Source organism: Homo sapiens, chromosome 7 (assembly GCF_000001405.40).
Source record: "Homo sapiens chromosome 7, GRCh38.p14 Primary Assembly".
Taxonomy (NCBI): Eukaryota; Metazoa; Chordata; class Mammalia; order Primates; family Hominidae; genus Homo; species Homo sapiens.
The window spans coordinates 61593758-61737936 of NC_000007.14; the positions used below are offsets into that span (position 1 = coordinate 61593758).

At 36.5% G+C, this 144179-nt stretch overlaps 2 annotated features.

Moving 5' to 3' along the window:
- Nucleotides 24336-24860: an enhancer, noted in NCBI's record as "OCT4-NANOG hESC enhancer chr7:61639146-61639670 (GRCh37/hg19 assembly coordinates)". NCBI's record gives its function as "activates a minimal SCP1, AML or CMV promoter by ChIP-STARR-seq in naive H9 embryonic stem cells {active_cell/tissue: H9 hESC(naive)}" and the evidence as "EXISTENCE:reporter gene assay evidence [ECO:0000049][PMID:30033119]".
- Nucleotides 131517-131724: a silencer, noted in NCBI's record as "fragment chr7:61532282-61532489 (GRCh37/hg19 assembly coordinates)". NCBI's record gives its function as "represses an EF-1alpha promoter that drives an FKBP-Casp9 reporter gene in an ReSE screen in K562 erythroleukemia cells {active_cell/tissue: K562}" and the evidence as "EXISTENCE:reporter gene assay evidence [ECO:0000049][PMID:32094911]".

Consider the following 144179-nt stretch of genomic DNA (forward strand, 5'->3'; position numbering starts at 1 on the left):
TCTACTTATTTTTACTTTTATTTGTAACTTAATTCCATCAAGGAGGGAGAGTGCATTTTCTGTTATGCTAAATTTTTGAAGAACGTATTGATTTTTTGTGACCTGATATATAGATGATATGTAGATATTACATGTTTGTATTATCAAATTTCAGGGCGATAATAAAATAAATACTTATAATATTTATATTTTCACTGTATATTAGTTATTTCCTTTCTTCATTACAGGAGTTTTTCAACCTATAGGCTATTTTTCAATTCTTGGTTATCCAGTAGATTTTGAAATGTTATGATTAAATGTCTACTTCTCAAGCATTCATCTTTGGAAATGAAACAATCCCAAGCTCTTATAATGCACATCATATAAAGGGCAGAATAGTCAATATATGGTTCAGAAATAATTATGTAATATTTATAAGAAAATTATAAATTTAGATCCTTATCTCAGATAACAATAGTCCAAATTAAAATTTGATTTTGTTACATAATTTAAAATGTCACCAGAATACTAGTAAAATGTAGATAAGTTTATATAATCTTTTTAGCTGAAGGACTTTATTAGCATAAATTCAAATACAGGAACCAAAGTAAGATTGAGACCTATAGTCAAAGCTTAAAATGTACACATTATAGGGACACGATTAAACTAATTTAAAGCATGATAACATGGAGAAATATTGCAAAACATACATTTTTCTGAATTAATTGTTAATATCTAATCATTATGTGAGAACAAAATGAAAGAGTAGCTACACACGCACACACTCACACACAAGTGCAATATTGTCAAATAAACGATGTTCAGCTACACTAGAAATCACACCTGTGTTTTCTCGACAGAAAAGATTAAAAATCACAATAATATTTACTGTACATAGGGAGGTAAAGATACTCAAAATATTACCCTAAAATACATTTTTTTTTGAGATGGAGTTTTGCTCTTATTGCCCAGGCTAGAGTGCAATGGCACAATCTTGGCTCACTGCAACCTCAGCCTCCCAGGGTCAAGTAATTCTCCTAGCTCAGCCTCCCAAGTAGCTGAGATTACAGGCATGCACCACCACACTTGGCTAATTTTTTGTATTTGGTAGAGACAGGGTTTCACCATGTTGGTCAGGCTGGTCTCCAACTCCTGACTTCAGGTGATCTACCCACTTCAGCCTCCCAAAGTGTTGGGATTACAGGTGTGCGCCTGGCCAGCTTTTTGACATATTTCAAGATGGTTACTCGGAAGAGTGGAGATAGCTTTTTCTACAAGAATAGCTGAAAAGCTGTGTTTGTTGGGGAGATTTGCATTTGTAGAGAAAATCTGCATTCACATAGACAGGCTTTCCCTGAGATACTCCCTTGTTTGGGTTTAGGAAAGATTAACTGAGCCTGGCACATTTACATTTCTAAACACCATTTCCTATCTATACTTCCCAAGAGGAGGGCTGCTCCCTGTGAGGTTTCATCCATGTAACAAGACCACCTCTGCTACCAGGCTCCTCTTTCTTCCTTGTCATCACCTGTCTTCTGCAAAGCCTGATTTACCAACCTACAGCTCTGTGTTTTCTGTAACCTCAAGACAGCATAGGCGTGCTGACTACCTTGCCTTTCCTGGAGTTTTTATATATATAGTATATATTTGTATATCTATTTATAATATAGAAATATTTGTATAGATATATTTATATACATTATGTAAACTCCAAGTGCATACTTGTGCACATATCTGTAAACCTTTTTTTCCTGTTAATTTGTACATTATCAGTTTGTTTTATAGAGTCAAGTAATTAAAGCTTCAAGGGAAAAATTTAAACTTTCCTATAAAGAAAAGACAAATATATAGGTGACATATAATATTTAGAGTGTAAGACGCTTTTTAAAGGTATATTTGCAATTTGTGTCAAAACATTTAAATATGCATTTGTTATTTTAACTACATAATTTCAAATAATTTAAGCCAAATACATAGTATATGCAGAAAATTTTGCAATATATCTATGTAGCACCTTACTGTGCATTACTGTGACCAGCCGTCTAATATAAAGAATTAATTAAGGTAGCAGCTACTTTTCATATAGCTCATTTTTTTCACAAACCTTTTAAATAAGACAAATAACATTCAAACTTTGTTTTTAAATTTGCAGAATAGTAGTTTTCAGCAGGTGGTTTATTTTAGCAAATTCCATCTTCACATTGTGCTATGCTTTTATGAGTTCCAGCTGTTAACGGATAATATTTTACTGCTGAAACTATCATGTGTGATATAATTGCTCATTATGTGCCTTAAAACACAAGCAATATAGTTATTTTCAACTTGGAGCAAATTAAAATCTTATCAGCAATTTAAAAACGCTAGAGTCGTCTTCTTCTTGTTAATTATTTTAAACTTGTATTTTTCTCTTTAAGTTTTTAGTGAGTTGTCTTATCAAGGAGAAGAACTCAAGCTGATTATTCTTTTTTTTCTCTTCCATCCACCTCGCAGGTGTGTTAGTAATTTCATTTCTCAGAGAAAGTTCTGTCATATCCATCTTACAAGATGAGAGACCTTTTAACATCTTCCATTCAGATGTGATACCAGTAATGGAAAATATTCCAGCTTCATGAATATGCTGATACAAATAGTTATCTGTCTAACCTCTTTCAGTGCCAAATGTTTACTTTACTCAGTGAATTACTCAGTTGACTGGTAATTTCTCCTGAAATCACTAATGAGAGGATCAGAGGTCTAGCTGTTGTCTGTACCTCATATGACTCCCAGTGCAGACAATTGTTTCTATGGAGCACAGACAGTTGAAAGGATTGACTTCCTGCCTAGAATAGTTTCCGCTGTGCTTCTTATCCTTCCTGTGGAGATTTCAGAATATCTGAATTGCTTTTCTCTCTTGAGAAATAACGCAACAATTCTCCCACCTGAGAGGAATGTAAACTGTAGTAAGTTAGCGGAACCAATCCGTAAAGTTTTTACATTGTTTGTTGCAAAATGCAGCGCTGGTGTCTCCATCACTAACCTTTTCTATCCCTCATTGCCCTTTCTTTGACTGCAATAGGATACCTCTAGGCAAATCTGTATTCCCGAGACAGAGTGCCCTTTTGGTGAACTATAAGCACACTCAATGGTAGGCTGAAATACTAGCTTTTATCTATGGCGAAATGGAATCATATCAGTGATTTTTTTTAAAAAGGAAATTTAACTCTTGCTACGGTTTGAATGCTTGCCCCTTCCAATCTCATGTTAAAATTTGATCCCCAATGTTGCAGGTGGGGCTTACTTGGTGGTGTTTGTACATGGGGTTGGAACTTCATGAATGGATAATACCCTCCCTAAGAAATCTAAAGCTATCCTCCCTCCTCGGTGCCCTCAGGAATGAGTGTACCATACTTTATTCAACTATAATTCCACCACCCATCCTTTTTGAGATATTGATTACATGTATGTTACACTGCTGCATATTGTCTGATGTATCAGTGAGTTTCTGGCCTTCTTATTTTAGTTTACCCTTTGTCCTTTAGTTTGTAAAGCTTCAATTTTTTTCTATAAATTTTCTGATGTTAGGATAAAACCCATTACTTGTTCTATCTCATGGAATTTTTATTTCAAATATTTATTTTTCATCTATACATGTCACATTTTTCATTTTATAACTTCTCTTTTTCTCCTATGTTCAATTTTCATTTAAGTACCTTGACATATATATGTATTTATCTATATGTATTTATAAAATATATTTAATTTAAGGACCTTGAAATTTTCCTCTTTTCTGTCATTTATAAATGACTTATTTTTATCCTGTTAATATATATCTTAATTATATATATCTTACGGCTTCTTTGCATGTCAGAGGTTTTTTTGGGTATGTTGATGTTACGCTATTGAATATCTACATTTTATTGGCTACCTTTGAACAATGTTTTGGCAGGGAATTCAGTAACTTCAGGATGAGTATTTGTCTGTTGTTGTTTTAAATCTTCTCTTTAAACTTTGTTGAGTTAGTCTAGAGCCATCTGTAATTTGGAGCTAAATGAGCACTGTCACTAGGGCATGAACCTCCAGTGGTCTTTACTGAATATCCTGGAGGTACAGAGGGGATTCCCTTCTCTGATTAGAATTTGGAATATAAAGAGAAAAGAGAAAAATAGAAAGCTATGCATAAACAGGTGCATTAAAATGAATTTTATGTGGGCTTTTTCATGAAAATATTCCTAAGGTATTTTATTTTTTTATTGTGGTAAAATACACATAACATAAAATGTACTCTGTTAACCATTTTAAGTGTACAGTTCAGTGGTACTAAATATAGTCATAACATTGTGCAGCCGTCCCTACCATCCATCTCTACAATTCGTTTCATCTTGTAAAACTGAAACTCTATACCCATTAAACAATACTTCCCCATTTCTTCCTCCCCCCAGCTTCTGACACCCATCATTGTACCATCTCTATAATGCTAATCAAGCATAGTGGCTGTGTTTCTTGCTTCCTCTAGTCCGCAGGTAGCATACAAATGTAATAAACTACTTATTCATGTCACATCTATTTATTTTCTGCCGTATACCAAGCTTGTGGGATTCTCTTAAATACAACATTTTTCTACTTACACCTATGCAATACCCATTAGCATCGCCTTCCTAGATAGAGCAGTTTTGAAACACTCTTTTTGAAGAATCTGCAAATGGATATTTTGTTCACTTTGAGGCCTATGTTGGAAAACGAAATATATTCACATAGAAACAAGATCGAAGTATTCTCAGAAACTTCTTTGTGATGTGTGCATTCAACTCTCAGAGTTGAACTTTTCTTTTGATAGAGCAGTTTTGAAACACTCTTTTTGTAGAATCTGCAAGTTGATATTTGGAAGGTTTGAAGCCTATGCTGGAAAAGGCAATATCTTCGCATAAAAACTAGACAGAAACATACTCAGAAACTTCTTTGTGATGTCTGCTTTCAACTCACAGTGTTTAACCTTTCTTTTGATAGAGCAGTTTTGAAACACTCTTTTTGTAAAATCTGCAAGTGGATATGTGTAGCGCTTTGAGGCCTATGGTGGAAACGGATATATCTACACATAAAAGATAGACAGAAACATTCTCCAAAACTTCTTTGTGATTTTTGCATTCAACTGACAGAGTTGAACATTTCTTTTGATAGAGCAGTTTCTCTTTTCTTTTTTTCCTTTTTAATTAGTATTAAACTTTAAGTTTTAGGGTGCATGTGCACAACGTGCAGGTTAGTTACATATGTATACAAGTGCCATGCTGGTGCTCTGCACCCACTTACTCGTCATCTATCATTAGGTATATCCCCCAATGCTATCCCTCCCCCCTTCCTCCACCCCACAACTGTCCCCAGAGTGTGATGTTCCCCTTCCTGTGTCCATGTGTTCTCATTGTTCAATTCCCACCTATGAGTGAGAATATGCTGTGTTTGGTTTTTTGTTCTTGTGATAGTTTACTGAGAATGATGATTCCCAATTTCATCCATGTCCCTACAAAGGACGTGAACTCGTCATTTTTTATGGCTGCATAGTATTCCATGGTGTATATGTGCCACATTTTCTATATCCAGTCTATCATTGTCGGATATTTGGGTTGGTTCCAAGTCTTTGCTGTTGTGAATAATGCCACAGAAAACATACGTGTGCATGTGTCTTTATAGCAGCATGATTTATAGTCCTTTGGGTATATACCCAGTAATGGGATGGCTGGGTCAAATGGTATTTCTAGTTCTAGATCCCTGAGGAATCGCCACACTGACTTCCACAATGGTTGAACTAGTTTACAGTCCCACCAACAGTGTAAAAGTGTTCCTATTTCTTCACATCCTCTCCAGCACCTGTTTTTTCCTGATTTTTAATGATTGCCATTCTAACTGGTGTGAGATGGTATCTGATTGTGGTTTTGATTTGCATTTCTCTGATGGCCAGTGATGATGAGCATTTTTTCATGTGTGTTTTGGCTGCATATATGTCTTCTTTTGAGAAGTGTCTGTTCATGTCCTTCACCCACGTTTTGATGGGGTTGTTTGTTTTTTTCTTGTAAATTTGTTTGAGTTCATTGTAGATTCTGGATATTAGTCCTTTGTCAGATGAATAGGTTGCGAAAATTTTCTCCCATGTTGTAGGTTGCCTGTTCACTCTGATGGTAGTTTCTTTTACTCTGCAGAAGTTCTTTAGTTTAATTAGATCCCATTTGTCAATTTTGGCTTTGGTTGTCATTGCTTTTGGAGTTTTAGACATGAAGTCCTTGGCCATCCCTATGTCCTGAATGGTAATGACTATGTTTTCTTCTAGGGTTTTTATGGTTTTAAGTCTAATGTTTAAGTCTTTAATCCATCTTGAATTGATTTTTGTATAAGGTGTAAGGAAGGGATCCACTTTCAGCTTTCTACATATGGCTAGCCAGTTTTTCCAGCACCATTTATTAAATAGGGAATCCTTTCCCATTGCTTCTTTTTCTCATGTTTGTCAAAGATCAGATAGTTGTAGACATGTGGCATTATTTCTGAGGGCTCTGTTCTGTTCCATTGATCTCTATCTCTGTTTTGGTACCAGTACCATGCTGTTTTGGTTACTGTAGCCTTGTAGTATAGTTTGAAGTCAGGTAGTGTGATGCCTCCAGCTTTGTTCTTTTGGCTTAGGATTGACTTGGTGATGTGGGCTCTTTTTTGGTTCTATATGAACTTTAAAGTAGTTTTTTTCAATTCTGTGAAGAAAGTCTTTGGTAGCTTGATGGGGATGGCATTGAATCTGTAAATTACCCTGGGCCTTATGGCCATTTTCACGATATTGATTCTTTCTACCCACTCCCATTCAACACAGTGTTGAAAGTTCTGGCCAGGGCAATTAGGCAGGAGAAGGAAATAAAGGGTATCCAATTAGGAAAAGAGGACGTCAAATTGTCCCTGTTTGCAGACGACATGATTGTATATCTAGAAAACCCCATTGTCTCAGCCCAAAATCTCCTTAAGCTGAAAAGCAACTTCAGCAAAGTCACAGGACACAAAATCAATGTAAAAAAAATCACAAGCATTCTTACACACCAAAAACAGACAAACAGAGAGCCAAATCATGAGTGAACTCCCATTCATAGTTGCTTCAAAGAGAATAAAATACAAGGGAGGTGAAGGACCTCTTCAAGGAGAACTACAAACCACTGCTCAAGGAAATAAAAGAGGATACAAACAAATTGAAGAACATTCCATGCACATGGGTAGGATAGAGGAGTTGTCAAACACTCGTTTTGTAGAATCTGCAAGTGGATATTTGGTTCCCTTTGAGGCCTATGTTGGAAAAGAAAATATCTTCACATCAAAAATAGACAGAAGCATTCTCAGAAACTTCTTTGTGATGTGTGCATTCATCTCAAGGAGTTGAAACTTTCTCTTGATAGAGCAGTTTTGAAACACTCATTTTGTAGAACATGGAAGTGGATATTTGGAGCACTTTGAGTCCTATAGGAAATAACTTCATATAAAAACAAGACAGAAACATTCTCAGAAACTTCCTTGTAATTGGTACATTCAACTCACAGATTTGAACATTTCTTTTGACACAGCAGTTGTGAAACACCATTTTGGTAGAATCTGCAAGGGGATAGTTTGTTCCCTTTGAGGTCTATGTTGGAAAAAGAAATATCTTCACATAAAAAAAGACACAAGCATTCTCAGAAACTTTTTTGTGATGTGTGCATTCAACTCACAGAGTTGAACCTTTCTTTTGATAGAGCAGTTTTGAAACACTCTCTTTGTCCAATCTGCAAGTTGATATTTGGAGCGCTTTGAGGCCTATGGTGGAAAAGGAAATATCTTCACATAAAAACTAGAGAGAAGCATTCTCAGAAACTCTTTTGTGATGTGCACATTCAACTCACAAAAATGGATCTTTCCTTTGATGCAGCTGTTTTGAAACACTCTTTTTGTATAATCTGCAAATGGGCATTTTGAGCCCTTTGAGGCCTATGATGGAAAAGGAATTATCTTCACATAATAACTAGACAGAAGCATTCTCAGAAACTTGATTGTAATGTGTGCATTCAACTCACAGAGTTGAACCTTTCTTTTGATAGAGCAGTTTGAAACACTCTTTTTGGAGAATCTGCAGGTGGATATTTTGTTCCCTGTGAGGTCTATGTTGGAAAACGAAATATCTTCACATAAAGACTAGACAGAAGCATTCTCAGAAACTTCTTTGTGATGTGTGCATTCAACTCAGAGAGTTGAACATTTCTTTTGATACAGCTCTTTTCAAACACTCCTTTGTAGAATCTGCAAGTGGATATTTTGTTCCCTTTGAAACCTATGTTGGAAAAGGAAATACGTTCACATAAAAACTACACAGAAGGTTTCTCAGAAACTTCTTTTTGTTGTGTGCATTCAGCTCACAGAGTTGAACATTTCTTTTGATACAGCAGTTTTGAAACATTCTTTTTTTAGAATCTGCAGGTGGATATATGGAGCACTTTGAGGCCTATGGTAGACAAGGAAATACCTTCATACAAAAAATAGACAGAAGCATTCTCAGGAACTACTTAGTGATGTGTGCATTCAACTCACAGAGTTGAACCTTTCTTTGATAGAGCAGTTCTGAAACACTCTTTTTATAGAATCTGCAAGTGGATATATGGAGCGCTTTGAGGCCTTCAGTGGAAACGGGAATATCTTCACATAAATACTAGACAGAAAACATTCTTAGCAATTTCTTTTTGATGTGCACACTCAACAAACAGAGTTGAACCTTTCTTTTGATAGAGCAGTTTTGAAACACTCTTTTTGTAGAATATGCAAGAGGATATTTGGAGGGTTTTGAGGCCTCCTGTGGAAACGGGAATATCTTCACCTAAAAACTACACAGAAGCATTCTCAAAAACTTCTTTGTGTTGTGTGCATTCAACACACAGAGTTGAACCTTCTATTCGATAGAGCAGTTTTGAAAAGCTCTTTTTGTAGAATCTGCAAGTGGCCATTTGGAGAGCTTTGAGGCCTATGGTGGAAAAGGAAATATCTTCACATAAAAACCAGACAGAAACATTCTCAGAAACTTCTTTGTGATGTGTGCATTCAACTCACACATTTGAACACGCCTTTTCATAGAGCTGTTTTGAAACACTCTTTTTGTAATATCTGCAACTGGATATTTGGGCCGGTTTGAGGCTTTCATTGGAAATGGCAATATCTTCACATAAAATTAGACAGAACCAGTCTCAGAAACTTCTTTGTGATGGGAACATTAAACACTCAGTGTTGAACATTTCGTTTCATAGAGTATCTTTGAAACACCCTTTTAATAGCATCTTCAAGTTGATATTTGGACCGCTTTTAGGCCTTCTTTGGAAATGGGAATATCACCACCTGAAAACTAGAGAGAAGCATTCGCAGTAACTTCTTTGTGATTTTTTCATTGAACACACAGAGTTGAAGCTTCCTTTTGATAGAACAGTTTGGAAACGGTCTTTTTGTAAAATCTTCAAGTGGATATATTGAGTGCTTTGAAGACTTCGGCGGAAAGGGGAATATCTTCACATAAAAACTAGACAAAACCATTCTCAGAAACTTCTTTGAGATGTGTGCATTCAGCTCACAGAGTTGAAACTTCCTTTTGATAGAGCAGTTATGAAACAATCTTTTTTTAGAATCTGCAAGTGGATATATGGATCGCTTTGAGGCTTATGGAAGAAAAGGAAATATCTTCATATAAAAACTAGACAGAAGCATTCTTAGAAACTACTTACTGATGTGGGCATTCAACTCTCAGAGCTGAACCTTTCTTTTGATAGAGCAGTTTTTAAACACTAGTTTTGTAGAATCTGCAAGTGGATACATGGAGCACTTTGAGGCCTATGGAAGAAAAGGAAATATCTTCATATAATAAGTAGACAGAAGCATTCTAAGAAACTATTTGTGATGTGTGCTTTCAACTCACAGAGTTGAACCTTTCTTTTGATAGAGCAGTTTTGAAACACTCTTTTTGTATAATCTGCAAGTGGACATTTGGAGCACTTTGAGGCCTGTGGTGGAAAAGAAATATCTTCATATAAAAACTAGACAGAATCATTCTCAGAAACTACTTTTTGATGTGTGCATTCAACTCACAGAGTTCAACCTTTCTTTTGATAGAGCAGTTTGCAAACATTCTTTTTGAAGGATCTGCAAGTGGATATATGGAGCCCTTTGAGGCCTTCAGTGGAAACAGGATTATCTTCACATAAAAACTAGACAGAAGCATTCTCAGAAACTTCTTTGTGATGTGTGCACTTAACTCACAGAGTTGAACCGTTCTTTTGATAGAGCAGATCTGAAACACTCTTTTTGTAGAATCTGCTAGTGGATGTTTGGAGGGTATTGAGGCCTACGATGGCAAGGGGAATATCTTCACTTAAAAACTAGACAGAAGCATTCTCAGAAACTTCTTTGTGATGTGTGCCTTCAGCTCACAGAGTTGAACTTTTGTTTTGATAGAGCAGTTTTGAAACACTATTTTTGTAGAATCTGCAAGTGAATATTTGGAGGGCTTTGAGGCCTATGGTTGAAACAGGAATATCTTCACCTAAAAACTAGACAGAAGCATTCTCAGAAACTTCTTTGTGATGTGTGCATTCAGCTCACAGAGTTGAACCTTCCTTTAGATAGAACCGTTTTGAAACACTCTTTTTGTAGATTCTGCAAGTGGATATTGGAGGGCTTTGAGGCTTACTTTTGAAACGGGAATATCTTCACCTAAAAACTAGACAGAAGCATTCTCAGAAACTTCTTTGTGATGTGTCCATTCAACTCACATAGTTGAACCTTCCTTTTGATAGAGCAGTTGTGGAACACTCTTTTTTAGAACCTGCAAGTGGATATATGGAGCGATTTGAGGCCTATGGTAGAAAATGAAATATCTTCATATAAAAACTAGACAGAAGCATTCTCAGAAACTACTATGTGATGTCTTCATTCAACTCACAGATTTGAACCTTCCTTTGATAGAGCAGTGTTGAAACACTCTTTTTGTAGAATCTGCATGTGGATATATGAAGCACTATGTGGTCTATGGAAGAAAAGGAAATATCTTCATATAAAAACTAGACAGAAGCACTATCAGACACTAATTAACGATGTGTACATTCAACTCACAACGTTGAAACTTTCTTTTGATAGAGCAGTTTTGAAACATTCTTTTCGTAGAATCTGCAAGTGGATATACGGAGCACTTTGAGGCATTCGGTGGCAATGGGAATATCTTAACATAAAAAGTTGACAGAAACATTTCAGAAACTTCTTTGTGATGCACGCACTCAACTCAAAGAGTTAAACCTTTCTTTTGATAGAGAAGTTTTGAAACACTCTTTTTGTACAATCTGCAAGTGGGTATGTAGAGTGCTTTGAGGCCTTAGGTAGAAAAGGAAATATCTTCGTATCAAAACTAGACAGAAGCATTTGGTGATGTGTGCATTCAACTCAAGAGCTGAACCTTTCTTTTGATAGAGCAGTTTTGAAACACTCGTTTTGTATAATCTGCAAGCTGATATTTGGATAGCTTTGAGGCTTTTGTTGGAAATGGGAATATCTTCACAAAAAAACTAGACAGAAGCATTCTCAGAAACCACTTTGTGATGTGTGCATTCAACTCACAGTATTGAACCTTTCTTTTGATAGAGCAGCTTGGAAACACTCTTTTTGTAGAATCTGCAAGTGGCCATTTGGAGGACTTTGAGGCCTATGGTGGAAAGGGAAATATATTCACATGAAAACTAGACAGAAGCATTCTCAGAAACTTCTTTGTGATGTGTGCATTCAACTCACACATTTGAACTCACCTTTTCATAGAGCGGTTTTGAAACACTCTTTTTGTAGTATCTGCAAGTGGATATATAGAGAGCTTTGAGGCCTTTGGTAGAAAAGGAAATATCTTCATATAAAAACTAGACAGAAGCAGTTGGCCATGTGTGCATTCAACTCACAGAGTTGAACCTTTCTTTTGATAGAGCAGTTTTGAAACACTCGTTTTGTATAATCTGCAAGTTGATATTTGGGACATTTTGTGGCCTTCGTTGGAAACGGGAATATCTTGACATAAAAACTAGACAGAAGCCTTCTCAGGAACTTCTTTGTGATGTATGCATTCAACTCACAGAGTTGAACATACCTTTTAATAGAACAGTTTTGAAGCACTCTTTTTCTAGGATCTGCAAGTGGACATTTGGAACATTTTGAGGCCTGTGGTGGAAAAGTAAATATCGTCATATAAAATCGAGACAGAAGCATTCTCAGAAACTACTTTGTGATGTGTTCATTCAACTCACAGAGTTGAAGCTTTATTTTGATAGAACAGCTTTGTAACACTCTGTTTGTGGAATCTGCAAGTGGACATTTGGAGAGCTTTGAGGCCTATGGTGGACAAGGAAATATCTTCACATAAAAGCTAAACAGAAACATTCTTAGAAACTTCTTTGTGATGTGTGCATTCAACTCACACATTTGAACACACCTTCTCATAGAGCAGTTCTGAAACACTCTTTTTGTAATATCTGCAAGTGGATATTTGGGCAGGTTTGAGGCTTTCATTGGAAAGGGCAATATCTTTCCATAAAATTAGACACAACCATTCTCAGAAAGTTCTTTGTGATGTGAGCATTCAACTCACAGTGTCCAACCTTTCTTTTAATAGAGTAGTATTAAAACACTCTTTTTGTAGCATCTGCAAGTTGATATTTGGACCACTTTGAGTCCTTCGTTGGAAACGGGAATATCATCACCTGAAAACTAGAGAGAAGAATGCTCAGTAACTTCGTCGTTATTTGTGCATTCAACACACAGAGTTGAAGCTTCCTTTTGTTAGAGCAGTTTTGAAACACTCTTTTTGTAGAATCTGCAAGTGGATATATTGAGTGCTTTGCGGCCTTTGGTGGAAACGGGAATATCGTCACATAAAAACTAGACAGAAGCATTCTCAGAAACTTCTTTGTGATGTGTGCATTCAACTCACATAGTTGAACCTTCCTTTTGATAAAGCAGATTTGAAACACTATTTTTGTAGAAACTGCAAGTGGACATTTGGAGGGCTTTGAGGCTTATGGTTGAAACGGGAATAACTTCACCTAAAAATTAGACAGAAGCATTCTCAGAAACTTTTTTGTGATGTGTGCACTCAACTCACAGAGTTGAAACTTTCGTTTGATAGAGCAGTGTTGAAACACTCTTTTTGTGGAATCTGCAAGTTGATATATGGTGTGCTTTGAGGTCTATGGAAGAAAAGAAAATATCTTCATATAAAAACTAGACAGAAGCATTCTTCGAAAGTACTTAATGATGTGCACATTCAACCAACAGAGTTGAAACTTTCTTTTGATAGATCAGTTTTGAAACACTCTTTTCGTAGAATCTACAATTGGATATACAGAGCAATTTGAGGACTTTGAGGCCTTCGTTGGAAACGGGAATATCTTCACATAAAAACTAGACAGAAGCATTCTCAGAAACTTCTTTGTGTTGTGTGCATTCAACTCACAGAGTTGAACATACCTTTTGATAGAACAGTTTTGAAGCACTCTTTTTGTACAATCTGCTAGTGGACATTTGGAGCACTTTGAGGCCTGTGGTGGAAAAGTAAATATCTTCATATAAAATCGTGACAGAAGCATTCTCAGAAACTACTTTGTGATGTGTTCATTCAACTCACAGAGTTGAAGCTTTCTTTTGATAGAACAGCTTTGTAACACTCTTTTTGTGGAATCTGCAAGTGGACATTTGGAGAGCTTTGAGGCCTGTGGTGGAAAAGGAAATATCTTCACATAAAAACTAGACAGAAGCATTATCAGAAATTACTTTGCGATGTGTGCATTCAACTGACACATTTGTACACACATTTTCATAGAGCTGTATTGAAACACTCTTTGTAGCATCTGTAAGTGGATATTTGGGCCGCTTTGAGACTTTCATTGGAAACGGCAATATCTTCACATAAAATTAGACAGAACCATTCTCAGAAACTTCATTGTGATGTGAGCATTCAACTCACGGTGCTGAACCTTTTCTTTAATAGAGTAGTTTTGAACCATTCTTTTTGTAGCATCTGCAAGTTGATATTTGGACCGCTTTGAGGCCGTCGTTGGAAACGGGAATAACATCACCTGAAAACTAGAGAGAAGAATTCACAGTAACTTCTTTGTGATTTATGCATTCAACACACAGAGTTGAAGCTTCCTTTTGATGGAGCAGTTTTGAAAAACTCTTCTTGTAAAATCTTCAAGTCGATATATTGAGCGCTTTGAGGCCTTTGGTGGAAACGGGAATATCTTCACATAAAAACTAGACAGAAGCATTCTCAGAAACTTCTTTGTGATGTGTACATTCAGCTCACACAGTTGAATCTTCCTTTTGATAGAGCAGTTTTGAAACAGTCTTTTTGTAGAACCTGCAAGTGGACATTTGGAGGGCTTTGAGGCCTATGGTTGAAACGGGAATATCTTCACATAAAAATTAGCAGAAGCATTCTCAGAAACTTCTTTGTGATGTGTACGTTCAACTCAGAGAGTTGAACCCTTCTTTTGATAGAGCAGTGTTGAAACACTCTTTTTGTAGAATCTGTAAGTGGATATATAGTGTGCTTTGAGGCCTATGGAGGAAAAGGAAATATCTTCACATAAAAGCTAGAAGGAAACATTCTCAGAAACTTCGTTGTGCTGTGTGCTTTCTACTCACATAGTTGAAATTTTCTTCTGATACTGCAGTTTTGAAACAGTCTTTTTGAGGAATCTTCAAGTGGGCATTTTGAGGACTTTGGGGACTATTGTGGATAAGGAAATATCTTCACATAAAAACTAGACAGAAGTGCTCTCAGAAACTTCATTTTGATGTGTGCATTCAACCCCCAAAGTAGAACCTTCCTTTTATAGAGAAGTTTTGAAACAGTCTTTTTGTAGAGTCTGCAAGTGGACATTTGGAGCGCTTTGAAGCTTTCATTAGAAACAGGAATATCTTCACATAAAAACTAGACAGAAACATTCTCAGAAACTTCTTTTTGATGCGAGCATTGAACTTACAGAGCTGAAACTTCCTTTTGATTGAGCAGTTTTGAAAAACTTTTTTTGTATTATCTGCAGGTGGATATTTGGGGCTCTTTGAATCCTTCATTGGAAACGGGAATATCTTCACATAAAAACTAGAAAGAAGCATTCTCAGAAACCAGTTTGTGATGTGTGCTTTCAACTTCGTTGAACCTTCGTTTTGATAGAGCAGTTTTGAAATACTTATTTTGTAGAATCTGCAAGTGGATATTTGGAGCGAATTGAAGCCTTCATTGAAAATGGGAATATCTTCACATAAAAACTAGAGAGAAGCATTCTGAGAACCTACTTTGTGATGTGTGCATTCAACTCACAATGTTTAACGTTCCTTTTGATAGAGCAGTTTTGAAACACTCTTTTGTAGAATGTGCATATGGATATTTGGAGCGAATTGAAGCCTTCGTTGGAAATGGGCATATCTTCATATAAAAACTAGACAGAAACATTCTCAGAAACTTCTTTGTGATGTGTGCATTCAACTCACAGAGCTGAACCTTCCCTTAGATGGAGGAGTTTTGAAACACTCTTTTTGTAGAATCTGCAAGTGGAAATTTGGACTGCTTTGAGACCTACGGTAGAACAAGAAAAATCTTCATATAAAATCTACACTGAAGCATTCTCAGAAACCACTTTGTGATGACTGTATTCTACTCCCAGAGTTGAACCTTTCTTTTAATAGAGCAGTTTAGAAACACTCTTTTTGTAGAATCTGCATGTGGACATTTGGAGCACTTTGAAGCCTCCGTTGGAAACATGAATATCTTCACATAAAAACTAGACAGAAACATTCTCAGAAACTTCTTTGTGATGTGTGCATTCAACTCACAGATTTCAACCTTCTTTTTGATAGAGCAGTTTTGAAACACTCTTTTTGTAGAATCTGCAGGTGAACATTTGGAGCTCTTTGGGGCCTTCCGTGGAAAAGGATATACCTTCATATTAAAACTAGGCAGAAGCATTCTGAGAAACTTCTTTGTGATGAGTGCATTCAACTCAAAGAGTTGAAGTTTCCTTTTGATAGAGCAGTTTTGAAACACTCTTTTTGTAGAATCTGCAGGTGTATATTTGGAGCGCTTTGAAACCTTCGTTGGAAACGGGAATATCTTCACATAAAAATTACACAGAAACATTCTCAGAAATTTCTTTGCAATGTGTGCTTTCAACTTACAGAACTGAACCTTTCTTTTGATAGTGCAGTTTTGAAACACTCTTTTTATAGAATCTGCAGTTGGACATTTGGAGCTCTTTTAGGCTTTCAGTGGAAAAGGAAATATCTTCACATTAAAACTAGACATAAGCATTCTCAGAAACTTCTTTGTGATGTGTGCATTCAACTCACAGAATTGAATCTTCATACAAAAACTAGACAGAAGCACTCACAGAAACTACTTTGTGATGTGTCCATTCTACTCTCACAGTTGAAACTTTCTTCTGATAGAGCAGATTGGAAACAGTCTTTGTGAAGAATCTTCAAGTGGGCATTTGGAGGGCTTTGACAGCTATTGTCAAAAAGGAAATATCTTCACATAAAAAGTAGACAGAAGTATTCTCATAAAATTCATTTTGATGTGTGCATTCAACTCACAAAGTAGAACTTTACTTTCGATAGAGCAGTTTTGAAACACTCTTTTTGTAGAATCTGCAAGTGGATATTTGGAGCACTTTGAAGCTTTCATTGAAAACTGGAATATCTTCACTTAAAAACTAGATGGAAGCATTCTCAGAAACTTCTTTCTGTTGTGTGCATTGAACCCACAGAGCTGAACTTTTCTTTTTATACAACAGTTTTGAAACACTCTTTTTGTAGCATCAGCAGGTGGATATTTGGAGCGCTTTGAAGCCTTTGTTGGAAACGGGAATATCTTCACATAAAAACTAGACAGAAGCATTCTCACAAACTTATTTGTGATGTGTGCATTCAACTTACAGAATTGAACCTTCCTTTTGATAGAGCAGTTTTGAAACACTCTTTTTGTACAATCTGCAATAGGATATTTTGAGCTCTTTGAAGCCTTCATTGGAAATGGGAATATCTTCACATAAAAACTAGACAGAAGCATTCTCAGAAACTTCTTTGTGATGCTTGCATTCAACTCACAGATTTGAACGTTCCTTTTGATAGAACAGTTTTGAAACACTCTGTTTGTAGAATCTAAAAGTGGGTATTTTGAGTGCATTGAGGCCTGTGGTAGAAAAGGAAATATCTTCAGATAAAAACTAGACAGAAGCATTCTCAGAAGCGACTTTGTGATGTGTGCATTCTACTCCCATAGTTGAACCTTTCTTTTGATAGAGCAGTCTGGAAACACTCTTTTTGTCGAATCTGCAAGTGGACATTTGGAGCGCTTTGAAGGCTATGGTGGAAAAGGAAATATCTTCACATAAAAACTAGATGGAAGCATTCTCAGAAACTTCTTTGTGTTGTGTTCATTCAACTCACATAGTTGAACTTTACTTTTGATAGAGCAGTTTGGAAGCCCTTTTTTATTAAGTCTGCAGGAGGATATTTGGAGCTCTTTGAATCCTTCGTTGGAAACGGGAATAGCTTCATATAAATACTAGAAAGAAGCATTCTCAGAAACCACTTTGTGATGTGTGCATTCAACTCACACAGTTGAACCTTCCTTTTGATAGAGCAGTTTGGAAACACTCTTTTTGTAGAATGTGCATGTAGATATTTGTACCGAATGGAAGCCTTCATTTGAAATAGGAATATCTTCACCTAAAAACTAGATGGAAGCATTGTCAGAAAGTCCTTTGTGATGTGTGCATTCAACTCACAGAACTGAACCTTCCTTCAGACAGAGAAGTTTTGAAACACTCTTTTTGTAGAATCTGCATTTACATCTTTGGAGCGCTTTGAAGTCTTCGTTGGAAACGCAAATATCTTCACATAAAAACTAGACAGAGCCATTCTCAGAAAATTATTTGTGATGTGTGCATTCAACTCACAGAGTTGAACCATCTTTTTGATAGAGCAGTTTTGAAACAGTCTTTTTGTAGAATCTGGAGGCGCATATTTAGAGTGCTTTGAAGCCTTCCTTGGAAACGGGATTATCTTCACATAAAAACTAGACAGCTTTCTACATATGGCTAGCCAGTTTTCCCAGCACCATTTATTAAAGAGGGAATCCTTTCCCCATTGCTTGTTTTTCTCAGGTTTGTCAAAGATCAGATACTAGTAGATATGCGGCATTATTTCTGAGGGCTCTGTTCTGTTCCATTGATCTATATCTCTGTTTTGGTACCAGTACCATGCTGTTTTGGTTACTGGAGCCTTGTAGTATAGTTTGAAGTCAGGTAGTGTGATGCCTCCAGCTTTGTTCTTTTGGCTTAGGATTGACTTGGTGATGCGGGCTCTTTTTTGGTTCCATATGAACTTTAAAGTAGTTTTTTCCAATTCTGTGAAGAAAGGCATTGGTAGCTTGATGGGGATGGCACTGAATCTGCAAATTACCTTGGGCAGTATGGCCATTTTCACGATATTGATTCTTCCTACCCATGAGCATGGAATGTTCTTCCATTTGTTTGTATCCTCTTTTATTTCCTTGAGTAGTGGTTTGTAGTTCTCCTTGAAGAGGTCCTTCACATCCCTTGTAAGTTGGATTCCTAGGTATTTTATTCTCTTTGAAGCAATTGTGAATGGGAGTTCACTCATGATTTGGCTCTCTGTTTGTCTGTTGTTGGTGTATAAGAATGCTTGTGATTTTTGTACATTGATTTTGTATCCTGAGACTTTGCTGAAGTTGCTTATCGGCTTAAGGAGATTTTGGGCTGAGACAATGGGGTTTTCTAGATATACAATCATGTTGTCTGCAAACAGGGACAATTTGACTTCCTCTTTTCCTAATGGAATACCCTTTATTTCCTTCTCCTGACTAATTGCCCTGGCCAGAACACTATGTTGAATAGGAGAGGTGAGAGAGGGCATCCCTGTCTTGTGCCAGTTTCAAAGGGAATGCTTCCCGTTTTTGCCCATTCAGTACGATATTGGCGGTGGGTTTGTCATAGATAACTCTTATTATTTTGAAATACATCCCATCAATACCTAATTTATTAAGAGTTTTTAACATGAAGGGTTGTTGAATTTTGTCAAAGGGCTTTTCTGCATCTATTGAGATAATCATGTGGTTTTTTTCTTTGGTTCTGTTTATATGCTGGATTACATTTATTGATTTGCATATATTGAACCAGCCTTGCATCCCAGGGATGAAGCCCACTTGATCATGGTGGATAAGCTTTTTGATGTGCTGCTGCATTCTTTTTGCCAGTATTTTATTGAGGATTTTTGCATCAATGTTCATCAAGGTTATTGGTCTAAAATTCTCTTTTTTTGAAAGCTGAAACTGGATCCCTTCCTTACACCTTATACAAAAATCAATTCAAGATGGATTAAAGACTTAAACGCTAGACCTAAAACCATAAAAACCCTAGAAGAAAACCTTGACATTACCATTCAGGACACAGGCATAGGCAAGGACTTCATGTCTAAAACACCAAAAGCAATGGCAACAAAAGACAAAATTGACAAATGGGATCTAATTAAACTGAAGAGCTTGTGCACAGCCAAAGACACTATCATCAGAGTGAACATGCAACCTACAAAATGGGAGAAAATTTTCGCAACCTACTCATCTGACAAAGGGCTAATATCCAGAATTTACAATGAACTCAAACAAATTTACAAGAAAAAAATAAACAACCCCATCAAAAAGTGGGCAAAGGACGTGAACAGACACTTTTCAAAAGAAGACATTTATGCAGCCAAAAACACATGAAAAAATGCTCATCACCACTGGCCATCAGAGAAATGCAAATCAAAACCACAATCAGATACCATCTCACACCAGATAGAATGGCAATCGTTAAAAAGTCAGGAAACAACAGGTGCTGGAGAGGATGTGGAGAAATAGGAACACTTTTACACTGTTGGTGGGACTGTAAACTAGTTCAACCATTGTGGAAGTCAGTGTGGCGATTCCTCAGGGATCTAGAACTGGAAGTACCATTTGACCCAGCCATCCTATTACTGGGTATATACCCAAAGGACTATAAATCATGCTGCTATAAAGACATATGCACACGTATGTTTATTGCAGCATTATTCACAATAGCAAAGACTTGGAACCAACCCAAATGTCCAACAATGATAGATTGGATTAAGAAAATGTGGCACATATACACCATGGAATACTATGCAGCCATAAAAAATGATGAGTTCATGTCCTTTGTAGGGACATGGATGAAATTGGAAATCATCATTCTCAGTAAACTATTGCAAGAACAAAAAACCAAACACCGCATATTCTCTCTCATAGTTGGGAATTGAACAATGAAATCACATGGACACAGGAAGGGGAACTTCACACTCTGGGGACTGTTGTGGGGTGGGGGGAGGGGTGAGGGATAGCATTGGGAGATATATCTAATGCTAGATGACGAGTTGGTGGGTGCAGCGCATCAGCATGGCACATGTATACATATGTATCTAACCTGCACAATGTGCAAATGTACCCTAAAACTTAAAGTATAAAAAGAAAAAAGAAAAAAAAAAACTAGTCAGAATCATTCTGAGAAGCTTCTCTGTGATGTGTGTATTCAACTCACAGAGTTAAACATATCTTTTGATGGAGCAGTTCAGAATCTCTCTTTTTGTAGAATCTGCAAGTGGATATTTGGAGCTCTTTGCATCCTAGGGTTGAAAAGGAAATATCTTCACGTAAAAAGTACACATAATCATTCTCAGAAATTTCTTCATGATATGTGCATTCAACTCACAGAGTTGAACATATATTTTGATGGAGCAGTTTTGAATCTCTCTTTTTGTACAATCTGACAGTGGATATGTGGAGAGCTATGACGCCTACTGTGTATAATCAAATAGCTTCATACGAAAACTACACAGAAGCATTCTGAGAATCTTCTTTTTGATGTGTGCATTCATATCACAGACGTGAACCTTTCTTTTGATTGAGCCCATTTGAAATACACTTTTTGTAGTGTCTGCAGGTGGATATTTGTTGCCCTTTACACCCTATGGTGGAAAAGGAAATATCTTCAAATAAAAACTACACAGAAGCATTCAGAGAAACTCCTTTATGATGTATGCATTCACCTCACGGAGTTGAACCTAACTCTTGATTGAGCAGTCTTGAATGTCTTTTTTTGCAGAATCTGCAGGTGGCTATTTGGTGCCTTTTGAGGCCTGCTGTGGGACAGCAAATATCTTCACATAAAAACTACACAGAAGCATTCTGAGAAACTTCATTGTGATCTGTCCAATCAACTCACAGAGTGGAACCTATCTTTTGAATGAGCAGTTTTAAATCTCTCCTTTTACAGATTCTGCAAGTGGATGTTCGGAGAGCTTTGAGGCCTATTGTGGAAAAGGGAATATCTGAGAAGCATTCTGAGAAACTTCTTTGGGAGGTGTGCGTTCAACTCACAGAGATGAACTTATCTTCTCATTGAGCAGTTTTGAATCTTACTTCCTGTAGAATCTGCAAGAAGGTATTTGGAGCGCTTTGAGGCCAACCGTGGAAAAGCAAATATATTCAGGTAAAAACTACACAGAAGCATTCTTGGAAACTTCTTTGTGATGCGCGTATTCGTCTCACAGAGTTGAACCTTTCTTTTGATTGAGCAGTTTTGAAACACTCTTTTTGAAGAATCTGCAAGTGGATATTTGGAGCCTTTTGAGGCCTGTTGTGGAAAAGGAAATATCTTCACATAAAAGCTACACAGAGGCATTCTGAGAAACTTCTTGTGATGTGTGCATTCAACTCACAGAGTTAAACCTATCTTTTGATTGAGCAGTGAAAAACTCTTTTTTTGTAGATTGTGCAAGTGTATATTTGGAGCCCTTTGAGTCCTATTGTGGAAGGGAAATATCTTCACATAAAAACTACTCAGAAACATTCTGAGAAACTTCTTTGTGATGTGTGCATTCAACTCACTGATTTGAACCTATCTTTTGATTAAGCAGTTTAGAATCTCTTTTTGTGTAGAATCTGCATTTGGTATTTTTACCCCTTTGCACCCTCTGGTGAAAAAAGAAATATCTTCAAATAAAAACTACCCAGAAGCATTCTCAGAAACTTCTTGGTTGTGTGTGCTTTCAACTCACAGAGTTGAAACTGTCTTTTGAGAGATCAGTTTTTAATCTCTCTTTTTGCAGAATCTGCAAGTGGATGTTTGGAGAGCTATGAGGCCTATTGTGGAAATGGAAATATCTCTACATGAAAACCACAGAGAAGCATTCTGAGAAGCTTCTTTGTGAGCTGTGCATTCAACTCACCGAGTTGAATTTAGCTTCTAAAAGAGCACTTTTGAATCTCTGTTTTTGTAGTATCTGCAATTGGATATTTGGAACCCTTTGCACCCTGTAGTGGAAAAGGAAATATCTTCAAATAAAAACTACACAGAAGCATTCTCAGAAACTTCTTCGTGATGTCTGCATTCAACACACACTGTTGAACCTATCTTTTGATTGAGCAGTTTTGAATCTCTCTTGTGGAAACTGCAAGTGGATATTTGGAGTGATGTGAGGCCTACTGTGGAAAACCAAATACGTTCACATAAAACCTACAAAGAATCATTCTGTGAAACTTCGTTGTGATGTGTGCATTTAACTCATAGAGTTGAACCTATGTTTCGTTTAAGCAGTTTGGAATCTCTCTTTTTGCAGAATCTGCAAATGGATGTTGGGAGAGCTTTGAGGCCTAGAGTGGAAAAGTAAATATCTTCACATGAAAACTACAGAGAAGCATTCTGAGAAACGTCTTCATGAGGTGTGCATTCAACTCACAGATCTGAAGTTATCTTCTCATTGAGCAGTTTTGAAACTCATCATTTTTAGAATCTGCAAGTTGATATTTGGAGCCCTTTGCGCCCATTGGTGGAAAAGGAAATATCTTCAAATAAAAACTACATAGAAACATTCTGAGAAGCTTCTTGGTGATGTGTGCCTTCATCTCACAGGGTTGAACCTATCTTATGATTGAGCAGTTTTGAAACACTCTTTTTGCAGAATCTGCAAGTGGATATTTGGAGCCCTTTGCCGCCTTTGGTGTAAAAGGAAATATCTTCAAATAAAAACTACTGAGAAGCATTCTGAGAAACTTCTTTGTGATGTGTGCATTCACCTCACAGAGTTGAACCTATCTTTTGATTGAGCAGTTTAGAATCTCTTTTTCTAGAATCTGCAAGTGGATATTTGTAGCGCTGTGAGGCCTACTGGGTAAAATCAAATGTGTTCACAGAAAAACTACACAGCGTTCTCAGAAACGTCTTTGTGATGTGTGGATTCAACTCACAGAGTTGGACCTATCTTTTGATAGAGCAGATTTGAATCTCTCTTTTTGCAGAATCTGCAATTGGATGTTTGGAGAGCTTTTATGCCTCTTGTGGAAAAGGAAATATCTTCACATAAAAACTACACAGAAGCACTTTGAGAAACTTCTTTGAGAGGTGTGCATTCAATTCATAGAGTTGAACTTATCTTGTCAGTTAGCAGTATTCCATCTCTCTTTGTGTAGATTCTGCAAGTGGATATTTGGAGCCCTTTGCACCCTGTGGTGGAAAAGAAATTATCTTCAAATAAAAACTACACAGAAGCATTGAGAGAAACTCCTTTGTGATGTATGCATTCAACTCACAGAGTTGAACATATATTTTCAATGAGCAGTTTTGAATCTCTCTTTTTGTAGAATCTGCATCTGGTTATTTGGAGCCCTTTGAGGCCTACTGTGGAAAAGCAAATATTTTCAAATAAAAACTACACAGAAGCATTCAGAGAAACTTCTTTGTGATGTATGCATAGAACTTACAGAGTTGAACCTATCTTTTGATTGAGCAGTTTTGAATCTCTCTTTTTGCAGAATCTGCAGGTGGATATTTGGAGCCCTTTGATGGCTACTGTGGAAAAGCAAATATCTTCAAATAAAAACTACACAGTAGCATTGTGTGAAACTTCTTGGGGATGTGTGCGTTCATCTCACAGAGTTGAAACTATATTTTGATTAGGCAGTTTTGAATCTGTCTCTTTGCAGAATCTGCAAGTGCATATTAGGAGCCCTTTGCGGTCTATGGTGGAAAAGGAAATATCTTCAAATAAAAACTACACAGAAGAATTATCAGAAACTTCTTCATGATGTGTGCATTCAACTCACAGAGTTGAACCTATGCTTTGATTCAGCAGTTTTGAATCTCTCTTTTTGGAGAATCTGCAAGTGGGCATTTAGAGCTCTTTGAGGCTTACTGTGGAAAAGCAAATATTTTCACATAAAAACTACAAAGAAGCATTCTGAGGAACTTCTTTTTGATGTGTGCATTCAACTCACAGAGTTGAATCTATACTTTGATTGAGCAGTTTTGAATCTCTCTTTTTAGAGAATCTCCAAGTGGACATTTGGAGCACTTTGATGCCTATTGTGGAAAAGGAAATATCTTCACATAAAAAGTACTCAGAAGCATTCTGAGAAACTTCTTTGTGATGTGTGCATTCAACTCACAGTGTCCAGCCTCTCGTGATTGAGCAGTTTTGAATCTCTCTTTTTGTAGAATCTGCAAGTGGATATTTGGAGCCCTTTGTGGCCTATGGTGGAAAGGAAATATCTTCCAATTAAAACTACACAGATGCATTCTGAGAAACTTCTCCATGATGTGTGCATTGAACTCACAGCGTCAAACCTATCTTACGATTGAGCAGTTTTGACACTCTTTTTGTAGAATCTGCAGGTGGATATTTGGCGTGCCTTGAGGCCTATTGTGGAAAAGGAAATATCTTCATATAAAAACTACACAGAAGCATTCTGAGAAACTTCTTTTTGATGTGTGCATTCAATTCACAGAGTTGAATCTTTCTTTTGATTGAACAGTTTTGAAACACTCTTTTTGTACAATCTGCAAGTGGATAATTGGAGCCCTTTGAGGCCTATTGTGGAAAAGGAAATATCTTCACATAAAAACTACTCAGAAGCATGCTGAGAAACTTCTTTGTGATGTGTGCATTCAACTCACAGAGTTGAACCTATCTTTTGATTGAGCAGTTTAGAATCTCTCTGTTTGTAGAATCTGCAAGTAGGTATTTGGAGCCGTTTGTGCCCTGTAGTGGAAAAGGAAATATCTTCAAATAAAAACTACACAGAAGCATTCTCAGAAACTTCTTCATGATGTGTGCATTCACCTCACAGAGTTGAACCTATCTTTTGATTGAGCAGTTTTGAATCTCTCTTTTTGTAGAATCTGCTAGTGGTTATTTGGAGCTCATTGCACCCTATGGTGGAAATGGAAATATCTTCAAATAAAAACTACACGGAAGCATTCTGAGAAACTTCTTTGAGATATGTGCATTCAACTCACAGAGGTGAACCTATCTTTTGATTGAGCAGTTTTCAATCTCTCTTTTTGCAGAATGTGCAAGTGGATATTTGGAGCCCTTTGTGGCTTGTGGTCGAAAAGGAAATATTTTCAAATAAAAACTACACAGAAACATTCTGAGAAACTTCTTTGTGATGTATGCATTCATCTCACAGGGTTGAACCTATCTTACGGTTGAGCAGTTTCGAAACACTCTTTTTCTAGAATCTACATGTGGATATTTGGAGCACTTTGAGGCCTACCGTGGAAAAGCCAATAACTTCAGATAAATACTACACAGAAGCATTCTGAGAAACTTCGTTGTGATGTGTGCATTCATCTCACAGAGTTGAACCTTTCTTTTGATGAGCAGTTTTGAAACACTTTTCGTACAATCTGCAAGTGGATATTTGGAGCCTTTTGAGGCCTTTTGTGGAAAAGGAAATATCTTCACATAAAAACTACACAGAAACATTCTGAGAAACTTCTTTGTCATGTGTGCATTCAATTCACAGAGTTGAATCTTTCTTTTGATTGAACAGTTTTGAAACACTTTTTTTGTACAATCTGCAAGTGGATAATTGGAGCCATTTGAGGTCTATTGTGGAAAAGAAAATACCTTCAATTAAAAACTACTCAGAAGCATTCTGAGAAACTTCTTTGTTATGTGTGCAGTCAACTCACAGAGTTGAACCTATCTTTTTATTGTACAGTTTTGAAACTCTCTTTTTGTAGAATCTGCAAGTGGATATTTAAAGTGCTGTGAGGCCTACTGTGCAAAATATGTTCACATAAAAACTACACAGAAGCATTCTGAGAAACTTCTTTTTGATGTGTGCATTCAACTCACAGAGTTGAACCTATCTTCTGATTGAGCAGTTTGGAATCTCTCTTTTTGCAGAATCTGCAAGTGGATGTTAGGAGAGCTTTTACACCTATTGTGGAAAAGGAAATATCTTCACATAAAAACTACACAGAAGAATTCTGAAAAAATTTTGTGTGGTGTGTATTCAACTCACGGAATTGAACATTTCTTTTGATTGAACAGTTTTGAAATACTTTTTGTTGAATCTTCAAGTGGATATTTGGAGTCCTTTGAGGCCTATTGTGGAGAAGGAATTATCTTTACATAAAAACTACACAGAAGCATTCTGAGAAACTTCTTTATGATTTGTATATTCAACTTTCAGGGTTGAACCTATCTTTTGATTGAGCAGTTTAGTATCTCTCTTTTTGTAGAATCTGCAAGTGGATATTTGGAGCTCTTTGCTCCCTGTGGTGGAAAAGGGAATATCTTCAAATAAAACCTACACAGAAGCATTCTCAGAAATTTCTTCATGATGTGTGCCTTCAACTCACAGAATTGAACCTATGCTTTGATTGAGCAGTTTGAATCTCTCTTGCTGTAGATTCTGCAAGTGGATATTTGGAGCACTTTGAGGCCTATAGCTGAAAAGGAAATGTCTTCACATAAAAACTAGACAGAAGCATTCTGAGAAACTTCTTTGGGATATGTGCATTCAACTCACAGCGTTGAACCTATCTTATGATTGAGTAGTTTTGAAACACTTTTTTTGTAGAATCTGCAGGTGGATATTTGGAGTGCCTTGAGGTCTATTGTGGAAAAGGTAATATCTTCACATAAAAACTATACAGAAACATGCTGAGAAACTACTTTGTGATGTGTGCATTCATCTCACAGAGTTGAACCTTTTTTTTATTGAGCACTTTTGAAACACTGTTTTTGAAGAATCTACAGGTGGATATTTGGAGCACTTTGAGGCCTACTGTGGAAAAGAAAATATCTTCACATAAATAATACACAGAAGCGTTTTGAGAAACTACTTCATGATGTGCACATTCATCTCACAGAGTTGAACATTTCTTATGATTGAGCAGACTGGAAACATTCTTTTTGTAGAATCTGCAAGTGGTTATTTGGAGTGCTTTGAGTCCTAATGTGGAAAAGGAAATATCTTCACATAAAAACTACTCAGAAGAATTCAGAGAAACTTCTTTTTGATGTGTGCATTCACCTCACATAGTTGATCCTTTCTTTTGATTGAGCAGGCTTGAAGCACTCTTTTTCCTTTTTTATTTCATTTTTTATTATTTTTTTATTCTTTTTTTATTTTTTTATTATTATACTTTAAGTTTTAGGGTACATGTGCACAATGTGCATGTTAGTTACATATGTAGCACTCTATTGATAGAACCCAGAAGTGGATATTTGGAGGACTTTGAGGCCTATTTTGGAAAAGAAATATCATCACCTAAAAACTACACAGAAATATTCTGAGATACTTCTTTGTTATGTGTGCATTAAACTCACAGAACTGAAGGTATGTTTTGGTTGAGCAGTTTGGAGTCTCTCTTTTTGGACAATCTGAAAGTGGACATTTGGAGCGCTTTGAGGCCTACTGTGGAAAAGCAAATATCTTCACATAAAAACTACACAGAAGCATTCTGAGGAACTTCTCTGTGATGTGTGCATTCAACTCACAGAGTCCAACCTATCTTTTGATTGAGCAGTTTTGAATCTCTCTTTTTGAAGAATCTGCAAGTGGATATTTTGAGCCCTATGCGGCCTATGGTGGAAAAAGAAATATCTTCAAATAAAAACTAAACAGAAGCATTCTGAGAAACTTCTTTGTGATATTTGCATTCATCTCACAGCGTTGAACGTATCTTATGATTGAGCAGTTTTGTAACACTCTTTTTGTAGAATCTGCAAGTGGATGTTTGGAGTGCCTTGAGGCCTATTGTGGAAAAGGAAATATCTTCACATAAAAACTACATGGAAGCATTCTGAGAAACTTCTTTGTGATGTGTGCAATCATCTCACAGAGTTGATCTTTTCTTTTGATTGAACAGTTTTGAAACACTGTTTCTGTAAAATCTGCAAGTGGATATTTGGAGCGCTTTGAGGCCTACTGTGGAAAAGCAAATATATTCACATGAAAACTACACAGAAGCATTCTGAGAAACTTCGATGTGAGAGGTGCATTCAACTCACAGAGTCGAACCTATCTTTTGATTGAGCAGTTTTGAATCTCCCTTTTGGCAGAATCTGCAAGTGGATATTAGTAGAGCTTTGAGGCCTACTGTGGAAAATGAAATATCTTCACACAAAAACCACACAGAAGAATTCTGAGAAGCTTCTTTGTGATGTGTGCATTCAACTCAGATAGTGGAACCTATCTTTTGATTGGGCTGTTTTGAATCTCTCTTTTTGTAGTATCTGCAAGTGGATATTTGGAGCCCTTTGTGGCCTATGGAGGAAAAGGAAATATCTTCAAATAAAAACTACAGAAAAGCATTCTGAGAAACTTCTTTGTGATGTGTGCATTCATCACACTGGATAGAACCTCTTATGATTGAGCAGTTTGGAAACACTCTTTTTATAGAATCTGCAAGTGTATATTTGGAGGGCTTTGAAGCCGTTTGTGGAAAAGGAAATATCTTCACATAAAACTACACAGAAGCATTCTGAGAAAGTTGTTTGTGATATGGGCACTCATCTCACAGAGTTGATCCTTTCTTTTGATTGAGCAGTTTTGAAACACTTTTTGAAGAATCTGGAAGTGGATGTTTGGAGGGCTTTGAGTCCTCTTTTGGAAAAGGAAATATCTTCACATAAAAACTACACAGAAGGATTCTGAGAAACTTCTTTGTTATGTGTGCATTCAACTCACAGTGTTGAACCCATGCTTTGAATGAGCAGTTTTTAATCTCTCTTTTTGGAGAATCTGCAAGTGGAAATTTGGAGAGCTTTGAGGCCTACTGTGGAAAAGCAAATATCTTCACATAAAAACTACACAGAAGCATTCGGAGAAACTTCTTTTTGATGTGTGCATTCATCTCACATAGTTGAAACTCTCTTTTATTTGAATAGTTTGGAAACACTCTTTTTGCAGTATCTGCAAGGGGACATTTGGCACACTTTGCTGCCAATGGTAGAAAAGGTAATATCTTCACATACATACTAGACGGAAGCATTCTGAGAAACTTCTTTGTGATGTGTGCGTTCATCTCACCGAGTTGAACCTCTCTTTTGATTGAGCAGTTTGGAAACACTCTTTTTGTAGAATCTGCTAGTGGACATTTGGAGCGCTCTGGAGCCTATGGTAGAAAAGGCAAAATCTTCAACTAAAATCTAGTAAGAAGGAATCTGAGAAACTTCTTTGTGATGTGTACATTCATCTCACAGAGTTAAACCTTTCTCTTGATTGAGCAGTTTTGAACTCTCTTTTTGTAGAATATGCAAGTGGACATTTGGAGTGCTTTAAGGCCTAAGGTGGAAAAGGAAACGTCTTCGCATAAAAACTAGACAGAATAATTCGAGAAACTACTTTGTTATGTGTGCATTCATCTCACAGAGTTGAAACTTTCTTTTGATTGAACAGTTTGGAAGCACTGTTTTTGTAGAATCTGCAAGTGAACATTTGGAGCTCTTTGTGGCCTATGGCGGCAAAGGAAATATCTTCACATAAAATCTAGACAGAAGCAATCTGAGAAACTTCTTTGTGATGTGTGCATTCATCTCACAGAGATAAACCTTTCTTTAGATTGAGCAGTTTTGAAATTCTCTTTTTGTATAATCTGCAAGTGGACATTTTGACTGATTTGAGGCCTATGGTGGAAAAGGAAATATCTTCACATAAACATTAGACAGAAGAATTCTGAGAAACTTCTTTGTGAGGTGTACGTTCATCTCACCGAGTTGAACTTTTCTTTGGACAGAGCCGTTTGGAAACACTCTTTTTGAAGAAAATGCAAGTAGACATTTGGAGTGCTTTGTGGCTTATGGTAGAAAACGAAATACCTTCACATAAAATCTAGACAGAAGCAATCTGAGAAACTTCTTTGTGATGTGTGCAATCATCTCACAGAGTTAAACCTTTCTATTAATTGAGCAGTTTTGAAACTCTCTTTTTGTAGAATCTGCAAGTGGATATTTGGAGGGCTTTGAGGCCTGTGGTGGAAAAGGAAATATCTTCTCATAAAAACTAGACAGAAGAATTCTGAGAAATTTCTTTGTGATGTGTGCTTTCCTCTCACAGAGTTCAACATTCCTTTTGATTGAGAAGTTTGGAAACACTCTTTTTGTAGAATCAGCAAGTTGACATTTGGAGAGCTTCGCGGCCTGTGGTAGAAAAGGAACTATCTTCACATAAAATCTAGACAGAAGCAATCTGAGAAATTTCTTTGTGGTGTGTGCATTCCTCTCATTGAGTTAAACCTTTCTTTTGATTGAGCAATATTGAAGCTCACATTTTGTAGAATCTGCAATTGGACATTTGGAGTGCTTTGAGGAGTATGGTGGATAAGGAATAACTTCACACAAAAACTAGACAGAAGAATTCTGAGAAACTACTTCTTGATGTGTGCGTTCATCTCACAGAGGTGAATATTTCCTTGGATTGTGCAGTTTGGAAACACTCTTCTTGTAGAATCTACATGTGGACATTTGGAGCGCTTTGTGGAAGATTGTACAAAGGGAAATATCTTCACATAAAAACTAGGTAGAAGCATGCTGAGAACCTTCTTTTTGATGTGTGTCTTCATCCCATAGAGTTGAAAATGTCTTTTGATTTAGCAGTTTGGAAACACTCTTTTTGTATAATATGAAAGTGGATATTTGGAGCTCTACTTGGTCTATGTTTAAATTGGAAATATGTTCACATAAAATCTAGACAGAAGCAATCCGAGAAACTCCTTAGTGATGTGTGCATTCATCTCACGGAATTAAAACTTTCTTTTGACTGAGGAGTTTTGAAACTCTCTTTTTGTAGAATCTGCAAGTGGACATTTTGGGCGTTTTGAGGCCCATGGTGGAAAAGGAAATATCTTCACATAAAAATTAGATGGAAGCATTCTGAGAAAATTCTTTGTGATGTGTGCATTCATCACCCAGATTTGAAACTTTCTTTTGATGGACCAGTTTTGAAATAGATTTTGTAGAATCTGCAAGTGGACATTTGCAGTGCTGTGAGGCCTACGGTGGAAACGGAAATATATTCACACAAAAACTAGACAGAAGCATTCTCAGAAACTTCTTTGTGATGTGTGAGTTTTTCTCACAGAGTTGAAACTCTCTTTTGATTGAGCAGTTTGGAGACACACTTTTTGTAGAATCTGCAAGTGGACATTTGGAGCGCTTTGCAGCCTATGGTAGAAAAGGAAATATCTTCACATGAAATCTAGACAGAAGCAATCTGAGAAACTGCTTTGTTATGCGTGCATTCATCTCACTGAGTTAAACCTTTATTTTGATTGGGTAGTTTTGAAACTCTCTTTTTGTACAATCTGCAAGTGGACATTTGCAGCGCTGTGAGGCCTATGGTGGAAACGGAAATATATTCACATAACTAGACAGAAGCATTCTCAGAAACTTCTTTGTGATGTGTGCATTCAGCTCATAGAGTTGAACCTTTCTTTTGATTGAGCAGTTTGGAAACACTCTTTCTGTAGTATCTGCAAATGGATATTTGCAGCTCTTTGAGGCCTGTAGCAGAAAAGGAAATATCTTCAAATAAAAACTAGACAGAATTATTCTCCAAAACTTCTTTGTGATGTGTGCATTCATCTCAGAGAGTTGAAACTTTCTTTTGATTGAGCAGTTTTGAAACAATCTTTTTGAAGAATCTGCAAGAGGATATTTGGAGCACTTTGTGGCCAATGGTAGAAAATGAAATATCTTCACATAAAAACTTGACAGAAGCATTGTCAGAAACTTCTGTGTGATGTGTGCATTCAACTCACATAGTTGAAGATTTCTTAAGATTGAGCAGTTTGGAAACACTCTTCTTGCAGTATCCACAAATGGATATTTGGAGCACTTTGATGCCTATAGCTGAAATGGAAATATCTCCACATAAAAATTAGACAGAAGGATTCTGAGAAACTTCTTTGTGATGTGTGCATTCATCTCCCAGAGTTGAAACTTTCTTTTGATTGAGCAGTTTTGAAAATCTTTTTTTGTAGAATCTGCAAGTGGATATTTGGAGCGCTTTGAGGCCAATAGTGACAAAGGAAACCTCTTCACATAAAAATTAGGCAGAAGCATTCTGGAAACTTCTTTGTGATGTGTGCATTCAACTCATGGAGTTGAACCTTTCTTTTGATTGAGCTGTTTGGGAAGACTCATTTTCTAGTATCTGCAAATGGATATTTGGAGCCCTTTGACGTCTATAGCTTAAAAGGAAATATCTTCACATAAAGACTAGACGGAAGTATTCTCAGAAACTTCTTTGTGATGTGTGCATTCAACTCACAGAGTTGAAATTTTCTTTTAATTGAGCAGTTTGGAAATACTCGCTTTGTAGTATCTGCAATTGGATATTTGGAGCACTTTGAGGCCAATAGATAAAATGGAAATATCTTCACATAAAAAGTAGACAGAAGCATTCTGAGAAACTTCTTTGTGATGTGTGCAATCATCTCACAGAATTAAAATTTTCTTTTGATTAAGCAGTTTTGAAACAAACTTTTTGGAGAATCTCCAATTGGTTATTTGGAGAGCTTTGGGGCCTGTGGTAGAAAAGGAAATAACTTCAGATGAAAACTACACAGAAGCATTCTGAGAAACTTCTTAGGGATGTGTGCATTCAACTCAGAATTGAGCCTTCCTTTTGATTGAGCAGTTTGGAAACACTCTTTTTGTAGTATCTGCAAATGGATATTTGCAGGGCTTTGAGGCCTGTAGCTGAAAAGGAAATATCTTCACATAGAAACTAGACAGAAGTATTCTCAGAAACTTATTTGTGATATCTGCATTCATCTCAGAGAGTTGAACCTTTCTTTTGATTGAGCAGTTTTGAAACACTCTTTTTGTAGAATTCGCAAGTGAATATTTGCAGCGCTTAGAGGCCTACATCTGAAAGGAAATATCTTCACATGTAAACTAGACAGAAACATCCTCAGAAACTTCTTTTGATATGTACATTCACCTCACAGATTTGAACCTTTCTTTTTTTGAGCAGTTTGGAAACACTCTTTCTGTAGTATCTGCAAATGGATATTTGCAGCGCTTTGAGGTCTATAGCAGAGAAGGAAATATCTTCACATAAAAACTAGACAGAAGTATTCTCAGAAACTTCTTTGTGATGTGTGCATTCATCTCAGAGAGTTGAACCTTTCTTTTGATTGAGCAGTTTTGAAACACTCTTTTTGTAAAATTTACAAGCGGATATTTGGAGTGCTTTGAGGCGTCTGGTGGAAAAGGAAATATCTTCACATAAAAACTAGACAGAAGCATTCTCAGACACTTCTTTGTGCTGTGTACATTCCTGTCACAGATTTGAACCTTTCTTTTTATTGAGCAGTTTGGAACCACTCTTTTTGCAGTACCTGGAAAAGGATATTAGGAGCCCTTTGAGGCCTACAGCTGAAAACAAAATTTCTTCTAATAAAAAATAGACAGAAGGATTCTCAGAAACTTCTTTGTGTTGTCTGAATTCATCTCACAGAGTTAAACCTTTCTTTTGATTGAGCAGTTTTGAAACTATTCCTTTGTAGAATCTGCAAGTGGACATTTGGAGCAATTTGAGGCCTATGGTGGAAAAGGAAATAACTTCACATAAAAACTAGACAGAAGAATTCTGAGAAACTGCTTTGTTATGTGTCCGTTCATCTCACAGAGATGAACCTTTCTTTTGATTGAGCAGTTTTGAAACACTCTTTTTGGAGAATCTGCCTGTGGACATTTGAGCGCTTTGAGGCCTATGGTGGATAACGAAATATCTTTATATAATAACTAGACAGAAGCACTCTGAGAAACTTCTTTGTGATGTGTGTGTTCATCTCACAGAGTAAAAACTTTCTTTTGATTGAGCAGTTTTGAAACTCTCTTTTTGTAGTATGTGTAAGTGGACATTTGGAGCACTTTGTGGCCTATGGTGGAAAAGGAAATATCTTCACATGAAAAATAGACAGAAGAATTCTGAGAATCTTCTTTGTGAGGTTAGCGTTCATCTCACAGAGTTGAAACTTTATTTGATTGAGCAGTTTTGAAACTCTCTTTTTGTAGAATCTGAAAGAGAACATTTGGAACTCTTTGAGGCCTATGGTGGAAAAGCTAATATCTTCACATAAAAACTAGGAAGAAGAATTCTGAGAAACTTCTTTGTGATGTGTGCATTCATCTCACAGAATTGAACCTTTCTTTTGATTGAGCAGTTTGGAAACACTCTTTTATTAGAATCTGCAAGTGGACATTTGGAGTGCTTTGTGGCCTATGTTATAAAAGGAAATATCTTCACATAAAATCTAGACAGAAACAATCTGAGAAACTACTTTGTGATGTGTTCATTCATCTCACTTATTTAAACCTTTCTTTTGTTTGAGCAGTTTTGAAACTCTCTTTTTGTAGAATTTGCAAGTGGACATTTGGAGGGCTTTGAGGACTATGGTGGAAAAGGAAATATCTTCACATAAAAACTAGACAGAAGAATTCTGAGAAACTTCTTTGTGGTGTGTGTGTTTGTCTCCCAGAGTTGAACCTTTCTTTTGATTGAGAAGTTTGGAAAAACTCTTTTTGTAATATCTGCAAGAGGATGATTTTACGCTTTGGGGCCTATGGTAGAAAAGTAAATATCTTCACATAAAATGTAGACAAAAGCAATCTGAGAAACTTCTTGTGATGTGGGCATTCATCTCCCAAAATCAAAAGTTTCTTTTGATTGAGAAGTTTTGAAACTCTCTTTTTGTAGAGTTTGCAGGGGACATTTGGATTGCCTTGAGGCCTATGATGGAAAAGGAAATAGCTTCACATGAAAACTAGACAGAAGAATTCTGAGAAACCACTTTGTGACGTGTGCATTCATCCCACAGAGTTGAACCTCTCTTTTTATTGAGCAGTTTGGAAACACTCTTTTTGTAGAATCTGCAAGTGTACATTTGGAGTGCTTTGCAGCCCATGGTAGAAAAAAAATATCTTCACATAAAATCTAGACAGAAGCAATCTGGGAAACTTCTTTGTGATGTGTGCATTCATCTCACAAAGTTAAAACTTTCTTTTGATTGAGTAGTTTTGAAACACTCTTTTTGAAGACTCTGCAAGTGGACATTTGGAGCACTTTGAGGCCTATGGTGGAAAAGGAAATATCTCCACATAAAAACTAGACAGAAGAATTCTGAGAAACTTCTCTGTGATGCTTGCATTCATCTCAAATAGTTGAACCTTTCTTTCGATTGAGCAGTTTGGAAACACTCTTTTGGTAGAATCTGCAATTTCAAATTTGGAGCTATTTGCGGCCTATGGTAGAGAAGGAAATATCTTCACATACAATCTAGACAGAAGCAATCTGAGAAACTGCTTTGTGATGTGTGCATTCATCTTACAGAGTTAAACCTTACTTTTGATTGAGCCGTTTTTGAAACTCTGTTTTTGTAGAATCTGCAAGTGTGCATTTGGATCGCTTTGAGGCCTAGGGTGGAAAAGGAAATATTTTCTCATAAAAACTAGAGAGAAGAATTCGGAAAAACTTCTTTGTGACATGTGCGTTCATCTCACAGAGTTGAAACTCTCTTTTGATTGAGCAGTTTTGCAACACTCTTTTTGTAGAATTTGCAAGTGGATATTTAGAGTGCTTTGATGCCTATGGTGGAAAAGGAAATATCTTAACATAAAAACTAGACAGAAGCATTCTCAGAAACTTCTTTTTGATGTGTGCGTTCAACTCACAGAGTTGAACCTTTCTTTTGATTGAGCAGTTTGGAAACACTCTTTTTATACTATCTGCAAATGGGTATTTACAGCTCTTTGAGGAGTATAGCTGAAAAGGCAATATCCTCACATAAAAAGTAGACAGAAGCATTCTGAGAAACCTCTTTGGGATGTGTGCATTCATCTCACAGAGTTGAACCTTTCTTTTGATTGCGTAGGTTGGAAACACTCTTTTTGTAGAATCTGCAAGTGGACATTTGGAGTGCTTTACAGCCTATGATAGAAAAAGAAATATCTTCACATAAAATCTAGACAGAAGCAGTCTGAGAAACTTCTGTGTTATGTGTGCATTCATCTCACAAAGTTAAAACTTTCTTTTGATTGAGCAGTTTTGAAACTCTCTTTATGTAGAAACTGCAAGTGGACATTTGGAGCACTTTGAGGCCTATGGTGGAAAAGTAAATATCTTCACATTAAAACTAGACAGAAGAATTCTGAGAAACTTCTTTGTGATGCTTCCTTTCATCTCAGAGAGTTGAAGCTTTATTTGATTGAGCAGTTTGGAAACACTCTTGGTAGAATCTGCAAGTTGAAAATTGGAGCTCTTTGTGACCTATGGTAGAGAAGGAAACATCTTCACATAAAATCTAGACAGAAGCAATCTGAGAAACTGGTTTGAGATGTGTGCATTCATCTCACAGGGTTGAACCTTTCTTTTGATTGAGCAGTTTTGAAACTATCTTTTTGTAAAATCTGCAAGTGGATATTTGGAGTGCTTTGAGGCCTATGCTGTAAAAGGAAATGTCATCACATAAAAACTACACAGAAGCATTCTCAGAAAGTTCACTGTGATGTGTGCATTCATCTCATAGAGTTAAACCTTTCTTTTGATTGAGCAGTTTGGAAACACTCTTTTTATACTATTTGCAAATGGGTATTTACAGCTCTTTGAGGAGTATAGCTGAAAAGGCAATATCCTCACATAAAAAGTAGACAGAAGCATTCTGAGAAACCTCTTTGTGATGTGTGCATTCATCTCACAGAGTTGAACCTTTCTTTTGATTGAGCAGTTTGGAAACACTCTTTTTGTAGTATCTGCAAGTGGACATTTGGAGTGCTTTGCGGCCTGTGGTAGAAAAGGAAAGATCTTCACAAAAAATCTAGACAGAAGCAATCTGAGAAACTTCTTTGTGATGTGTGCATTCATCTCACAAAGTTAAAACTTTCTTTTGATTGAGCAGTTTTGAAACTCTCTTTTTGTAGTATCTGCAAGTGGATATTTTGAGCACTTTGAGGCCTATGATGGAAAAGGAAATATCTTAACATAAAAACTAGACAGAAGCATTCTGAGAAACTTCTTTGTGATGCTTGCATTCATCTCAAAGAGTTTAACCTTTCTTTGAGCAGTTTGGAAACACTCTTTTGGTAGAATCTGCAAGTTCAAATTTGGAGGTCCTTACGGCCTGTTAGACAAGGAAATATCCTCACATAATATCTAGAGAGAAGCAATCTGACAAACTGGTTTGTGATGTGTGCATTCAACTCACATTGTTGAACCTTTCTTTTAATTAAGCAGTTTTGAAACACTCTTTTTGTGGAATATGTAAGTGGATATTTGGAGCGCTTTGAGGCCTATGCTGGAAAAGGAAATATCTTCACCTAAAAAGTAGACAGAAGCATTCTCAGAAACTTCTTCGTGATGTGTGCATTCAGCTCATGGAGTTGAACCTTACTTTTGATTGAGCAGTTTGGAAACACTCTTTTTATAGTATCTGCAAATGGATATTTGCAGCGCTTTGAGGCCTATAGGGGCACAGGAAATATCTTCACATAAAAACTAGACAGAAGCATTCTGAGAAACTTCTTTGGTATGTGTGCATTCATCTCACAGATTTTAACCTTTTTTTTGATTGAACAGTTTTGAAACACTCTTTTTGGAGAATGTGCATGTGGATATTGGGAGTGATTTGAGGCCTATGGTGGAAAATGAAATATCTTCACATAAAAACTTGACAGAAGCATTGTCAGAAACTTCATTGTGATGTGTGCATTCAACTCACAGAGTTGAAGTTTTCTTTTGATTGAGCAGATTGGAAAAACCCTTTTTACAGTATCCACAAATGGATATTTGGAGTGCTTTGAGGCCTATAGCTGAAATGGAAATATCTTGACATAAAAATTAGACAGAAGCATTCTGAGAAACTTCTTTGTGATGTGTGTGTTCATTTCAAAGAGTTGAACCTTTCTTTTGATTGAGCAGTTTTGAAAATCTCTTTTTGTAGAATCTGCAAGTGGATAATTGGAGTGCTTTGAGGCCAATGTGGAAAAGGAAATATCTCCACATAAAAACAAGACAGAAGTATTCTGAGAAACTTCCTTGTGATGTGTGCATTCAACTCACAGAGTTGAACTTTCTTTTGATTGAGCTGTTTGAAAACACTCATTTTGTAGTATCTGCAAATGTATATTTGGAGCACTTTGATGTCCATAGCTTAAAAGGATATATCCTAACATAAAAACTAGACAGAAGCATTCTCAGAAACTTCTTTGTGATGTGTGCATTCAACTCACAGAGTTGAAGCTTTCTTTTGATTGAGCAGTTTGGAAACACTGGCTTTGTATTATCTGCAATTGGATATTTGGAGCACTTTGAGGCGTATAGCTGAAAAAAGAATTATGTTCACATATAAAGTAGACAGAAGCACTCTGAGAAACTTCTGTGTGCATTCATCTCACAGAGATAAACCGTTCTTTTGATTAAGCAGTTTTGAAACACACTTTTTGGAGAATCTGCAAATGGATATTTGGAGCGCTTAGAGGCCTGTGGTGGAAAGCAAACATCTTCCCATAAAAACTAGACTGAAGCATTCTGAGAAACTTCTTTGTGATGTGTGCATTGAACTCCGAGTTGAACCTTTCTTTTCATTGAGCAGTTTGCAAAGACTCTTTTTGTAGTATCTGCAAATGGATATTTGGAGCACTTTGAGGCCTATAGCTGAAAAAGAAATATCTTCACATAAAAACTAGACAGAAGCATTCTCAGAAACTTCTTTGTGATGTGTGCATTCAACTCACAGAGTTGAAGCTTTCTTTTGATTGAGCAGTTTGGAAACACTCATTTTGTAGTGTCTGAAAATGTCTATTTGGAGTGCTTTGAGGCCTATAGCTGAAAGGAAATATCTTCACATAAAACCTAGACAGAAACATCCTGAGAAACTTCTTTGTGATGTGTGCATTCATCTCACAGAGTTGAAATTGTCTTTTGATTGAACAGTTTTGAAACACTCTTTTTGTAGAATCTGCAAGTGGATATTTGGAGGGCTTTGAGGCCTATGGTGGAAAAGGAAATATCATCACTTAAAAACTAGACAGAAACATTCTCAGAAACTACTTTGTGATGTGTGCATTTAACTCACAGAGTTGAAGCTTTCTTTTGATTGAGCAGTTTGGAAACACTCTTTTGGTAGTGCTTTGCGGCCTATGGTAGAATAGGAAATATTTTCGCATAAAAACTAGAGAGAAGAATTATGAGAAACTTCTCTGCTATGTGTGCGTTCATCTCACGGAGTTGAACCTTTCTTTTGATTGTGAATTTTGGAAACACTCTTTTTTTAGGACCTGCAAGTGGACATTTGGTGTGCTTTGCAACCTATGGTAGAAAAGGAAATATCTTCACATAAAAACTAAACAGATCCTGAGGAACTTCTTTGTGATGTGTGCATTCATCTCACAGAGTTGAACTTTTCTTTTGATTGCATAGTTTCAAAACACTCTTTTGGTAGAATCTGCATGTGGAAATTTGGAGCGCTTTGCAGCCTTTGGGAGAAAAGGAAATATCTTCACATAAAATCTAGACAGAAGCCATCTGAGAAACTTTGTTGTGATGTGTGCATTCACCTCCAAGGGATGAACCTTTCTTTTGATAGACCAGTTTTGAAATACTCCTTTTGTGGAATCTGCAAGTGGACATTTCAAGCACCTTAAGGTCTATGGTGGAAAATAAAATATCTTCACATAAAAACTAGACAGAAGAATTCTGAGAAACTTCTTTGTGATGTGCGCGTTCATCTCACAGAGTTGAATCTTTCTTTTGATTGAGCAGTTTGGAAACACTCTTATTGTAGAATCTGCACATGGACATTTGGAGCGTTTTGCTGCCTGTGGTAGAAAAGGAAATAACTTCACATAAAATCTAGACAGAAGCAATCTGAGAAACTTCTTTGTGATGTGTGCATTCATCTCACAGAGGTAACCCTTTCTTTGAGTAGTTTTGAAACTCTCTTTTTGTAGAATCTGCAAGTGGACATTTGGAGTGCTTTGAGGCCTATGGTGGAAAAGGAAATATCTTCACATAAAAACTAGATATAAGCATTCGGAGAAACTTTTTTACGATGTGTGCATTCATCACCCAGAGTTGAACCTTTCTTTTTATGGAACAGTTTTGAAATATTCCTTTTGTAGAATCTGCAAGTGGACATTTGGAGTGCTTTAAGGCCTAAGGTGGAAAAGGAAACGTCTTCGCATAAAAACTAGACAGAATAATTCTGAGAAACTACTTTGTTATGTGTGCGTTCATCTCACAGAGTTGAAAACTTTCTTTTGATTGAGCAGTTCGGAAACACTCTTACGGTAGAATCTGCAAGTTGACATTTGGAGCACTTTGCAGCCAATGTTAGAAAAGGAATTATCTTCACATAAAATCTAGACAGAAGTAATCTGAGAGATTTCCTTGTGATGTGTGCATTCATCTCACAGAGTTAAACCTTTCTTTTCATTGAACAGTTTTGAAACACTCTATTTGTAGAATCTGCAAGTGGACATTTGGGGCACTTTGAGGCCTATGGTGGAAAAGGAAACATCTTCACATAAAATCTCGACAGCAGAATTGTGAGAAAAATCTTTGTGACATGTGTGTTCATCTCACAGAATTCAACATTTCTTTTCATTGAGCAGTTTGGAAACACTCTTTTTATAGGATCTGCAAGTGGACATTTGGAGTGATTTGCGGCCAATCGTAGAAAAGGAAATATCTTCACATAAAACCTAGAGAGAAGCAATCTGAGAAACTTCTTTGTGATGTGTGCATTCATCTCACAGAGTTAAACCTTTCTCTTGATAGAGCAGTTTTGAAACTCTCTTTTTGTAGAATCTGCAATTGGACATATGGAGAGCTTTGAGTCCCATGGTGGAAAATGAAATATCTTCAAGTAAAAACTAGATAGAAGCATTCTGAGCAACTTCTTTGTGATGTGTGCATTCATCTCCCAGCATTGAACATTTCTTTTGATTGACCAGTTTTGAAATACGTTTTTGGTAGAATCTGCAAGTGAACATTTCGAGTGTCTTGAGGCCTATGGTGGAAAAGGAAATATCTTTACATAGAAACTAGACAGAAGGATTCTGAGAAACTACTTTGTGATGTGTGCATTCATCTTCTAAGTTTGAAGCTTTCTTTTGATTTAGAAGTTTGGAAACACTCTTTTTGTAGAATCAGCAAGAGAATATTTGGAGTGCTTTGGGGCCTATGGTAGAAAAGGAAATATCTTCACATAAAATCTAGACAGAAACAATCTGAGAAACTTCTTTGTGATGTATGAATTCATCTCACTGAGTTATAATTTTCTTTTTATTGAGCAGTTTTGAAACTCTCTTTTTGTAGAACCTGCAAGTAGACATTTGTAGCGCTTTGAGGGCTATCGTGGAAAAGGAAATATCTTCACATAAAAACTAGTCAGAAGAATTCTGAGAAACATTTTTGTGATGTGTGCGTTCATCTCACAGAGTTGAAACTTTCTTTTGATTGAGGAGTTTTGAAACACTCTTTTTGTAGACTCTGCAAGTGGACATTTAGAGCTCTTTTCGGCCTATCGTAGAAAAGGAAATATCTTCATGTAAAATTTAGACAGAAGCAACCTGAGAAACTTCTTTGTGATGTGTGCATTTGTCTCACAGAGGTAAGCCTTTCTTTTGATTGAGCAGTTTTGAAACTCTCTTTTTGTAGAATCTGCAAATGGACATTTGGAGGGCTTTGAGGTCTATGGTGGAAAAGGAAATATCTTCATATAAAAACTAGTCAGAAGAATTCTGAGAAACTTTTTTGTGATGTGTGCGTTCATCTCACAGAGTTGAATCTTTCTTTATACTGAGCAGTTTGGAAACACTCGTTTTGTAGAATCTGCAAGTGGATATTTGGAGCGCTTTGCGGACTATGGTAGAAAAGGAAATATCTTCACATAAAATCTAGACAGAAGCAATCTGAGAAACCTCTGTGTGATATGTGCATTCATCTAACTTAGTTAAACCTTTCTTTTCATTGAGCCATTTTGAAACTCTCTTTTTGTAGGATCTGCAAGTGGACATTTGGAGCATTTTGAGGCCTATGGTGGAAAAGGAAATATCTTCACATTAAAACTAGACAGCAGCATTCTCAGAAACTCCTTTGTGATGTGTGCATTCAACTCAGAGAGTTGAAACTTTCTTTTGATTAAGCATTTTGGCAACAAACTTTTTGAAGTATCTGCAAATAGATATTTGGAGCCTTTTGACTCCTATAACTGAAAAGGAAATATCTTCACACAAAAACTAGACAGAAGCATTCTGAAAAACTTGTTTGTGAAGTGTGCATTCATCTCACACAGTTGAATCATATTTTTGATTGAGCAGTTAGGAAACACTCTTTTTGTAGAATCTGCAAGTGGATATTTGGAGCACTTTGGGGCCTATGGCAGAAAAGGAAATATCTTATCATAGAAATTAGACTGAAGCATTCTCATGTACTTCTTTGTGATGTGTGATTTCAACTCACCGAGTTGAACATTTTTTTGATTGAGCAGTTTGGAAACACTCTTTTGTAGAATCTGCAAGTGGAAATTTGGAGCGCTTTGTGGCCTAGAGCTAAAAAGGTAATATCTTCACATAAAAACTAGACAGAAGCTTTCTCAGAAAATTCTTTGTCATGTGTGCATTCATCTCACAGACTTGAAACTTTCTTTTGTCTGAGCAGATTTGAAACACTCTTTTTGTACAATCTGCAAAAGGGTATTTGGAGTGCTTTGAGGCCTATGGTGGAAAAAGAAATATCTTCACATAAAAACTGGACAGAAGGATTCTCAGAAACTTCTTTGTGATGAGTGCATTCAACTCACAGACTTGAACCTTTCCTTTGATTGAGCAGTTTGGGAACACTATTTTTGTAGTATCTTCAAAGGGATATTTGGAGCGCTTTGAGTCCTATAGCAGAAAAGGAAATAGCTTCACATAAAAATTAGACAGAAGCATTCTCAAAGACTATTTTGTGATTTGTGCATTCATCTCACAGAGTTGAAACTTTCTTTTGATTGAGCAGTTTTGAAACATTCTTTTTGTAGAATCTGCAAGTGGATATTTGGAGCGCTTTGGGTCCTATGGTGGAAAAGAAAATATCTTCTTATAAAAACTAGACACAAGCATTGTGAGAAACTTCTCTGTGATGTGCGCATTCACCTCACAGAGGTGAAGCTTTCTTTTGATTGAGCTGTTTGTAAACACTCATTTTGTAGTATCGGCAAATGGATATTTGGAGCGCTTTGACGCCTATAGCTGAAAAGCAAATATCTTCACATAAAAACTAGACAGAAGCATTCTCAGAAACTTCTTTGTGATTTGTGCATTCAACTCACAGCGTTGAAGCTTTCTTTTGATTGAGCAGTTTGGAAACACTGTTTTTGTAGTATCTGTAAATGGATATATGGAGCACTTTGAGGCCTATAGCTGAAAAGGAAATATCTTCATATAAAAACTAGACAGAAGCATCCTGAGAAACTTCTTTGTGATGTGTGCATTCATCTCACAGATTTGAACCTTTCCTTTGATTGAGCAGTTTGTAAACCCTCTTTTTGTAGAATCTGCAAGTGGAGATTTGGAGCGCTTTGAGGCCTGTGGTGGAAAAGGGAATATATTCACATGAAAACTAGACAAAAGCATTCTCAGATACTTCTTTATGTTATGGGCATTCAACTCATAGATTTGAACCTTTCTTTTCATTGAGCAGTTTGGAAACACTCTTTTTCCTGTGTCTGCAAGTGGATATTTGGAGCGCTTTTAGGCCTATAGTTGAAAAGGAAACATTTTCACATAAAAACTAGACAGAAGCAATCTGAGAAAATTCTTCATGATGTGTGCATTCTTCTCACATAGTTAAACGTTTCTTTTGATCGAGCAGTTTTGAAACACTCTTTGTAGAACCTGGAAGAGGATATTTAGAGTGCTTTGGTGCCTAAATCTGAAAAGGAATTATATTCACATGAAAAGTAGACAGAAGTATTCTGAGAAATTTCTTTGTGATGTGTGCATTCATCCCACAGAGTAGAATCTTTTTTTGACTGAGCAGTTTGGAAAAACCCTTTTTGTACATTCTGAAAGTGAATATTTGGAGCACTTTGAGGCCTACGGTGGAAAAGGAAATATCTTCACAGAAAACTAGACAGAAGCATTCTCAGAAAATTCTTTGTGATTTGTGCATTCAACTCACAGAGTTGAAGCTTTCTTTAGTTTCAACAGTTTGGGAACACTCTTTTTGTGGTATCTGCGAATGGATATTTGGAGTGCTTTGAGACCTATATCTGAAAAAGAAATATGTTCACATAAAAACTAGACAGAAGCAAACTGACAAACTTCTTCATGCTGTGTGAACTCATGTCCCAGAATTGAACCTTTCTTTTGAAGGACCAGTTTTGAAATACTTTTTTAGCAGAATCTGCAAGTGGACAATTCTAGTGCCTTCAGGCCTACAGAGGAAAAGGAAATATCTTCATATAAAAACTACACAAAAGAATTCTGAGAAACTCCTTTTGATGTGTGCGTTCATCTCACAGAGTTCAACATTTCTTCTGACTCAGCCGTTTTTGAAACTCTCTTTTTGTAGAATCTGCAAGTGGATATTTGGAGCACTTTGAGGCTCATGGTGGAAAAGGAAATATCTTCACATAAAAACTACAGAGAAGAATTCTCAGAAACTTCTTTGTGATGTGTGCATTCATCTCACAGAGTTGAAACTTCCTTTTGATTGAACAGTTTTGAAGCACTCTTTTTGTAGAATCTGCAAGTGGACAATTGGAGCGCTTTGCGGGCTATGATAGAAAAGGAAATATCTTCACATAAAATCTAGACAGGAACCATCTGAGAAACCTCTTCATAATGTGTGCATTCATCTCACAGAGTTAAAACTTTCTTTTCATTGAGAAGTTTTGAAACTCTTTTTTTGTAGGATCTGCAAGTGGACATTTGGAGCGCTTTGAGGCCTGTCGTGGAAAAGGAAATATCTTCACATAAAAAATAGACAGAAGAAATATGAGAGACGTCCTTGTGATGTGTGCATTCATCACACAGAATTGAACCTTTCTATTGATTGAGGAGTTTTGAAACACTCTTTTCGTAGAATCTGCAAGTGGACATTTGGAGCACTTTGCGGTCTATGGTAGAAAAAGAAATATCTTCACTTAAAATCTAGACAGAAGCAATCTGAGAAACTTCTTTGTGATGTGTGCATTTGTCTCACAGAGGTAAACCTTTCTTTTGATTGAGCAGTTCTGAAACTCTCTTTTTGTAGTATCTGTAGGTGGATTTTTGGAGCCCTTTGAGGCCTCTGGTGGAAAAGGAAATATCTTCACATAAAAACTAGACAGAAGCATTCTCTGAACCTTCTTTGTGATGTGTACATTCAACTCACAGTTTTGAACATTTCTTTTGATTGAGCAGTTTGGAAATACTCTTTTTGTAGAATCTCCAAGTGGAGATTTGGAGCGCTTTGAGGCCTATGGTGGAAAATAAAATATCTTCACATAAAAACTAGACAGAAGCATTCTCAGATACTTCTTTGTGATCTGGACATTCAACTCATAGAGCTGAACCTTTCTTTTCTTTGAGCAGTTTGGAAACACTCTTTTTCCAGTATCTGCAAGTGGATATTTGGAGCGCTTTTAGGCCTATAGCTGAAAAGGAAATATCTTCACATAAAAACTAGAAAGAAGCAATCTGAGAAAATTCTTCATGATGTGTGCATTCACAGAGTTGAATTTGGACTGCTTTGAGGCCCATGGTGGAAAAGGAAATATCACATAAAAACTAAAAAGAAGCATTCTCAGAAACATTTTTGTGATGTGTGCATGTAACTCATAGGGTTGAACCTTTCTTTTAATTGAGCAGTTTCTAAACACTCTTTCTGTAGTATCTGCAAATGGATATTTGCAGCAGTTTGAGGCCTGTAGCGGAAAAGGAAATATCTTCACATAAAAACTATACAGAAGAATTCTCAGTAACTTCTTTGTGATGTGTGTATTCATCTCAGAGAACTGAAGCTTTCTTTTGATTGAGGAGTTTTGAAATGCACTTTTTGTAGAATCTGCAAGTGGATATTTGGAGCGCTTTGAGGCCTTTGGTGGAAAAGGAAATATCTTCACATAAATCTAGACAGAAGCATTCTCAGAAACTCTTTTGTGATGTGTGCACTCAACTCAGAGAGTTGACCCTTTCTTTTCATTAAGCAGTTTGGAAACAAACGTTTTGAAGTATCTGCAAGTGGATATTTGGAGAGCTTTGACTCCTGTAACTGAAAAGGAAATATCTTGACATAAAAACAAGACAGAAGCATTCTGAGAAACTTGTTTGTGATGTGTGCATTCATCTCACAGAGTTGAACCGCACTTTTGATTGAGCAGTTAGGAAACACTCTTTTTGCAGAATCTGCAAGTGGATATTTGAAGCGCTTTGAGGCCTATGGTGGAAAAGGAAATATCTTCACATAAAAACTAGACAGAAGCATTCTCAGATACTTCTTACTGATGTGTGGTTTCAACTCACCGAGTTGAACAATTCTTTTGATTGAGCAGTTTGGAAACACTCTTTTTGTAGTATCTGCAAATGGATATTTTGTGCACTTTGAGGCCTATAGGTGAAAAGTAAATCTCTTCACATAAAAACTAGTCAGAAGCATTCTGAGAAACTAATTTGTGATGTGTGCATTCATCTCACAGAGTTGAACCTTTCTTTTGTTTGATCAGTTTGCAAAGACTCTTTTTGTAGTATCTGCAAATGGATATTTGGAGTGTTTTAGGCCTATAGCTGAAAAGAAAGTATCTTCACATAAAAACTAGACAGAAGCATTCTCAGAAACTTCTTTGTGATGTAAGCACTCATCTCACAGAGTTGAACCTTTCTTTTGATTGAGGAGTTTTGAAACAGTCTTTTTGCAGAATTCGCAAGTGGATATTTGGAGCACTTTGAAGCCTCTGGTGGAAAAGGAAATATCTTCAAATGAAAACTAGACAGAAGCATTCTCAGAAAATTCTTTGTGGTGTGTGCATTCATCTCACAGTGTTGAACCTCTCTTTTGATTGAGCAGTTTTGAAACACTCCTTTGTAGAATCTGCAAGTGGGTATTTGGAGCGCTTTGAGGCCTACGGTGGAAAACAAATATCTTCACATAAAAACTAGACAGAAGCATTCTCAGGTACTTCTTTGTGATGTGTGCATTCAACTCACAGAGTTGAACCTTTCTTTTGATTGAGAAGTTTAGAAAAACTCTTTTTGTAGAATCTGAAAGTGGATTATTGGAGTGCTTTTAATTCTACAGTGGAAAAGGAAGTACATTCTCATAAAAACAAGACAAAAGCATGTTCAGAGGCTCCTTTGTGATGAAGGCATTCAACTAACAGAGCTGAGCCTTTCTTTTGATTGAGCAGTTTGGAAAAACTCTTCTTGTAGTGTCTACAAATGAATATTTTGAGCGCTTTGAAGCCTATAGCTGAAAATGAAATATCTTCATATAAAAAATAGAAGCATTCTCAGAAACTTATTTGTGATGTGAGCATTCAACTCACAGAGTTGAAGCTTTCTTTTGGTTAAGCAGTTTGGAAACATTCATTATGTACTGTCTGCAAATGGATATTTGGAGTGCTTTGAGGCCGATAGCTTAAAGGAAATATCTTCACGTAAAAACTAGAGAGAAGCATCCTGAGAAACTTCTTTGTGATGTGTGCATTCATCTTACACAGTTGAGACTTTCTTTTGATTGAACAGTTTTGAAACACTCTTTTCGTAGAATCTGAAAGTGGCTATTTGGAGCACTTTGAGGCCTATGGTGGAAAAGGAAATATCTTCACATAAAAACTAGACAGAAGCATTCTCAGAAACTACTTTGTGATGTGTGCATTCGCCTCACAGAGTTGAAGCTTTCTTTTCTTTGAGCAGTTTGGAAACACTTTTTGTAGTATCTGCAAATGGATATTTGGAGTGCTTTGAGGTCTATAGCTGAAAGGAAATATCTTCACATAAAAACTAGGCAGAAGCATCCTGAGAAAATTCTTTGTGATGTGTGCATACATCTCACAGAGTTGAACTTTCCTTTTGATTGAGCAGTTTTGAAACACTCTTTTTGAAGTATTTTCAAATGGATATTTACAGTGCTTTGAGGCCTATAGCCGAAAAGGAAGACTCTTCACCTAAAAACTAGACAGAAGTATTCTCAGAAACTACTTTGTGATGTGTGCATTCAACTCACAGAGTTGAAGCTTTCTTTTGATTGAGCAGTTTGGAAACACTCTTTTTGTTGTATCAGCCAATGGATATTTTGAGCACTTTGAGTCCTATAGATGAAAAGGAAATCTCTTCACATAAAAACTAGGCAGAAGCATTCTGAGAAACTTCTTTGTGATGTATTCATTCATCTCACAGAGTTGAACCTTTCTTTTGATTGAGCAGTTTTGAAACTCTCTTTTTGTAGAATCTACAGGTGGACATTTGGAGCGCTTTTCAGCCTACATTTCAAAAGGAAATATCTTCACATAAAATCTAAACAGAAACAATCTGAGAAACTTCTTTGTGATGTGTGCATTCATTTCACAGAGTTAAACCTTTGTTTTGATTGAGCAGTTTTGAAACTCTGTTTTTGTAGAATCTGCAAGTGGACATTTGGAGTGCTTTGTGGCCTATGTTATAAAAGGAAATATCTTCACGTAAAATCTAGACAGAAGCAATCTGAGAAACTTCTTTGTGATGTGTTCATTCATCTCATGGATTTAAACCTTTCTTTTGTTTGAGCAGTTTTGAAACTCTCTTTTTGTAGAATGTACAAGTGGACATTTGGAGCCTTGAACCTTTTTTTGATTTAGCAGTTTTGAAACACTCCTTTTGTAGAATCTACAAGTAGAATGCATACATCACAAAGAAATTTCTCAGAATGCTTCTGACTAGTTTTTATGTAAAGATGTTTCCTTTTCCTCCATAGACCTCAAATCACTCCAAATATCCACTTGCAGATATAGAAAAAGACTTTTTCAAAACTGCTCAATCAAAAGAAAAGTTCAACTGTGTGAGATGAATGCACACATCACACAGAAGTTTCTCAGAATGCTTCTGTCTAGTTTTTATGAGAATATATTTCCTATTTCTACGTAGGCCTCAATGGGTGCACAAATATCCCTTTGCAGAATCTACAAAACGACTGTTTCCAAACTTTTCCATCAAAAGAAAGTTTGAACTCTGTGAGGTGAATGTGCACATCACAAAGAACTTTCTCAGAATCCTTCTGTGTAGTTTTTATGTGAAGATATTTCATTTTTCACAATAGGCCTCAAAGTGCTACAAATATCCATTTACAGATTCTACAAAAAGAATGTTTCCAAACTGCTCAATCAAAAGAAAATTTCAACTCTGTGGGATGAAAACACACATGACAAAAAAGTTTCTCCGACAGTTTCAGTCTAGTTTTTATGTGAAGATATAAACTATTTCCCCAGCATCGTCAATGGGCTAATAAATGTCCCTATGCAGATTCTAAGGATCGACTGTTTCCAAACTGCCCAATCAAAAGAAAGTTTCAACTCTGTGAGATGAAAGCACACATCACAAAGAAGTTTCTCAGAAAGTTTCTGTCTAGTTTTTATGTGAAGATATTTCCTATTTCCCCATATGCCTCATTGAGTTCACAAATATCCCTTTGCAGCTGCTTCAAAACGACTGATCCCAAACTGCTCAATCAAAAGGAATTTCCAACTCTGTGAGATGAATGCACTCTTCACAAAGAAGTTTCTCAGAATGTTTCTGTCTAATTTTTATGTGAACATATTTCCTTTTCCACCACAGGCCTCTATGAGCTCCAAGTATCCACTTGCAGATTCCACAAAAAGAGTGTCTCAAAACTGCTCAATGAAAAGAAAGCTTCCCTGTAACATAAATGAGCACATCAAAAAGAAGTTTCTCAGACTGCTTCTGTCTAGCTTGATGTGAAAATATTTCCTTATCCATCATAGGACTCAAAGTGCTCCAAATATCCACTTGCAGATACTACAAAAAGACTCTTTCCAAACTCCTCAATCAAAAGAAAGGTTCAACTCTGTGAGATGAATGCACTCATCATGAAAAGTTTCTCCAATTTCTTCTGTCTAGTTTTCATGTGAAGATATTTCCTTTTTCACCATATGCCTCAAAGCACTCCAAATATCCATTTCAGGATTCTACAAAAAGACTCTTTCCAATCTAGTCAATCAAAAGAAAGTTTCAACTCCTTGAAACATCACAAAGAAAATTCTCAGAACGTTTCAGTGTAGTTTTTATGTGACAATATTTCCTATTGCTCCTTAGGCCCCAATGGGTTCAGAAATATGCCTTTGCAGATTCTACAAAACGACGGTTTCTAAACTGCTTAATCAAAAGAAAGGTTCATGTCTGTGAGATGAAGGTGCACATTACAAAGAAGTTTCTCAGAATGCTTCTGCCTACTTTTTATGTGAAGATATTTCCTTTTTCACCATAGGCCTCAAAGCGCTCCGAATATCCATTTGCAGATTCCATAAAAAGACTGTTTCCAAACTGCTCAACCAAAACAAAGTTTCAACTCTGTGAGACGAAAGCACACATCACAAAGAAGTTTCTCAGAAAGGTTCTGTCTAGTTTTAATGTGAAGATATTTTCTACTTCCCATAGGCCTCAGTGAGCTCACAAATATCCCTCCACAGATTCTTCAAAACAACTGTATCCAAATTGCTCCATCAAAAGAAATGTTCAACTCTGTGAGATGAATGCACACATCACAAAGAATTTTCTCAGAATGCTTTGGTCTAGTCATTATGTGAAGATATTTCCTTTTTCACTGTAGGCTTCAAGGCGATCCAAATATCCTTTTGAAGGTACTACAAAAAGACTTTTTCCAAACTGCTCAATCAAGAGAAACGTTCAACACTGTGAGATGAATGCACACGTCACAAAGAAGTTTCTCAGAATTGTTCTGTCTAGTTTTTATGTGAAGATATTTCCTTTTTCACCATAGGCCTAAAAGCAATCCAACTATCCATTTGCAGATTCTACAAAAACACTGTTTACAAACTGCTCAATCAAAAGAAAGTTTCAACTCTGTGGTATGAAAACACACATCACAAAGAAGTTTCTCAGAATGCTTCTGTCTACTTTTTATGTCAAGAAATTTCCTATTTCCCCATAGGCCTCAAAGGGCTCACAAGTATCCCTTTGCGGATCCTACAAAATGACTGTTTCAAAACTACTCAATCAAAGGAAATATTCAACTCTGTGAGATGAATGAACCCATCACAAAGAAGTTTCTCAGAGTGCTTCTGTCTAGTGTTTAGGTGAAAATATTTCCTCTTCCACAATAGGCCTAAAAGCGTTCCAAATATCCACTTGGAGATTCTACAAAAAGAGTGTTCCCAAACTGCTCAATCAAAAGACAGGTTCAACTCTCTGAAATGAAAGCACACATCACAAAGAAGTTTCTCAAAAGCCTTCTGTCTCATTTTAATGTTAAGATATTTCCCGTTTCTCCATAGGCCTCAAGGCGCTCCAAATATCCATTTGCAGATACCACAATAAGACTATTTCCAAACTACTCAATCAAAAGAAAGGTTCAAGACTGTAAGATGAATGAAAACATCCAAAAGAAGTTTCTCAAAATGTTTCTGTCTAGTTTTTATGTGAAGATATTTCCTTTTTCACCATAGGCCTCAAAGCACTCAAAATATCCATTTGTAGATTCTACAAAAAGACTGTTTCCAAACTGCTCAACCAAAAGAAAGTTTCAAATCTGTGAGATGAAAGCACACCTCACAAAGAACTTTCTCAAAAAATTTCTCTCTAGTTTTTATATGAAGATATTTCCTATTTCCCCATAGGCGTCAATGGGCTCACAAATATCCCTTTGCAGATTCTACAAAATGACTGCTTCTAAACTGCTCAATCAAAAGAAATATTCAACTGTGTCAGATGAATGCACCCATCCATCACAAAGAAGTTTCTTAGCATGTTTCGATCTAGTTTTTAGGTGAAGATATTCCCCATGCCATAAAAGCCTTCAAAGAGTTCCAAATATCCCCTTGCAGATTCTACAAAAACAGTGTTCCCAAACTGCTCAATCAAAAGAAAGGTTCAACTCTGTGAAATGAAAGCACACATCACAAAGAAGTTTCTCAAAAGGATTATCTTTCGTTTTTATGTTAAGATATTTCCTTTTTCACCATAGGCCTCAAAGCACTCCAAATATCCATTAACAGATACAACAAAAAGACTGTTTCCAAACTGCTCAATCGAAAGAAAAGTTCAACTCTGTGAGACGAATGCACACATCACAAAGAAGTTTCTCAGAATGCTTCCGTCTATTTTTTATGTGAAGATATTTCCTTTTTCACCATAGGCCTAAAAGCGCTCCAAATATCCATTTGCAGATTCTACAAACAGATTGTTTTCAACCTACTCAATCAAAAGAAAGTTTCATCTCTGTGAGACGAAAGCACACATCTCAAAGAAGTTTCTCAGAAACTTTCTGTCTAGTTTTTATGTGAAGATATTTCCTATTTCCCCATAAACCTCAGAGATAAGCTCACAATTATCCCTTTGCAGAATCTACAAAATGACGGTTTCCAAACTGCTCAGTCAATAGAAAGATTCAAATCTGTGAGATGAATGCACACGTCACAAAGAACTTTCTCAGAATGCTTCTGTCTAGTGTTTATATGAAGATATTTCCTTTTCCACCATGGCCTCAAAGCACTTCAAATATCCAGTTGCAGATTCTACAAAAAGAGAGTTTCAAATCTGCTCAATCAAAAGAATGGTTCAACTCTGTGAGACGAATGCACACATCGCAAAGAAGTTCCTCAGAACGCTTCTGTCTAATTTTTATGTAAAAATATTTCCTGTTTCACCATTTGCTTCAAAGCACTCCAAATATCCGTTTGCAGATACTACAAAGAGACTCCTTCCAAACTGCTCAATCAAAAGAAACGTTCAACGCTGTGTGATGAATGCACACATCACAAAGAAGTTTCTCAGAATGCTTCTGTCTAGTTTTTATGTGAAGATATTTCCTTTTTCACCATAGGTTTCATAGTGCTCCAAATATCCATTTGCATATACTACAAAAAGACTTTTTCTAAACTGCTCAATGAAAAGAAATGTCCAACACTGTGAGATGAATGCACATAACACTAAGAAGTTTCTGAGAATGCTACTGTCTAGTTTTTATGTGAAGATATTTGTTTTTCACCATAGGCCTCAAAGCATTCAAATATCCATATGCATATATCACAAAAAGACTGTTTCCAAACTGCTCAATCAAGAGAAACGTTCAACCCTGTGAGATGAATGCACACATCACAAAGCAGTTTCTCAGAATGCTTCTGTCTAGTTTTTATCTGAAGTTATTTTCTTTTTCACTGTAGGCCTCAATGATCTCCAAATATCCATTTGCAGATACTACAAAAAGACTGTTTCCAAACTACTCAATCAAAAGAAATGTTCAACTCTGTGAGATAAATGCACACATCACAAAGGAGTATCTCAGAATGCTTCTGTCTAGTTTTTATGTGACGGTATTTCCTTTTTCACTATAGGCCTCAAAGTGCTCCAAATTTCCATTTACATATTCTACAAAAAGACTTTTTCTAACCTGCTCAATCAACAGAAAGTTTCAACTCTGTGGACTGAAAGCACACATCACAAAGAAATTTCTCAGAATGCGTCTGTCTAGCTTTTCTCTGAGGATATTTCCTATGTCCCCAGAGGCCACAAGGGACTGACAAATATCCCTTTGCAGCTTCTATAAAAAAGACTGTTTCCAAACTGCGCAATAAAAAGCAAGTTTCAACTCTGTGAGATGAATGCACTCATCACAAAGTAGTTTCTCAGAATGCTTCTGTCTAGTTTTTATGCAAAGATATTTCCTTTTCCACCGTAGGCCTCAAAGCACTCCGAATATCCATTTCCAGATACTACAAAAAGACTTTTTCAAAACAACTCAATCAAAAGAAATGTTCAACTCTGTGAGATGAATGCACACATGACAAAGAAGTTTCTCAGAATGCTTCTGCCTTGTTTTTATGAGATTTTTCCTTTTTCACCATGGGACTCAAAGCACTCCAAATATGCATTTTTCAGATTCTACAAAAAGACTGTTTCTGAACTGCTCAATCAAAAGAAAGTTTCAACTCTGTGGGATGAAAACTCACATCACAAAGTAGCGTCTTAAATTGTTCATGTCGAGCTTTTATGTGAAGATATTTCTGATTTCCCCAAATGCCTCAATGGGCTCACAAATTTCCCTTTTCAAATTCTACAAATCAACTATTTCCAAACTATTCAATCAAAAGAAATATTCAACTCTGTGAGATGAATGCAAACATCACAAAGAAGTTTCTCAGAATGCTTCAGTCCAGATATTATGTGAAGATATTTCCTTTTCAAAAATAGGCCTCAAATCACTCCACATATCCACTTGCAGATACTATAAAAAGACTGTTTCAAAACCGCTCAATCAAAAGAAAGGTTCATCTCTATGAGATATATGCACAAAACACTAAGAAGTTTCTCAGAAAGTTTCTGTCTAGTTTTTATGTGAAGATATTTCCTATTTCCCCATAGGCCTCAATTGGCTCAAAAATTTCCCTTTGCAGATTCTACAAAAAGAGCGTTTCCAAACTGCTTAATCAAAAGAAAGGTTCAACTCTGTGAGATGAATGCACACATGACAAAGTAGTTTCCCAGAATGCTTCTGTGTAGTTTTCATGTGAAGATATTTCCTTTTCCACCATAGGCCTCAAATCGCTCTAAATATCCACTTGCAGATTCTACAAAAAGAGTGTTTCAAAACTGCTCAATCAAAAGAAAGGTTCAACTCTGTGAGATGAATTCACACATCACAAGGGAGTTTCTCAGAATGCTTCTGTCTAGTTTTTATGTGGAGATATTTTCTTTTCTACCATAGGACTAAAGGAGTCCAAATCTCCACTTGCAGATCCTACAAAAAGATTATTTCAAAATTGCTCATTCAAAAGAGAGGTTCAACTCTTTAAGATGAATGTACACATCACAAAGAAGTTTCTCAGAATGGTTCCATCTACTTTTTCTGTGAAGGTGTTTCCTTTTCCACCATACACCTCAAATTGCTCTAAATATCCATTTTCAGATTTTCAGATTCTACAAAAAGACTGTCTCCAAACTGCTCAATCAAAAGAAAGTTTCACCTCTGCAAGAGGAAAGCACACACCACAAAGAAGCTCCTCAGAATGGTTTGTCCAGTTTTTATTTGAAGATATTTTCTATTTCCCCGGAGACCTCAAAGGGCTCACAAATTATCCATTTGCAGATTCTAGAAAAAGATGGTTTCCAAACTCCTCAATCAAAAGACAGTTTCAACTCTGTGAGATGAATGCACACATCACAAAGTAGTTTCTCAGAATGCTTCTGTCTAGTTTTTATGTGAAGATATTTCCTTTTCCACCATAGGACACAAAGCACTCCAAATATCCATTTGCAGATTCTACAAAAGACTCTTTCCAAACTGCTCAATCAAAAGAAAATTTCAACCCTGTGGAAAGAAAGCACACATCACAAGTATTTTCTCAGAATGCTTCTGTCTAGTTTTTATTTGAAGATATTTCCTGTTTCCCCAGAGGCCTCAAAGGGCTCACAAATTATCCCTTTGCAGAATCTACAAAAAAGATGGTTTCCAAACTCCTCAGTCAAAAGACAGTTTCAACTCTGTGAGATGAATGCACACATCACAAAGTAGTTTCTCAGAATGCTTCTGTCTAGTTTTTATGTGATATTTCCTTTTCCACCATAGGCCTCAGAACACTCCAAATATTCATTTCCAGATAGTCCAAAAAGACTGTTTGAAAACTGCTCAATCAAAAGAAAGGTTCAACTCTGTGAGGTGAATGCACACATCACAAAGAAGTTTCTCAGAATGCTTCTGTCTAGTTTTTATGTGAAGGTATTTCCTTTTCCACCATAGGCCTCAAAGCACTACAAATATCCACTTGCAGATTGCACAGAAAGAGGGTTTCAAAGCTACTCGCTCGAAAGACAGGCTCAACTGTGATATGAATGCCCACATCACAAAGAAGTTTCTCAGAATGCTTCTGTCTAGTTATCATGTGAAGATATTTCCTTTTTCACCATAGTCCTCAAATCCTTCCAATTATCCATTTGCAGATTCTCCAAAAAGAGTTTTTCCAAACTGCTCAATCAAAAGTAAGGTTCAACTCTGTGAGTTCAATGCACACATCACAAAGTAGTTTCTCAGAATGCTTCCGACTAATTTTTATATGAAGATATTTCCGTTTCCACCAGAGGCCTCAAAGTGCTTCAAATATCCAATTTCAGATTCTACAAAAAGAGTATTTCAAGACTGCTGAATCAAAAGAAAGTTTCAACTCTTTGAGATGAATGCACACATCACAGAGAAGTTTCTCAGAATGCTTCTGTCTAGTTTTTAGGCGAAGATATTTCCTTTTTTACCATAGACCTCAAAGCGCTCCAAATATCCACTTCCAGATACTACAAAAAGACTGCTTCCAAACTGCTCAATCAAAAGAAAAGTTCAACTCTGTGAGATGAAAGAAGACATCACAGAGGAGTTTCTCAGTGTGCTTAAGTCAAGTTTTAAGTGACGATATTTTGTTTTTCACCATAGGCCTCAAAGTGCTCCAAACAACCATTTGCAGATTCCGTAAAAAGACTGTTTCCAAAATGCTCAATCAAAAGAAAGTTTCAACTCTGTGTGATGAAAGCACACGTCACAAAGAAGTTTCTCAGAAATATTCTGTCTAATTTTTCTGTGAAGACATTTCTTATTTCCCATAGGCCTCAATGGGCTCACAAATCTCCCTCTGCAGATTGTATAAAACGACTGTTTCAAAACTGCTCCATCAAAAGTAAGGTTCAACTCTGTGACATGAATGCACACATCACAAAGAAGTTTCTCAGAATGCTTCTGTCTGGGTTTTAGGTGAAGATATTTCCTTTTCCATGATAGGCCTAAAAGCACTCCAAATATCTACTTGCAGATTCTACAAAAAGACTGTTTCCAAACTGCTCAGTCATAAGAAAGTTTCAACTCTGTGAGATGAAAGCACTCATCACAAAGAGGTTTCTCAGAAAGTTACTGTCTAGTTTTTATGTGAAGATATTTCCTATTTCCCCATAGGTCTCAATGGGCTCACAAATATCCCTTTGCAGATTCTATGAAAAGACTACCTCCAAACTGCTGAATCAAAAGAAAGTTCAGGTTTGTGATATGAATGCACACGATCCAAATAAGTTTCTCAGAAAACTTCTGGTTAGTGTTTTTGTGAAGCTATTTCCTTTTACATCATAGACCTCAAAGCACTCCAAATATCCATTTGAAGATTCTAAAAAAAGAACCTTTCCAAACTTCTCAAGCAAAAGAAAGGTTCATTTCTGTGAGATGAATGCCCTCATCACAAAGAAGTTTCGCAGAATTATTCTGTATGGTTTTTATGTGAAGATATTGCCTTTTGCACCCCTGGCCTTAAACCTGTCCCAAATATACCAATGTAAATATTACAAACAGACTGCTTCGAAGCTGCTCCATCAAAAGAAAGGTGCAACTCTTTGAGATGAATGCACACATCACAAAGATGTTCCTCAGAATGCTTCTGTCTAGTTTTTATATGAAGATATTTCCTTTTCCATCATAGGCCTCAAAGTGCTCCAAATATCCACATGCAGATTCTATTAAAGAGTATTTTGAAACTGCTCAATCAAAAGAAAGGTTCAACTCTGTGAGATGAATGCACACATCACAAAGAAGTTTCTCAGAATGCTTCTGTCTAGTTTTTATGTGAGGATATTTCCTTTTTCGCCATAGGCCTCAAAGCACTACAAATATCCACTTGCAGATTCTACAAAAAGACTGTTTCCAAAATGCTCAATCAAAGAAAGTTTCAGCTCTCTGAGACGAAAGCACAAATCACAAAGAAGTTTCTCACAAATTTTCTGTCTAATTTTTATGTGAATATATTTCCTATTTCCCCATAGGCCTCAATGGGCTTACAAATATCCCATTGCAGATTCTACAGATTGACTGTTTCCGTACTGCTCAATCAGAAGAAACTTTCAACTCTGTGATGTGAATGCACCCATCATAAAGAAGTTTCTCAGAATGTTTCTGTCTAGTATATATGTGAATATATTTCCTTTTCCACTTTAGGCCACAAAGTGCTCAAAATATACACATGCAAATTCTACAAAAAGAGGTTTCCAAAACTGCTCAATGAAAAGAAAAGTTCAACTCTGTGGGATGAATGCTCACATCACAAAGAAGTTTCTCAGAATGCTTCTGTCTAGTTTTTATGTGAAGATATTTCCTTTTCCACCACAGATCTCAAACCACTCCAAATATCCACCTGCAGATTCTAAGAAAAAGAATGTTTCAAAACTGTTCAATCTAAAGAAATGTTCACCTCTGTGAGATGAATGCACATATCACAAAGAAGTTTCTCAGAATGTTTCTGTCTAGTTTTTATGTGAACATATTTCCATGTCAGCCATGTGTCTCAAAACACTCCAAATATCCACTTGTAGATACTACAAAAAGACTGTTTCAAAACTGCTCAAACAAAAGGTTCAACTCTGTGACATGAATGCACACATCACAAAGAAGTTTCTCTGAATGCTTCTGTCTAGTTTTTATGTGAAGATACTTCCTTTTTCAACTTAGGCCTCAAAGCGCTCCAAATATCCATTTGTAGATTGTACAAAAAGGCTCTTTCCAAACCACTCAATCAAAAGAAAGTTTCAACTCAGTGAGATGAAAGCACACATCACAAAGAAGTTTCTCAGAAACTTCCTGTCCAGTTTTTATGTGAAGATATTTCATATTTCCACATAGGCCGCAATGGGATCACAAGTATCCCTTGGCAGATTCTACGAAAAGACTGTTTCCAAACTGCTCAATCAAAAGAAATTTCAGGTTTGTGAGATGAATGAACACAATCCAAATATGTTTCTCAGAAGGCTTCTGTTTAGTGTTTATGTGAAAATATTTCCTTTTTCACCGTTGGCCTCAAAGCACTCCAAATATCCATTTGCAGATTCTACAAAAAGAGTGTTTCCAAGCTGCTCAATCAAAAGAAATGTTCAACTTTGTGAGATGAATGCCCACATCACAAAGAAGTCTTTCAGAACGATTCTGTCCTGTTTTTATATGAAGATATTGCCTTTTTCATCCCTAGCCTTAATCCTGTCACAAATATCCCTCTGCAGATACTACAAAAAGACTGCTTCCAAACTGCTCCATCAAAGGAAATTTCACCTCTGTGAGATGAAAACATACATCACAAAGTAGTCTCTCAGAATGCTTTTGTTTAGTTTCTATGTGAAGATATTTCCTTTTTCACCCCAGGCCTCAAACTGGTCACAAATATCCCTCTGCATATACCACAAAAAGAGTGTTTCCAAACTGCTCTATCAAAAGAAAAGTTCAACTCTGTGAGATGAATGCACACATCACAAATAAGTTTGTCATAATGCTTCTCTCTAGTTTTTATGTGAATATATTTCCTATTTCACCATTGGACTCAAATCGCTGCAAATATCCATTTGCAGATTCTTCAAAAACAAAGCTTCCCACCTGCTCAATCAAAAGAAATGTTCAACTCTGTGAGATGAATGCACACATCAGAAAGAAGTTTCTCAGAATGCTTCTGTCTTGTTTTTATTTAAATATATTTCCTATTATACTGTAGGACAAAAAGGGCTCACAAATATCCCCATGCAGATTCTATGAAAAGTCTCTTTCCAAACTGCTCAATCAAAAGAAAGATTCGAATCTGTGAGATGAATGCACACATCACAAAGAAGTTTCTCAGAATCCTTCTGTCTAGTTTTTATGTGAAGATATTTCCTTTTTCACTATAGGTCTCAAAGCAATCCAAATATAAATTTGCAGACTCTACAAGAAGATTATTTCCAAACTGTTCAGTCAAAAGAGAGGTTCAACCCTGTGAGATGAAAGCATACATCAATAAGAAGTTTCTCAGAAAGCTTCTGTCTAGTTTTTTTTTTCTTTTCTTTTTTTTTTTTAATGTTTTTTTTTTATTATACTCTAAGTTTTAGGGTACATGTGCACATTGTGCAGGTTAGTTACATATGTATACATGTGCCATGCTGGTGCGCTGCACCCACTAACGTGTCATCTAACATTAGGTATATCTCCCAATGCTATCCCTCCCCCCTCCCCCGACCCCACCACAGTCCCCCGAGTGTGATATTCCCCTTCCTGTGTCCATGTGATCTCATTGTTCAATTCCCACCTATGAGTGAGAATATGCGGTGTTTGGTTTTTTGTTCTTGCGATAGTTTACTGAGAATGATGGTTTCCAATTTCATCCATGTCCCTACAAAGGACATGAACTCATCATTTTTTATGGCTGTATAGTATTCCATGGTGTATATGTGCCACATTTTCTTAATCCAGTCTATCATTGTTGGACATTTGGGTTGGTTCCAAGTCTTTGCTATTGTGAATAGTGCCGCAATAAACATACGTGTGCATGTGTCTTTATAGCAGCATGATTTATAGTCCTTTGGGTATATACCCAGTAATGGGATTGCTGGGTCAAATGGTATTTCTAGTTCTAGATCCCTGAGGAATCGCCACACTGACTTCCACAATGGTTGAACTAGTTTACAGTCCCACCAACAGTGTAAAAGTGTTCCTATTTCTCCACATCCTCTCCAGCACCTGTTGTTTCCTGACTTTTTAATGATTGCCATTCTAACTGGTGTGAGATGATATCTCATAGTGGTTTTGATTTGCATTTCTCTGATGGCCAGTGATGATGAGCATTTCTCCATGTGTTTTTTGGCTGCATAAATGTCTTCTTTTGGGAAGTGTCTGTTCATGTCCTTCGCCCACTTTTTGATGGGGTTGTTTGTTTTTTTCTTGTAAATTTGTCTGAGTTCATTGTAGATTCTGGATATTAGCCCTTTGTCAGATGAGTAGGTTGCGAAAATTTTCTCCCATGTTGTCGGTTGCCTGTTCACTCTGATGGTAGTTTCTTTTGCTGTGCAGAAGCTCTTTAGTTTAATTAGATCCCATTTGTCAATTTTGGCTTTGGTTGCCATTGCTTTTGGTGTTTTGGACATGAAGTCCTTGCCCACGCCTATGTCCTGAATGGTAATGCCTAGGTTTTCTTCTAGGGTTTTTATGGTTTTAGGTCTAACGTTTAAATCTTTAATCCATCTTGAATTGATTTTTGTATAAGGTGTAAGGAAGGGATCCAGTTTCAGCTTTCTACATTTGGCTAGCCAGTTTTCCCAGCACCATTTGTTAAATAGGGAATCCTTTCCCCATTGCTTGTTTTTCTCAGGTTTGTCAAAGATCAGGTAGTTGTAGATATGCGGCATTATTTCTGAGGGCTCTGTTCTGTTCCATTGATCTATATCTCTGTTTTGGTACCAGTACCATGCTGTTTTGGTTACTGGAGCCTTGTAGTATAGTTTGAAGTCAGGTAGTGTGATGCCTCCAGCTTTGTTCTTTTGGCTTAGGATTGACTTGGCGATGCGGGCTCTTTTTTGGTTCCATATGAACTTTAAAGTAGTTTTTTCCAATTCTGTGAAGAAAGTCATTGGTAGCTTGATGGGGATGGCATTGAATCTGTAAATTACCTTGGGCAGTATGGCCATTTTCACGATATTGATTCTTCCTACCCATGAGCATGGAATGTTCTTCCATTTGTTTGTGTCCTCTTTTATTTCCTTGAGCAGTGGTTTGTAGTTCTCCTTGAAGAGGTCCTTCACATCCCTTGTAAGTTGGATTACTAGGTATTTTATTCTCTTTGAAGCAATTGTGAATGGGAGTTCACTCATGATTTGGCTCTCTGTTTGTCTGTTGTTGGTGTATAAGAATGCTTGTGATTTTTGTACATTGATTTTGTATCCTGAGACTTTGCTGAAGTTGCTTATCAGCTTAAGGATATTTTGGGCTGAGATGATGGGGTTTTCTAGATAAACAATCATGTCGTCTGCAAACAGGGACAATTTGACTTCCTCTTTTCCTAATTGAATACCCTTTATTTCCTTCTCCTGCCTGATTGCCCTGGCCAGAACTTCCAACACTATGTTGAATAGGAGCGGTGAGAGAGGGCATCCCTGTCTTGTGCCAGTTTTCAAAGGGAATGCTTCCAGTTTTTGCCCATTCAGTATGATATTGGCTGTGGGTTTGTCATAGATAGCTCTTATTATTTTGAAATACGTCCCATCAATACCTAATTTATTGAGAGTTTTTAGCATGAAGGGTTGTTGAATTTTGTCAAAGGCTTTTTCTGCATCTATTGAGATAATCATGTGGTTTTTGTCTTTGGCTCTGTTTATATGCTGGATTACATTTATTGATTTGCGTATATTGAACCAGCCTTGCATACCAGGGATGAAGCCCACTTGATCATGGTGGATAAGCTTTTTGATGTGCTGCTGGATTCGGTTTGCCAGTATTTTATTGAGGATTTTTGCATCAATGTTCATCAAGGATATTGGTCTAAAATTCTCTTTTTTGGTTGTGTCTCTGCCCGGCTTTGGTATCAGAATGATGCTGGCCTCATAAAATGAGTTAGGGAGGATTCCCTCTTTTTCTATTGATTGGAATAGTTTCAGAAGGAATGGTACCAGTTCCTCCTTGTACCTCTGGTAGAATTCGGCTGTGAATCCATCTGGTCCTGGACTCTTTTTGGTTGGTAAACTATTGATTATTGCCACAATTTCAGAGCCTGTTATTGGTCTATTGAGAGATTCAACTTCTTCCTGGTTTAGTCTTGGGAGAGTGTATGTGTCGAGGAATGTATCCATTTCTTCTAGATTTTCTAGTTTATTTGTGTAGAGGTGTTCGTAGTATTCTCTGATGGTAGTTTGTATTTCTGTGGGATCGGTGGTGATATCCCCTTTATCATTTTTTATTGTGTCTATTTGATTCTTCTCTCTTTTTTTCTTTATTAGTCTTGCTAGCGGTCTATCAATTTTGTTGATCCTTTCAAAAAACCAGCTCCTGGATTCATTAATTTTTTGAAGGGTTTTTTGTGTCTCTATTTCCTTCAGTTCTGCTCTGATTTTAGTTATTTCTTGCCTTCTGCTAGCTTTTGAATGTGTTTGCTCTTGCTTTTCTAGTTCTTTTAATTGTGATGTTAGGGTGTCAATTTTCGATCTTTCCTGCTTTCTCTTGTGGGCATTTAGTGCTATAAATTTCCCTCTACACACTGCTTTGAATGCGTCCCAGAGATTCTGGTATGTGGTGTCTTTGTTCTCGTTGGTTTCAAAGAAAATCTTTATTTCTGCCTTCATTTTGTTATGTACCCAGTAGTCATTCAGGAGCAGGTTGTTCAGTTTCCATGTAGTTGAGTGGCTTTGAGTGAGATTCTTAATCCTGAGTTCTAATTTGATTGCACTGTGGTCTGAGAGATAGTTTGTTATAATTTCTGTTCTTTTACATTTGCTGAGGAGAGCTTTACTTCCAACTATGTGGTCAATTCTGTCTAGTTTTTATGTGAAGATATTTCCTATTTCACCATAGGCCATAAAAGGCTCACAAATATCCCACTGCAGTTTCTACAAAAAGACTGTTTCCAAAGTGCTCAATCAAAAGAAAGTTCCAACTCTGAGATGAATGCACACATCACAAATAAGTTTCTTAGAAGTCTTCTGTCTAGTTTATATGTGAGGATATTTCTTTTTCACCATAGGCCTCAAACACCTTGGAAATAGCCCTTCGCAGATTGTACAAAAAGACTCTGTCAAAATGGCTCAATCAAAAGAAAGGTTCAACTGTGTGAGATGAATGCAAACATCACAACGAAGTTTCTTAGAATGCTTCTGTATAGTTTTTATGTTAGTATATTTCCTTTTTCACCACAGGCCCAAAGCTTTTCAAATATCCATTTGCAGATTCTTCAGAAAGACAGTTTCCAAACTGCTAACTGAAAGAAAGCTTCAACTCTGTGAAATAAATGCAGGCATCACAAAAAAAAGGTTCTCAGAATGCTTGTGTCTAGTTTTTATGTGAAGATATTTCCTTTTTCACCATAGGCCTCAAAGCGCTCCAAATATCCACTTGCAGATTCAACAAAAAGAGTGTTTCAGAAATACTCAATCAAAAGAAAGGGTGAACTCTTTGAGATGAATGCACACATCACAAAGAATTTTTTCAGAACGTTTTTGTCTAGTTATGATGTGAAGATAATATGCATTTGCAGATACTACGAAAAGAGAATTTCCAAACTGCTCAAACAAAAGAAAGTTTCACCCCTGTGAGATGAAATCACTCATCCTAAAGAAATTTCCCAGAATGCTTCCATTTAGTTTGTATGTGAAGATATTTCCTTTTTCACCATAGTCCTCAAAGCACTCCAAATATCCATTTGTAGATTTTACAAAAGGACTGTTTCCAAACTTCTACATCAAAAGAAACGTTCAACTCTTAGATAAATGCACACATCACAAATAATTTTCTCAGAATGCTTCTGTATCCTTTTTATGTGAAGTTATTTCCTTTTCACCATAGACCTGAAACAAGTCACAAATGTCCCTGTGTGGATATGACAAAAAGACTGTTGCCAAACTGCTCCATCAAAAGAAAGGTTCAACTCTGTGAGATGAATGCACACATCACAAAGAAGTTTCTCAGAATGCTTCTGTCTAGTTTTTATGTGAAGATAATTCCTTTTCCAACATATGTCTCAAAGCTCTCCAAATATCTCTTTGCAGATTCTACAAAAGGAGTGTTTCCAACCTGCTCAATCAAAAGAACACTTCAACTCTGTGTGATGAATGCACACATCCAAAGAAGTTTCCCAGAATGCTTCTGTCTAATTTCTATGTTAAGATATTTCCTTTTCCACCCCAGGCCTCAAACCTGTCACAAATATCCCTCTGCAAGTACCACAAAAAGACTCTTTCCAAACTGCCCCACCAAAAGAAAAGTTCAACTCTGGGAGATAAATGCACACATCACAAAGAAGTTTCTCAGAATGCTTCTCTCAAGTTTTATGTGAATATATTTCCTATTTCACCATTGGCTTCAAATTGCTACAAATATCCATTTGCAGATTCTGCAAAAACAGTGCTTCCAACCTCCTCAATCAAAAGAAAGGTTCAACTTTGTGAGATGAATGCACACAACAGAAAGAAGTTTCTCAGAATGCTTCTGTCTAGTTTTGATGTGAACATACTTCCTTCTTACCATAGGCCTTAAACCGGTCACAAATATGCCTCTGCAGATACTACAAAAGACTGTTTCCAAACTGCTGCATCAAAAGGAAGTTTCAACTCTGTGAGATGAATGAACGCATCAAAAAGAAGTTTCTCAGAATGCTTCTGCCTCGTTTTTATGTGAAGATATTTCCTTTTTCACCATAGTCCTCAAAGCACTCCAAATATCCATTTGCAAATTCTGCAAAAAGAGTGTTTCCAAACGGCGCAATCAAAAGAAGGGTTCAACAATGTGAGATGAATGCCCACACCACAAAGAAGTTTCTCAGAATGCTTCTGTCTAGTTTTTATTTGAATATATTTCCTTTTTACCATAGGCCTTAAACTGGTCAGAAATATGCCTCTGCACATACTAAAAAAGACTGTTTCCAAACTGCTGCATCAAAAGAAATGTTCAACTCTGTGAGATGAATGCAGACATCACAAAGAAGTGCCTGAGAATGCTTCTGTCTAGTTTTTATGTGAAGATATTTCCTTTTTCACCCTAGGCCTTAAATCTGTCACAAATATCCCACTGCACATATTACAAAAAGACTGTTTCAAAAGTGCTCCATCAATAGAAAGGTACAACTCTCAGAGATGGATGCACACATCACAAAGAAGTTTCTCAGAATGCTTCTGTCTAGTTTTTATGTGAAGATATTTCCATGTTCACCATAGGCCTCAAATCGCTCTAAATATCCATTTGCATATTCTACAAAAAGACTGCTTCCAAACTGCTCAATGAAAAGAAACGTTCAACTCTGTTAGATGAAAGCATACATCACAAAGAAGTTTCTCAGAAATGTTCTGTCAAGTTTTTATGTGAAAATATTTCCAATTACACCATAGGCCATAAAGGGCTCACAAATATCCCTGTGCAGATCTATGAAAAGACTGTTTATCAAACCATGCAATCAAAGGAAAGGTTCAACTCTGTGAGATGAATGCACACATCACAAAGAAGTTTCTCAGAATGCTTCTGTCTAGTTTTTTGTGAGGATATTTCTTTTTCAACATTGGCCTCAAACGGCTCAGACACATACCTTTGCAGCTTGTAAAAAAGACTGTTTCCAAACTGCTCAATCAAAAGAAAGGTTCAACTCTCTGAGATGAATTCAGGCATCATAAAAAAGTTTCTCAGAATGCTTCTGTCTTGTTTTTATGTGAAGATATCTCCTTTTTCACCATAGGCCTTAAACTGGTCACAAATATCCATCTACAGATACTACAAAAAGACTGTTTCCAAAGTGCTCAATCAAAAGAAAGATTCAACTTTGTGAGATGAAAGCATACATAACAAAGAAGTTTCTCAGAAAGCTTCTGTCTAGTTTTTATGTGAAGATATTTCCTATTTCACCATAGGCCATATAAGGCTCACAAATATCCCTGTGCAGATTCTACAAAAAGACTGTTTCAAAACTGCTAAATCAAAAGAGAGGTTCAACTTTGTGAGGTGAATGCATACATCACAAAGGAGATTCTCAGAATGCTTCTGTCTAGTTTTTATGTGAAGATATTTCCTTTTTCAATATAGGCCTTATAACAGTCACAAATATCCCTCTGCAGATACTACAAAAAGAATGTTTACCCACTGCTGCATCATAAGAAAGGTTCAACTCTGTGAGATGAATGCACACATGACAAAGAAGTTTCTCAGAATCCTTCTGTCTAGCTTTTATGTGAAGATATTTTATGTGAAGATATATGAACATAGTTTTGATGTGAAAATATTTCACCATAGGCCATAAAGGGCTCACAAATATCAATGTGCAGATTTTGTGAAAAGACTGCTTCCAAACTGCTCAATCAAAAGAAATGTTCAACTCTGTGAGAAGAGTGCACACATCACAAAAAGTTTCTCAGCATGTTTCTGCCTAGGTTTTATGTGAAGATATTTCTTTTTCACCATAGGCCTCGAACAGCTCAGAAATATCCCTTCACAGATTGTACAAAAACACAGTTTCCAAACTGCTCAATCAAAAGAAAGGTTTAATTCCATGAGATGAATGCAGGCATCACAAAGTATTTTCTCAGAATGCTTCTGTCTAGTTTTATATGAAGATATTTCCTTTTTCACCATAGGCCCCAAATAGCTCCAAATATCCATTTGCAGATTCTAAAAAAAGACTCTTCCCAAACTGCTTAATTAAATGAAAGGTTAAACTCTGTGAGATGAATACACACATCATGAAGAAGTTTCTCAGAATACTTCTGTGTAGTTTTTATGTGAAGATATTTCCTTTTTCAGCATTGGCCTCAAAGAGCTGCAAATATCCATTTTCATGTTCTACAAAAAGACTGTTTCCAAACTGCTCAATCAAAAGAAAGGTTCAATTCTGTGTGATGAAACCATACATTGCACAAAAGTTTCTCAGAAAGCTTCTGTCTAGTTTTTAGGTGAAGATACTTCCTATTTCACCATAGGCCATAAAAGGCTCACAAATATCCCTGTACAGATTCTACAAAAAAGACTCTTTCCAAACTGCTTACTCAAAAGATAGGTGCAACTTCATAAGATGAATGCGCAGATCACGTAGAAGTTTCTTAGAAAGCTTCTGTTTACTTTTTATGTGAATATATTTCGTTTTTTCACCATAGGCCTGGCCTCAAAGTGCTAAAATATCCATTTGCAGATTCTACAAAAAGACGGTTTCCAAACTCCTCAATAAAAAGAATGGTTCAAGTCTGAGAGATGAAAGCACACATCACAAAGAAGTTGCTCACAATTCTTCTGTCTGATTTTTATGTTAAGATATTTCCTTTTCACCATATGTCACAAAGTGCTCCAAATATCCCTGGGCGAATTCTACAAAAGGCTGTTTTGAAACTGCTTAATCAAAACAAAGTTCCAACACTGTGAGATGAAGCACACATCACAAAGAAGTTTGTCAGAAAGCTTCTGTCTGGTTTTTAAGTGAAGATATTTCCTATTTCAACATAGGCCTCAATGGGCTCACAAATATCTCTTTACAGATTGTACAAAAAGACTGGTTCCAAACTACTCCATCAAAAGAAAGTTTCAACTCACTGAGAGGAATGCACACATCACAAAGAAGTTTCTCAGAATGCTTCTGCATAATATTTATGTGAAGACACTTCTTTTTCACCATAGGCCTCAAAAAGCTCAGAAATAGCCCTTTGCTGATTGTGCAAACAGATTTTTTCCAAACTGCTCAATCAAAAGAAAGCTTCAAGTCTTTGAGGTGAATGCACACATCACAAGGAAGTTTCTCAGAAAGATTCTGTCTAGTTTTCATGTGAATATATTTCCTTTTTCACCATAGGCCTCCAACTGCTGAAAATTAACCCTCTGTAGAGAGTACAAAAAGACTGTTTCCAAACTGCGCAATCAAAAGAAAGGTTCACCTCTGTGAGATGAATGCACACAACACAAAGAAGTTTCTCAAAACGCTTCTCTCTAGTTTTCCAGTGAAGACATTTCCGTTTTCATCATAAGGTCAAACTGCTCACAAATATCTCTCTGCAGAATCTACAAAAAGACTCTTTACAAACTGCTCAAGCAAAAGAAGTTTCAACTCTGTGCAATGAATGCACACATCACAAAGTAGTTTCTCAGAAACCCTCTGTCTAGTTTCTATGTGAAGATATTTCCTTTTTCAACATAGGCCTCAAAGCACTTCAAATATCCATTTGCACATTCTATAAAAAGATGGTTTCCAAACTGCTCAATTAAAAGAAAGGTTCAACCCTGTGAGATGAAAGCACACATTACAAAGCAATTTCTCAGAATGCTTCCGTCTAGTTTTTATGTAAAGATATTTCCATTTTCACCATAGGCCTCAAGCCACTCACAAATATCCCTCTGCAAATTGCACAAAAAGACTGTTTCCAAACTGATCAATCAAAAGAAATGTTCAACTCTGTGACATGAAAGTACACATCAAAAACAAGTTTCTCAGAAAGATTCTGTCTAGTTCTTATGTGAAGATATTTCCTTTTTCATGATAGGCCTTAATGCGCTAACAAATATCCCATTGCAGATTCTACATAAAGACTGTTTCCAATCTGCTCAATCAAAAGAAAGTTTCAAATCCATGAGATGAATGCACACATCACAAAGAAGTCTCTCAAAAACATTATGTCTAGTTTTTATGTGAAGATATTTCATTTTTCACCACAGTCCTCAAAGCGCTCAAAATATCCATTTACAGATTCCACAAAAAGGCTGTTTCCAAACTGCTCAATCAATAGAAAGCATCAAAACTGTGAGATGAAAGTGCACCTCACAAAGAAGTTTCTCAGAAAGCTTCTGTCTAGTTTTTATGTGAAGATACTTCCTATTTCACCATAGACCTCAATGGGCTCACAAATATCCCTTCGCAGATTCTACAAAAAGACTGTTTACAAACTGCTCAATCAAAAGAAAGGTTCAACACTTTGAGATAAATACACACATCACAAAGAAGTTTCTAAGAATGCTTCTGCTTAGTTTTTATGTGAAGATATTTCCTTTTTCACCATATGCCTCAAACGGCTCAAACACATCCTTCTGCAAATACTTCAAAAAGACTGTTTCCAAACTGCTCAATCAAAAGAAAAGTTCAACTCTGTGAGATGAATGCACACATCACAAAGAAGTTTCCCAGAAATTTTGTGTCTAGTGTTTATGTGAAGATATTTCTTTTTCACCATAGGCCTCAAACCACTCAGAAATTTCCCCTTGCACATTGTATAAAAAGACTGTTTCCAAAGTGCTACATTAAAAGAAAGGTTCAACCTTGTGAGATGAATGCACATATCACAAATAAGTTTCTCAAAAAGATTCTATCTAGTGTTTATGTGAAGATATTTCCTTTTTTCACCTTAGGCCTCAAAGCGCTCCAGTATCCATTTGAAGATTCTACAAAAAGACTGTTTCCACACTACTCAATCAAAAGAAAGGTTCACATCTGTGAGATGAAAGCACACATCACAAAGAAATTTCTCAGAAAGATTCTGTCTAATTTTTATGTGAACATATTACCTGATTTCACCATAGGCTTCAAAGCGCTCCAAATATCCATTTGCAGAGTCTACAAAATGACTGTCTCCAAACTGCTCAATCAAAAGAAAAGCTCAACTCTGTGAGATGAAACACACAACAAAAAGAAGTTTCTCAGAATGTGTCTGTCTAGTTTTTATGTGAAGATATTTCCTATTTCACCATAGGCCTCAAAGGGCTCACAAATATCCCTTTGCAGATTCTACAAAAGACTGCTTCCAGACTGCACAATGAATAGAAAGATTCAAATGTGTGAGATGAATGCAAGCATCAAAAGAAGTTTCTCAGAATGCTTGTGCCTAGTTTTTACGTGAAGATATTTCTTTTTCACCATAAGCCTCAAAACGCTAACAAATATCCCTCTGAGGAATCTACAAAAAGACTGTTTTTCAAACTGCTCAATCAGAAGAAAGTTTCAACTTTGTTAGATGAATGCACAAATCAAAAAGAACTTTCTCAGAAAGTGTCTGTCTAGTTTTTATGTGAAGATATTTCCTTTTTCACCACAGGCCTCAAAGTGCTGTAAATATCCATTTGCAGTTTCTATGAAAAGACTGTTTCCAAACTGTTCAATCAAAAGAACGGTTCAACTCTGTGAGATGAAGGCATACATCACTAGAAGTTTCTCAGAAAGCTTCTGTTTAGTTTTTATGTGAAGATATTTCCTTTTTCACCATAGGCCTCAAAGGGCTCACAAATATCCCTTTTCAGATTCTACAAAAAGACTGTTTCCAAACTGCTCAATTAAAAGGAAGTTTCAAATCTGTGAGATGAATGCACACATGACAAAGAAGATTCTCAGAATGCTTCTGTCTTGTTTTTATGTGAAGATATTTCCTTTTTCACCATTGACCACAAAGCACTCCAAATATCCACTTGCAAATTGTACAAAAGTCTGTTTCCAAACTGCTCAATCGAAAGAAAGGTTCAGCTCTGTGAGATGAAAGCACAAATCACAAAGAAGTTTCTCAGAAAGCTTCTGTCTAGTTTTTATGTGAATATTTTTCCTATATCACCATATGCCTCAAAGAGTTACAAATGTCTCTTTTCAGATTCTACAAAAAGACTCTTTCCAAACTGCTCAATCAAAAGAAACGTTCAGCAATGTGAGATGAATGTACAAATCACAAAGCAGTTTCTCAGAATATTTCTGTGTAGTTTTTATGTGAAGACATTTCCTTTTTCACATAGGACTCAAACCGCTCACAAATATCCCTCTGCATATTCTATGAAAAGACAGTTTATAAACTTCTCAATCAAAAAGAAGTTTGAACTCTGTGAGATTAATGCACAAATCACAAAGAAGTTTCTCAGAATGCTTCTGTCTAGTCTTTGTTTGAAATATTTCCTTTGTTACAAAGGACTCAAAGCTCTCCAAATATCCATTTGCAAATGCTACAAAAAGGCTGTTTCCAATAAGCTCAATCAAAAGAAAGCTTCAACTCTATGAGGTGAAAGCACACATCACAAAGAAGTGTCTCAGAAATCTTCTGTCTAACTTTTATGTGAAGATGTTTCTTTTTTACCATAGCCTCAAACCACTCACAAATATCCCTTTGCATATTACACAAAAAGACTGTTTCCCAAACTGCTCAACCAAAAGAAACTCTCAACCCTGTGAGATAAATGCACACATCACATAGCAGTTCCTCAAAAACTTCTGTCTAGTTTTTATGTGAAGATATTTCCTTTTGCACCATAGGTCTCAAACCTCTCACAAATATCCCTCTGCAGATTCGACTAAGAGATGGTTTCCAAACTGCTCAATGAAAAGAAATTTTCAACTCAGTGAGATGAATACACACATCCAAAGAAGTTTCTCAAAAAGCTTCTGTCTACTTTTTATGTGAAGATATTTCCTTTTTCACCAGAGGCCTCAAACCAATCACAAATATCTCCCTGAGGAATCCACAAAAAGACGGTTTCCAAAGTGCTCAATCAAAGCAAAGTTTCAACCCAATGAGATGAATGCACACATCACAAAGAAGTTTCCCAGAAAGCTTCTGTCTAGTTTTTATTTGAAGATATTTCATTTTTCACCATAGACCTCAAAGCTCTTTAATATCCCTTTGCAGATTCTACACAGAGATTGTTTCCAAACTGCTCTATCAAAAGAAAGGTTCGACTCTATGTGATGAAAGCACACACCACAAAGAAGTTTCTCAAAAAGCTTCTGTCTAGTTTTTATGTGAAGATATTTCCTTTTTCACCATAGGCCTCAAACTGCTCAGAATTATCCCTCTGCAAATTGTACAAAAATATTGTTTCCAATCCGCTCTATCAAAAGAAAGGTTCGACTCTATGTGATGAAAGCACACACCACAAAGAAGTTTCTCAAAAAGCTTCTGTCTAGTTTTTATGTGAAGATATTTCCTTTTTCACCATAGGCCTCAAACTGCTCAGAATTATCCCTCTGCAAATTGTACAAAAATACTGTTTCCAATCCGCTCAATCAAAAGTAAGGTTCAAATCCGTGAGATGAATGCATACATCACAAAGAGGTTTCTCAGAAAGCTGCTATTTACTTTTTACGTGAAGATATTTCATTTTTCACCATAGTCCTCAAAGCGCTCCAAATATCCACATGCAGATTCTACAAAAAGACTGTTTCCAAACTGCTCAATCAAAAGAAAGATTCAACTCTGTGAGATGAAAGAACACATCTTCAAGAAGTTTCTCAGAAAGTTTCTGTCTGGTTTTCATGTGAAGATATTTCCTTTTTCATTGTAGTCCTTAATGGACTCACAAATATCCCTTTGCAGATTGTACAACAAGACTCTTTCAAAACTGCTCATTCAAAATAAAGGTTCAGCTCTGTGAGATGAATACACACATCACGAAGAAGTTTCTGAGAATCCTTCTGTGTAGTTTTCTGTGAAGATATTTCCTTTTTCAGATAGGAATCAAACCACTCACAGATTTGCAAAAAGACTCTTTCCAAAGTGCACAATCAAAAGAAAGGTTCAGCTCCCTGAGATGAATGCACACATGACAAAGAAGATTCTCAGAATGCTTCTGTCTAGTTTTTATGTGAAGATATTACCTTTTTCACGATAGGCCTCAAACCACTCACAATTATCTCTCTGCAGATTCTACAAAAAGACTGTTTCCAAAGTTCTCTATGAAAAGAAAGTTCAACTCTGTGAGATGAATTCCCACATCACAAAGAAGTTTCTCAGAACGTTTTTGTCTAGTTTTTATGTAAAGATATTTCCTTTTCCACCATAGGCCTCAATCTGCTCACAAACATCCCTCTGCAGATTCTAAAAACAGACTGTTTCCCTGAACAACCTGCTCCTGAATGACCACTGGGTATATAATGAAACGAAGGCAGAAATAGAGATTTTCTTTGAAATCAATGAGAACAATGACACAACATACCAGAATCTCTGGGACACATTCAAAGCAGTGTGTACAGGGAAATTTATAGCAATAAATGCCCACAAGAGAAAGCAGGAAAGATCAAAAATTGACAACCTAACATCACAATCGATTGAGCTAGAAAAGCAAGAGCAAACACATTCAAAAGCTAGCAGAAGGCAAGCAATAACTAAGATCAGAGCAGAACTGAAGGTAATAGGACACAAAATCCCTTCAAAAAATTAATGAATCCAGGAGCTGTTTTTTGAAAGGATCAACAAAATTGATAAACCACTAACAAGACTAATAAAAAAGAAAAGAGAGAAGAATCAAAGAGACACAATAAAAATTGATAAAGGGGATATCACAACTGATCCCACAGAAATACAAGCTACCATCAGAGAATACTATAAACACCTCTACATAAATAAATTAGAAAATCTAGAAGACATTGATAAATTCCTCAACACATACATCCTCCCAAGACTCAACTAGGAAGAAGTTGAATCTCTGAATAGATCAATAGCAGTCTCTGAAATTGAGGCAATAATTAATAGCTTACCAACCAAAAAAAGTCCAGGACCAGATGGATTCACAGCCGAACTCTACCAGAGGTAAAAAGAGGAGTTGGTACCATTCCTTCTGAAACTATTCCAATCAATAGAAAAAGAGGGAATCCTCCCTAACTCATTTTATGAGGCCAGCATCATCCTGATAACAAAGCCTGGCAGAGACACAACCAAAAAAAGATAATTTTAGACAAATATCCTTGATGAACATTGATGCAAAAATCCTCAATAAAATACTGGCAAACCGAAACCAACAGCACATCAAAAAGCTTGTCCACCATGATCAAGTGGGCTTCATCCCTGGGATGCAAAGCTGGTTCAACCTATGCAAATCAATAAACGTAATCCAGCATATAAACAGAACCAAAGACAAAAACCACATGATTATCTCAATAGATGCAGAAAAGGCCTTTGACAAATTTCAACAACCCTTCATGCTAAAAACTCTCAATAAATTAAGTATGATGGGATGTATCTCAAAATAATAAGAGCTATCTATGACAAACCCACAGCCAATATCATACTAAATGGGCAAAAACTGGAAGCATTGCCTTTGAAAACGGGCACAAGACAGGGATGCCCTCTCTCACCACTCCTATTCAACGTAGTGTTGGAAGTTTTGACAAGGGCAATCAGGCAGGAGAATGAAATAAAGGGTATTCAATTAGGAAAAGAGGAATTCAAATTGTCCCTGTTTGCAGATGACATGATTGTACATCGAGAAATCCCCATCATCTCAGCCCAAAATCTCCTCAAACTGATAAGCAAATTCAGCAAAGCCTCAGGATACAAAATAAATGTACAAAAATCACAAGCACTCTTACACATCAATAACAGACAAACAGAAAGCCAAATTCTGAGTGAACTCCCATTCACAATTGCTTCAAAAACAATAAAATACCTAGGAATCCAACTTACAAGGGATGTGAAGCACCTCTTCAAGGAGAACAACAAACCTCTGCTCAATGAAATAAAAGAGGATACAAACAAATGGAAGAACATTCCATGCTCATGGGTAGGAAGAATCAATGTCGTGAAAATGGCCATACTGCCCAAGGTAATTTACAGATTCAATGCCATCCCCATCAAACTACCAATGACATTCTTCACAGACTTGGAAGAAACTACTTTAAACTTCATATGGAACCAAAAAAGAGGCTGCATCACCAAGTCAATCCTAAGCCAAATGAGTAAAGCTGGAAGCATCACGCTACCTGACTTCAAACTATACTGCAAGGCTACAGTAACCAAAACAGCATGGTACTTGCAGCAAAACAGAGATATAGATCAATGGAACAGAACAGAGCCCTCAGAAATAGTGCCACGTATCTACAACTATCTGATCTTTGACAAACCTGACAAAAACAAGCAATGGGGACAGGATTCCCTATTTAATAAATGGTTCTGGGAAAACTGGCTAGCCGTATGTAGAAAGCTGAAACTGGATCCTTTCCTTACACCTTATACTAAAATTAATTCAAGATGAATTAAACACTTAAATGTTAGACCAAAAACCATAAAAACCCTAGAAGAAAACCTAGGCAATACCATTCAGGACATAGGCAACATAGGCATGGGCAAGGAAAAACAACAAAAGCAATGACAACAAAAGCCAAAATTAACAAATGAGATCTAATTAAACTAAAGAGCTTCTGCACAGCAAAAGAAACTACCATCAGAGTGAACAGGCAACCTACAGATTGGGAGAAAATTTTTGCAGCCTACTCATCTGACAAAGGGCTAATATCTAGAATCTACAATGAACTCAAACAAATTTACAAGAAAAAACAAACAACCCTATCAAAAAGTGGGCAAAGAATATGAACAGACACTTCCCAAAAGAAGACATTTATGCAGCCAAAAAACACGTGAAAAAACGCTCATCATACCTGGCCATCATCGAAACGCAAATCAAAACTACTATGGGATACCATCTCACACCAGTTAGAATGCTGATCATTAAAAAGTCCGGAAACAACAGGTGCTGGAGAGTATGTGGAGAAATAGCAACAGTTTTACACTGTTGCTGGGACTGTAAACTAGTTCAACCATTGTGGAAGTCAGTGTGGTGATTCCTCAGGAATCTAGAACTAGAAATACCATTTGAACCAGCCATCCCATTACAGGATATATACCCAAAGGATTATAAATCTTGCTGCTATAAAGACACATGCACATGTATGTTTATAGCAGCACTATTCACAATAGCAAAGACTTCGAACCAACCTAAGTGTCCAACAATGATAGACTGGATTAAGAAAATGTGACACATATACACCATGGAATACTATACAGCCATCAAAAGTGATGAGTTCATGTCATTTGTAGGGACATGGATGAAACTGGAAACCATCTTTCTGAGCAAACTATCGCAAGGACTAAAAACCAAACACCGCATGTTCTCACTCATAGGTGGGAATTGAACAATGAGAACACATGGACACAGGAAGGGGAACATCACACACCGGGGACTGCTGGGGCTGGGGGGAAGGGTGGTGGATAGCATTAGGAGATATATCTAATGCTAAATTACGAGTTAATGGGTGCAGCACGAAAACATGGCACATGTATACATATGTAACAAAACTGCACGTTGTGCACATGTACCCTAAATCTTAAAGTATAATAATAATGAAATAAAAAATTAAAAAGGTACCCTGAGAACCTCTGATTCAAATAAAGAACAGAGTTAATAAGAGTTTTCCTAAAAAAAAAAAGAGGAGTTTCTCAGAAAGCTTCTGTCTAGTTTTTATTTGAAGGCATTTCCTATTTCACCGTAGACCTCTATGGGCTCACAAATATCCCTTTGCAGATTATACAAAAAGACTGTTTCCAAACTGCTCCATCAAAAGAAAGGTTCACTCTGTGAGATGAAAGAACACATAACAAAGAAGTTTCTCAGAATGCTTCTGTCTAGTTTTTATGTGAAGATATTTCCTATTACACCATAGGCCTCAATTTGTTCAAAAGTATCTATTACAGATTCTACAAAAAGTCTGTTTCCAAACTGCTTAATAAAAAAAGTTTCAATCTGTGAGATGAGTACACACATCACAAAGAAGTTTCTCAGAATGCTTCTCTCTAGTTTTTATTTGAAGATATTTCCTTCTTCACCGTAGGCCTAAAACTGCTCACATATATCCCTCTGCAGATTCCACAAAAAGACTGTTTCCAAACTGCTCAATCAAAAGAAAGTTTCAACTCTGTGAGATGAATGCAGACATCACAAAGATGTTTCTCAGAAATCTTCTGTTTAGTTTTTATGTGACGATATTTCCTTTTTCACTATAAGCCTTAAAGCGTTCCAATATCCATTCGCAGATTCAACAAAAAGGCTGTTCCCAAACTGCTCAATCAAAAGAAAAGTTCAACTCTTGAGATGAATGCACACATCACAAAGAAGTTTATCAGAATCTTTCTGTATGGTTTTTTTGTGAAGATACTTCTTTTTCACCATCGGCCTTAATGGGATCACAAATATCCCTTTGCAGATTCTACAAAAACAGTTTCCAAACTGCTCAATCAAAAGAAAGATTCAACTCTCTGAGATGAATGCAGACATCACAAAGAAGTTTCCCAGAAAGGTTCTGTCTAGTTTTTAAGTGAAGATTTCCTTTTTCACCATAGGCCTTAAAGCACTTTGAATATCCATTCGTAGATTCCACAAAAAGACTGTTTCCAAACTGCTCAATGAAACGAAAGGTTCAACTCTGTGACATGAAAGCACACATCTCAGAGAAGTTTCTCAGAAACCTTCTGTTTAGTTTTCATGTGAAGATATTTCCTGTTTCGCCATAGACCTCAAAGGGCTCACAAATATCCCTTTGCAGATTCCACAAAAAGACTGTTTGCAAAGTGCTCAATCAAAAGGAAGGTTCAACACTGTGAGATAAATGCACACATCACAAAGACGTTTCTCAGAATGCCTCTGTCTAGTTTTTATGTGAAGATATTTCATTTTCACCAAAGGTCTCAAACCGCTCAGAAATATCCCTTTGCAGATTGTACAAAAAGACCGTTTCCAAACTGCTCAATAAAGAGAAAGTTTCATCTCTGTGAGATGAATGCAAACATCACAAATAAGTTTCTCAAAAAACTTCTGTCTAGCTACTATATGAAGATATTTCCTTTTTCACCATAGGCCTCAAAGTGCTCAGAAATATCCCTTTGCAGATTCTACAAAAAGACTGTTTGCAAACTGCTCAATCAAAAGAAAGCTTCAACTCTGTTTGATGAATGCACACTTCACAAAGAAGTTTCTCAGGATGCTTCTGTCTAGTTTTTATTTAAAGATATTTCCTATTTCACCATAGACCTCATGTGGCTCACAAATATCCCTTTGCAGATTCTGCAAAAAGACTTTTTCCAAACTGCTCAATCAAAATAAATGTTCAACACTGTGAGATGAATGCACACATCACAAATAAATTTCTCAGACAACTTCTGTCTAGTTTTTATGTGAAGATATTTCATTTTTCAACATTTGCTTCAATGAGCTTCAAACATCCCTTTGCATATTCTACAAAAACACTGTTTCCAAACGGCTCAAACAAAAGAAAAGTTCAACTCTGGGAGATGAATGCACACATCACAAAGAAGTTTCTCAGAAAGCTTCTATCTAGTTTCTATGTGAAGATATTTCCTTTTCCACCATAGGCCTCAATGCACACAAAATATGCCTTGACAGATTCTACAAAAGACTGGTTCCAAACTGCTCAATCAAAATAAGGGTTCTACTCTGTGACGTGAATGCACACATCATAAGAAGCTTCTCAGAAAGCTTCTGTCTGGTCTTTATGTTGAGATATTTCCTTTTTCACCATTTGAATCAAAGAGCTCCATATATCTATTCACAGATTCTACATAAAGACAGTTGCAAAACTGCTCAATGAAAAGAAATTTTCAAATCTGTGAGATGAATGCACACATCACAAAGAAGCTTCTTAAAAAGCTTGTCTAGTTTTTATGTGAAGATATTTCCTTTTACACCATAGGCCTCAAATCACTCACAAATATACCTCTGCAGATTCTACAAAAGGACTGTTTCCAAACTGCTCAATCAAAAGAAAGTTTCAACTCTGTGAGATGAATGCACATACCACAAAGTAGTTTCTCAGGAAGCTTCTGTCTAGTTTTTATGTGAAGATATTTGCTTTTTTACCATGGGCCTCAAAGTTTTCCCACTATCCCTTTGTAGACTGTACAAAAGGACTGTTTGCAAACTGATCAATCAAAAGACAGTTTCAACTCTGTGAGATGAAAGCATACAACACAGAGAAGTTTCTTAGAAAGCTTCTTTGTAGTTTTTATGTGAAGATATTTCCTTTATCACCATAGGCCTCAAAGGGCTCATAATTATCCCTTTGAAGATTCCATAAAAAGACAGTTTCCAAACTGCTCAATCAAAAGAAAGTTTCAACTCTGTGAGATAAGTGCACACATCACAAAGAAGTTTCTCAGAAAGCATCTGTCTAGTTTTATGTGAAGATTTTTCTTATTTACCATAGGCTGCAAAGCACTCCAAATATGCCTTTGCAGATTCTACAAAAAGACTGTTTCCAAACTGCTCAAAGAAAAAAAAGTTCAAATCTGGGAGATGAATGCACACGTCACAAAGAAGTTTCTTGGAAAGCTTCTGTATAGTTTTTATATTGAGAAATTTCCCTTTCCACCATGGACCTCAAAGCACTCCAAGCATCCATACACAGATGCTACAAAAAGAAAGTATGCAAACTGCTCAAATAAAAGAAATGTTCAAGTCTGGAGGTGAAAGCCCACATCACAAAGGAGTTTCTGAGAAAGCTTCTGTCTAGTTTTTATGTGAATATTTTCCTTATTCAACATAGGCCTCAAAGCACTCCGTATATCCATTCGCAGATTCTACAAAAAGACTGGTTAGAATCTGATCAATGAAAAGAAAGGTTCACCTCTGTGAGACGAATGCAGACTTCACAAAGAAATTTCTCAGAATGCTTCTGTCTATTTTTTATGTGAAGACACTTTCTTTTTAAACAGAGGCCTCAATGCATGCTAAATATCCATTTGCAGATTCTGCAAAAATACAGTTTCCACACTTCTCAATCAAAATAGATGTTCAATTCAGTGAGATAAAAGCACACATCACCAATAAGTTTCTCAGAAAGCTTCTGTCTGGTTTTTATGTGAAGATATTACCTATTTCTTTCTAGGCCTCAATGGGCTCACAAATATCCCTTTGCAGATTCTACAAAAAGACTGTTACCAATCTGCTCCATCAAAAGAATCTTTCAACTCTTTGAGATGAATGCACTCATCACAAAGAAGTTTCTCAGAATGCTTCCATCTAGTTTTTATGTGAAGACATTTCATTTTTCACCATTCTCTTTAAAGAGCTTCAAATATCCCTTTGCAGGTTCTACAGAAACACTGTTTCCAAGCATATCAATCAAAAGAAAGGTTCAACTTTGGGAGATGAATGCACACATCAGAAAGAAGTTTCTCAGAAAGCTCCTTTCTAGTTTTTATGTGAAGATGTTTCCTTTTCCACCATAGGCCTCAATGCACACCTAATATGCATTGGCAGATTCTACAAAAAGACTGTTTCCAAACTGCTTAGTTTTTATGTTGTGATATTTCCTTTTACACCACTTGACTCAAAGCACTCCATATATCCATTGGCAGATTCTACAAAAAAACGGTTTCCAAACCACTCAATCAAAAGAAAGTTTCAACTCTGTGAGATGAAAGCACACATCACAAAGAAGTTTCTCAGAAAAATGATTTTTATTATTTATGTGAAAATATTTTCCTTTTCACCATAGGCCACCAAGGGCTCACAAGTATCCCTTTGAAGATTCTACAAAATACTGTTTCCAAACTGCTCAATCAAAAGAAAGTTTCAACTCCATGAGATGAACGCACACATAACAAAGAAGTTTCTCGAAAAGCTGTTGTCTAGTTTTTATGTGAAGATATTTCCTTTTTCACCATAGGCCTCAAAAGGCTCACAAGTATCCCTCTGCAGAATCTGCAAAAAGCATTTTTCCAAGCTACTCAATCAAAAGAAATTTTAAACTCTGTGAGATAAATGCACACATCACAAAGAAGTTTCTTGGAAAGCTTCTGTCTAGTTTTAATGTGAAGATATTTCCTTTTTAACCATAGGACTCAAAGCACTGCAAATATCCACTTGCAGATACTACAAAAAGGATGCTTCCAGAGTGCTCAATCAAAAGAAAGATTCAAGTCTGTGAGATAAAAGCACACAACACAAAGAAGTTTCTCTGAAAGTTTCTGTCTAGTTTTTATGTGAAGATAGTTCCTATTTCACCACAGGCCTCAAAGGGCTCACAAATATTCCTTTGCATATTCTACAAAAAGACTGTTTCCAAACTGCCCAATATAAAGAAATGTCCAACTCTGTGAGATGAATGCACACATCAAAAAGAAGTTTCTCAGAATCCTTCTGTCTAGTTTTTATGTGAAGATGTTACTTTTTCACCATGGACCTGAAAACGCTCAGAAATATCACTTTGCAGATTGTACAAAAAGACTATTTCCAAACTTCTCAATGAAAAGAAAGCTTCAACTCTGTGAGATGAAAGCACACATCCCAAACAGGTTTCTCAAAATCTTCTGTCTACTTTTTATATGAAGTTATTTCACTTTTCACCATATTCCTCAAACCTCTTACAAGTATCTCTATGCAGGTTCAACAAAAAGTCTGTTTCCAAAGTGGTGAATTAAAGGAAAGGTTAAATTCTGTGAGATGAATTCACACATCACAAAGAAGTATCTCAGAAAGCTTCTTTCTAGTATTTATTTGAAGATATTTCCTTTTTCACTATAGGCCTCAAAGTGTTCCAAGTATCCCATTGCAGATTCTAAAAAAAAGACTTTCCAAACTGCTTATCAATTGAAAGGTTCAACTTTCTGAGATGAATGTATACATCACAAATAAGTTTCTCAGAGAGCTTCTGTCTAGTTTTTTTGAGAAATTTCTTTTTTCACCATATACCTCAAATTGCTCCATATATCCCTTTGCAGATTCTACAAAAAGACTGTTTCCAAACTTCTCAAACATGAAAAGAAAGTACCAACTCTGGGAGACGAATGTACACATCAAAAAGATGTTACTCAGAAAGGTTATATATACTTTTCATTTAAAGATATTTACTTTTACACCAAAGGTCTCAAATTGCTCCAAATATCCCTTTGCAGATTCTACAAAAAGACTGTTTCCAAACATATCAAGGAAATGAAAGTTTCTACTCTGGGAGATGAAAGCACACATCACAAAGAAGTTTCTCAGAAAGCTTCTGTCTAGTTTTTATGTGAAGATATTTCCTTTTTCAACATAGGACCCAATGAGCTCCACATATCCATTGGCAGATACTAAAAAAAAGGCTGTTTCTTAACTGCTCAATGAAAAGACAGTTTGAACACTCTGAGATGAATGCACACATCACAAAAAATTTTCTTAGACAGCTTCTGTCTAGTTTTCATGTGAAGACATTTCATTTTTCACCAAACACCTCAAAGCACTCCTAATATCCCTTGTCAGATTCTACAAAAAACTGTTTCTAAACTGCTCAATCAAAAGAAAGTTTCAACACTGTGAGATAAATGCACACATTACAAAGAATTTTCTTAGACAGATTCTGTCTACTTTTTATGCGAAGGTATTTCATTTTTCATCATATGCCTCAAAAGTCTCACAAATATTCCATTGCAGATTCTACAAAAAGACGGTTTGCAATGTGCTCAATCAAAAGAAATGTTCAACTCTGGGACATGAGTGCACACATAATGAAGAAGTTTCTCAGAACACTTCTGTCTAGTTTTTATGTCAAGATATTTCTTTTTCACCATAGGCCACAAACCGCTCAGAAATATCACTTTGAAGATTGTAAAAAAAGACTGCTTCCAAACTTCTCAATGAAAAGAAAGGTTCACCTCTGTGACATGAATGCAAAAATCATAAAGAAGTTTCTGAAAAATCTTCTGTATTGTTTTAAAATGAAGATACTTCCTTTTACACCATAGTCCTCAAACCACTCACAAATATCCCTCTGCAAATGTACAAAAGGACTGTTTCCACATGGCTCAATCAAAGGAAAGGTTCAACTCTTTGAGATGAATGCACACATCACAAAGAAATTTCTCAGAAATCTTCTGTCTCGTTTTTATGTGAAGATAATTCCTTTTTCACCATAGGTCTCAAAGCGCTCCAAATATCCATTTGCAGATCCTGCAAAAAGATGGTTTCCAAACTGCTCTATTGAAATAAAGGTTCAACACTGTGAGATGAAAGCACACATCACAAAGAAGTTTCTCAGAAAGCTTCTCTCTACTTTTTATGTGAAGATATTTCCTTTTTCACCATAGGCCAAAAAGGGCTCAGAAATATCCCTTTGCAGATTCTACAAAACGACTGTTTCCAAACTGCTCAATCAAAAGACAGTTTCAACTCTGTAAGATGAATGCATGCATCACAAAGAAGTTTCTCAGAATGCTTCTGTCTAGTTTTTATGTGAAGATATCTCATTTTTCACCATAAGCCTCAAAGCGCACCAAATATCCATTTGCAGGTTGTACAGAAAGACAGTTTCCAAACTGCTCAATCAAAAGAAAGCATCATCTCTGTGAGTTGAAAGCACACATCAAAAGGAGTTTCTCAGAAAGCTTTTGTCTATTTTTTACGTGAAGACATTTCCTATTTCACCATAGGCCTCAAATTGTTTACAAATAACCCTTTGCAGATTCTACAAAAAGACTCTTTTCAAACTTCTCAATCAAAGTAAAGTTTCAAAACTGTGAGATGAATGCACACATCAAAAGAAGTTTCTCAAAAAACTTCTGTCTAGTTTTTCTGTGAAGATATTTCCTTATTCACCATAAACCTCAAACCACTCACAAATATCCCTCTGCAAATTGTACAAAAAGACTGTTTCCAAAGTGCTCAATCAAAAGAAAAGTTCAACTCTGTGAGATGAATGCATGCATCAAAAAGGAGTTTCTCAGAATGCTTCCATCTAGTTTTTATGTGAAGATAATTCCTTTTCACCGAAGGCCTCAAACAGCTCAGAACTATCCTTTGTCAGATTGTACAAAATGACAGTTTCCAAACTGCTTAGTCAAACGAAAGATTCAAATCTGAGAGATGAATGCACAAACCACAAAAAAGATTCTCAGAAAGCTTCTGTCTAGTTTTTATGTGAAGATATTTCCTTTTTCACCAAAGGCCTCAAACCTCTCACAAACATCCCTCTCAGGAATCTACAAAAAGACTGTTTCCAAACTGCTCAATCAAAAGAAAGATTCAACTCTGTGTGGTGAATTCACATATCACAAAGAACTTTCACACAAACCTTCTGTCTAGTTTTTATGTGAAGATGTTAACATTTCACCACAGGCCTGAAAGTGCTCCAAATATCCATTTGTAGATCCTGCAAAAAGACTGTTTCCAAACTGCTCAATCAAAAGAAAGTTTCAATGCTGTGCATTGAAAGCACACATCCAAAGAAGTTTCTCAGAAAGCTTCTGTATAGTTTTTATGTGAAAATATGTCCTATTTCACCGTAGGCCTCAATGGGCTCACATATATCCCTTAGCAGTTTTTACAACAAACTGTTTCCAAACTGCTCAATCTAAAGAAATTTTCAACTCTGTGAGATGAATGCACACATCCAAAGAAGTTTCTCAGAATGTTCCTGTCTAGTTTTTATGTGAAGATATTTCCATTTTCACCATAGGCCTCAAACCACTTACAAATATCCGTCTGCAAATTCTACAAAAAGACTGTTTCCAAACTGCTCAATCAAAGGATGCTTCAACTCTGTGAGGTGAATGCACACATCACAAAGAAGTTCCTCAGAATACTTCTGTCTAGTTTTTATGTGAAGATATTTCTTTTTCACCATAGGCCTCAAATGACTCAGAAATATCCCTTAGCAGATTATATAAAAAGAGTGCTTCCAAATTGCTCAATGAAAAGAAAGGTTCAACTATGTGAGATGAATGTCAACATCACAAAAATGTTTCTCCTAAAGAGTCTGTGAAGTTTTTATGTGAAGATGTTTGCTTTTTCACCATAAGTCTCAAACCGCTCACAAATATTCCTCAGCAAATTCTACAAACAGAGCATGTCCCAGCTGCTCAATCAAAAGAAAGGTTCAACACTGTGAGATAAATGCACGCATCACAAAGAACTTTCTCAGAAATCTTCTGTTTAGTTTTCATGTGAAGATATTTCCTTTTTCACCGTGGACCTCAAAGTGCTATAAATATCCATTTGCAGTTCCTACAAAAAGACTGTTTCCAAACTGCTCATTCACAAGAAAATTTTGACTCTGTGAGATGAAAGCACACATCACAAGGAAGTTTCTCAGAAAGCTTCTGTCTCGTTTTTATTGGAAGATATTTCCTTTTTCACCATAGCCCTCAAAGCGCTCTAAATATTCATTTGGAGATTCTACAAAAGGATGGTTTCCAATCTGCTCTATCAAAAAAAGTTTAAACTCTGTAGGGTTAAAGCACACATGAAAAATGAATTTCTCAAAAATCTTCTTCTAGTTTTTTTTTGAAGATATTTCCTTTTTCACCATATGTCTCAAATCCCTCCAAATATTCCTTGGCAGATTATACAAAAATACTGTTTCCAAACTGCTCAATGAAAAGAAATTTTCAACTCTCTCAGATGAATGCACACAGCATAAAGAAGTTTCTCAGAAAGATTCTCTCTAGTTTTTATGTTAAGATATTTCTTTTTTCACCATAGGACTCAAAGCACACTAAATATCCATTTGCAGCTGGTACAAAAAGACTGTGTCCAAACTGCTCAATCAAAACCAATGTTCATCTCTGTGAGATGAATGCACACATCACAAAGAAGTTTCTCAGAATGCTTCCATCTAGTTTTTATGTGAAGATGTTTCCCTTTTCAATGTAGGCCTCAATGGGCTTATACACATCCCTCTGGAGATTCTAGAAAAAGACTGTTCCATATTGTTCAACCAAAGGAAAATTTCAACTCTGTGAGATGAAGGCACACATCCCAAAGAAGTTTCTCAGAATGCTTCTGTCTAGTATTTATGTGAAGATATTTCATTTTTCACTGTACGCTTCAAACCGCACACAAATATCCCTTTGTAGATTCTACAAAAAGATGATTTCCAAGCTGCTCCATCTAAAGAAAGATTGAACTCTGTTAGGTGAATGCACACATCACAAAGAAATACCTCAAAATGCTTCTGTGCAGCTTTATGTGAAGATAATTCCTTTGTCACCATAGGGCTGAAGTCACTCTCAAATATCCCTTTGCAGATTCTACAAAAAGACTGCCTCTGACTCCTCAATCAAAAGAAAGATTCAACTCTGTGAGATGAATGCAAGCATGAAAGAAGCTTCTCAGAAATCTTCTGCCTTGTTTTTATGATAAGATATTTCCTTTTGCACCATAGGCCTCAAAGTGCTCCAAATATCCCTTTGCAGATACTACAAAAAGACTGTTTCCAAACTGCTCTATCAAAAGAAAGGTTCAACTCTGTGAGATGAATGCACATATCAAAAGGAATTTTCTCAGAATGCTTCTGTCTAGTTTTTATTTGAAGATATTTCCCTTTTCAACATAGGCCTCAATGGGCTCACGTATATCCCTCTGGAGATTCCAGAAAAAGACTGTTTCCAAACTGCTCAATCAAGGGAAAATTTCTACTCTGTATGATGAAGGCACACATCCCAAAGAAGTTTCTCAGAATGCTTCTGTCTAGTATTTATGTGAAGATATTTCCTTTTTCACCGCAGTCTTCAAACCACTCACAAATATCCCTTTGCAGATTCTACAAAAAGATGATTTCCAAACTGCTCCTTCAAAAGAAAGATTGAACTCTGTTAGATGAATGCACACAGCACAAAGAAGTACCTCAAAGTGCTTCTGTCTAGCTTTATGTGAAGATATTTCCTTTGTCACCATAGGGCTGAAACCACTCCCTTTGCAGATTCTACAAAAAGAATGCCTCCGACTGCTCAATCAAAAGAAAGGTTCAACTCTGTGAGATGAATGCCCACATCCAAAGAATTTTCTCAGAAATCTTCTGTCTAGTTTTCTTGTTAAGGTATTTCCTTTTACACCATAGGCCTCAAAGCACTGCAAATATCCCTTTGCAGATACTACAAAAAGACTGTTTCCAAACTGCTCTATCAAAAGGAAGGTTCAACTCTGTGAGATGAATGCACGCTTCACAAGAAAGTTTTTCAGAATGCTTCTGTCTAGTTTTTATTTGAAGTTATTTCCCTTTTCAACATAGGCCTCAATGGGCTTACACATATCCCTCTGGAGATACTAGAAAAAGACCATTTCCAAACTGCTCAATCAAGGGAAAATTTCTACTCTGTGTGATGAAGACACACATCACAAAAAAGTTTCTCAGAATGCTTATTTCTAGTATTTATGTGAAGATATTTCCTTATTCACCACAGGCTTCAAACCACTCACAAATATCCCTTTGCAGATTCTACAAAAAGACGATTTCCAAACTGCTCCTTCAAAAGAAAGATTGAACTCTGTTAGGCGAATGCACACATCACAAAGAAGTACCTCAAAGGGCTTCTGTCTAGGCTTATGTGAAGATATTTCCTTTGTCACCATAGGGCTGAAACCACTCTCAAATATCCCTTTGTAGATTCTACAAAAAGACTGCCTCCAACTGCTCAATCAAAAGAAAGATTCAACTCTGTGAGATGAATGCCCACATCCAAAGAATTTTCTCAGAAATCTTCTGTCTAGTTTTCTTGTTAAGGTATTTCCTTTTACACCATAGGCCTCAAAGCACTGCAAATATCCCTTTGCAGATACTACAAAAAGACTGTTTCCAAACTGCTCTATCAAAAGGAAGGTTCAACTCTGTGAGATGAATGCATGCATCACAAGGAAGTTTCTCAGAATACTTCTGTCTAGTTTTTATTTGAAGATATTTCCCTTTTCAACATAGGCCTCAATGGGTTCACACATATCCCTCTGGAGATACTAGAAAAAGACCATTTCCAAAATGCTCAATCAAGGGAAAATTTCTACTCTGCGTGATGAAGCCACACATCACGAAGAAGTTTCTCAGAATACTTATTTCTAGTATTTATGTGAAGATATTTCCTTTTTCACCACAGGCTTCAAACCACTCACAAATATCCCTTTGCAGATTCTACAAAAAGACGATTTCCAAACTGCTCCTTCTAAAGAAAGATTGAACTCTGTTAGATGAATGCACACATCACAAAGAAGTACCTCAAAATGCTTCTATCTAGCTTTATGTGAAGATATTGCCTTTGTCACCATAGGGCTGAAACCACTCTCAAATATCCCTTTGCAGATTCTACAAAAAGACTGCCTCCAAACTGCTCAATCAAAGGAAAGGTACAACTCTGTGAGATAAATGCCCGCATCCAAAGAATTTTCTCAGAAATCTTCTGTCTAATTTTTATGTTAAGATATTTCCTTTTACACAATAGGCCTCAAAGCGCTGCAAATATCCCTTTGCAGATACTACAAAAAGACTGTTTCCATACTGCTCAATCAAAGGAAAGATTCAACTCTGTGAGTTGAATGCACACATCACAAGGAAGGTTCTCAGAAAGCTTCTGTATAGTTTCTATGTGAAGATATTTCCTTATTAACCATAGGCCTCAAAGTGCTCCAAGTATCCCTTTGCAGATTCTACAAAAAGACTTTTTCCAAACTGATCGATCAAAAGAAAGATTCAACTGTTTTAGTTGAAAGGACACAAAACAGAGAAGTTTCTCAGAAAGCTTCTGTCTAGATTTTATGTGAAGATATTTCCTTTTTCACCATGTGCCTCAAAGGGCTCACAAATATCCATTTGCAGATTCTATAAAAAGACGGTTTCCAAAGTGCTCAATCGAAAGAAAGGTTCAAGTATGCGGTTTGAATACACACATCACAAATAAGTTTCTCAGAATGCTTCTGTCTAGTTTTTATGTGAAGATATTTCCCTTTTTACCATAGGCATTAAAGTGATTACAAATATCCCTTTGCAGATTTCACAAAAAGACTGCTTCCAAACTGCTCAATCAAAAAAAAGGTTGTGTCAGCCAGGCATGGTGACTCAAGCCTGTAGTCCCAGCACTTTGGGAGGCTGAGGCAGGCAGATCACAAGGTCAGGAGATTGAGACCATCCTGGCTAACACGGTGAAACCCCGTCTCTACTAAAAATACAAAAAATTAGCTGGGCGTGGTGGCGGGCACCTGTAGTCCCAGCTGCTTGGGAGGCTGAGGCAGGAGAATGGTGGGAACCTGGGAGGCAGAGCTTGCAGTGAGCCGAGATCATGCCACTGCACTCCAACCTGGGCTACAGAGCCAGACTCCGTCTCAGAAAAAAAAAAAAAAAGGTTGCACTCTGTGAGGTGATTGCACACATCACAAAGAAATTTCTCAAAATGCTTCAATCTAGTTTTTATATGAAGTCATTTCCCTTTTCAATATAGGCCCCAAACCGCTCACAAATACCCCTTTGTAGATTCCACAAAAAGTCTCCAAATTGCTCAATTAAAAGAAAGCTTCAAAACTGAGAGATGAATGCACACATAACAAAGAAGTTTCTCAGAAAACTTCTGTCTAGTTTTAATGTGAAGATATTTCCTTATTCACCAGAGGCCACAAAGCGATCCAAATATCACTTTGCAGATTCTACAAAAAAGATTGTTTCCAAACATATCAATCAAAAGGAAGGTTCAACTCTGAGAGATGAAATCACACATCACAAAGAAGTTTCTCAGAAAGCTTCTGTCTAGTTTTATGAGAAGATATATCCTTTTTTACCATAGGTCTCAAAGGGCTCAAAAACACCCATTTGCAGATTCTACAAAAGCACTGTTTCAAAGGATTCAATCAAAAGAATGGTTCAACTCTGTGAGATGAAGGCACAAACCAGAAGAAGTTTCTCAGAAGGCTTCTCTCTGGTATTTATGTGAAGATATTTCCATTTCCACTACAGACCGCACTGGGCTCCATATATCTCTTGGCAGATTTTACAAAAATACTGTTTCCAAACTGCACAATCAAAAGAAAAGCTCAACCCTGTGACATGAATGCACACATCACAAAGAAGTTTCTCAGAAAGCTTCTGTCTAGTTTTTATGTTGAGATATTTCCTTTTTCACCACAGGTCTCAAAGTGCCCCAAGTATCCCTTTGCAGATTCAAGAAAAAGACTGTTTCCAAACTGACCAACCAAAGAAAGGTTCAATCCTCTGAGATGAAATCCCACAACACAGAGAAGTTTCTCAGAAAGCTTCTAATTTTTATGTGAAGCTATTCCCTTTTTCACCATAGGCCTCAAAGGGCTCACAAATATCCCTGTGCAGATTCTACAAAAGGAATGTTTCCAAACTGCTCAATCAAAAGAAAGGCTCATCTCTGTGAGATGAAAGCGCACATCACAAAGAAGTTTCTCAGATGGCTTCTGTCTAGTTTTTATGTGAAGATAGTTCCTTTTCTACTACAGGAAACAATGCGCTCAAAACATCCATTTTTGGATTCTACAAAAGACTGTTTCCAAACTGCTCAATCAAAAGAATGGTTCTAATCTGTGAGATGAAAGCCCACATCAAACAGAGGTTTCTCAGAAAGTTTCTGTCTAGTTTTTATTTAAATATTTTCCTTATTCACCACAGGCCTCAAAGTGCTCCAAATATCCCCTTGGAGATTCTACAAAAAGACTGTTTCCAAACTGCTCAATGAAAAGAAAGGTTCAACTTTGTGAGATGAATGCACATAACAAAAAAGTTTCTGAGAAATTTTTTGTCTCGTTTTTATGTGAAGACATTTCCTTTTTCACTATAGGCCTCAAAGTGAACCAAATATCCATTTGCAGATTCTACAAAAAGACTGCTTCCAAACTGCTCAATCAATAGAAATGTTGAACTCTGTGAGATGAATGCACACATCACAATGAAGTTTCTCCACAAGCTTCTGTCTAGTTTTTATGTGAAGATATTGTTTTCACCATAGGCCTCAAACTGCTCATAAATATCTCTTTGAAGATTCTACAAAAAGACTGTTTCCAAACTGCTTAATCAAAAGATAGGTTCAACTCTCTGAGATGAATGCACACATCACAGAGAAGTTTCTCAGAAAGTTTCTATTTTTTATTTGAGGATATTTCCTTTTTCACCATAGGCCTCAAAGGGCTCCAAGTATCCCTTTGCAGATTCTGTAAAAAGACTGTTTCCAAACTGATCAAACAAAAGAAACTTTCAACAGTGACATGAAAACACACATCACAAAGTATTTTCTCAGAAAACTTCTGTCTAGTTTTTATGTGAAGATATTTCCCTTTTCACCATAGGCCTCAAAAGGCACACAAGTATCCACTTGTAGATTTTACAAAAAGGCTGTTTCCACACTGCTCAATCAAAAGAAAGTTTCATCTCTGTGAGATGAATGCACCCATCAAAAAGAAGTTTCTCAGAATGCTTCTGTCTTGCTTCTATGTAAACGTAATTCCTTTTTTAACACAGTATGCAAACCAATCAAAAATGTCCCTTTGCAGTTTCTACAAACAGAGTGTTTCTAAACTGCTCAATCAACAGAAAGGTTCAACTCTGTGAGATGAATGCACACAACACAAAGAAGTTTCTCAGAAAGGATCTGTCTAGTTTTTATGTTGAGATATTTCCTTTTTCACCTTGGGCCTCAAAGCGCTCCAAATATCCATTTGCAGATTCTACAAAAAGACTGTTTCCAAACTGCTCAATAAAAAGAAAGATTCAACTCTGTGGGATGAAAGCACACATCACAAAGGAGTTTCCCAGAAAGTTTCTGTCCAGTTTTTATGTTGAGATATTTCCTTTTTCACCATAGGCCTCCAAGTGCTCCAAATATCCATTTTCAGATTCTACAAAAAGACTATCTCCAAGCTGCTCAATGAAAAGTAAGGTTCAACTCTGTGAAATGAAAGCCACATCGCAAAGAATTTTGCCAGAAAGCTTCCGTCTAGTTCTTATATGGAGACATTTCATTTTTCACTGTACGCCTCAAAGCGCTACACATATCCCTCTGAGGAAACTACGAAAAGACTTTTTCCAAACTGCTCAATGAAGGAAACATTGAACTCTTTGAGATGAATGCACACATCATAAAGAAGTTTCTCAGAAAGCTTCTGTCTAGTTTTTATAGGAAGGTATTTCGTTATTCACCATACGCCTCAAAGCGTTACATATATCCATGGCCAGATTCTACAAAAAGACTGTTTCCAAACGACTCAGACAGTAGAAAGGCTCAACTCTGTGAGATGAATGCCCACATAACAAAGATGTTTCTTAAAAACTTTCTGTCTAGTTTTCATGTGAAGATATTTCCTTTTTCACCATAGGCCTCAAACTGCTCAGAAATATGCATTTGCAGATTTAACAAAAGGACTGTTTCCAAACTGCTTAATCAAAAGAAATGTTCAACTCTGTGAGATGAATGCACACATCACAGAGAAGTTTCTCAGAAAGCTTCTGTCTAGTTTTTATTTGAAGATATCTACTTTTTCACCCGACGCCACAAAGTGCTCCAAGTTTCCCTTTGCAGATTCTACAAAAAGACTGTTTCCAAACTGATCAATCAAAAGAAAGGTTCAATTCAGTGAGATGAAATCACACAACACAGAGAAGTTTCTCAGAGGGAGTCTGTCTAGTTTTTATGTGAAGATATTTCTTTTTTGTCATGGGACACAAAGGGCTCACAAATATCCCTTTTTCGGATACTATAAAAAAAACTGTTTACAAACTGCTTAATCCAAAGGAAGGTTGAACTCCGTGAGATGAATGCACTCATCACAAAGTTGTTTGTCAGAAAGATTCGATCTAGTTTTATGAGAGGATATTTCCTTTTTCACCATAGGCCCCAAAGCGGTCAGAAATATCCCTTTGCAGATTCTACAAAACGACTGCATCCAAACTGCTCAATCAAAAGAAACGTTCAACTCTGTGAGATGAATGCAAACATCACAATGTAGTTTCTCAGAATGCTTCTGTCTAGTCTTTATGTGAAGGTATTTCCCTTTTCACCATATTCCCCAAACTGCTCACAAATATCCCTTTGAAGATTCTACAAAAAGAAGACTGTGTCCAAGCTGCTCAATCAAAAGAAAGCTTCACTTTGTGAGATGAATGCACACATAACAAATAAGTTTCTTGGAAAACTTCTCTCTACTTTTTATGTGAAGGTATTTCCTTATTAACCACAGACCCCAAAGCACTGCCAATGTCCCCTTGCAGGTTTTACAAAAAGACTGTCTCAAAATTGTCCAATCAAAAGTAAGGTTCAACTCTATGAGATGAAAGTCCACATCCCAAAGAAGTTTCTCAGAAAGCTTCTGTCTAGTTTTTATGTGAATATTTTCCTTACTCACCATAGGCCTCAAAGCGCTCACAATATCCCTTTGGATATCCTACAAAAAGACTGTTCCCAAACTGCTCAATCAAAAGAAAGGTTCAACTCTGTGAGATGAGTACACTCATCAAAAAGAAGTATCTCAGAAAGATTCTGTCTAGTTTTTATGGGAAGATATTTAGTTTTTCAACATACACCTCAAAGTGCTACACATATCCCAGGCCACATTCAACAAAAAGACAGTTTCCAAAAGACTTAATCTGTAGAAATGTTCAACTCTGTGAGATGAATGCACACATAACAAAGAAATTTCTCAGAAACCTTCTGTCTACTTTTTTTATGAAGATAATTCCCTTTTCACCATATTCCACAAACGGCTCACAAATATCCCTTTGCAGATTCTATAAATGGACTGTCTCTAAACTGCTCCTTCAAAAGAAACCCTCAACTCTGTGAGATGAATGCACACATCACAAAGAAGTTTCTCAGAAGAACTCTGTGTAGTTTTTATGTGAAGATATTTCCTTTTCCACCATAGGCCTCAATGTGCTCCAAATATCCCTTGACAGATTCTACAAAAAAGACTGTTTCCAAACTGCTCTATCAAAAGAAAGTTTTAACTCTATTAGATGAAAGCCCACATCACAAAGAAGTTTCTCAGAAATCTGTCTGGTTTTTATCCGAATATTTTCCTTATTCAACATAGGCCTCAAAGTGCTCCAAATATCCCTTTGGAGATTCCACAAAAAGACCATTTCCAAACTGCTCAATGAAAACAAAGTTTGAACTCTATGAGATAAATATACACATCACAAAGAAGTTTCTCAGAAATATTATGTCTAGTTTTAATGTGAAGATTCTTCTTTTTTCACCATATGCCTCAAAGCGCTACATATATCCCTTGGAAGATTCTGCAAAAGACTGTTTACAAACTGCTCAATCAATAGAAAGTTTCAATTCTTGAGATGAATGCACCTATCATAAAGAAGTTCCTCAGAAAGCTTCTGTCTAAATTTTATCTGAATATTTTCTTTATTCAACATAGGCCTCAAGGTGCTCCAAATATCCCTTTGGAGATTCCACAAAAAGATCATTTCTAAACTGCTCAATGAAAAGAAAGGTTGAACTCTGTGAGATGAATGCACATATCACAAAGAAGTTTCTCAGAAATCTTCTGTTTAGTTTTTATGTGAAGATTCCTCATTTTTCACCATATGCCTCAAAGCACTACATATATCCATTGGCAGATTCTACAAAAGACAGTTTCCAAGCTTCTCAATCAATAGAAAGGTTCAACTCTGTGAGATGAATGCATTCATCACAAAAAAGTTTCTCTTGTTTTTTTAATTTTATTTATTATTTTACTTTAAATTGTAGGGTACATGGGCACAATGTGCAGGTTTGTTACATATGTATACATGTGTCATATTGGTGAGCTGCACCCATTAACTCGTCATTTAGTATTAGTTATATCTCCTAATGTTATCCATCCCCCATCCCTGTGATGTTTCCTTTCCTGTGTCCTTGTGCTCTCGTTGTTCAATTCCCACCTATGAGTGACAACATGCGGTGTTTGATTTTCTGTCCTTGAGATAGTTTGATGAGAATGATGGTTTCCAGCTTCATCCATCTCCCTACAAAGGACATGAACTTATCATTTTTTATGGCTACATAGTTTTCCATGGGTTATATGTGCCACATTTTCTTAATCCAGTCTATCATTGTTGGACATTTAGGTAGCTTCCAAGTCAAAAGTTTCTGTCTAGTTTTTATTTGAAGATGTTTCCTTTTTCACCACAGGCCTCAAAGAGCTCCAAGTATCCCTTTGCAGATACTACAAAAACACTGTTTCAAAACTGATCAACCAAAAGGAAGTTTCAACTCTGTGAGATGAAAGCACACATCACAAACCAGTTTCTCACAAAGCTTCTGTCTAGTTTTTATGTTGAGCTATTTCCTTTTTCACTTTGGGCTTCAAAGCGCTCCAAATATCCATTTGCAGATTCCACAAAGGACTGTTTCCAAACTGCCCAATCAAAACAAAGGTTCAACTCTGTGAGATGAAAGCCCACATCACAAGGAAGTTTCTCAGTAAGTTTCTGTCTAGTTTTTATGTGAATATTTTCCTTATTTAACATAGGCCTCAAAGCACTCAAAATATCCCTTTGGGGATCCTACAAAAAGACTGTTTCCAAACTGCCAAATGAAAAGTAAGGTGGAACTGTGTCAGATGGATGCACACTTCACAAAGAAGTTTCTCAGAAAGCTTCTGTCTAGTTTTTATAGGAAGATATTTCGTTTTTCACCATATGCCTCAAAGCGCTCTACATATCCTTTGCCAGATTCTACAAAAAGACTGTTTCCAAACTACGCAATCAATGTAAAAGTTCAACTCTGTGTGATGAATGCACACATCACAAAGAAGTTTCTCAAAACCCTTCTGTCTAGTTTTTATGTGAAGATATGTCCTTTTTCACCACAGGCCTCAAAGGGATCACAAATATCCATTTGCAGATTCTATAAAAAGACTGTTTCCACACTGCTCAATCAAAAGAAAGGTTCAACTCTGTGAAATGAATGCACACATCACAAAGAAGTTTCTCAGAAAGCTTCTGTCTAGTTTTTATGTGAAGATATTTCCTTTTTCAAAATAGGCCTCAAAGGGCTCCAAGTAACACTTTGCAGATTCTACAGAAAGACTGTTTCCAAACTGATAAACCAAAAGAAAGTTTCAATTCTGTGAGATGAAAACACACATCACAAAGAAGTTTCTCAGAACACTCCTGTCTAGTCTTTATGTGAAGACATTTCCATTTTCACCATAGGCCTCAAAGGGCTCACAAGTATCACTTTGCAGATCCTACAAAAAGACTGTTTCCAAAATGCTCAATCAGAAGAAAGTTTCAACTCTGTGAGATGAATGCACACATCACAAAGAAGTTTATCAGAAAGTTTCTGTGTTGTTATGTGAAGATATTTCCTTTTTCAACAAAGGCTGCATACCGCTCACAAATATCCATTTGCAGATACTACAGAAAGACTGTTTGCAAACTGCTCAATGAAAAGAAAGCTTCAACTCCGTGAGATGAATGCAAACATCACAAAGAAGTTTCTCAGAAAACTTCTCTCTATTTTTTATATGAAGATATTTCCCTATTCACCACAGGCACCAAAGCGCTCCAAATATCACTTTGCAGATACTACAAAAAGAAGATTTCTAAACTGATCAATAAAAGGAAAATTTCAACACTGTGAGATGAAATCACACATTACAAAGAAGTTTCTCAGAAAGCTTCTGTCTAGTTTTTATGTGAAGATATTTCCTTTTTCACCATAGACCTCAAAGGGCTCACAAATATCTCTTTGTAGATTCTACAAAAGGACTGTTTCCAAACTGCTCAATCAAAAGAAAGGTTCAACTCTGTAAGATGAATGCGCACATCACAAAGAAGTTTCTCAAAAGGCTTCTGTCTAGTTGTTATGTGAAGATATTTTCTTTTCTACTACAGGAAACAATGCACTCAAAACATCCATTTTCAGATTCTACAAAAGACTGTTTCCAGACTGCTCAATCAAAAGAAAGGTTCAAATCTGTCAGATGAAAGCCCACATCAAACAGAGGTTTCCCAGAAAGCTTCTGTCTAGCTTTTATGTAAATATTTTCCTTATTCACCATAGGCCTCAAAGTGCTCCAAATATCCCCTTGGAGATTCTATCAAAAGACTGTTTCCAAACTGCTCAATGAAAAGAAAGGTTCAACTATGTGAGATGAATGCACATAACAAAGAAGTTTCTGAGAAAGTTTTTGTCTAGTTTTTATGTGAAGATATTTCCTTTTTCACTATAGGCCTCAAAGTGCACCAAATATCCATTTGCAGATTCTACAGAAAGACTGCTTCCAAACTGCTCAATGAAAAGAAATGTTGAACTCTGTGAGATGAATGCACACATCACAAAGAAGTTTCTCAGAAAGCTTCTGTCTAGTATTCATGTGAAGATATTTCCTTCTTCACCACAGGCCCCAAAGCTCTCCAAATATCCCTTTGTAGGCTCTACAAAAGCACTGTCTCCAAACAGCTCAATCTAAAGAATGGTTCAACTCTGTTAGATGAATTCAAACATCACAAAGAGGTTTCTCAGAAAGCTTCTGTCTAGTTTTTAAGTGAAGATATTTCCTTATTCACCATATGCCCAGAACTGCTCCAAATATCACTTTGCAGATTCTGCAAAAAGACTGTTTCCGAAGTAATAAATGAAAATAAAGGTTCAACTCCATGATATAAATGCACACAACACAAAGAAGTTTCTCCAAAATCTTCTGACTAGTTTTTAGGTGAAGATATTTCCTTTTTCACCATAGGCCATGAAGCACTCCAAATATCCATTTGCAGATTCTACAAAAAGACTGTGTCCAAACTGCTCAATGAAAAGAAAGGTTGAACTCTGTGAGATGAAAGCACACATCACAAAGAAGTTTCTCAGCAAGCTTCTGTCTAGTTTTTATGTGCAGATATTTCATTTTTCACCATATGCCTCAAAGCACTACAAATATTCCTTGGCAGATTCTACAAAAAGACTGTTTCCAAACTGCTTAATCAAAGAAAAGGTTCAAGTCTGTGAGATGAAAGCACACATCACAAAGAAGTTTCTCACAAAACTTCTGTCTAGTTTTTATGTGAAGATAATTCATTTTTTACCATAAGCCCCAAACGGCTCAAAAGTATCCCATTGCAGATTCTACAAAAGACTGTTTCCAAAGTGCTCAATAAAAAGAAAGGTTCGAAGCTGTGACATGAATGCACACATCACAAAGAAGTTTCTCAGAATGCTTCTCTCTTCTTTTTATGTGAAGGTATTTCCTTTTTCAACATAGGCCCCAAAACGCTCACAAATATCCCTTTGCAGATTGTACAAAAAGACTGTTTCCAAACTGCTCAAGGAAAAGAAAGGTTCAACTCTGTGAGGTGAATGCACATTACAAAGAACTTTCTCAGAAAGCTTCTGTCTAGTATTTATGTGAAGGTATTTCCCTTTTCACTATATGCCACAAAGTGCTCCAAGTATCCATTTGCAGATTCTACAAAAAGACTGTCTCCAAACTGTGCTATGAAAAGAAAGGTTGAACTCTGTGAGATGAATGCAAACATCACAATGAAGTTTCTCAGAAACCTTCTGTCTAGTTTTTATTTGAAGATACTTTTTATTCACCATATGCCTCAATACACTCCAAATATCCCTCTGCAGACTGTACAAAAACACTGTTTCCAAAGTGCTCAATGAAAAGAAATGTTCAACTCTGGAAGATGAAAGCAAACATCACAAAGAAGTTTCTCAGAGAGCATCTGTCTAATTTTTATGTGAAGATATTTCCTTTTTCACCATTGGCCACAAAGGGCCCAAAAACATCCCATTGCAGTTTCTACAAAAGGACTGTTTCCAAACTGCTCAGTTAAAAGAAAGTTTCAATGCTGTGAGATGAATGCACACATCACAAAGAAGTTTCTTCGAAAGCTTCTGTCAAATTTTTAAGAGAAGATATTACCTTTTTCACCATAGGCCTCAAAGTGCTCTAAATATCCGTTTGCAGATTCTACAAAAAGACAGTCTCCAAACTGCTGAATGAAAAGAAATGTTCAAATCTGTAAAATGAAAGCCCACATCACAAAGAAGTTTCTCAGAAAGCTTCTGTCTAGTTTTTATGTAAAGATATTTCATTTTTCACCGTGGTATTAAAAGTGCTCCAAATATCCATTTATGGATTCTACAAAAAGACAGTTTCTAAACTTATCAATGAAAAGAATGGTTCAACTCGGTGAGATGAAAGAACACGTCACAAAGAAGTTTCTCAGAAAGCTGCAGTTTTGTTTTTATGTGAAGATATTTCCTTTTTCACCATCGGCCTGAAAGTGCTCCAAATATCTCTTTGCAGATTCTACAAAAAGACTGTCTCCTAACTGCTCAACTGAAAGGAAGGTTCAACTCTTTGAGATGAATGCACACATACCAAAGAAGTGTCCCTGAAAACTTTTGTCTAGTGTTTATGTGAAAACACTTCCTTTCTCACCACAGGCCTAAAACTGCTCACAAATATCCCTTTACAGATTTTACAAAAAGACTTCAAACAGCTCAATCAAAATACAGGTTCAACTCTGTTAGATGAATGCCCATATCACAAAGAAGTTTATCAGAAAACTTCTGTCTAGTTTTTATGTGAAGGTATTTCCTTTTTCACCATAGGCTGAAAAGCACTCACGAATATCCCTTTGCAGATTCTACAAAAAGACTGTTTCCAAACAGGTCAATCAAAAGAAATGTTCACATCTGTGAGATGAATGCACACATCACAAAGAAGTTTCTCAGAATGCTTCTGTCTAGTTTTTATGTGAAGAAATTTCATTCTTCACCTTAGGCCTCAAAGTGCACCAAATGTCCTGTTGCAGATTCCACAAAAATACTGTTTCCAAACTGCTCAATCAAAAGAAAAGTTCAACACTGTGCACTGAATGCACACATCACAAAGAAGTTTCTCAGAAAGCTTCTTTCTAGTTTTTATGTGAAGATATTTCCTTATTCACCTTAGCCCTCAAAGGACTCCAAATATGCCTTTGCAGATTCTAAAGACAGACAGTTTCAAAACTGCTAAATCAAAAGGATTCAACTGTGTGAGATGAATAGACACATCAAAAAGTGGTTTCTCCGAAAGATTTTGTCAAGTTTTTATATGAAGATATTTCCTTTTTCACCATAGGTCTCAAAATGCTCTAAATGTCCATTTGCATATTATACAAAAAGACCGTTTCCAAACTCCTCAATAAAAAGTAAGGCTCAAATCTGTGAGATGAAAGCACATATCACAAATAATTTTGTGAGAAAACTTCTGTCTACTTTTTATGTGAAGATAGATCGTTTTTCACCATAGCCCTCACACCACTCTGAAATATCCCTTTTCAGATTGTACAAAAAGACTGTTTCCAAACTTCTCAATCAAAAGAAAGGTTCAACTCTGTGCGGTGAATGCACACATCACAAAGGCGTTTCTCAAAAAGCATCTGTCTAGTTTTTATGTGTAGATATTTCCTATTACAACATGGGTCTCAAACCGCTCAGAAATATGCCTCTGTAGATTGTACCATAAGACTGTTTCCAAATTGCTCAATCAAAAGAAAGTTTCAACTTTGTGAGATGAATGCACACATCACAAATAAGTTTCTCAGAATGTTTCTTTCTAGTTTTTATGTGAAGATATTTCAATTTTCACCATAGATGTCATACTGCTCACCAATATCTCACTGCAGGTTATAAGAAAAGAGTTTCCAAAATGCTCAATTGAAAGAAAGGTTCAACTCTGTGAGATGAAAGCACACAGCACAAAGAAGTTTCTCAGAAAGCTTCTGACTAGTTCTTATGTGAAGATATTTCCTATTTCACCACAGGCCTCAATGGGCTCACAAATATACATTTGCACGTTCTCCAAAAATACTGTTTGTAAACTGCTCAATCCAAACAAATTTCAACAGTGTGATATGAATGCAAACATCATAAAGAAGTTTCTCAGAATGCTTCTGTCTAGTTTTTATGTGAAGCTATTTCTTTTTCACCATAAGCCTCAAAATGCTCAGAAATATCCCATTGTAGATTTTGCAACTCTGTGAGATGAATGCACACATCAAAAAGATATTTCCCAAAAAGCGTCACTCTACTTTTTATGTGAACATATTTCCTGTTTCACCATAGGCCTCATACCGCTCAGAAACATCCATCTGCATAATCTACAAAAAGACTGATTCCAAACTGTTCAATTAAAAGAAAGGTTCAACTCTGTGAGATGAATGCAAACATCACAAATAAGTTTCTCAGAAAGCTTCTGTCTATTTTTTATGTGAAAATATTTCCTTTTTCACCATAGGCCTCAAAGCACTCCAAATATCCATTTGCAGACTCTATAAAAAGACTGTTTCCAAATTGCTCAATCAAAAGAAAGGTGTAATTCTGTGAGATAAAGGCATGCATCACAAACAATTTTATCAGAAAGCTTCTGTATAGTTTTTATGTGCAGATTTTTCAATTTTCACCATAGGTCTCAAACCACAGAAAAATATCCCTATGCGGAAACTACAAAAAGACTGATTCCAAATTGCTCAATCAAAAGAAAGGTTCAACTCTTTGAGATAAATGCACACATCTAAAGAAGTTTCTCAGAAAGCTTCTGTCTAGTTTTTATGTGAAGATATTTCCTTTTTCACCATAGGCCTAAAAACACTCCAATTATCCATTTGCAGATTATACAAAAAGACTGTTTCCAAATTTCTCCATCAAAAGAAAGGTTCAACTCTGTGAAGTGAAAGCACACATCACAAAGGAGTTTCTCAGAATGCTTCTGTCTAGTTTCTATGGGAAGATATTTCCCATTTCATCATAATCCTCAAAGGACTCACAAATATCCCTTTGCAGATTCCAGAAAACACTGTTTCCAAACTGCTTAATCAAAAGAAAGGATCAACTGTGTGAGATGAATGCACACGTCAGAAAGCAGTTTCTCATAATGCTTCTGTCTAGTTTTTATGTGAAAATATTTCCATTTTCACCATAGGCCTCAAACTGCTCACAAATATCCCACTGCAGATTATAAAAAAGACTGTTACTAAAATGTTCAATCCAAAGAACGTTTCAACTCTGTGAGATGAATGCACACATCACAAAGAATTTTCTCATAATGCTTCTGTCTAGTTTTTATGTGAAAATATTTATTTTTCACCATAGGCCTCAAACCACTTAAAAATACCCCTCTACACCAACAGTGTAAAAGTGTTCCTATTTCTCCCCATCCTCTCCAGCACCTGTTGTTTCCTGACTTTTTAATGATTGCCATTCTAACTGGTGTGAGATGGTATCTCATCGTGGTTTTGATTTGCATTTCTCTGATGGCTAGTGATGATGAGCATTTTTTCATGTGTTTTTTGGCTGCATAAATGTCTTCTTTTGAGAGGTGTCTGTTCATGTCCTTCGCCCACTTTTTGATGGGGTTGTTTGTTTTTTTCTTGTAAATTTGTTTGAGTTCATTGTAGATTCTGGATATTAGCCCTTTGAACAATGAGATCACATGGACACAGGAAGGGGAATATCACACTCTTGGGACTGTGGTGGGGGGGAGGGGGGAGGGATAGCATTGGAAGATACACCTAATGCTAGATGACGAGTTAGTGGGTGCAGCGCACCAGCATGGCACATGTATACATATGTAACTAACCTGCACAATGTGCACATGTACCCTAAAACTTAAAGTATAATAAAAAAAAAGAAACAAGAAACAAACAAACAAAAAAAAAAAATACCCCTCTGCAGAATCTAAAAAAAGACTGTTTCCAAACTGCTAAATCAAAAGAAAGGTTCAACTCTCGGAGATGAATGCACACATCACAAAGAAGTTTGTCAAAAAGTGTCTGTCTAGTTTTTATGTGAATATATTTCCTTTTTCCCCACAGGACTCAAGCTACTCAAAAATATCCCTCTGCAGAAACAACAAAAGGTCTGTTTCAAAACTACTCAATCAAAAGAAAGGTTTAACTCAGTGAGATGAAAGCACACATCACAAAGCAGTTTCCCAGAAAGTTTCTCTCTAGGTTTTATGTGAAGATATTTCCTTTTTCACCATAGGCCTCAAAGCGATGCAAATATCCATTTGCAGATTCTACAAAAAGACTGTTTCCAAACTGCTCAATGAAAAGAAAGGCCCAACTCTGTGAGATGAAAGCACACATCACAAATAAGCTTCTCAGAATGCTTCTGTCTAATTTTCATGTGAAGATATTTCCTTTTTCACCATAGGCCTCAAAGCACTCCAAATATCCATTTGAAGATACTACAAAAAGAGTTTTTCCAAACTGCTCAATCAAATGAAAAGTTAAACTCTGTGAGATGAATGCACACCTCACAAAGAAGTTTCTCAGAATGCCTCTGTCTAGTTTTTATTTGAAGATATTTCCTTTTTCACCACAGGCCTCGAACCGCTCAAAAATATCCCTCTCCACATTATAAAAAAAGACCGTTTCCAATCTGCTCAATCAAAAGAAAAGTTTAACCCTATAAGGTGTAATCACACATCATGAAGAAGTTTCTCAGAAAGCTTCTTTGTAGTTCTTATGTGAAGATATTTCCTATTTAACCATAGGCCTCAATGGGCTCACATATATCCCTCTGCAGATTCTACAAAAGACTGTTTCCAAAGTCCTCAATCAAAAGAAAGTTTCAACACTTTGAGATGAATGCACACATCACAGAGAAGTTTCTCAGAAAGTTTCTGTCTAGTTTTTATGTGAAGATATTTCCTTTTTCACCATAGGTCTCAAAGCTCTCCAAATATCCAATGCATATTCTACCAAAAACTGTTTCCTAACTGCTCAATCAAAAGAAAGGTTCAACTCTGTGAGTTGAAAGCACACATCACACAGAAGTTTGTCAGAAAGCTTCTGTATTGTTTTTATGTGAAGATATTACTTTTTCACCATAGGCTTCAAACTGCTCAGAAATAACCCTTTGGAGATTGTAAAAAAAGTCTTTGTTGAATCTGAAATGGATATTTGTGATCGCTTTGATGCCTATGATGAAAAAGGAAATATCTTCATGTAAAAACGAGACAGAATTTTTCTGAGAAACTTCTTTGTGATGCGTGCATTCATCTCATAGAATTGACACTTTCTTTTGATTGGTCTGCTTGGAAAAAGTCTTTTTGTAGAATCTGCAATGGGATATTTGTGATCACTTTGAGGCCTATGGTGAAAAAGGAAATATATTCATATAAAATCCAGACAGAAGCTTTCTGAGAAACTACTTTGTGATGTGGGCTTTCATATCATAGAGTTGAACCTTTGTATTGAATGATAAGTTTGGATATACTGGTTTTGTAGAATCTCCAATGGGATATACATGAGCGGTTTGAGGCCTAGGGTGAAAAAGGAAATATCTTCAAATAAAACTAGACAGAAGCTTTCTGAGAAACATCTTTGTGATATGTGCTTTCATCTCACAGAGGTGAAACTTTCTTTTGATTGTGCAGTTTGGAAACAGTCTTTTTGTAGTATCTGCAAAGGGATATTTGTGAGTCCTTTGAGGCCCATGGTGAAATAGGAAATATCTTCACATAGAAACAAGACAGAAGCTTTCTGAGAAACTCCTTTCTAATGTTTGCTTTCATCTCACAGGGTTGAACCTTTCTTTGATTGAGCAGTTTGGAAACAGTTTTTTTGTAGGATCTGCAAAGGGATACTTGGAGAACTTTGAGGACTGTGGTGTGAAAGGAAATATCTTCAAATAAAAACTAGACAGAAGATTTCTGAGAAATTTCTTTGAGATGTGTGCTTTCATCTCACAGAGTTGAATATTTCCTTTGAGCAGTTAGGAAACAGTCTTTTTGTAGTATCTGTAAAGGAATATTTGTGAACTCTTTGAGGTCTATGTTGAAAAAGGCAATAGCTTCACATAAAAACTAGTAAGAAGCATTCTGAGAAACTTCTTTGTGATGTGAGCATTCATCTCACAGAGTTGAACCTGTTTTTGAATGAGCAGTTTGGAAACAGTCTTTTCATATGATCTGCCAAGGGATATTTCTGAGTGGTTTGAAGCCTGTGGTGAAAAAGGAAATATCTCCAAATAAAAACTAGACAGAAGCTTTTTGTGAAACTTCTCTGTGATATGTGCATTCATTTCACACAGTTGAACGTTTCTTTTAATTGAGCAGTTTTGAAACAGTCTTTTTGTATAATCTGTGAAGGAACATTTGGAGCGCATTGAGGCCTATGCTGAAAAAGTAAATATCTTCAACAAAAAAACAGACAGAAGCTTTCTGAGAAAGTTCTTTGGATTTGTGCATTCATGTCACAGATTAGAACCTTTCTTTTGATTGAGCAGTTTTGAAATTGTCTTTTGTAGAATCTGCAAAGGGATATTTGTGAGTGTTTGAGGCCTATGGTGACAAAGGAAATATCTTCGAATCAAAAGCAGACAGAACATTTCTGAGAAACTTCTTTGTGATGTGTGCATTCATGCCACAGATTAGAACCTTTCTTTGGACTGATCAGCTTTGAAACCATCTACTGTAGAGTCTGCAAAGGGATCCTTGTGAGCACTTTGAGGCCTATAGTGAAAAAGGAAATATCTTCATAGAAAAACTAGACAAAATCATTCTGAGAAACATGTTTGTGATGTGTGCATTCATCTCAACAGATTTGAACATTTCCTTTGATTGAGCAGTTTGAATACAGTCTTTTTGTAGATCTGCAGAGAGATATTTGGAGCCCTTTGAGGCCTACGGTGAAAAAGGAAATATCTTCACATAAAAAATAGACAGAAGCTTTTTGGAAACATCTTTGTGATGTGTGCACTCATCTCAAGGAGTTGAACCCTTATTTTGATTGAGGAGTTTCGAATCACACTTTTTGTAGAATCTGCCAAGTGATATTTGGAGCGCTTTGAGGACTATGGTGGAAAAGGAAATGTCTTCACATAAAAACTAGACAGGAGATTTCTGAGAAAGTTCTTTGTGACGTGTGCTTTCATCTCACAGAATTGAACCTTTCCTTCGATTGAGCAGTTTGGAAACAGTCTTTTTGTAGAATCTGCAAGAGGATATTTGTGAGCCCTTTGAGTCCCATAGTGGAAAAGGAAATATCATCACATAGAAACTAGACAGAAGCTTTCTGAGAAAATTCTTGGTGATGTGTTCTTTCATCTCACTGATTTGAACCTTTATTTTGATTGAGCAGTTTGGAAACAGTCTTTTTGTAGAATCTACAAAGGGATATTTTTGAGCCCTTCAATGCCTATGGTGAAAAAAGAAATATCTTCACATAAAAACTAGACATTAGATTTCTGAGAAACTTCTTTGTGACGTGTGCTTTCATCTCACAGGCTTGAACTTTTCTTTCGATAGAGCAGTTTGGAGACAGTCTTTTTGTAGAAACTTCCAAGGGGTATTTGGAGCACTTTCAGGTGCATGGTGAAAAAGGAAATATCTTCACATAAAAATTAGACAGAAGCTTTCTGAGAATGTTTTTTATGATGAGTGCATTCATCACACAGAGTTGAACTTTTCATTGAAATGAGCAGTTTGGAAACAGTTTTTTATGGAATCTGCAAAGGGATATCTGTGAGCCTTTAAGGCCTACAGTGAAATAAGAAATATATTCACATAAAAACTAGACAGAAACACTCTAAGAAACTGCTTTGCGATGTATGTTTCATCTCACAGAGTTGAACCTTCCTTTTGATTGAGAAGATTAGAGGCAGTCTTTTTGTAGAATATACAGTGGGACATTTGTGAGCAGTTTGAGGCCTATGTTGAAAAAGGAAATATCTTAACATAAAAACTAGACAGAGGCTTTTTGAGAAACTTCTTTGTGATGTGCACATGCATCTCACAGAGTTCAAGCTTTCTTTTGATTGAGCAGTTTAGAAACAATTATTGTAGAATTTGCAAACGGATATTTGTGACCCCTTTGAGGCCTCTGGTGAAATAAGAAATATCTTCACATAAAAACTAGACAGAAGCATTCTGAGAAACTTCTTTGTGATGTGTGCTTTCATCTCACAGAGTTGAGCATTTCTTTTAATTGAGAAGTTTGGAAACAGTGTTTGTGTAGAATACACAAATGGATGTTTGAAGCACTTTGAGGCATATGGTGAAAAAGGAAATATCTTCACATAAAAACTAGACAGAAACTTTTTGGGAAACTGCTTTGTGATGTGTACTTTCACCTCAAACAGTTGAAACTTTCTTTTGATTGAGCAGTTTGGAAACAGTCTTTTGTAGATTCTGCAGAGGGATATTTGTGAGCGGTTTGAGGCCTATGGTGAATATGAAATTATCTTCATTTAAAAACTAGGCAGATGCTTTCTAGAAAGTTCTGTATGATGTGTGCATTCATCTTACAGAGTTGAAACTTTCTTTTTATTGAGCAGCTTATAAACAGTCTTTTTTCATAATCTGCAGAGGAATATTTTTGAGCAGTTTGAGGCCTGTGGTGAAAATGGAAATGTCTTCACATAAAAACTAGACAGAAGCATTCTAAGAAGCTGCTTTGTGATGAGTGCATTCATCTCACAGAGTTGAAACTTTATTTTGATTGAACAGTTCGGAAACAGTTTTTTCTGGAATCTGCAAAGGGATATTTGTGACCCTATTGCATCCTATGGTGAAATAGGAAATATCTTCACATAAAAACTATACAGAAGCTTTCTGAGAAACTTCGTTGGGATGTGTGCATTCATCTCACAGAGTTGAATCTTTCCTTTGAGCAGTTTGGAAACAGTCTTTTTGTAGAATCTGCAATTGGATATTTGGAGTGCTTTGACGCCTCTGGTGAAAAAGGAAATACATTCACATAAAAACTAGACTGAAGGTTTCTGAGAAACTTCTTTGTGATGCGTGCATTCATCTCACAGAGTTGAGCCTTTCTTTTGATTGAACAGTTTGGAAACAGTCTTTTTGTACAATCTGCAAAGGGATATTTCTGAGCAATTTGAGGTCTATAGTGAAAAAGAAACACCTTCACATGAAAATTAGACAGAAGTATTCTGAGAAACTTCTTTGTTATGTGTGCATTCATCTCCCAGAGTTGAATCTTTCCTTTGATTGAGCAGTCTGGACACAGTTCTTTGTGGAATCTGCCAAGGGATATTTTTGAGTCCATTGAGGCCTATGGTAAAAAAGGAAATATCTGGACATAAAAACTAGAAAGAAGCATTCTGAGAAAATTCTTTGTGATTTGTGCTTTCATCTCACAGATTCGAACATTTCTTTTGATTGAGCAGTTTGGAAACAGTCTTTTTGTAGAATCTGCGAGTGTATATTTGGAGCGCTTTGAGGCCTATAGTGAAATAGGAAATATCTTCACATAAAAATTAGACAGAAGGATTCTAAGAAACTGCTTTGTGACGTGTGCATTCATCTCACAAAGCTGAAACTTTCTTTTGTTTCAGCAGTTTGTAAACAGGTCTTTGTAGAATCTACAAAGGGATATTTGTGAACCCATTGAGGCCTATGATAGGAAATATCTTCAAATATGAAATATCTTCAAATAAAAACTAGACATAAGCATTGGGAGAAACATCTTTGTGATGCGTGCTTTAGTCTCACAGACTTGAACCTTTCTTTTGATAGATAAGTTTGGAAACAATCTTTTTGTAGAACTGCAAATGGATATCTGGGGTGCATTGAGGCCTATGGTGAAAAAGGAAACATCTTCATATAAACACTAGACTGAAGCTTTCTGAGAAACTTCTTTGTGATGTTTGCATTCATCTCACAGAGTTGAACTTTTCTTTTAATTGAACAGTTTGGAATCAGTCTTTTTTTAGATTCTGCAGATGGATATTTCTGAGCGGTTTGAGGCCTATGGTAAAACAGGAAATATCTTCACATAAAAAGTAGAAAGAAACATTCTGAGAAACTGCTTTTTGACTTCTACCTTCATCTCACACAGCTGAAACTTTCTTTTGATTGAACAGTATGGAAACAGTCGTTTTATAGAATCGGCAAAGGGATATTTGTGAGCCCATTGAGGCCTATGGGGAAATAGGAAATATCTTCACATAAAAACTAGACAGAAACTTTCTGAGAAACTTCTTTGTGATGTGTGCTTTCATCTCACAGAGATAAAACTTTCTTTTGATTGAGCACTATGGAAACATTCTTTTGTAGATTCTGCAGAGTGATATTTGTGAGCAGTTAGAGGCCTATGGTGAAATAGGGAATATCTTCACATTAAAACTAGACAGATGGTTTTTGAGAAACTTCTTTGTGATGTGTGCGTTCATCTCACAGAGTTGAACCTTTCTTTAGATTGAGCAGTTTGGAAACAGTCTTTTAGTACAATCTGCAAAACAATATTTCTGTGTGGTTTGAGGCCCATGGAGAAATAGGAAATATCTTCGCATGAAAACTAGACAGATGCTTTTTGAGAAACTTCTTTGTGATGTGTGCATTCATCTCACAGAGGTGAACCTTTCTTTTGATTGAGGAATTTGGAAACAGTGTTTTTCTACAATATGAAAAGGGATATTTCTGAGCGATTTGAGGCCTATGGTGAAAAACGAATATCTTCTCATAAAAACTAGACAGAAGTTTTTGACAAAACTCTTTGTGATGTGTGGTTTCATCTCACAGAGTTGAACTTTTCTTTTGATTGATCAGTTTGGAAACAGAATTTTTGTAGAATCTGCAAATGGATATTTGGAGCGTTTTGAAGCCTATGGTGAAAAAGGAAATATCTTCACATAAAAACTAGACAGCAGTTTTCTGAGGAACTTCTTTGTGATGCGTGCATTCATCTAATGGAGTTGACCATTTCTTTGGATTGATCAGTTTGGAAACAGCCTTTTTATGGAATCTGCAAAAGGATATTTGGAGCGCTTTTGTGCCTACAGTAAAAAAGGAAATATCTTCACATAAAAACTAGACTGAAGTTTTCTGAGAAACTTCTTTGTGATGTGTGCATTCATCTCACAGAGTTGAACGATTCTTTTGATTGAGAGGTTAGGAAGCAGACTTTTTGTAGATTCTTCAGAAGTATATTTGTGAGCAGTTTGAGGCCTATGGTGATAAAGGAAATATCTTCACATAAAAACTACACAGAAGCTTTCAGAGAAACTGTTTTGTGATGTGTGCATTCATCTCACAGATTTGAACCTTTCTTTTGATTGAGCAGTTTGGAAACAGACTTTTTGTAGAATTTGCAGAGGGATAATTGTGAGCCTTTTGAGGACTATAGTGAAAATGGAAATATCTTCACATAACAACTAGACACAAGCACTCTGAGAAACTGCTTTGCAATGTGTGCATTCGTCTCACAGAGTTGAACCTCTCTTTTGATAGAGTGGTTTTGGATCACTGTTTTGTAGAATCCGCAAACGGATATTTGCGATCCATTGAGGACTGTTGTAAAATGGGAATTATCATCTCATAAAAGCTAGACAGAAGCATTTAGAGAAACTTCTTTGTGAAGTGTGCATTCATCTCAAAGATTTGAACCTTTCTATTCATTAAGCAGTTTGGAAACAGTGTTTTTGTGGAATATGCTGGGGGATAATTGTGAGTGGTTTGAGGCGTTTGGTGAAAAAGGAAATATCATCACATAAAAACTGGACAGAAACTTTCTGAGAAACCTCTTAGTGTTGTGTGCATTCTTCTCAAATATTTGAACCTTTCTTTTTGATGGAGCAGTTTGGAAACAATCTTTTTGTAGATTCCACAGAGGGATATTTGTGGGCGGTTTGAGGCCTATGGTGAAAAAGGAAATATATTCACATAAACACTAGACAGATGCTTTTTGAGAAACTTCTTTGTGATGTGCGCTTTCATCTGACAGAGTTGAACATTTCTTTGGATTGAGCAGTTTGGAAACAGTCTTTTTGTAGAATCTGCAAAGTTCTATTTCTGAGAGGTTTAAGGCACGTGGTGAAATAGGAAATATCTTCACATAAAAACTAGACAGAAGTTTTCTGAGAAAGTTCTTTGTGATGTGTGATTTCATCTCACATAGTTGAACCTTTCTTTTGACTGAGCAGTTGGGAAACAGTCTTTTTGTAGAATCTGCAAATGGATATTTGGAGCACTTTGAGGCCTCTGGTGAAAAAGGTAATATCTTCACATAAAAACACAACAGAAGATTTCTGAGAAACTTCTTTGTGATGTTTGCTTTCATCTCACGGAGTTGAAACTTTCTTTTGATTGAGCTGTTTGGAAACAGTCTTTTTGTAGAATTTGCAGAGGATATTTGTGAGCTGTTTGAGGCCTATGGTGAAAATGGAAATATCTTCACATGAAAACTAGACAGAAGCTTTCTGAGAAACTTCTTTGTGATGCGTGCATTCAGCTCACAGAGTCGAACTTGTCTTTTGATTGAGCATTTTGGAAACAGTCTTTTTATAATCTGCAGAGAGATATTTGTGAGCGGTTTGAGTCCTATGGTGAAAATGATATATCTTCACATAAAAAATAGACAGAAACATTCTGAGAAACTGCTTTGTGATGTGTACATTCATGTCACACAGTTGAACCTTTCTTTCAACTGAGCAGCTTGGAAACAGTTTATTGTGGAATCTGCAAAGGGATATTAGTGACCCCATTGAGGCCTATGTTGAAATAGGAAATATCTCCAGATTAAAATTAGAGAGAAGCATGCTGAGAAACTGCTTTGTGATGTGTGGTTTCATCTCACACAGTTGAACCTTTCTTTTGATTGAGCAGATTGGAAACAGTTTTTTGTGGAATCTGCAAAGTATATTGTTGAGCCTATTGAGACCTATTAGGTGGTAGGAAGTGTCTTCAAATAGAAACTATACAGAGGCATTCTGAGAAACTTATTTGTGATGTGTGATTTCATCTAACACAGTTGAAACTTTCTTTTGATTGAGCAGTTTTGAAACAGTCTTTTTGTAGAATCTGCAAAAGTGTATTTTGAGCACTTTGAGGCCTGTGGTGAAAAAGGAAATATCTTCACATGAAAACTAAACAGAAGATTTCTGAGAAACTTCTTGGTGATGTTTGCTTTCAGCTCACAGAGTTGAACTTTTCTTTTGATTGAGCAGTTTGGAAACAGTCTTTTTGTGGAATTTTCAGAGGGATATTTGTGAGCTGTTTGAGGCCTCTGGTGAAAATGGAAATATCTTCTCATAAAAACTAGACAGAAGCATTCTGAAGAACTGCTTTGTGATGTGTGCATTTATCTCACAGAGTTGAAGCTTTCTTTTGATTGAGCAGTTTGGAAACAGTTTTTTGTGGAATCTGCAAAGGGATAATTTTGACCCCTTTGAGGCCCATGGTGAAATAAGAAATACCTTCAGATTAAAACGAGACAGAAGCATTCTGAGAAACTTCTTTGTGATGTGTTCTTTCATCTCCCAGAGTTGAAACTTTGTTTTGATTGAGCAGTTTGGAAACAGTTTTTTGTGGAATCTGCAAAGTATATTGTTGAGCCTATTGAGGCTTATGATGAAATAGGAAATATCTTCACATCAAAACAATACAGAAGCATTCTGAGAAACTTATTTCTGATGTGTGCTTTCATTTCACAAAGTTGAACCTTTCTTTTGAGAGAGAAGTTTGGAAAGAATCTTCTTGTAGAATCTGCAAATGGATTTTTGGAGCACATTGAGGCCTATAGTGAAAAAGGAAATATCTTCACATAAAAACTAGACAGAAGCTTTCTCAGAAACTTCTTTGTGATGTCTGCATTCATCTCACAGAGTTGAAAATTTCTTTTGATTGAGCAGCATGGAAGCAGTCTTTTTGAAGTTTCTGCAGAGGGATATTTGTGAGTGGTGTGAGGCCTATGGTGAAAAAGGAAATATCTTCACATAAAAACTAGACTGACGTTTTTTGAGAAACTTCTTTGTCATGTGTTCATTCATCTTACATAGTTGAAACTCTCTTTTGATTGAGTAGTTTAGAAAAAGTCTTTTTATACAATCTGAAACGGGATATTTCAGAGCAGTTTGAGGCCTATGGTGAAAAAGGAAATATCTTCACATAAAAACTATACAGAAGATTTCTGAGAAAATTCTTTGTGAAGAGAGCTTCCATCTCACAGAGTTCACCCTTTCCTTTGATTGAGCAGTTTGGAAACAGTCTTTTTGCGGAATCTGCAGACGGCTACTTGGAGCGCTTTGTGGCCTATGGTAAAAAAGGAAATATCTTCACATAAAAACTAGACAGAATCTTTCTGAGAAACTTCTTTGTGACGTGTGCATTCCTCTCACAGAGTTGACATTTCTTTTGACTGAGCAGTTTGCAAACAGTGTTTTTGTAGTATCTGCAGGAGAATATTTGGAGCACTTTGAGGCCTATGGTGAAAAAGGGAATATCTTCACATAAAAACTAAATAGAAGATTCCTGAGTAACTTCTTTGTGATGTGTGCATTCATCTCACAGAGTTGAACCTTCCTTTTGCTTGATCTGTTTGGAAACAGTCTTTTGTAGAACCTTCAAATGGACATTTGGAGCATTTTGAGGCCTATAGTGAAAAAGGAAATTTCTTCACATAAAAAAATAGACAGAAGATTTCTGAGAAACATCTTTGTGATGTGCACATTCATCTCACAGAGTTGAACCATTCTTTTGATTGAGCAGTTTAGAAAAAGTATTTTGGTGGAATCTGCAAATAGATACTTGGAGCGCTTTGAGGCCTATGGTGAAAAAGGAACTATCTTCACGTAAAAATTAATGGAAGGTTTCTGAGAAACATCATTGTGATGTGTGCATTCACCTCACAGAGTTGAAACTTTCTTTTCATTAAGCCATTTGGAAAGAGTCTTTTTGTAGAATCTGTAAATGGATATTGGCAGCAATTTGAGGCCTATGGTGAAAAAGAAAATGTCTTCACATAAAAAGCAGACAGAAGATTTCTCAGAAACTTCTTTGTGATGTGTGCATTCACCTCAAAGTGTTGAACCATTCTTTTGATTGAGCAGTTAGGAAACAGTCTTTTGTAGAATCTGCAAATGGATATTTGGAGCACTTTAAGGCCCATGGTGAAAAAGGAGATATCTTCACATAAAAACGAAAGGGAAGATTTGTGAGAAACTTCTTTGTGATGTGTGCATTCATCTCACAAAGATAGAACTTTCTTTCGATTGAGCAGTTTGGAAAAAGTCTTTTTGTGGAATCTGCAAATGGATATTTGGAGTGCTTTCAGGCCTATGGTGAAAAAGGAAATATATTCATATAAAAACTAGACAGAAGCTCTCTGAGAAACTTGTTTGCGATGTGTGCATTCATCTCACAGAGTTGAACCTTTCTTTTTCTTGAGCAGTTTGGAAACAGACTTTTTGTAGAATCTACAACGGGATATTTGTGAGCCTATTGAGGCCTATGGTGAAATAGAAAATATCTTCACATAAAAAGTAGACAGAAACTTTCTGAGAAACATTTTTGTGTCCTTTCATCTCAAACAGCTGAATCTTTCTTTTGATTGAGCAGTTTGGAAACAGTCTTTTGGTAGAATCTGCAAATGGATATTTGGGGTGCTTTGAGGCCTACGTTGAAATAGGAAATATCTTCACATCAAAACTAGACAGAAGCTTTCTGAGAAACTTCACTGGGATGTGTGCTTTCATCTCACAGACTTGAATCTTTCTTTTCATTGAGCAGTTTGGAGACAGTCTTCTTGTAGAATCTGCAAACGGATATTTGTGAGCCCAGCGAGTCTTATGATGAAACAGGCAATATCTTCACATAAAAAGTAGACAGAATGTTTATGAGAAACTTCTTTGTGGTGCGTGCATTCATCTCTCAGAGTGGAATCTTTATTTTGATTGAGCAGTTTGCAAACAGTCTCTTTGTAAAATTTGCAGTAGGATATTTGTGAGTGCTTTGAGGCCTATGTTGAAAATGGAAATATCTTCACATAAAAACTAGAAAGAAGCATTCTGAAAAGCTTCTTTGTGATGTGTGCATTCATCTCACGGAGTTGCACCTTTCTTTTGATAGAGCAGTTTGGAAACTGTTTTTTGTAGAATCTGCAAAGGGATATTTGTGACCCCATTGAGTCCTATGGTGAAATAGGAAACAGCTTCACATAAAAACTATACCGAAGCATTCTGAGAAACTTCTTCATGATGTGTGCTTTCAACTGAAAGAGGTGAAACTTTCTTTTCAATGAGAAGTTTGGAAACAGTCTTTTTGTATAACTTGCAAATTGATATTTGGAGCGATTTGAGGCCTATGTTGAAAAAGGGAATATCTTCACATAGAAACTAGACTGAAGCTTTCTGAGAAACTTCCTTGTCATGTGTGCATTCATCTCACAGATTTGAACCTTTCTGTTGATTGAGCAATGTGGGAACAGTCTTTTTGTAGATTCTGGACAGGGCTATATGTGAGCGGATTGAGGCCTATTGTGAAAAGGAAATATCTTCACATAAATACTAGACAGATGGGTTTTGAGAAACTTCTTTGTGATATGTGCATTCATCTCACAGAGTTGAACCTTTCTTTTGTTGGAGCTTTTTGGAAAGAGTCTTTTAGTACAATCTGCAAAGTGATAATTCTGAGCAGTTTGAGGCCTATGGTAAAAAAGAAATATCTTCATAGAAAAACTAGATGGAAGCTTTCTGAAAAACTTCTTTTTGATGTGTGCTGTCATCTCACAGTGTTGAACCATTCTTTTGATTGAGCAGTTTGGAAAGAGTCTTTTTGTAGAATCTACAAATGAATATTTGGAGCTCCATGATGCCTGTGGTGAAAAAGGAAATATCTTCATATAAAATATAGACAGAAATTTTCTGACAACCTTCTTTGTGATGTGTGCATTCATCTCACAGAGTTGAACCTTTCTTTTGATTGAGCAGTGTGGAGACAGTCGTTTGGAACTATCTGCCAATGGATAGTTTGGGCAATTTGAGTCCTATGATGAAAAAGGAAAAAATATCTTCACATAAAAACTAAACAGAAGCTTTCTGAGAAACTTCTATGCGATTTGTGCTGTCATCTCACATAGTTGAACATTTCTATGGAGTGAGTGGTTTGGAAGCAGTCTTTTTGAAGAATCTGCAAATGGTTATTTGGAGCCCTTTGAGGCCTACAGTGAAAAAGGAATCATCTTCAAACGAAAACTAGACAAAAGCTTCTGAGAAACTTCTTTATGATGTGTGCATTCATCTCACAGAGTTGAATCTCTCTTTTGATTGAGCAGTTTGGAAGCAGTCTCTTTGTAGAATTTGCAGAGGGATATTTGAAGCCATTTGAGGCCTACGGTGAAAATGGAAATATCTTCACATAAAAGAAGACAGAAGCATTCTGAGAAACCGTTTTGTGATGTGTGCATGCATCTCACAGGTTGAACATTTCTTTTGATTCCGCAGTTTGGAAACAGTTTTTTCCAGAATCTGTAAAGGGATATTTGTGACCCCATTAAGACCTGTGGTGAAATAGGAAATATCTTCACATAAAACGAGACAGAAGCATTCTGAGAAACTTCTTTGTGATGTGTGCTTTCATCTCACAGAGTTGAATCTTTCTGTTGATTGATCAGTTTGGAAACAGATTTTTTGTAGAATCTGCAAAGGGATATTTGTAAGCCCTTTGAGGCTCATGTTGAAATGAGAAGTATCTTCACAAAAATACTAGACATAATGTTTCTGAGAAACTTATGATGTGTGCTTTCATCTCACATAATTGAACCTTTATTTTAACTGAGCAGCTTGGAAACATTCCTTTTGTAGAATCTGCAAATGGATATTTGGAGCACTTCGAACACTATGGTGAAAAAGGAAATATCTTCACATAAAAACTAGACAGAAGCTTTCTGAGAAGCTTCTTTCTTATGTGTGCATGCATCTCACTGAGGTGAAATTTTATTTTGTTTGAGCTATATGGAAACAGCCTTTTTGTGGAATTTGCAGAGGGATATTTTTGAGTGGTTTCAGAACTATGTTGAAAAAGGAAATATCTTCACATAAAAACTAGACAGAAGCACTCTGAGAAACTTCTCTGTGATGTGTGCACTCAGCTCAAAGACTTGAAACTTTCTTTTGATTGAGCAGTTTGGAAACAGTTTTATGTGGTATCTGCAAAGGGATATTTGTGAGCCCATTGAGGCCTATGGTGAAATAGGAAATATCTTCACATAAAAACTACACAGAAACTTTCTGAGAAACTTCTTTGTGATGTGTGCTTTAATTTCACAGAATTGAACTTTTCTATTGCCTGAGCAGTTTGGAAACAGTCTTTATGTAGAATCTGCAAATTGATATTTGGAGCGCTCTGAGCCCTGTGGTTAAAAAAGGAAATATCTTCATATAAAAACAAGACAGAAGCTTTCTGAGAAACTACTTTTTCATGTGTGCATTCATCTCACAGAGTTGAACCATTGTTTTGATTGAGCTGTTTGCAAACAGTCTTTTTGTAGTTTTTGCAGAGGGATATTTGTGAGCGGTTTTAGTCCTTTGGTGAAAATGCAAATATGTTCATATAAAAACTTGACAGAATAATTCTGAGAAACCACTTTCTGATGTGTGCATTCATCTCACAAAGTTGAACCTTTCTTTTGATTGAGCAGTTTGGAAACACTTTTCTCAAGAATCTGCAAAGAGATATTTGGGAGCCCAATGAGGCCTGTGGCGAAATAGGAAATATCTTCACTAAAAACTAGACAGAAGCATTCTGAGGAACTTCTTTGTCTTGTGTCCTTTCGTCTCACTAAGTTGAAACTTTATTTTGATTGAGAAGTTTGGAAACAGTCTTTTGTGGAATCTGCAATTGTAAGTTTGGAGCTCTTTCAGGCGTATGCTGAAAAAGAAAATATCTTCACATGAAAACTAGACTGAAGCTTTCTGAAAAACTACTCTGTTATGTGGGCATTCATCTGCAGAGTTGAACCTTTCTTTTGATTGAGCAGTTTGCAAACCGTCTTTTTGTACAATCTGCAAAGGGATATTACTGAGAGGTTTGAGGCCCATTGTGAAATAGGAAATATCTTCGCATAAAAATTAGACAGAAGCTTTCTGGGAAACTTCTTTGTCATATCTGCTTCCATCTTACAGAGTTGAACCTTCCTTTTGATTGAGCAGTTTGGAAACAGTCTTTTTGTAGAATCTGCAAATGGATATTTGTAGCAGTTTGAGGCGTATGGTGAAAAAGGAAATATCTTCATATAGAAACTAGAAAGAACCTTTTGAGAAACTTCTTTGTGATGTGTGCATTCATCTCACAGAGTTAAACCTTTCTTTTGATTGAGCAGGTTGGAAACAGTCTTTTGTAGAATTTGCAGAGTGATGTTTGTGAGCGGTTTGAGGCCTATGGTGAAAATGGAAATATCTTCACATAAAAAATAGGCAGAAGAATTTTGAGAAATTGCTTCATGATGTGTGCATTCATCTCACAGAGTTGAATCTTTCTTTTCATTGAGCAGTTTGGAAACAGTCTTTTTGTAGAATCTGCAAATTGATATTTGGAGAGCTTTGAGGCCTGTAGTGAAAAAGGAAATATCTTCACATAAAAACTAGACTGAAGCTTTGTGAGAAACTGCTTTGTGATGTGTGCATTCATGTCACAGAGTTGAAACTTTCTTTTGATTGAGCAGTTTGGAAACAGTCTTCTGGTAGATTCCGCTGTGTGATATTTGTCAGTGGTTTGAGGCCTTTGGTGAGAAAGGAAATATCTTCACATAAAAACCAGATAGACGCTTTTTGAGAAACCTCTTTGTAATTTGTTTATTCATCTCACAGAGTTGAAACTTTCTTTTGATTGAGCAGTTTGGAAACCGTCTTTTTGTACAATCTGCAAAGGGATATTTGTGAGCAGTTTGGGGCCTATGTTGAAAAAGGAAATATCTTCACATAAAAACTAGACAGCCGTTTTTGAGAATCTTCTTTGTGATGTGTGCATTCATCTCACAGAGTTCAACATATCCTTTGATTGAGCAGTTAGGAAACAGTCTTTTTGTGTAATCTGAAAAGGGATATTTCTGAGTGGTTTGAGGCCTATGGTGCAAAAGGAATATCTTCACATAAAAACTAGACAGAAGCATTCTGAGAAACTGCTTTGTGATGTGAGCATTCATCTTACATAGCTGACCCTTTCTTTTGGATGAGCAGTTTGGAAACAGTCTTTTTGTATAATCTGAAAAGGGATATTTCTGAGCAGTTTCAGGCCTATGGTGAAAAAAATATATATTCACAAAAAAACCAGACAGAAGCATTCTGAGAAACTGCTTTGTGATGTGAGCATTCATCTTACATAGCTGACCCTTTCTTTTGAATGAACAGTTTGGAAACAGTCTTTTTGTAACATCTGCAAAGGGATATTTCTGAGCGGTTTCAGGCCTATGGTGAAAAAAATATATATATTCACAGAAAAACTAGACAGAACCTTTCTGAGAAACTTCTTTGTGATGTGTGCTTTCATCTCAGAGAGTTGAACCTTTCTTTTGATTGAGCAGTTTGGAAAGTGTCTTTTTATAGAATCTGCAAGTGGATATTTGGAGTGCTTTGAGGCCTACGGTGAAAAAGGAAATATCTTCACATAAAAAATATACAGAAGCTTGGTCAGAAACTTCTTTGTGATGTGTGCATTCATCACACAGAGTTGAACGTTTCTTTTGCTTCAGCAGTTTGGAAACTTTCTTTAGAATCTGCAGAGGGATATTTGTGAGCACTTTGAGGCATATGGTGAAAAAGCAAATATCTTCACATAAATACTAGACAGAAGCATTCTGAGAAACTTCTCTGTGATGTGTGATTTCATCTCACCGAGTTGAGCCTTTCTTTTGAGTGAGCAGTTTCAAAACAGTCTTTTTGTAGTATCTGCAGGGGGATATTTTTCAGTGATTTTAGGCCTATGGTGAAAAATGAAATATCTTCAGATAAAAACTAGACAGAAGCATTCTGAGAAACTTCTCTGTGATGTGGGCATTCATTTCACACAGTTGGACTTTCTTTTGTTTGACCACTTTGGAAACAGTCTTTTTGTAGAATCTGCAAACAGATATTTCTTAGCGGTTTGAGGCCTACAGTGAAAATAAATATCTTCACATAAAAACTCGAGAGAAGCTTTCTGAGAAACTTCCTTGTGATGTGTGCATTCATCTCACAGAGTTGAACCTATCCTTTGATTGAGTACTTTGGAAACAGTATTTTTATACAATCTGCAAAAGGATATTTCTGAGCTCTTTGAGGCCTATGGTGAAAAGGAAATATCTTCACATGAAACTAGACAGAATCATTCTGAGAAACTTCTTTGTGATGTGTGCATTCATCTGACACATTTGAAACTTTCTTTTGATTGAGCAGTTTGGAAACAGTCTTTTTGTAGAATCTGCAAGGGAATATTAGTAAACCCCTAGAGGACTATGGTGAAATAGGAAATATCTTCACATAAGAACTAGACAGACGCTTTCTGAGAAACTACATTGTGATGTGTGCCTTCAACTCACAGAGTTGAACATTTCTTTTGATGGAGCAGCTTGGAAACAGTCTTTTTGTAGAATCTGCATATGTATATTTGGAGTGCTTTGAGGCCTATGGTGAAAAAGGAAATAACTTCACATAAAAACTGGACAGAAACTTTCTGAGAAACTTCTTTGTGATGTGTGTTTTCATCTCACAAAGTTGAACCTTTCTTTAGATTGAGCAGTTTGGAAACAGTCTTTTTGTAGAATCTGCAAATGGATATTTGGAGCTTTTTGAGGACTGTGGTGAAAAAGGAAATAACTTCACATAAAAACTAGACAGAAGATTTCTGATAATCATCTTTCTGATGTATGCATTCATCTCACAGATTTGAACATTTCTATTGATTGAACATTATGGAAACAGTCTTTTTTTAGAATCTGCTGACAGATGTTTGTGAGCAGTTTTACACCTACTGTGAAAGAGAAAATATCTTCACATTAAAACTAGGCAGAAGCATTCTGAGAAACTTATTTGTGATGTCTGCATTCATCTCACAGAGTTGAACCTTTCCTTTGGTTGAGCAGTTTGGAAATAGGACTCAAAGCACTCTAAATATCAATTTGTGGATTCTACAAAAAGACTGTTTCCAAAATGTTCTATCAAAAGAAAGGTTCAACTTTGTGAGATGAATAAACACATCACAAAGAAGTTTCTCCAAATACATCTGTCTAGTTTTTATATGAAGATATTTCTTTTTCACCATATGCCCCAAACTATTCAGAAGTATCCATTTGCAGATTGTAAAATAAACTGTTTCTTAGCTGCTCAATGAAAAGAAAGATTCAACTGTGTGAGATGAATTCAAATAACACAAGGAAGTTTCTCAAAATGCTTCTGTCTAGTTCTTATGTGAAGATATATCCATTTTCACCATAGGCCTTAAAGCGCTCCAAATATCCATTGGTAGATTCGGCAAAAAGATTCTTTCAAAACTGCTCAATCAAAAGAAAGGTTCAACTCTGTGAGATGAAAGCACTCACTACATTGAAGTTTCTCTGAAGGCTTCTTTCTGGTTTTTATGTGAAGATATTTCCTATTTCACAACAGACCTCAAAGGGCTCACAAATATCCCTTTGCAGATTCTACAAAAAGACTGTTTCTACACTGGTCAATCAAAATAAAGGTTCAACTCTGACAAGAATGCACACATCACAAAGAAATTTCTCAAAATGCTTCTGTCTAGTTTTTATGTGAAGATATTTCCTTTTCAACGTAGACCTCAAAATGCTCAGAAATATCCCTTTGCCGATTGTACAAAAAGACTGTTTCCAAACTGCTCAGTGAAAAGAACGTTTCCACTCAGTGAGATGAATGGAAACATCACAAAGAAGTTTCTCAATCTTCTCTCTAGTTTTTATAAGAAGATATTTCCTTTTTCACCATAGTCCTCAAACTGCACACAAATATCCCTTTGCAGATTCTACAAAAAACTATTTCTAAACTACTGAATCAAAAGAAAGTTCAACTCTGTGAGATGAATGTGCACATCATAAAGAACTTTCTCAGAATGCCTCTGTCTTGTTTTTATGTGAGGATATCTCCTTTATCACCATAGGCCTCAAACTGCTCACAGCAATCCTTCTGCAGATTATAAAAAAAGACTGTCTCCAAAATGCTCAATCAAAACAAACGTTCAACTCTATGAGGTGAAAGCAGACATCACAAAGAAGTTTCTCAGAATGCTTCTGCCTAGTTTTTATATGAAGATATTTCCTATTTCACCCCAGGACTCAATGGGCTCACAAATATCCATTTGCAGGTTCTACAAAAAGACTGTTTCCCAACTGCTCAATCAAAAGAAACGTTCAACTCTGTGAGATGTATGCACACATCACAAAGAAGTTTCTCAGGAAGTTTCTGTCTAGTTCTTAAATAAAGACATTTCCTTTTTCACCGTAGGCCACATAGTGCAGCAAATACCCATTTGCAGATTCTACAAATGGACTGTTTCCAAACAGTCAATCAAAACAAAACTTCATCACAATGAGATGAAAGCACACTTCACCAAGAAGTTTCTCAGAAACCTGCTGTCTAGTTTTAATGTGAAGATATTTCGTATATCACATATGGCTCAATGGGCTCACAAATATCCCTCTGCAGATTCTACAGAAAGACTGTTTCCAAACTGCTCAAACAAAAGAAATTTTCAACTCTGTGAGATGAATGTACACATCACAAAGATATTTCGCAGAAATCTTCTGTCTAGTTTTTATGGGAAGATATTTGCTTTTTCAACATAGGCCTCAAAATGCTCAAAATATCCATTTGCTGATTCTACAAAAAGACTGTTTCCAAACTGCTCAATCAAAATAAATGTTCAACTCTGTGAGATGAATGCTCACATCCCAAAGAAGTTTCTCAGAAAAATTCTGTCTAGTTTTTAAGTGAAGATATTTCCTATTTCACCACAGGCCTCAAACTGCTCACAAGTATCCCTTTGTAGATCCGACAAACAGACTGTTTCCAAACTGCTCAATCATAAGAAATGTTCAACTCTGTGAGAAGAATGCACACATCACAAAGAAGTTTCTGAGAATGCTTCTGTCTAGTTTTTATGTGAAGATATGTCCTTTCCAATATAGGCCTCAAAACGCTCAGAAATATTCGTTTGCCGATTGTACAAAAAGACGGTTTCCAAACTGCTCAGTAAAAAGGTTTCAACTCAGTGAGGTGAATGCAAAAATCACGAAGAAGTTTCTCAAAAATCTTCTGTCTAGTTTTTATGGGGAGATATTTCCTTTTTCACCATAGTCCTCAAACCACTCCCAAATATCGCTTTGCAGATTCTACACAAAGACTGTTTGCAAACTGAACAATCAAAAGAAAGGTTCAACCCTGTGGGATGAATGCACACATCAAAAAGAAGTTTCTCAGAAAGCTTCTATTTTTTATGTGAAGATATTTCGTTTTTCAACGTAGGCCTCAAAGTGCTCCAAATATCCATTTGCTGATTTTACAAAAGGACTGTTTCCAAACTGCTCAATCAAAAGAAAGTTTGAACTCTGTGAGATGAATGCTCATTTCCAAAGAAGTTTCTCTGAAAGATTCTGTCTAGTTTTCATATGAAGATATTTTCTATTTCACCATAGGACTCAAACTGCTCACAAATATCCTTTTGCAGATCCTACAAAAAGACTGTTTCCCAACTGCTCAATCATAAGAAAGGTTCAACTCTGTGAGAAGAATGCACACATCACAAAGAACTTTCTCAGAATGCTTCTCTCTAGTTTTTATTTAAAGATATTTCCTTTTCAACATAGGCCTCAAAATGCTCAGGAGTATCCCTTTGCTGATTGTACAAGAAGACTGTTTCCAAACTGCTCAGTGAAAAGAAAGCTTCAACTTCGTGAGATGAATGCAAACATCACAAAGAAGTTTCTCAAAAATCTTCTGTCTAGTTTTTATGGGAAGATATTTCCTTTTTCACCATAAGCCTCAAACCGCTCACAAATATCCCTTTGCAGATTCTACAAAAAGACTGTTTCAAACTACTCAATGAAAAGAAACGTTCAACTCTATCAGATGAAAGCACACATCACAAGGAAGTTTCTCAGAAAGCTTCTCCCCAGTTTTTATATGAAGATATTTTGTATTTCACTGTAGGTCTCAAAGCACTCCAAATATCCATATGCAGATTCTACAAAAAGAATGTTTCCAAACTGCTCAATGACAAGAAAGGTTGAACTCTGTGAGATGAATGCACACTTCACTAAGAAGTTTCTCAGAAAGATTCTGTCTAGTTTTTATATGAGGATATTTCATTTTCACAATATACCTCAATGTGGTACAAATGTCCCTTTGGCAGATTCTACAAAAAGTCTGCTTCCAAACTACTCAATCAAAAGATAGGTTCAACTGTTTGAGATGAATGCACACATCAAAAGAAGTTTCTCAAAAATCTTCTGTCTATTTTTTATGTGAAGATATTTCCTTTTTCACCATAGGCCTCCAACTGCTCAAAAATATCCCTTGGCAGATTATAAAAAAGGACTTTTCCAAAATGCTTAATGAAAACAAAGGTTCAACTCTGTGAGAGGAATGCTCACATCACAGAGTTTTCTCGAAAACCTTCTGTCTACTTATTATTTGAAGATATTTACATTTTCACAGTGGGCAACAAAGTCCTCCAATTATCCCTTTGAAGATTCTACAAAAAGAGTGTTTCCAAACTGATCAATCAAAGAAAAGTTCAATTCTGTGAGATGAAAGCACGCAACACAGAGTAGTTTCTCTGAAAGCTTCTTCTACTTTTTATGTGAAGATATTTCCTTTTCCACCATAGGCCTCAATGCGCCCCAAATATCCCTTGGCAGATCCTACAAAAAGGCTGTTTCCAAACTGCTCAATCAAAAAAAAAGCCTCAACTCTGTGAGATGAATGCACACATCTCAAAGCAGTTTCTGAGAAAGCTTCTGTGTAGTTTTTTTGTGGAGATATTTCCTTTCTATCCATGGGCCCCAAATTGCTCTGAATATCAATTTACAGATTCTACAAAAAGACTGTTTCCAAACTGCTCAACCAAAAGAAAGGTTCAACTCTGTGAGATGAAAGCACACATGACAAGGAAGTTTCTCAGAACATTCCTGTCTATTTTTTAAGTGAAGATTTTTCTTATTCAACACGTGCCTCAAAGCACTCCAAATATCCCTTTGCAGATTCTACAAAAAGACTGTTTCCAAACTGCTCAATGAAAAGAAAGATTCAACTCTGTGAGATGAATGCACACATCACAAAGGAGTTTCTCATAAAGCTTCTGTCTAGCTTTTATGTGAAGAATCTTCCTTTTTCACCACAGGCCACAAAGCACTCCAAATATCCATTTGCAGATTCTACAAAAAGACTGTTTGCAAACTGCTCAATGAAAGCAAAAGTTGAACTCTGGGAGATGAATGGACACATCACAAAGAAGTTTCTCAGAAAGGTTTGGTCTAGTTTTTATGTGTAGATATTTTGTTTTTCACCATTCACCCCAAAGAGCAACAAACATCCCTTCGCAGATTCTACAAAAAGACTGTTTCCAAACTGTTCAATCAGATAAAAGGGTCAGCTCTGCGAGAAGAAGCCACACATCACAAGAAGTTTCCCAGAAATCTTCTCTCTAGTTTTTATGTTGAGGTATTTCCCTTTTCACCATTTGTCCCAAAGAGCTCCATATATCCATTCACAGATTCTCAAAAAGACTGTTTCCAAACTGATAAATCAAAAGAAATGTTAAACTCTGTGAGAAGAAATCTCACAACAGAGAGAAGTTCCTCAGAAAACTTCTTTCTAGTGTTTATGTGAAGATATTTCCTTTTTCAACATAGGCCTCAGACCGCTCACAAATATCCCTTTTCAGATTCTACAAAAAGACTGCTTACAAACTCCTCAATCAAGAGAAAGGTTCAACTCTCTGAGATGAATGCACATATCACAAAGAAGTTTCTCAGAATGCTTCTTTCTACTTTTTATGTGAAGCTATTTCCTTTTTAACTATAGGCCCCAAAACCCTCACAGTTATCCCTTTGTAGACTCTACAAAAATACAGCCTCCAAACTCCTCAATCAAAGGAAATCTTTAACTCTGTGAGATGAATGCACACATCACAAAGAATTTTATCAGAATAGTTCTGTCTATATTTCATGTGAATATATTACCTTATTTTCCACAGGCCCCAAAGCACTCTAAATATCCCTTTGCAGATTCCACAAAAAGACTATTTCCAAAATGCTAAATCAAAAGGAAGGTTCAACCCTGTGAGATGAATGCACACATCACAAAAAATTTCTCAGAAAGCTTATGTCTAGTTTTTACATGAAGATATTTCCTTTCTCACGGTAGCCCACAAAGGCCTCACAAATATCCCTTTTCAGATTCTACAAAAACACGGTTATCAAACTGCTCAATCAAAAAACTGCTTCGGCTCTGAAAGACGACTGCACACATCACAAAAAGTTGCTCAGCAGGCTTCTGTCTAGTTTTTCTGCGAATATTTTCCTTATTCACTATAGTCCTCAAAGCGCTCCAAGTATGCCCTTGCAGATTCTGCAGAAAGACTGTTTCCAAACTGCTCAATGAAAGGAAAGGTTGAAATCTGTGAGATGAATGCACACATCACAAAGAAGTTATTCGGAAACCTTATGTCTAGTTTTTATGTGAAGCTATTTCCTTTTTCACCATAGGCCTCAAGGCGCTCCAAATATCCATTTGCAGACTCTACAAAAAGACTGTTTCCAAACTGCTCAATGAAAAGAAAGTTTGAACTCTGTGAGATGAATGCACACATCACAAAGAAGTTTCTCAGAAAGTTTCTGTCTAGTTTTTATTTGAAGATATTTTCTTTTTCAACAGAGGCCTCAAAGTGCTCCAATATCCCTTTGCAGATTCTACAAAAGGAGTGTTTCCAAACTGATCTATCAAAAGAAAGGTTCAACACTGTGAGATGAAAGCACACAACACAGACAAGTTTCTCACAAAGCTACTGTCTAGTTTTTATATGAACACATTTCCTTTATCAACATAGACCTCAAAGGACTCCAGAAATATCCATCTGGAGATCTACAGAAAGACTGTTTCCAAGTGCTGAATCAAAAGTAAGGTTCAACTCCTTGAGACTAATGCACACATCACAAAGAATTTTCCCAGAAAGATTCTGTCTATTTTTTATGTGAAGATATTTCCTTTTTAACCATACGCCTCAAACTGCTACAAGTATCCCTTTGCAGATATTTCAAAAAGATGGTTTCAAAACTGCTTAATCAAAACAAAGGTGCAACTCTCTGAGATGAAAGCACACATCACAAAGAAGTTTCTCAGAAAGTCTCTGTCTAGTTTTTATTTGAAGATATTTCCTTTTTCACCACAGGCCTCAAAGTGCTCCAATATCCCTTTGCAGATTCTACAACAAGACTGTTTCCAAACTGATCAATCAAAAGAAAGTTTCAACACTGTGAGATGAAATCACACAACACAGAGAAGTTTCTCAGAAGACTTCTGTCTAGTTTTTATGTGAAGATATTACCTTTTTCACAATAATCCTCAAACCGCTCACAAATATCAATTTGCATATTCTACAAACAGACTGTTTCCAAACTGCTCTATTAAAAGAAAGTTTCAACTCTGTGAGACGAATGCACACATCACAAAGAAGTTTCTCACAAAGTTTCGGTCTAGTTTTAATGTGAAGATATTTCCTTTTTCAACACAGGCCTCAAAGTGATCACAAATATCCCTTCACAGATTCTACAAAAAGACGGTTTCCAAACTGCTCAAAAAAAAGAAAGGTTCAACTCTGTGAGATGAATGCACACATCACAAACAAGTTTCTCAGAATGTTTCTGTGCGAAGATATTTCCTTTTTCACCATAGGCCAAAACCTATGTTTTGTGTGTGAAAACTGCTCACAAACATCCGTTTGCAGATTCTACAAAAAGACTGTCTCCAAACTGCTCAATCGAAAGAAAATTTCAACTCAATGAAGTGAATGCATACATAACAAAGAAGTTTCTCAGAAAACTTCACCTACCTTTATGTGAAGATATTTCCTTATTTATCACAGGCCCCAAAGTGCTCCAAATATCCCTTTGCAGATACTACAAAAACAGTGTTTCCAAACTGATCAATGAAAAGATAGGTTCAACTCTGGGAGATGAATGCACACATCACAAAGAAGTTTCTCAGAAAACTTATGTCTCGTTTTTATGTGAAGGTATTTCCTTTTTCACCATAGGCCCCAAAGGGCTCCAAATATCCCTTGGTAGATTCTTCAAAAAGACTGTTTATGTTTCCAAACTGCTCCATCAAAGGAAGGGTTGAACTCTGTGAGATGAATGCGTACATCACAAAGAGGTTTTTCAGAAAATCTCTGTGTAGTTTTTCATTGAGGATATATCCTTTTACACCATAGGCCTTAAAATGCTCCTATTATCCCTTTGCAGATTCTACAAAAAGACTGTTTCCAAACTGCTCAATCAAAATAAAGGTTGAACTCCGTGAGATGAATGCACTCTTCACAAATAATTTTCTCAGAAAGATTCAGTATAGTTTTTTTGTGAAGATATTTCCTTATTCACCACAGGCCCCAAAGCACTCCAAATACCTTAATGCAGACTCTACAAAAAGACTGTTTCCAAACCGCTCAATGAAAAGGAAGGTTCAACTCTGGGAGATGAATGCATACATCACACAGCAGTTTCCCATAATTCTTCTGTCTACTTTTCCTGTGAAGATATTTCCTTTTCCTTCATAGGCCTCAAAAAGCTCCAAATATTCGTTTACAGATTCTACAAAAAGACTGTTTCCAAACTCCTCAATGAAAAGAAAGGTTTTGAGTGCATTTTGAGTGAAAACCTTTCAAAACCACTCAACTACATGGAAACTGAACAACTTGCTCTGGAAAGACTACTGGATACATAATGAAATGAAGGCAGAAATAAAGATGTTCTTTGAAACCAATGAGAAAAAAGACACAACATACCAGAATCTCTGGGACACATTCAAAGCAGTGTATAGAGGGAAATTTATAGCACTAAATGCCCACAAGAGAAAGCAGAAAAGATCCAAAATTGACACCCTAACATCACAATTAAAAGAACTAGAAAAGCAAGAGCAAACACATTCAAAAGCTAGCAGAAGGCAAGAAGTAACTAAAATCAGAGCAGAACTGAAGGAAATAGAGACAAAAAAGACCCTTCAAAAAATTAATGAATCCAGGAGCTGGTTTTTTGAAAGGATTAACAAAACTGATAGACTGCTAGCAAGACGAATAAAGAAAAAAAGAGAGAAGAATCAAATAGATGCAATAAAAAGTGATAAAGGGGATATCACCACTGATCCCACAGAAATACAAACTACCATCAGAGAATACTACAAACACCTCTACGCAAATAAACTAGAAAATCTAAAAGAAATGGATAAATTCCTCAATGCATACACTCTCCCAAGACTAAACCAAGAAGAAGTTGAATCTCTGAAGAGACCAATAACAGAAGCTGAAATTGTGGCAATAATCAATAACTTCCCAACCAAAAACAGTCCAGGACCAGATGGATTCACAGCCAAATTCTACCAGAGGTACAAGGATGAACTGCTACCATTTCTTCGGAAAATATGCCAATCAATAGAAAAATAGGGAATCCTCCATAACTCATTTTAGGAGGCCAGCGTCATCCTGAAACCAAAGCCAGACAGAGACACAACCAAAAAAGAGAATTTTAGACCAATATCCTTGATGAACATTGATGCAAAAATCTTCAATAAAATACTGGCAAACTGAAACCAGCAGCACATCAAAAAGCTTATCCACCATGATCAGGTGGGTTTCATCTCTGGGATGCAAAGCTGGTTCCATATATGCAAATCAATAAATGTAATCCAGCATATAAACAGAACCAAAGACAAAAACCACATGATTATCTCAATAGATGCAGTAAAGGCCTTTGACAAAATTCAACAACTCTGCATGCTAAAAACTCTCAATAAATTAGGTATTGATGGGACATATCTCAAAATAATAAGAGCTATCTATGACAAACCCACAGCCAATATCATACTGAATGGGCAAAAACTGGAAACATTCCCTTTGAAAATGGACACAAGACAGGGATGCCCTCTCTCACCACTCCTATTCAACAGAGTGTTGGAAGTTCTGGCCAGGGCAATTAGGCAGGAGAAGGAAATAAAAAGGTATTCAACTAGGAAAAGAGGAAGTCAAATTGTCCCTGTTTGCAGATAACATGATTGTATATCTAGAATACCCCATTGTCTCAGCCCAAAATCTCCTTAAGCTAATAAGCAACTTCAGCAAAGTCTCAGGATACAAAATCAATGTACAAAAATCACAAGCATTCTTATACACCAATAACAGACAAACAGAGAGCCAAATCACGAGTGAACTCCCATTCACAATTGCTTCAAAGAGAATAAAATACCTAGGAATCCAACTTACAAGGGACGTGAAGGACCTCTTCAAGGAGAACTACAAACCACTGCTCAATGAAATAAAACAGGATACAAACAAATGGAAGAACATTCCCTGCTCACAGGTAGGAAGAATCAATATCATGAAAATGGCCATAATGCCCAAGGTAACTTATAGATTCAATACCATCCCCATCAAGCTACCAATATGAACAGACACTTCACAGAATTGGAAAAAACTACTTTAAAGTTCATATGGAACCTAAAAAGAGCCCACATCACAAAGTCAATCCTAAGCCAAAAGAACAAAGCTGGAGGCATCACGCTACCTCACTTCAAACTATACTACAAGGCTCCAGTAACTAAAACAGCATGGTACTGGTACCAAAACAGAGATATAGACCAATGGAACAGAACAGAGCCCTCAGAAATAATGCCACATATCTACAACTATCTGATCTTTGACAAACCTGAGAAAAACAAACAATGGGGAAAGGATTCCCTATTTAATAAATGGTGCTGGGAAAACTGGCTAGCCATATGTAGAAAGCTGAAACTGGATCACTTACTTGCACCTATACAAAAATTAATTCAAGGTGGATTAAAGACTTAAACATTAAACCTAAAACCATAAAAACCCTGGAAGAAAACCTAGGCATTACCATTCAGGACATAAGCATGGGCAAGGACTTCATGTCTAAATCACCAAAAGCAATGTCAACAAAAGCCAAAATTGACACATGGGATCTAATTAAACTAAAGAGCTTCTGCACAGCAAAAGAAAGAAACTACCATCAGAGTGAACAGGCAACCTACAAAATGGGAGAAAATTTTCGCAACCTAATCATCTGACAAAGGGTTAATATCCAGAATGTACAATGAACTCAAACAAATTTACAAGAAAAAAACAAACAACCCCATCAAAAAGTGGGCGAAGGGGCCGGGTGCGGTGGCTCACGCCTGTAATCCCAGCACTTTGGGAGGCCGAGGCGGGCAGATCACGAGGTCAGGAGATCGAGACCATCCTGGCTAACACGGTGAAACCCCGTCTCTACTAAAAATACAAAAAATTAGCTGGGCGCAGTGGCGGGCGCCTGTAGTCCCAGCTACTCGGGAGGCTGAGGCAGGAGAATGGCGTGAACCCGGGAGGCGGAGCTTGCAGTGAGCCGAGATCGGGCCACTGCACTCCAGCCTGGGCGACAGAGCGAGACTCCGTCTCAAAAAAAAAATACAAAAATAAAAAATAAAAAAGTGGGCGAAGGATATGAAGAGATACTTCTCAAAAGAAGACATTTATGCAGCCAAAAAACACATGAAAAAATGCTCATCATCATTGGCCATCAGAGAAATGCAAATCAAAACCACAATGAGATATCATCTCACACCAGATAGAATGGCAATCATTAAAAAGTCAGGAAACAACAGGTGCTGGAAAGGATGTGGAGAAATAGGAACACTTTTACACTGTTGGTGGGACTGTAAACTAGTTCAACCATTGTGGAAGTCAGTGTGGCGATTCCTCAGGGATCTAGAACTGGAAGTACCATTTGACCCAGCCATCCCATTACTGGGTATATACCCAAAGGACTATAAATCATGCTGCTATAAATCATCTGTCTAGTTTCCATATGAACATATTTCCTTTTTCAACATAGTCCTCAAAGGACTCAGAAATATCCGATTGTAGATTCCACAAAAAGACTGTTTCCAACCACTGAATCAAAAAAAAAAGGTTCAACTCTTCGAGACTAATGCACACATCACAAAGAATTTTCCCAGAAAGATTCCATTTTCTATGTGAAGATATTTCCTTTTTCACCATAGTCCCAAAACCACTCACAATTATCCCTTCACAGATTCTACAAAAAGACTGTCTCCAAACTGCTCAAACAAAAGAAAGTTTCAACTCAGTGAGATGAATGCACACATAACATAGAAGTTTCTCAGAAAACTTCTGTCTACTTTTAAGTGAAGATAATTCCTTATTCACCACAGGCCCCGAAGCAATCCAAATATGCCTTTGCAGATTCTACATAAACACTGTTTCCAAACTGCTCACTGAAAAGAAAGGTTCAAACCTGGGAGAGGAATGCACACATCACAAAGTGGTTTCTCAGAAAGCTTCTGTATAGCTTTTATGTGAAGATATTTCCTTTTTCACCATACTCCCCAAATTGCTCAATGTATCCCATTGCAGATCCTACAAAAAGACTGTTTCAAAACTGATCAATCAAAACAAAGGTTCAACTCTGTGAGATGAAAGTACACAACACAGAGAACTTTCTCAAAAACTTTCTGTCTAGATTTTATGTGAAGATATTTCCTTTTTCACCAGAGGCCTCAAACCCCTCACAAATATCTCTCTGCAGATTCTACAAAAAGATGGTTACCAAACTTCTCAGTGAAGAGAAAGGTTCAACTCTGTGAGAGGAAAGCACATATCACAAGGGAGTTTCTCAGAAAGCTTCTGTCTAGTTTGTACGTGAAGTTCTTTCCTTTTTCACCAAAGTCCTCAAAGCGTACCAAATATCCATTAGCAGATTCTACAAAAAGATTGTTTCACTGCTGCTCAATCAAAAGATTCAACTCTGAGAGATGAGGGTGCACATTACAAAGGAGTTTCTCAGAAAGCTGAAGTCTAGTTTTTATGAGAAGATATTTCATTTTTCACCATAGCCCTCAAAGGGCTCACAATTAACTCATTGCAGATTCTACAGAAAGACAGTTTCCAATCTGCTCAATCAAAAGAAAGTTCAACTGTGTGAGATGAAAGCACACATCACAAAGAAGTTTCTCAGAAATTTTCCGTCTAGCTTTTATGTGAAGATATTTCCATTCCCACCATGGGCCTCAAAGCACTCCAAATATCCATTTGCAGATTCTACAAAAAGACTGTTTCCAAAGTGTTCAGTCAAAAGGAAGGTTGAGCTCTGTGAGATGAATGCACACATTGCAAAGGAGTATCTCAGAAAGCTTCTGTCTAGTTTTAATGTGAAGATATTTCCTTTTTCACCATGGGCCTCAAAGCACTCCTAATATCCATTTGCAGATTCTACAAAAATACTCTTTCCAAACTGCTCAAACAAAAGAAAGGTTCAACACTATAAGACGAATGCACACATCACAAAGAAGTTTCTCAAAAATCCCCCATCTAATTTTTATGTGAAGATATTTCCTTTTTCACCATAGGCCCCAAACCACTCACGATTATCCCTCTGCAAATCCCAGAAAAAGAGTGTTTCCAAACTGCTCAATGAAAAGAAAGGTTCAATTCTGTGAGATGAATGCACACATCACAAATAATTTTCTGAGAATGCTTCTTTCTAGTTTTTATGTGAAGATATTTCCTTTTTAACCATGGGCCACAAAGCTCTCCAAATATCCCTTGGCGGATTCTGCAAATAGGTGTTTCCAAACTGCTCAAATCAAACAAAGGTTCAAATCTGTGAGATGAAAGCACATATCACAAAGGCGTTTCTCAGAAAACTTCTGTCTAGTTTTTAGGTGAAGATGTTTCCTATTTCACCATAGGCCTCAATGAGCTCTCAAATATCCTTTTGCAGATTCTACAAAAATACTGTCTACGAACTGCTCAATCCAAAGAAATTTTCAACTCTGTGAGATGAATGCACACATCACAAAGAGGTTTCTCAGAATGCTTCTAATTTTCATATGAAGATATTTCTCTTTCTCCATAGGCCTAAAGTCTTTCAGAAATAGCCCTTTGCAGATTGCACAAAAAGAATATATCCAAACTGCTCAATCAAAAGAAAGGTTCAAGTCTGTGATGTGAATGCACACATCACAGAGAAGTTTCTCAGAAATCTTCTGTCTACTTTTCACGTGAATATATTTCCTTTTTCACCAAAGGGCTCAAAGTGCTCCAAATATCCTTTTGCAGACTCTACAAAAAGACTGTTTCCAAACTGCTCAATGAAAAGGAAGGGTCAAATCTGTGAGGTGAATGCACAAAACACAAACAAGTTTCTAAGAAAGATTCTGTCTAGTTTTTTTGTGAAGATATTTCCTTTTTCACCACAGGCCTCAAAGTGCTCCAAATACCCATTTGCAGATTCTACAAAAAGACTGTTTCCAAACTGTTCAATCAAAAGAATGGTTCAACTCTGAGAAAAGAAAGCACACATCAGAAAGAAGTTTCTCAGAAAGCTAAAGTCTAGTTTTTGTGTGAAGATATTTCGTTTTTCACCATGGGCCTCAAAGGGCTCACAAATATCCCTTTGCAGATTCTACAAAAAGATTGTTTCCAAACTGCTCAATGGAAAGAAATGTTCAACAATGGAGATGAAAGCACACATCACAAAATAGTTTCTCAGAAAGTTTCTGTCTACTTTTGATGTGAAGATATTTATTTTTTCACAATACGCCACAAAGCACTCCAAATATCTATCTGCAGATACTGTAAAAAGACTGTTTCCAAACTGCTCAATCAAAAGAAAGGTTCAACGCTGTGAGATGAATGCACACATCACAAAGAAGTTTCTCAGAATGCTTCTCTCTAGTTTTTATGTGACAATATTTCCTTTTCCACCGTAGTTTTGAAACCACTCACAAATATCCCTCTGCAGTTTCTATAAAAAGACTGTTTCCCTGAACAACCTGCTCCTGAATGACTATTGGGTATATAATGAAATGAAGGCAGAAATAAAGAAGTTCTTTGAAACCAATGAGAAAAAAGACACAACATACCAGAATCCATGGGACACATTCAAAGCAGTGTGTACAGGGAAATTTATAGCACTAAATACCCAAAAGAGAAAGCAGGAAAGATCTAAAATTGACAACCTAACATCACAATTAAAAGGGCTCGAAAAGTAAGGGCAAACACATTCAAAACCTAGCAGAAGGCAAGAAATAACTAAGATCAGAGCAAAACTGAAGGAAATAGAAGCACAAAAAACCCTTCAAAAAATTAATGAATCCAGGAGGTGGTTTTTTGAAAGGATCAACAAAATTGATAGACCACTAGCAAGACTAATAAAAAAGAAAAGAGAGAAGAATAAAATAGACGCAATAAAAATTGATAATGGGGATATCACCACCGATCCCCCAGAAATACATACTGCCATCAGAGAATACTATAAACACCTCTATGCAAATAAACTAGAAAATCTAGAAGAAGTGGATAAATTCCTCCACACATACAACCTCCCAAGACTAAACCAGGAAGAAGTTGAGTCTCTGAATAGACCAATAACAGAAGCTGAAATTGAGGCAATAATCAACATCTTACAAACCATATAAGGTCCAGGACCAGATGGATTCAAAGCCGAATTCTACCACAGGTGGAAAGAGGAGCTGGTACCATTCCTTCTGAAACTATACCAATCAATAGAAAAACAGGGAATCCTCCCTAACTCATTTTATGAAGCCAGCATCATCCTTATACCAAAGCCTGGCAGAGACACAACCAAAAAAGAGAATTTTAGACTAATACCCTTGATGAACATCGATGCAAAAATCCTCAATAAAATACTGGCAAACTGAATCCAGCAGCACATCAAAAAGCTTATCCACCATGATCAAGTGGGCTTCACCCCTGGGATGCAAGGCTGGTTCAACCTATGCAAATCAAGAAATGTAATCCAGCATATAAACAGAACCGAAGACAAAAACCACATGATTACCTCAATAGACACAGAAAAGTTCTTTGACAAAATTCAACAACCCTTCATGATAAAAACTCTCAACAAATTAGGTATTGATGGGACATATCTCAAAATAATAAGAGCTATCTATGACAAACCCACAGCCAATATCATACTGAATGGGCAAAAACTGGAAGCATTCCCTTTGAAAACGGGCACAAGGCAGGAATGCCCTCTCTCACCACTCCTATTCAACAGAGTGTTAGAAGTTCTGGCCAGGGCAATTAGGCAGGAGAAGGAAATAAAGGGTATTCAATTAGGAAAAGAGGAAGTCAAATTGTCCCTGTTTGCAGATAACATGATTGTATATCTAGAAAACCAAATCGTTTCAGCCCAAAATCTCCTCTAGCTGATCAGCAACTTCAGCAAAGTCTCAGGATACAAAATCAATGTACAAAAATCACAAGCATTCTTATATACCAATAACAGACAAACAGAGAGCCAAATCATGAGTGAACTCCCATTCACAATTGCTTCAAAGAGAATAAAATACTTAGGGATCCAACTTACAAGGGATGTGAAGGACCTCTTCAAGGAGAACTACAAACCACTGCTCAAGGAAATAAAAGAGGATACAAACAAATGGAAGAACATTCCATGCTCATGGGTAGGAAGAATCAATATCGTGAAAATGGCCATACTGCCCAAGGTAATTTACAGATTCAATGCCATCCCCATCAAAGTACCAATGATTTTCTTCACAGACTTGGAAGAAACTACTTTAAACTTCATATGGAACCAAAAAAAGAGCCCACATTGCGAAGTCAATCCTAATCCAAAAGAACAAAGCTGGAGGCATCATGCTACCTGACTTCAAACTATACTACAAGGCTCCAGTAACCAAAACAGCATGGTACTGGTACTAAAACAGAGATATAAACCAATGGAACAAAATAGAGGCCTCAGAAATAATGCTGCATATCTACAACTGTCTGATCTTTGACAAACCTGAGAAAAACAAGCAATGGGGAAAGGATTCCCTATTTAATAAATGGTGCTGGGAAAACTGGCTAGCCATATGTAGAAAGTTGAAACTGAATCCCTTCTTTATACCTTACACAAAAGTTAATTCAAGATGGATTACAGACTTAAATGCTAGACCTAAAACCATAAAAACCCTAGAAGAAAACCTAGGCAATACCATTCAGGACATAGGCATGGGCAAGGACTTCGTGTCTAAATCATCAAAAGCAATGGCAACAAAAGCCAAAATTGACAAATGGGATCTAATTAAACTAAAGAGCTACTGCACAGCAAAGGAAACTACCATCAGGGTGAACAGGCAACCTACAGAATGGGAGAAAATTTCTGCAACCTACTCATCTGACAAAGGGCTAATATCCAGAATCTACAATGAACTCAAATAAATTTACAAGAGAAAAACAAACAACCCCATCAAAAAGTGGGTGAAGGATATGAACAGACATTTCTCAAAAGAAGACATTTATGCAGCCAAAAAACACATGAAAAAATGCTCATCATCACTGGCCATCAGAGAAATGAAAATCAAAACCATAATGCGATACCATCTCACACCAGATAGAATGGCAATCATTAAAAAGTCAGGAAACAACAGGTGCTGGAGAGGATGTGGAGAAACAGGAACACTTTTACACTGTTGGTGGGACTGTAAACTAGTTCAACCATTGTGGAAGTCAGTGTGGCGATTCCTCAGGGATCTAGAACTAGAAATACTATTTGACCCACCCATCACATTACAGGGTATATACCCAAAGGATTATAAATCATTCTGTTATAAAGACATATGCACACGTATGTTTATAGTGGCACCATTCACAATAGCAAAGACTTGGAACCAACTTAAATATTCAACAACAATATACTGGATTAAGAAAACGTGGCACATATACACCATGGAATACTATGCAGCCATAAGAAATGATGAGTTCATGTCCTTCATAGGGACATGGATGAAACTGGAAACCATCATTCTCAGAAAACTATCACAAGCACATAAAAACCAACCACTGCATGTTCTCACTCAAAGGTGGGAATTGAACAATGAGAACACATGGACAGAGGAAGAGGAACATCACACACCGGGGACTGTTGTGGGGTGGGTGGGGGGGGAGGGATAGCATTAGTAGATACACCTAACACTGAATGACGAGTTAATGGGTGATGCACACCAACACGGTACATGTATACATATGTAACAAACCTGCACGTTGTGCACATGTACCCTAAAATTTAAAGTATAATAATAAAATTTAAAAAAAACAAAAGAAAGGTGCAACTCTCTGAGATAAATACACACATCACAAAGAAGTTTCTCAAACAGCTTCTGCCTAGTCTTTATTTGAAGATATTTCCTTTTTAAACATAGGCCTCAAATTGCTCCAAGTATCCCTTTTCAGACACTACAAAAAGACTGTTTCAAAACTGATCAATCAAAAGAAAGGTTCAACTCTGTGACATGAAAGCACACAACATAGAGTAGTTTCTCAGAAACCCTTTGTCTAGTTTTTATGTGAAGATATTTCCTTTTTCAACATAGATCTCAATGGGCTCACAAATAGCCCTTTGCAGATTCTACAAAAAGACTGTTTCCAAAATGCTCAATCTAAAGAAAGGTTCAACTCCGTGAAATTAATGGACACATCACAAAGAAGTTTCTCAGAAACCTTCTGTCTATTTTTTAGTTGAAGATATTTCCTTTTTCACCGTACACCTCAAAGAAATCAAAAATATCCCTTTGCAGATACTACAAAAAGACTGCTTCCAAACTGCTCAATCAAAAGAAAAGATCAACTCTGTGAGATGAATGCACACATCACAAAGAAGTTTCTCGGAATGCTTCTTTCTAGTTTTTAAGTGAAGATGTTACCTTTTGCCCATAGACACCAAACCACTCACAAATATCCCTTCGCAGATTCTACAAAAAGACTGTCTGCAAACTACTCAAACAAAAGAAAGTTTCAACTCAGTGAGGTGAATGCACACATAACAAAGAAGTTTCTCAGAAAACTTCTGTTTACTTTTATGTGAAGATATTTCCTTATTCAATGCAGGCCAAAAGCACTCCAAATATCCCTTTGCAGATTCTACAAAAACACTGTTTCCAAACTTCTCAGTGATAAGAAATATTCAACTCTGGGAGATGAATGTACACATCACAAAGAAGTTTCTCAGAAAGCTCCTGTCTAGTTTTTATGTGAAGATATGTCCTTATTCACCATAGGCCACAAAGCGCTCCAAATATCCCTTTGCAGTTTCTACGAAGAGTGTTTCCAAGCTGCTCAATGAACAGAAAGGTGTCAACTCTGGGAGATGAATGCACACATCACGAAGCAGTTTCTCATAAGGCTTCTGTCTAGTTTTTAGGTGAAGATATTACCTTTTTCTTCATAGGACTAAAAGCGTTCTAAATATCCCTTTGCAGATTCTGCAAAAAGACTCTTTCCAAACTGATCAATGTAAACAAAGTTCAACTCTGTGAGATGAAAGCACACAACACAGAGAAGTTTCTCAGAAAGCTTCTGTCTAGTTTTTATGTGAAGATATTTCCTTTTTCAACATAGGCCTAAAAGGGGTCACAAACATCCCTTTGCAGATTCTGCAAAAAGAGAGTTTCCAAACTTCTCAATAAAAAGAAAGTTTCAACACTGTGAGATGAAAGCCCACATCACAAAGAAGTTTCTCAGAAAGCTTCTGTCTAGTTCTTATGTGACGATGTTTCCTTTTTCACTATAAGCCTAAATGGGATCAAAATATCCCTTCGCAGATAGTACAAAAAGACTGTCTACAAAATCTACAAACTGCTCAAAGAAAAGAAAGGTTCAACTCTGTGAGATGAATGCATACATCACAAAGAAGTTTATCAGAAAGCTTCTGTTTAGTTTTTATGTGAAGATATTTCTTTTTCACTGTAGGCCTCAAAGCACTCACAAATATCCGTTTTCAGATTCTATAAAAAGGCTGTTTCCAAACTGCTCAATGAAAAGAAAGCTTCAACTCTGTTAGATGAATGCACACTTCACAAAACTTTCTCAGGAAGTTTCCATGTAGTTTTTATGTGAAGATATTTCCTTTTTCAGCATAGGCCTCAAAGCTCTCCAAATATCCATTTGCAGATTCTGCGTAAAGACTGTTTCCAAACTGCTCAATGAAAAGTTACCTTCAACTCTGTGAGACTAATGCACACATCACAAAGTAATTTCTCAGGAAACTTCTGTCTAGTTTTTATGTGAAGATATTTCGTTTTTCACCATAGGCTTCAAAGCACTCCAAATATCCATTTGCAGATTCTAAAAAAGACTGTTTCCAAACTGCTCAATGAAAAGAAAGCTTGAATTCTGTGAGATGAATGCACACATCACAAAGAGTATCTCAGAAAGTTCTATCTAGTTCTAGTTTGAAGATACTTCCTTTTTCACCATAGGCCTCAAAGAACTCCAACTGTCCCTTTGTAGATTCTACAAAAAGACTACTGTCTCCAAAATGATCAATCAAAAGAAAGGTTCAAATCCGTGAGATGAATGCACACATCACAAAGAAGTTTCTCAGACAGCCTCTGTCTAGTTTTTATGTGAAGATATATCCTTTTTCACCATAGACCTCAAATGGCTCACTAATATCCCTTTGCAGATACTACAAAAAGACTGTTTCCAAAATGCTCAATCAAAAGAAAGATGCAACTCTGTTAGATGAATACACACATCACAAAGAAGATTCTCAAAAAGCTTCTGTCTAGTTTTAATGTGAAGATTTTTCCTTGTTCACCATAGGCCATGATGCACTCTAAATATCCATCTGGAGATTCTACAAAAACACTGTCTCCAAACTGCTCAAGCAAAGCAAAGGTTCAATTCTATGAGTTGAATGCACACATCAAAAAGAAGTTTCTCAGAAAGCTTCTGTCTAGGTTTCAAGTGAAGATATTTGCTTTTTCACCATAGGTCTCAAACCGCTCACAAATATCCCTTTACAGATACTACAAAAACACTGTTTCCAAACTACTCACTCAAAAGAAAGATTCAACTCTGTTATATGAGTGCACACATCACAAAGAAGTTTCTCAGAAAGCTTCTGTCTAGTTTTTATGTGAAGATATTTCCTTTTTCACTGTAGGCCACAATGCACTCTAAATATCCATTTTCAGATTCTAAAACAGACTATTTCGAAATTGCTCAATGAAAAGAAAGTTTGAACTCTGTGAGGTGAATGCACACATCATAAAGAAGTTTCTCAGAAAGCATCTGTCTAGTTTTTCTATGAAGATATTTCATTTTTCACCACATGCCTCAAAGCGCTCACAAATATCCCTTGGCAGATTCTACAAAAAGACGGTTTCCAAACTGCTCAATCAACACAAAGCTTCAACTCTGTGAGATGAATGCACACATCACTAAGAAGTTTCTCGGAAACCTTCTGTCTATTTTTTACATGAAGATATTTATTTATTCACCCCAGGCCCAAAACTGCACCAAATATCCCTTTGCAGATTCTACAAAAAGGCTGTTTCCAAACTACTCAGTGAAAAGGAAACTTCAACTCCATGAGATGAATGGGCACGTCACAAAGAAGTTTCTCAGAAGCCTTCTGGCTAGTTTTTATGTGAACATATTTCCTTTTTTACCATGGGACTCAAAGCAATAACAAATATCCCTTTGCACATTCTACAAAAAGTCTATTTCCAAACTGCTCAATCTAAGGAATGGTTCAACTCTGTGAGATGAATGCTCACATCATAAATTACTTTCTCAGAAATCTGCTGTCTAGTTTTGATGTGAAGATATTTCATTTTTCACCATAGGCCTCAAACCGCTCACAAATACCCCGGTGCAGATTCTTCAAAAAGACTGTTTCCAAACTGCTTAATCAAAATAAAGTTGAAACTCTGTGAAATGTTTGCACACATCCAAAGAAATTTCTCAGAAAGCTTCTGTCTAGTTTTTATGTGAAAATATTTCATTTTTCACCATAAATCTCAAAGCGATCACAAATATCCTTTTGTAGATTGTACAAAAAGACTGCTTCCAAACTGCTCAATCAAGAGAATGGTTCAACTTTGTGAGATGAATGCACACATCACAAGGTAGTTTCTCAGAATGCTTCTTTCTATTTTTTAGGTGAGGATATTTTCTTTTTCACCATAGACCCTAAATCGCTCAGAAATCTACAGAATCTACAGAATCTTCTGAATCCTTGCAGAATCTACAAAAAGAATCTACAAAAAGAAAGTCTCCAAACAGCTCAATCAAAGGAAATCTTCAACTCTGTGAGATGAATACAGACATCACAAAGAAATTTCTCAGAAAGCTTCTGTGAAGTTTTTTTGTGAAGATGTTTCATTTTTCACCGTAGACCTCAAAGAACTCTCAGTATCCATTTGGAGATTCTACAAAAAGAGAGTTTCCAAACTGTTTCCAATAGAAAGGTTCAAATCTGTGAGGTGAATGTACACATCACAAAGAAGTTTCTCAGAAAGCTTCTGTCTATTTTTTATGTGATGATATTTCTTTTTTCACCAAAGGACTCTAAGTGCTCTAAACATCCATTTGCAGATTCTACAAAAAGAGTGTTTCCAAGCTGCTCAATTAAAATAAAGGTTTAACTCTATGAGATCTACACACACATCACAAAGAAGTTTCTCAGAAACCTTCTGTCTAGTTTTTATGTGAAGATATTTTGTTTTTCACCTTACATCTCAAAACACACAAAATATCTCTAGGTAAATTCTACAAAAAGTCTGTTTCCAAACTGCTCAATCAAAAGAAACTTTCAACTCTGTAAGATGAATGCACACATCACAAAGAAGTTTCTCAAAATGCTTCTGTCTAGTTTTTATGTGAAGATATTTGCTTTTTCACCATAGGCCTCAAATTGCTCCAAATATACCTTTGAACATTCTACAGAGTGTTTCCAAACTGATCAATCAAAAGAAAGGTTCACATCTGTGAGATGAAAGCAAACCTCTCAAGGAAGTTTCTCAGAAAGCTTCTCTCTAGTTTTTATGTGAAGATATTTCATTTTTCACCATAGGCCCCAAACTGCTCACAAATATCCCTTTGCAGATTCTATGAAAAGACTGTTTCAAAACTGCTCAATCCAAAGAAATGTTCAATCTGTGAGATGAATGCACACATCAAAAAGAAGTTTCTCAGACAGCTTATGTCTAGTTTTCATGTGAATATTTTCCTTATTCACCATAGTCCCCAAAGAGCTCTAAAAATCCCTTAGCTGATTCTACAGAAAGACAGTTTCCAAACTACTCAATAAAAATAAAGGTTCAACCCTGTGAGATGAATGCACATATCACAAAGAAGTTTCTCAAAATGCTTCTGTCAAGTTTTTATGTGAAGACATTTCCTTTTTCAGTATAGGCCTCAGAGCACTCCAAATATCAATTTGCAGATTCTACAAAAAGACTGTTTCCAAACTTTTCAATTAAAGTAATGATTCAACTCTGTGTAATGAAAGCACACATCACAAAGAATTTCCTCCGAAAAATTTTGTCTAGTTTATATATGAAGATATTTCCTTTTTCACATTAGGCCTCAAAGCACTCGAAATATCCCTTTGCAGATACTACAAAAAGACTGTTGCAAACTGCTCAATTGAAATGAAGATTCAACTCTGTGAGATGAATGCACAAGTCACAAAGAAGTTTCTCATAACGCTTCTGTCTGGTTTTTATGTGAAGATACTTGCTTTTTCATCATAGGCCTCAAAGCCCTCCTAATATCTCTTGGCAATTTCTACATAAAGACTCTTTCCAAGCTGCTCAATCAAAAGAAAGTTTCAACTCCATGAGATGAAAGCCCACAT